Source organism: Jaculus jaculus, chromosome 16 (genome assembly GCF_020740685.1).
Source record: "Jaculus jaculus isolate mJacJac1 chromosome 16, mJacJac1.mat.Y.cur, whole genome shotgun sequence".
NCBI classification, from domain to species: Eukaryota; Metazoa; Chordata; class Mammalia; order Rodentia; family Dipodidae; genus Jaculus; species Jaculus jaculus.
In genome coordinates, this window is record NC_059117.1 from 71,263,533 (window position 1) to 71,407,711 (window position 144,179).

Sequence of the window (144,179 nt, forward strand, 5' to 3'; positions counted from 1 at the left end):
GAACTGGTTAAATACGAGACAAAGTGCTAATAGAAATGCGAGGCCCAAACTTCCTTTCGTTTACAATCACAATAATTTCTACAAAAGGGCCTACCCGACCTCACTTACTCCTCCCAGGGGACTCGGCCGCTACTTGCCATCTCCAGTGGGCTAAGAACGCCCGCCTTACACCCGACGTGGAGTCACTACAGCCGCAGGGGCGGGGCTCGGTAACTGGAGGGACCAGCGCTTCCCGGATGTGACGTCAAGACGCAGGCGCCCCTCCGCTTCCGTTTCCTCGGAGCTCTGGGCTCCCGGATCTGGCGGCGGTGTACGTGGAAGGGCGCGGCGCATGCGCACACTGGGCGCTGGCCCCAGCCGTGCGAGAAGAGCCGAGGGTCGGCGGGCTCGGGAGGCTCGGGGGCCATGGTCACCCGCTGACTGCCCGAGGAGACGGGGCCGGGCGGTCGCGCCGAGCTCTCACGGGCCTGAGGGTTCCGGCCTGCCCTCTGCGGGGCACGATGAGTTGGTTCAACGCCTCGCAGCTCTCCAGCTTCGCGAAGCAGGCCCTGTCCCAGGCCCAGAAGTCCATCGACAGGGTCCTAGACATCCAGGAGGACGAGCCGAGCGCCTGGACGGAGGCCATCCCGTACGGCGAGCCTGGTGAGTAGCGGGGCGGGCGGACATGCGAACGGGAGACGGCCCTGCTGCTGATTCCCCCCGAGAGCCCGGCCAGCCTTGCCGTGGTGGCCGAGCGCGGTCCTGGGCTGGGGGCCGCGCCGCGCCTGCCCGGCCAGGTCTCTCGGCCCGGCCCCCTGCGCTTCTCACGCTCGCGCTGGGCTGTTGCTGGGGCTGAAGTGAGTAAGTAAACAGGACAGGTAGGGCAGGCCCGAACCTTTAATGAGCACTTCATGTTCGGTAGCTCAGGAGCTTTTTTTTTTTTTTTTTTTAAAGCTTTCTTATGTTCAAAACAGCTAGTTAGGTTTGATAGTTTCCGTCTTTTAAGACGAAGAAAATGAATGCAATTGAGAAGGCGTAAGTAACTTGTAACTTGTTTCTAGGTCAGTAAGCAGGTGAGGGGCAGAATACACAGGGTATATTGCTAGTGGAATGTGTGGATTAAGAACTACGAATTGCATCACATTTACAGAGCCATTTGTGTCAGATTTGCTAAAATTTATCTCTTTTTAAAAATATGTTTTATTTTTCTGATTTTATTTATTTATTTATTTATTTATTTATTTATTTATTTATTAGTGACAGAGTGTGAGTGAGAATGGGCGTGCCAGGGCCTCTAGCCACTGCAAACGAGCTCCAGATTTAATGTCTGTCTGCGCCTCTCCCTCCCCTCTCCCTCCCTCCTCCCCCCTCCTCTCTCTTTCTCTTTCTCTCTCTCTCTCTCTCTCTCTCTCTGTGTGTGTGTGTGTGTGTGTGTGTGTGTACACTTACCCAGAGCTTATCCTTGTAAACAAGCCAGAAACTTGCACCACTTTTTACGTCTAGTTTTACGTGGTCACTGGGGTATCAAACCCTGATCCACAGACTTTGTAGGCATCTTTGATTGCTAAACCATCTCCTCTACCCCTCTTTTTCTTTTTTATCTTCTTAAAAAAATTATTTGAGACAGTGAAAGACAGCAAGGATGTTTATGGTGCACCAGGTCTGCAGCCGCTGCAAACGAACTCCAGATGCATGCAACACCTTGTCCATCTGGCTTCCCTGCGTCCTGGGGAATAGAACTTGGGTCCTTTGGCTTTGCGTCAAGTGCTTTAACCTCTAAGCCATCTCTCCAGCCACCCGCCTTTATTTTTTGAGGGGCCTCACTCTAGCCCCAGTGGCCTTGAACAGATAATCCTCCTGTCTGTCTCTCAAGTGTTGGGATTAAAGGCATACATAACCATGCTCCGCCAGCCCTCCTCCTCCTCCTCTTTTAAATAATTTATTTTCAAGGAGGGAGGGAAGAGGAGAGAGAATGGGTGCACCAGGGCCTCCTGCCACTACATACAAACTTCAGGTGTATGCACCACTCTGCACATCTGGCTTTACATAGGTACTTGGGAATTGAATCTTGGTTGTTAGGCTTTGCAGACAAACATCTTAATTGATGAGCCATCTCTCTAGTCCCCTTTTTTCTCCCTGTCTGTTCTACTTTAACAAAGAATTGATAAAGATGGACTCAAGAAAGTTAAATTATGGATTAATAAGGTTATTTAGGGAGGCATCGTAAATTTGGGGGTTTATTTATGGGAGAAATTAAAAGTTGTTAGGCTTATTTAAGAGGGATTGGGATCTAGGCTAGAGCAGAGTCATAAACACTAGGAAATAGGAAACACTGCATACTGGAGTACAGTCACGAACACGTGGAGAATAGAATTTAGGAGCTTGTGTAGGGAAATTTAGAAGGAGCACCCATAGCACCCACCTTGAGTTGCCTCATGAGAGAAAGTTAAAAGAGCAAATGGTGGTGACTTTATGAAAAATAGCAGAGAGAAAATATCAAAGCAGAGACCAAGAAATCCAGATGAGAAATCTTGAGGAAAGAGAGGTATACCCATGGTTACCCCAAGTTTGGGGAAACTACCTGGGTAATAGGCCTACAGTTAGAGAAAGCACCCATGTGTTAGATCTATGCATTTGATAGATTGCAGAGGCCAGAGAAAAGTTATACATGTAATTAAAGTGAGAAGTTACCCCAAGCTATAAAACAGAGGCAAGCAGGAAAATCCCCCAGAAAAAGAAACAGTGTTATGCTCCCCCACCCAAGCCAGGGTCATGTATATCCAAGCTGAGAGGAGAGGGAATCCACTGAGAGCTCCATAAAGAAAAAAATGCAAACAAGATGAAAGCCTTTAATTTTATTTTCACTTATTTATTGAGAGAGAATGGAAGAGACTGGAAATGCCAGTGCCTCCAGCCACTGCAAATGAACTCCAGACACATGTGCCACCATGTACATGTGGCTTACATGATTTTTGGGGAGTTGAACCTTGGTCCTTAGGCGTCACATGCAAGTATCATCTCTATAGCCTGTTCAGAGCCCGCCCACCTGGGCCATTTATCTAGGTAGTGTGCTAGACTTTGGACAGCAGGGACACTGTAGATCCGTCTTGATCAGACATGGGTTCCATTTCTTCCAAGAGTTTTAGTCCTGTGCCAGGGCAAGGTGGCATGTGGGGTGGCATCTCCTGATTCCCTCTGGGCCTCAGTCTCTAAATGAAACTGCCTAAAAGAAGCTAGCTTTCTCCTATTCTCCTTCACTATGTAATTTATTTTTAAGAGCAGGTTATCCAGAATGGACTCAGGTTTTCATAAAGTGCTTTGTTCAGTGATCACAATTATAAAATTGATCTTGGTCAGCCAGGCATGGTGACATACGCCTTTAATCCCAGCACTTGGGAGGCAGAGGTGAGTTTGAGGCCACCCTGGACTACAGAGTGAATTCCAGGTCAGCCTGGACCAGAGTGAGAACCTACCTTGAAAAACCAAAAAAAAAAAAAAAAAAAATGATCATGGTCTTAAGACTGGAGTAGCTTAAATGGATATGGAAGACGGGGATTATAAATAAAGCATTTTCCAAGAGGGGAATTTTATTGTTATCATATGTTAGGATGATGAAAAACTAATCAGCAGACCTAGTCTTCTTTTAATTTTGGTTTCTGTTTTTCATTGTTTTCATGTATTGAACATGAAACAAATAAATGTAAAACTACATCTTCAAACTGAAATATCTTTTCTTTTTTGTGGGGGTGGGTTTTGAGGTAGGGTTTCAGTCTAGCACAGGCTGACCTGGAATTATGTACTCTCAGGGTGCTCTTGTACCCATGGCAATTCTCCTACCTCTGCCTCCCAAGTGCTGGGATTAAAGGCATAGCCACCATGCTCAGCTAAAACTGAAGGATCTTATGTTTCATGCCAGTCAACTTTGACATCTTATTAAAAGATGGGCTTTGCTATAATGTTGTTACTTTTCACAAAGTCCTTCGTTACCTATGCCCTCTCCACCAACTAATTGTGTAGTTTGTGATAATTCTGTTCAGCCACTTTAAATTTATAATAATTAAAAAAATTTTAAAACATTTCATTAATTTTTTTATTTGAGAGAGAGAAAATGGGCACATCAGGGCATCCAGCAACTGCAAACGAATACCAGACACATGCTCCCCTTGTGCATCTGGATCACGTGGGTCCTGGAGAATCGAACAAGGATCCTTTGGCTTTGCAGGCAGACGCCATAACTGTTAAGCCATCTCTCCAGCCCAAGAAAATTTTTAAAGAAATAATTCAGATATTTTAGTTAATATTCTTTTGCTTTGGTCATAGTCATTGTGTCTGTTTCTTTGACTGCTATGATAATTAAGTCCCCTCCCTTTTTTTTGGTAGGGTCTCATTCTAGCCCAGTCTGACCTGCAATTCACTATGAAGCCTGAAGCTGTCTTGGAGCTTAGCTGGAACCTCCTATCTCTGCCTCCCCAGTGCTGGGCCATAATTAACCCTTTTTTACCTAGAGGATATTTTCTTGTTTGGGGGAGGGGGAGGTTGAGGTAGTGTCTCACTCTAGCCCAGGCTAACTGAAACTCTGTAGTCCGAGGCTGGAACTCACAGTTATCTTCCTACTTCTGCCTCTTGAGTTCTGCACCACCAGGCCTGGCAAGAAGATGTTTTGTTTGTAGTTTTTTTTTGTTAAGTGTCAACTATTTATTTATTTTTATTTGCAAGCAGAGAGAGGAGAGAGACAAAGAGAATGGGCCTGCCAGGGGCTCTAACCATTGCAGAAGAACTTCAGATGGATGGGCCACTTTGTGCATCTGGCTTTACTTGGGTATTAGGGAATTGAACCTGGGTTGACAGGCTTTGCATGCAAGCACCTTAACCGCTAGCCATCTTGTCCAGCCTCTTAACTTTTTTTTTTTTTCAAGGTAAGGTCTCATTCTAGCCCAGGCTGACCTAGAATTTGCTATGGAGTCTCAGGGTGGCCTCAAACTTATGATGATCCTCCTGCCTCTACCTCACTAGTTCTGGGAATAAAGGCGTACACTACCACATCCACCTTCAACTCCTTACAGTATTAAGCAGTGATTCCAAAAATGTGCATTTCTGCAAGCAAGCGCCTTTAATGGCTGAACCATCTTTCCATCCTTCAAAATGCACATTTCTGAAATTCATAATGACTTTATTAATGAAATAAATTCTAGGAGAACAAAACTTGCTTGAGTGGGAATTGGACTTGTCATAAAGGTAAACTAGAACTTATTTTTCTAATCTTTGGGAAATAATTTCTTTCTTTATGTTGGGTTCATTTTTTTACTGCTGAGTAGTACTCCATTGTATAAATGTGCCATATCTTCATTATTCACTCATCAGTTGAAGGACATCTAGGTTGGTTCCATTTCCCAGCTATTGTGAATTGAGCGGCAGTAAACATGGTTGAGGAAGTATCTCTAAGGTAGTGAGATGAGTTCGTAGACTATATACCTAGTAGTGCTATAGCTGGGTCCTATGGTAGATCTATTTTTAGCTGTCTTAGAAACCTCCACACTGATTTCCACAATGGCCGTACCAGATTGCATTCCTACCAACAGTGTAGAAGGGTTCCTATTTTTCCACATCCTCACCAGCATTGATGTTCATTTTTTTTTTCATGATGGTAGCCAATCTCAACAGGAGAGAGATGGAATGTCAATGTAGTTTTAATGTGCATTTCCCTGATGACTAGGGATGTAGAACATTTTTTTTTTAGATGCTTATAGGCCATCTGTATTTATTCATTTGAGAACTCTCTATTTAGTTCCACAGCCCATTTTTTAATTGGCTTGTTTGAGTTTTTATTATTTAATTTTTTGAGTTCTTTGTATATCTTAGATATTAATCCTCTATCAGATGTATAGCTGGCAAGGATTTTTTTTCCCATTCTGTAGGTTGCCTCTTTGCTTTATTCACAGTGTCCTTTGCAGTACAAAATCTTCGTAATTTCATGCAGTCCCAGTGGTTAATCTATGGTTTTATTGCCTGAGCAATTGGGGTTATATTCAGAAAGTCTTTGCCAAGACCAATTTTTTTTTTTTTTTTTTTGAGGTAGGGTCTCACTCTAGCCCAGGTTGACCTGGAATTCACTATGAAGTCTCAGCGTGGCCTTGAACTCGTGGCAATCCTCATACATCTACCTCCCAAGTGCTGGGGTTAAAGGTATGCGCCACCACGCCTGGCTCCCAAGACCAATATGTTGAAGGGTCTAGCGGTTTCAGATTTCAGGTCTGATGTTAAGGTCTTTAATCCATTTGAACTTAATTCTTGTGCATGGAGAGAGAGAAGAATCTATTTTCTTCCTTCTATAGATACATATCCAGTTTTTCCAGCACCATTTACTGAACAGGCTGTCTTTTTTCCAGTCATTATTTTTGGCATTTTTATTGAATATCAGGTGGCTATAGCTACTCGGACTTACATCTGGGTCGTCTATTCTGTTCCATTTATCTACATGTCTGCTTTTGTGCCAGTACCATGCTGTTTTTATTAGTATGGCTCTGTAGTATAGGTTAAAATCAGGTATGGTGATAACACCAGCCTTGTTTTTGTTGCTCCGTATTATTTTAGATATTCAAGATTTTTTTGTGATTCCAAGTGAATTTTTGGATTGTTTTTTTCTATTTCTGTGAAGAATGCCATTGGAATTTTAATGGGGGTTGCATTAAATGTGTAGATTGCTTTTGGTAAGATTGCCATTTTCACAATTTAGATTCTTCCGATCCAGGAACAAGAGATGTTTTTTCATTTCCTAGTGTCTTCTGCAATTTCTTGCTTGAGTGGTTTAACGTTTTCATTGTAGGCATCCTTTACTTCCTTGGTAAGGTTTATTCCAGGGCACTTTATTTTACTTGATGCAATTGTGAATGGGAGTGATTCTCTGATTTCATCCTGTGTGTGTGTGTTGTTAGCATATAGGAAGGCTACTTATTTCTGTGTATTTATTTTGTATCCTGCTATATGGCTATAGGTGTTTATCAGCTCTAACAGTTTGCTGGTAGAGTCTTTAGGGTCCTTTATGTATAGAATTATGTCATCTGCAAATAATGATAACTTGATCACTTCCTTTCAAATTTGTATCCCTTTTATGTGTGTCTCTTGCCTTATTGCTGTGGCTAAGACTAACAGTACTATATTAAGTAAAAGTTGGAACATGGACACCCTTGTCTTGTTCCTGATTTTAGTGGAAAAGCTTCCAGTTTTTCCCCACTTACTAATATGTTGGCTGTCAGTTTGTCATACATAGCCTTTATTATATTGAGATATGTTCCTTCTATTCCCAGTCTCTGTGGGACTTTTATCATGAAGGGATGTTGGATTTTGTCGAATGCTTTCTCTGCATCTAATGAGATGATCATGTGATTTTTGTCCTTCAGCCCATTTATGTAATATATTACACTTAACGATTTGCGTATGTTGAACCATTCCTGCATCTCTGGGATAAAGCCTACTTGGTCAGGGTGAATGATCTTACTGATATATTCTTGTATTCTGTTTGCCAATATTTTGTTCAGAATTTTTACATTTATGTTCATGAGGGAGATTGGTCTGTAGTTTTCTTTTTTTGTTCTATCTTTGCTTGGCTTTGGTGTCAGGGTGATGCTGGCTTCATAGAAGGAGTTTGGTAGGATTCCTTCTTTTTCTATTTTATGGAAAAGCTTAAAGCAGTGGGGTTAGTTCTTCCCTCTAGGCCTGGTAAAATTCACCAGTGAATCCATCTGGGCCTGGACTTTTTTTAGTTGGGAGATTTTTGATTAATGCTTGGATCTCCATACTTGTTATAGGTCTACTTAAGTGATTAATCTCATCTTGATTTTATTTAGGTAGGTCATATAAATCAAGGAAATCATCCATTTCAGATTTTCATACTTTGTGGAGTATATGCTTTTATAGTATGTCTCTATGATTTTTTGAATTTCTCTGGTATCTGTTGTGATGTTGCCTTTTTCATCTCTAATTTTATTAATTTGTGTCTCTTCTCTCTTTCTTTTGGTCATACTTGCTAAGGGTTTGTCAATCTTGTTTATCCTTTCAAAGAACCAATTCTTTGTTTCATTATTTGGATTTTTTTTTTTTTTTTTTGGTTTCTATTTCACTAAGTTCTGCTCTAATCTTTATTAATTCTTCATGTCTACTGATTTTTGGTTTGCTTTGTTCTTCTTTTTCCAAGGCTTTAAGGTGAAGCATTAGGTCGTTTACTTGCAACCTTTCTAATTTCTTAATATAGGCACGTAAAACTATAAATTTACCTCTTAGGACTGCTTTCATTGTATCCCACATCCACATTGATTTATACAATGGCTAGAGCAGATTGCATTTCCCCCAGTCGTATAGAAGGGTTCTTTTTTTTCCACATACTTGCCATTGTTTATGGTCATTGTTTTCATGATGGTAGCCAATCTGACAGGAGTGAGATAGTATCTCATTGTAGTTTTAATCTGCATTTTCCTGATGATTGGGGATGTAGAACATTTTTTCAGATGTTTATATGCCATCTGTACTTCTTTTGAGAACTCTTCATTAAGTTCCATAGCCCATTTTAAAATGTATACATATATACATATATGTGTGTGTGTGTGTATATATATATATATATATATATACATATTTTTATTAACAACTTTCATGATTTTAAACAATATCCCATGGTAATGCCCTCCCTCCCCCCCACTTTCCCCTTTGAAACTCCATTCTCCAACATATCCCCTACTCCTCTCAATTAGTTTCTCTTTTATTTTGATGTCATAAACTTGTCCTCCCATTGCCCATTTTGTTTTTCAATTTTTTTTTTTTTGGGGGGGGGGTTTCAAGGTGGGTTCTCACTCAAGCCCAAGCTGACCTGAAATTCACTAGGTAGTCTCATGGTGCCCTCAAACTCACAGCCATCCTCCTACTTCTGCCTCCCCGGTGCTGGGATTAAAGACGTCTCCACCACGCCCCGCTTCAATTTTTTTTAAATTAACTTCCATGATTATAAAAAAATATTCCATGGTAATGCCTTCCCTTTCCCCACTTTCCCCTTTCAAACTCTATTCTCCATCATATCCCCTCTCCCTCTCAATCAGTCTCTCTTTTATTTTCATGTCATGATCTTTTCCTCCTATTATGGTGGTCTTGTGTAGGTAGTGTCAGGCACTGTGAGGTCATGGATATCCAGGCCATTTTGTATCTGGAGGGAACATGTTGTAAGGAGTTCTACCCTTACTTTGGGTCTTACATTCTTTCTGCTACCTCTTCCACAAAAGACCCTGAGCCTTGGAAGGTGTGATAGAAGTATTGTAGTGCCGAGCACTCCTGTCGCTTCTTTCTAGCACCGTGATGCCTTCTGTTTCATGCAAAGGTCACTGCCATCTGAAAAGAGAAGATTCTCTATCAAAAGTGAGAGTAGCATTACTATAAGGGTATGAACATTTAGAGAAGTGCTTACTGCTCCATTTGATAAGCAGAGTATATACATTTAGCCAGACAATAGCTAGTATTTCTGACAGGGTTTTATTATTTCTGTTTCCTTATTCATGTCTTTTATTGACCTCCTTATTTCATTAAATTGGTTTCTTGTGGTGTCTTTTATTTCTTCAAGCACATTTATAGTCATTCTTTTGAAATCTTTCTCAGGCATTTCTTCTAAATCAGTCTCACTGGATCTCATTTCTGATGGATTTATAATTTTTCTGGATTTATATTGACTTGATTTTTTGTTTCTTGCATTATCATATAAAGTGTTTTTACATCTTAGATTAATTTAATCCTTGGGTTTTCTAATTATTTGCAGTATTACTAGATGTATCAATCAATTTGATGTTATATATCTTCAGGATAGGAGCTTACAGTGCTAGGTGTGGCTCTTAAGACTCTTAGAGTAACTTCAAAAGTGACCCTAGGTGTTGGGTTTGCTTGTTACGAGAGTATTCTAGTAGGCTGAGTAGAACAAAATACAGGAAAATTCCACAATTCAACTGAACAATATACACATTTAATTAAAACCAGCAGAGTATTTATGCAAGAGTAGTTATTATGACAAACAGATCCTCTAACAAAGTCAGAGTCCCTAAGAATGTTTGTTGCCCCACACCCTTAATCCTGTCAACTGGGAGGCTGATATTTCTGGTCTGTCAGGGTTCCATGGTCAGCATGTGACCTAGTGAGACCCGGCTTCAACAAAGGACAGTAGAGGAGACAAAGGCACTATAAGTCAGGAAGCAACCAATGACAATCCCAAAATAGAGTTTATTTAAGAATGGCAAATCCGTCCATCTATCATATTTAACATATAATTTACCCTGACATGGAAGGTGCAATTAGCACTTGCAATGCAGTCCCAGGCTTTTTTGGTGGGAATTGACCTAGTGTAATCCTTTTGGATGGACCAATCTCAGCTATGCTGTGTGCCTGCTTGGGTTCTTCTTTCTGTGCTGTGGGCTCCAGTAGGCTGGCTGGATCAGTAGGTAACTGCTCTGGTCTCTTGTCCTGGGCGTTGTGTAGGTGAATTCCCTTCCACAGGTTTCTGGTGCTTGTGCTGGAAGTGGGGGGGAGGGGAGGCTATGGATGGCGGGTGAAGTTCTCCCTTTGGTCCTCGTGATCCTATTCTTCACGAGCTGCTGCACTGGTCCTTGCCAGCCTCCCTTCACGTTTCTTTAGTTTGCAAGGAGGCTAGTGTGAGTGGAAAATCCCCTCACCTGCTTTTTCTTGTGGCTCAGGCCAAGCCTGGCAGCTGTGGTTGCCCAGACCTGGTGCTGCAGCTAGTGGAGCCACTTCTGCCTGCTTCTGTGGTCTCAAGATACTCTGGATCCCTTCTACTTCTCTCTCGTGGGTAATAATTTGTTATACACCTTCACTTTTGAAAATTTTTTATTTATTTTTATTTATTTATTTGAGAGCAACAGACAGAGAGAAAGAGAGAATGGGCACGCCAGGGCCACCAGCCACTGCAGCTGAACTCCAGATGCGTGCGCCCCCTTGTGCATCTGGCTAACGTGGGTCCTGGGGAAACGAGCCTTGAACCGGGGTCCTTAGGCTTCACAGGCAAGCGCTTAACCGCTAAGCCATCTCTCCAGCCCTATTTTTTTATTTTTTATTTTAAATTTTTATTAACAACTTCCATGATTATAAAAAATATCCCATGGTAAAACCTTCCCTCCTCCCACTTTCCCCTTTCAAACTCCATTCTCCATCATATCCCCTCTCCCTGTCAATCAGTCTCTCTTTTATTTTGATGTCATGATGTTTTCCTCCTCTTAGGATGGTCTTGTGTAGGTAGTGTTGGGCACTGTGAAGTCATGGATATCCAGGCCATTTGGTGTCTGTGGGGAGCACATTTACCCTTCCTTTGACTCTTACATTCTTTCCACCACCTTTCCCTCTTCTGCAGTAGACCCTGAGCCTTGGAACACCTTCACTTTTCAGTAGAGTACATTTTGCTGTTTTCTTTCTTTTTCTTCTTTAGGCTCCTTTGGCGTGGTTCCTGTGCCGCAATCATGACCGGAAGTAATTGTTCAGCTTTTGAGTCTTAACCCTCTATTTAACTTACAATTTTGTTTTCTTATTTAATTTAATTTATTTAAAAAAACTATTTATTTATTTTGCAGAGAAAGAGGGAGAGAGAGGGAATGGGCACGCCAGGGCCTCCACCCACTGCAAACAAATTCCAGATGTGTGCACCCCCTTGTGCATATGGCTAACCTGGGTCCTTGGGAATCAAACCTGAGTCCTTTGGCTTTGCAGGCAAATGCCTTAATCACTAAGCCAGTCCTCCAGCCCTGTTTTATTACATTATAAGAGTAAAATTAACATAATACTGTGACCACTCATAACCTGCTTTTTGCAAAACAAGTCATACTTATCTATAGCTTAACATGGGTTGTAATATACACACTATTACCTTATAAATTTATTGTGGGTGGGAATAGCCTATTTGCTTTTGCTAGCTCAAGCTAGGTCTGGTCTTTAAAAAAAAAATTAGGGTCAAGTGTAGTGGTGCATGTCATTAATCTCCGCATTTGGGAGGCAGAGGTAGGAATATGGCCTTTAATTTGAGGCTACCCTGAATCTAATTTAGGGTTGGAGAGGCTTGCTGGCAAAGCCAAAGGATCGATGTTTGATTTTTTCAGTACCCAGTGTAGAGCCAGGTGCACAAGGCGGTGCACGTTTGCGGAGTTCATGTACAGTGGCTAGATGCCCTGTTGTGCTCATTCTCTCTCTTTTTTCTTTTTTCTGTTTTTTTTTTTTTTTGAGATAGTGTTTCACTCTAGCCCAGGTGACCAGGAAGTCACTATGTAGTGTCAGGGTGACCTTGAACTCACAGTGATCTTCCTACCTCATCCTCCAGATTGCTGGGATTAAAAGTATGTGCCACCATGCCCGGCTTCATTCTCTTTTTTTCCCCTGCCTAACACTAACCTAACCCTAGTTCCTTCTTTCTCTCTTTCTCTCTCTAAAATGAATGAATAAATAGGATATTTAAAAATATTTATTTGTGTGTATACGTATGTATGCATACATGCACCATAACGTGTGTGTGGAGGTCAGAGGAGGTTTTGTTCTCTACCTTCTTTTAAGATAGGGTATCCTGGCCTGCGAACAGCTTTATATGCATGCTGAGGAATCATAGTTGGGTCAGCAGCCTTCATGAGCTTAGCAATATCCCACCCTCCAAATCTGGTCTTTTTTAAAAATATATTTTATGAGCCAGGCATGGTGGTGCAAGCCTTTAATCTCAGCTCTTGGGGGCAGAGTTAGGAGGATCATTGTGAGTTCAAGGCCACCCTGAAACTACATAGTGAATTACAGGTTAGCCTGGGCCAGAATGAGACCCTACCTTGCAAAATCAAAAATAAGAAAAAATTATATATACATATACATACATACACATACATATATGTAGAATTTGTAGGGAAGGAGATGCCACCATGTGTATCTGGCTTATGTGGGACCTGAAGAATCAAACCTGGGTCCTTAGGCTTTGCAGGCAGGTGTCTTAACGGCTAAGCTATCTTTCCAGTCCCTAGTTAAATTCTTTTTTTAATAGTTTTTTTTTGAGGTAGACTCACTTTCGAGGTCAGGCTGACCTGGAATTCATTATGTAGTCTCAGGGTGGCCTTGAACTCATGTCAATTCTCCTACCTCTGCCTCCTGAGTGCTGGTATTAAAGTTGTGTGCCACCACACCTGGCTATAATTATATTCTTCTTTTTTTTTTTTTTTTTTTCTTTTTCAAGGTAGGGTTTCACTCTAACTCAGGCTGACCTGGAATTCGCTCCGTATTCTTAGGCTGGCCTTGAACTCATGGCAATCCTCCTACCTCTGCCTCCCAAGTGTTGGGATTAAAGGTGTGCACCACCATGTCCGGCTTATAATTACTTTTTTTTTTTTTTTTTTTGGGGGGGGGTTTTCGAGGTAAGGTCTCACTCTGGTCCAGGCTGACCTGGAATTAACTCTGTAGTCTCAGCGTGGCCTTGAACTCATGGTGATTCTCCTACCTCTGCCTCCTGAGTGCTGGGATTAAAGTCGTGCGCCACCACGCCTGGCTAACATTCTTTAAGACCCAAAATTTGCCTGGAATTAATAATGCTGTAAACAGAAGTTAACTGGTATGAGTTATTGATTATATTCTATAGGTTTTCTTTTCTTTATATTTATAACAATGATTGAAACATTACTGTTATACATGTTATTTTATTTTACTTTTGCCAAAGGAATAAGTCCCCCTGTCAGTGGAGGATGGGAATCTTCAACGTGGGGGTTGAAATCAAACACTGAGCCTCAGAATCCACCAACAGCCTCCCCTAAAGCAATTACAAAGCCTGTTCGTAGGACTGTAGTAGATGAATCTGAAAATTTCTTCAGTGCCTTTCTTTCTCCATCGGATGTCCAGACCATTCAGAAGAGTCCAGTGGTATCCAAACCACCAGCTAAAACACAGCGGCCAGAAGAAGAAGTGAAAGGCAGCTTACATGAATCCTTGTCCGCCGGACAGTCAAGAGCTGCTGAAACAAGTGAATCAGAAGCAAGAGACTCTGTGTGTGTATCCAGCGAGACCCTATCAATGGACACTCCATCAGCTGAGACTGAAGGCAAGCATGAAGAAATTGCTAGTGAAGAATCTGAGATGAAGTTACCAGCTGTATGCTTGAAAGTGTCTGAACATGCTGTTGGTGTAAAAATAGCTGTAGAAAGTATATCTGCCATGCCTACTCAGCCTTTCATAGCAGAGACAAAGGACATGGCTTTGGAGCCTAAAGAGCAAAAACATGAAGACAGACAGAGCAATACACCTTCTCCTCCTGTCAGTACTTTCTCATCAGGTACTTCTACCACAAGTGATATTGAAGTTTTAGATCATGAAAGTGTAATAAGTGAGAGCTCAGCCAGCTCAAGACAAGAGACAACAGATGCCAAGTCAAGTCTTCACCTCATGCAGACATCTTTCCAGCTCCTCACAGCATCTGCCTGCCCTGAATATAATCGTTTAGATGATTTCCAAAAGCTCAATGAGAGTTGCTGCTCATCTGATGCTTTTGAAAGAATAGACTCGTTTAGTGTACAGTCACTGGATAGCCGGAGCGTAAGTGAAATCAATTCAGATGATGAATTGCCAGGCAAAGGCTGCACTTTAGTGCCCATTACAGTTAATCCTTCAACTCCAAAAACCAAGATAGTTGAGTCCATTGAAGGAAAAGCTGAAGAAGTAAATGAAAGCTTAGTTATACCTACCGAGGAAGCGGAATTGGAGGAGAGTGGACGAAGTGCAACTCCTGTTAACTGTGAACAGCCGGATTTGCTAGTTTCTTCTGCACCAATACACGAAGGACACACTATCTCAAGCCAGGTGACTGAGCAGTTCAAAGCTGTTGAAAGTCAGCTGGAAGTTCTTTCTGAGAAAGATAATGTTTGCAAGGTAACTATAAAATAGAGGAGGATTTGGGGGTATGTTTTGGATATAAAAATATTTTAAGTGTTTTCATTGATGAATAATTTATATTTATTTGAAAAATGGGTCTTTATTATTTTATTTTATTTTACTTTTTGTTTTTAGATGTATGGTCCCACTGCAGCCCAGGCTGACCTGGAATTTACTCTGTAGACTCAGGGTGGCCTTGAACTCATAGCAGTCATCCTATCTAAGTGCTAAGATTAAAGGCATGCACCACCAAGCCCAGCTTTTAAAAATGGATATTTTGTTGTTTCATTGTAACCTTAGAAATGAAAAATTATTTATTTATATTATTTGACATTTTTCTAAGACAGTTGTTGCAGGATCAATTGCTATGTCTTTATAACTGAGCATGAAGTCTCCATTTTATATCTTTTTTGGGGAGAGGATTTCGAGGTAGGGTCTCACTCTAGCTCAGGCTGGCCTGGAATTCACTATTTAGTCTCAGGGTGACCTCGAACTTACGGTGATCTGCCTACCTCTGCCTCCCAAGTGTTGGGATTAAAGGCATGAGCCACCACGCCTGGCTTTTTTTTTTTTAAGTTTTTTGAGGTATGGTCTCACTGTAGCCCAGGCTGACCTGGATTTCACTATGTAGTCTCGGTGGCCTCTAACTCACAGCAGTCCTCCTACCTCTGCCTCCCAAATGCTGGTATTAAAGGCGCATGCCACTATGCCTGGCCTCCATGTTAATTTTGTAGTTTGCTTTTGCTTATTTATTTGAGAGAGAGGGAAAGGTATACACAGACACACAGAGAAATATAAAGAGAGGAAGGAAAGAAAGAAAGGAAGGAAGGGCATGCCAGGGCCATCAGCAATTGCAAACAAACTCCAGGCACGATGTACCACCTTGTATATCATCTTTTATCAAATCCTTATCACTTTAAACTTCTCTTATGTTCTATGCATTAGTATGTTCGTTTGCAAAGAACTATTTGCTTACCTTCCATGTATCTTCTGAAAAAAGACATTTTACAGTAGACCTAAATATTATCATTTTTCTTTTTTCAAAATATTTTTGCATGTTCACAGTATTTATAGCAATGTTTAGATTTAGTCTATTATCTAGTTTTTAGATAAATATTGTTGATGCTTTCTGGTTGTTAATAATCTGATTTTAGTGTTTTCATTATTACATAAGGGGTGTACTCCTTAGTGTTTCAGTTTGGTTCCTCTTTGTTACTTTTGATATCTTCTATTGTATTCTTCTGGGACTAAAGGTGTATACCACTATGCCCAGTTCCTGAGTTTTTTTTCTTAACATTATTCTTAAACACAATGCTATGCAATACTTTACTAATTAATAATACCAGTATACCACTGGACACATAGTAATACTTTGAGTTTCTAAAAGCCAGCACCAGTCACTGTCAGTATTTTCAATCTATTTAAGAAGTTTAGTAATTTCTCAGTTTATACCAAACTCAGATTAAGGCTAAAGGACTCAATTTCTCTAAACTGGGTGTGGTGGCGCACACCTTTAATCCCAGCACTAGGGAGGCAGAGGCAGGAGAATTGCTGTGAGTTTGAGTCTACCCTGCCTGAGACTATATAATGAATTCCAGGTCATCCTGGGCTAGAGTGAGACCCTACCTCAAAAAACCACCTTTTAGGAAAGTTTCATAAGAGCTTCATTCAGCAGGACCTAAGGAAAAGAGTTGCTCTTTGTTAGCTTTACATAGATATAGTGTATAAATTTTAAAGTTATATATCTGTGGGTTTTCTAAAATAAATTTTATTTTTACTTATTTTATTTTTCTTTATTTATTTGAGAGAGAAATAGGCAGAGAAAGAAAGAGAGAAAAAGAGAATGGATATGCCAGGGCCTCCAGCAGCTGCAAATGAACTGCGGATGCGTGTGCTCCCTTGTGCATCTACATGTGTCCTGGGGAATCTGGCAAACCTGGGTCCTTTGGCTTTGCAGGCAAGGTCCTTAAACAGTAAGCCATTTTTCCAGCCCTAATTTTATTTTTAGACATAATGCATAATAGTAGAAAAATATATTTTGTGTTAAAGAATAATAATAAACACTTGAATATATTCTACCTGGCTAATATACAGAAAGAACATAACCAGAGCAACTGAAGCCCCTTTTTAAAACTATATATATATTTAGCCAGGCGTGGTGGCGCACGCCTTTAATCCCAGCACTCGGGAGGCAGAGGTAGGAGGATCGCCCGAGAGTTCAAGGCCACCCTGAGACTACATAGTGAATTCCAGGTCAGCCTGAGCTCGAGTGAGACCTTACCTTAGTAAACAACAACAACAAAAAACCCCCAAAAGAACCACATATATTTTAAATATTTTATTTTTACTTTTTGTTTTTTTGAGGTAGGGTCTCACTCTAGCCCAGGCTGACCTGGAATTCACTGTATTCTCAGGGTGGCCTCGAACTCATGGTGATCCTCCTACCTCTGCCTCCTAAGTGCTGGGATTAAAGGCATGCGCCATCACGCCCAGTCTGTCTTTTTTTTTGGGGGGGGGGGGTTTCGAGGTAGGGTCTCACTCTACCCCAGGCTGTATTTTCACTCTGTATTTTCAGGGTGGCCTCAAACTCGTGGCAATCCTCCTACACCTGCCTGCCGAGTGCTGAGATTAAAGGCTTGTGCCACCACACCCAGCTTAGCCTTTTTATAGAAAGTCATTAATTTCTTTTTAATCTATAGTCTCCTTTTAGAGATGAATGAATAACTGCTATAAATACATATTTTTTCTTTTATGAGGTAGGATCTCGCTCTAGCCCAGAGTGAACTGAAATTCACTATTTAATCTCAGGTGGCCTCTAACTCACAGCGATCCTTTTCATGTGCCTCTAAAGTGCTACAATTAAGGGCATGTGCCACACCCAGCTGCTGCTGTAAATTTCTTTTCTTCAAGGTAAGGTCTCACTCTAGCCCAGGCAGACCTGGAACTCACTATGTAGTCTCAGGGTAGCCTCGAACTCAAAGTGATCCTCCTACCTCTGCCTCCCAAATGCTGGGATTAAAGGCGTGCGCCACCACGCCTGGCTGTAAATCTTTTTTAAAAAATTTTTTAACTTCCATGATTGTAAACACTATCCCATGGTAATGCCCTCCCCCTACTCTCCCCTTTGAAACTCCACTCTCCATCATATCACCTCCCTCTATCAATCAGTCTCTCTTGCTGTAAATATTTTATATGTCATGTAGTACATTTCTCCTGAGAAGTAGAATTTTCTATATCATTGGATGTATAGATATTGGACTCCTTGCATGCATGCTCATTGCCTTCATGAACACATGTCTTTTTAAAAGTTCAGTGTTTTGACTTTCACATACTTTCTTTATCCAGACAGTTGAATTTCTGAATGAGAAACTGGAAAAAAGGGAGGCTCAGTTATTATCTCTTAGTAAAGAAAAAGCACGTTTAGAAGAAGCTTATGATAACCTGAAAGAGTAAGTATTCAAAAAATGTGAATAATTTTATACAGTATGTGGAAGTCCCTTTACTTGGTCATTTAAAAAAAAAAATTATTTGAGAGAGAGAAAGAGGCAGATAGAAGGAAAGAATGGGTGTGCCAGAGCCTCTAGCCACTGCAAATAAACTCTAGATGCATGTGTTACCTTGTGCATTTCACTTTATGTGGGTACTGGGGGAATCGAACCTGGGTTCTTAGGCTTTGCAGGCAAGTGCCTTAATCGTTAAGCCATCTCTCCAGCCACTAAACTTGTTTTTTTTTTTTTTTAATTTTATTTATTTATTTGAGAGCGACAGACACAGAGAGAAAGACAGGTAGAGGGAGAGAGAGAGAATGGGCGTGCCAGGGCTTCCAGCGTCTGCAAACGAACTCCAGATGCTTGCGCCCATTGTGCATCTGGCTAACGTGAGACCTGGGGAACCGAGCCTCGAACCGGGGTCCTTAGGCTTCACAGGCAAGCGCTTAACCGCTAAGCCATCTCTCCAGCCCTAAACTTGTTTTTATAGAAAATTTATATTATAGTTTAAAACATACCAAATGCTGGTTTATTTAAGGAAACGACTGAGGATGTGGGCCACAAGAAGACTCAGGTGAAACATTTACTTGTATCTTTTTCCTTTTTGGTCTTTGGAGGAAGGGTTTCACTCCTGCTCATGCTGATGTGGAATTAACTATGTAGTCTCAGCGTGGCTTTGAACTCATGCCATTCCTCCTACCTCTGCCTCCCAAGTGCTGGAATTAAAGGCATGTGCCACCACGCCCATCATTTTTTATCTTTTTTTTTTTTTTGAGGTAGGGTCTCACTCTAGCCCAGGCTGACCTGGAATTCACTATGGAGTCTCAGGGTGGCCTCGAACTCACAGTGATTCTCCTACTTCTGCCTTCCTAGTGCTGGGATTAAAGGTGTGTGCCACCACACCCGGCTCTGTATCTTCATTTTGCACATCAAATATTGGTGACTTATTTTTGTTTGTTTGTTTTTTGTTTTTTGAGGTAGAGTCTTGCTGTAGCCCAGGCTGACCTGGAATCTCAGGCTGGCCTCGAACTCTCAGTGATCCTCCTACCTCTGCCTCTCAAGTGCTGGGATTAAAGGTGTGCCTCACAACTGTCGGCTTGGTAACGTTTTTGCTTCCTAATGATTTTTGTTTGTTTTAAAATTAATTTAGTAGGGCTAGGGATGTAGCTCTGGTAGGACATTTTCCTAGTTTTCATAAGCTCTTGGTTCAATCCCCAGCAGCAATATAAATAAAACAGACAAACAAATTTAGCAAGTTATTTTTTTTCTCTTAAAATTGAATAGGCTGGGCTGGAGAGATGGCTTAGCGGTTAAACGCTTGCCTGTGAAGCCTAAGGACCCCGGTTCGAGGCTCAGTTCCCCAGGTCCCATGTTAGCCAGATGCACAAGGGGGCGCACGCGTCTGGAGTTCGTTTGCAGAGGCTGGAAGCCCTGGCGCGCCCATTCTCTCTCTCTCCCTCTATCTGTCCTTCTCTCTGTGTCTGTCACTCTCAAATAAATAAATAAATAAAAATTAAAAAAAAAAATTGAATAGGCTGATAAAGATTGGTGGGTGGCACATACCTATGATCCCGGTACCTGAGAAGCAGAGGCAGGAGGGTCATGATTAAGGGTGAACTTGGACTACCTAATTAGTGAGTTGCAGGCCAGCCTGGGTATATATCGAGATTCTATCTCAAGTAAGAAAACACAAAATTAATATGCTTCAAACTGATCTATATTTAAATTTTTTTTTTGTTTATTTTAATTTATTTATTTGAGAGTGACAGAGAAAGAGGCAGGTAGAGAGAGAAAATGGGTATGACAGGGCCACCAGCTGCTGCAAACTAACTCTAGATGTGTGCGCCCCCTTGTGCATCTGGCTAACTTGTGTACTGGGGATTGGAGCCTTGAACCCGGGTCCTTTGGCTGCACAGGCAAGTAAGTGCTTAACTGCTAAGCCATCTCTCCAGCCCAAAACTGATCTATTTTTATATGGTAGATGTTGGAGAAAATGTTACTTCTATTTTATGAACTGAACTCATGTTTGTATTGTATAAACGTCTTTATTCTCATTTATTTTAAACTTAGTGAAATGTTCAGAGTGAAAGAAGAAAGCAGTAGCATTTCTTCCTTGAAAGATGAGTTTACTCAGAGAATTGCAGACGCAGAAAAGAAGGTTCAACTAGCCTGCAAGGAGAGAGATGCTGCAAAGAAGGTAATGGAAAATCAAAGTAATAATTAAAGAGTCTGCATGTCTTAGTATTAGAAAAAGGAGAAGATTAAAAAAAAGTAGTCAAATTGTAGAATTTTTTTAAAATTGTAGATGTTTTTATATATTTAAATTGATGGATTTTTACAAAGTTTTTTGTTTATTTATTTATTTTTATTTTTTTGCTTTTTCGAGGTAGGGTCTCATTCTAGCTCAGACTCACCTGGAAATCACTCTGTAGTCTCAGGGTGGCCTCGAACTCATGGCAATTCTCTTACCTCTGCCTCCAAGTGCTGGGATTAAAGGTGTGCGCCACCATGCCTGGCATAATTTTGTTTATTTTTATTTATTTTAGAGTGACAGAGAAAGAGGGAGGGAGGGAGGGAGGGAGGGAGAGAGAGAGAGAGAGAGAGAGAGAGGTAGGGAGGGAGGGAGGGAGGGAGGGAGGGAGGGAGAAAGAGAAAATGAGAATGGGCGCACCAGGGCCTCCAGCCATTGCAGATGAACACCAGATGCATGTGCCACCTTGTGCCTCTGGCTTATGTAGGTCCTGGGGAATTGAGCCTTGAACTGAGGTCCTTGGGCTTCACTGGCAAGCACTTAACTGCTAAGCCGTTTCTCTAGCCCAAATTGATGGATTTTGATGGTTTAAAAAGTCTAGCTGGGTGTGATGGTGCATGCCTTTAATCTCAGTACTAGGGAGGCAGAGGTGGGAGGATGGCTGTGAGTTCAAGGCCACCCTGAGACTACATAGTGAATTTCAGGTCAGTCTGACCTAGAGTGAGACCCTACCTCATAAAACAAAAACAAAACAAACAAAAAGTCTAAACCAGAGTTTGTATAATTAAGTATGAATACTTTCAAGATATATTAACAAAGATTGTTAGAATAACTTATAAATGATAGTTCTATGAGAATGAAAAAAAATGCTTGAATCTAAAAGGTACTATATATCTTAAATAATCATTACTCTCACAGATTAGTATCTGTGGTGGTTTGAATAGAATATGTGGCCCCCAATATATTCAGTTGTTTGTTTGTAGTTTGCATCTGTAACCACCTGCTGGAGGCAATGTCACTGGGTGATCTTAAGGTGTGGTGGTGGGTTTCCGATTTCAATCTAAAGATATGCAAAGTGTACCTAGGTGGAGTTTCTGAAATGTGTTGTGCTGTGTGGCTTTTTGGCTTTTGGCTTGTGCTTCTCTTTCTCTCTGTCTGCTTGGGCCTGTGAAGGCAGGCCAGCTTCTTCTGCCATTATGGAACTTCCCCTGGATCTGTAAGCTTCAATAAATCCCTTCCTCCATAACTGTGGCTGATCTGAAAGTTCATCTCAGTAAACCTGAAGCTGTCTGCTACAGTATCCTGTAAGTTCAAACATATACTTTTTTTTTTTTTTTTTGGTTTTTTGAGTTAGGGTCTTACTGTGTCTCAGGCTGACCTGGATTTAACTACATAGTCTCAGGGTGGCTTCGAACTCACAGTGGTCCTCCTACCTCTGCCTCCCGAGTGCTGGGATTAAAGGTGTGTGCCACCACATCCAGCTCAAACATACACTTTTTAAGGTCAAAGTAACTTTAAAATACAAACTTCTAATGGCTAGTAATTGTCTTGGAGCCATAATAGTGACTTTAACAGAATTTCTTACCTGTAATGCTATTGACATTTTGGGAAGGATAATTCTGTTTTTTTGTGGAGGCCTATGCTTTCATTGGTGGCATAATCCTCTGTTGTGGGGGATATGCTCCATGTTAGGATGAGTAGCAATGTCCTTGCCCTTTGTCCCTGTCATTCTAGTAGTCCCTAACCTCTTGCATGTGGTCAGAGATTGCAAAAATGTTCCCTTTGGAGCAAAGTCATTCTAAATGAGGAGCCATTGTTTCAGTGTTACACATTTGGGATTATTATATATTTCAGAAGTAGTAATAACTAATGTTATTCATTATTGGTTATATCCTAACTGTTATTGATAACTTTGTCTTTGCATTTAGCCCTTTTGAAGCAGGTTGCTTTTCTAAGTTCTTGACCAGAAATTAATGATAAAACATTTTCTGTGTTTACTCTTACAGGAAGAGAGTCACATACTTCTGTCTGCCTACTTTGCTTTAGCTATCTCATTGTAGACAGTACACTAGCAATACCATGAGACTACCTAAACTTATCTCTTCCTGTTCTCTATTAGGTTGTTCCAAATGCAGTGCTTGACCTATAGAATGAATATACACACACACACACACACACACACACACACACACACACACAGCAAAGAAGAATATTGAATGTTATTTTCACTTATATTTCTTTTTTTTTTTTAATTTTTATTAACATTTTCAATGATTATAAAATATATCCCATGGTAATTCCCTCCCTCCCCACCCCCACACTTTCCCATTTGAAATTCCATTCTCCATCATATTACCTTCCCATTACAATCATTGTAATTACATATATACAATATCAACCTATTAAGTATCCTCCTCCCTTCCTTTCTCCACCCTTTATGTCTCCTTTTCAACTTACTGGCCTCTGCTACTAAGTATTTTCATTCTCATGCAGAAGCCCAATCATCTGTAGCTAGGATCCACATATGAGAGAGAACATGTGGCGCTTGGCTTTCTGGGCCTGGGTTACCTGACTTAGTATAATCCTTTCCAGGTCCATCCATTTTTCTGCAAATTTCATAACTTAATTTTTCTTTACCGCTGAGTAGAACTCCATTGTATAAATGTGCTACATCTTCATTATCCACTCATCTGTTGATGGACATCTAGGTGGTTCCATTTCCCAGCTATTATAAATTGAGCAGCAATAAACATGGTTGAGCATGTACTTCTAAGGAAATGAGATGAGTCCTTTGGATATATGCCTAGGAGTGCTATAGCTGGGTCATATGGTAAATCAATCTCTAGCTGCTTTAGGAACCTCCACACTGTTTTCCACAATGGCTGGACCAGATTGCATTCCCACCAGCAGTGCAGAAGGGTTCCTTTTTTTCCACATCCCCGCCAACATTTATGATCATTTGTTTTCATGATGGTGGCCATTCTGACAGGAGTGAGATGGAATCTCAGTGTAGTTTTAATCTGCATTTCCCTGATGACTAGTGACGTAGAACATTTTTTTAGATGCTTATATGCCATTCGTATTTCTTCCTTTGAGAACTCTCTATTTAGCTCCATAGCCCATTTTTTGATTGGCTTGTTTGATTCCTTATTATTTAACTTTTTGAGTTATTTGTATATCCTAGATATTAATCCTCTATCAGATATATAGCTGGCGAAGATTTTTTCCCATTCTGTAGGTTGCCTCTTTGCTTTTTTCACTGTGTCCTTTGCGGTGCAAAATCTTTGTAATTTCATTAGGTCCCAGTGGTTAATCTGTGGTTTTATTGCCTGAGCAATTGGGGTTGTATTCAGAAAGTCTTTGCCAAGACCAATATGTTGAAGGGTTTCCCCTACTTTTTCCTCTAGCAGTTTCAAAGTTTCCCGTCTGATGTTAAGGTCTTTAATCCATTTGGACTTAATTCTTGTGCATGGCAAGAGAGAAGAATCTATTTTCATCCTTCTGCAGGTATATATCCAGTTTTCAAAACACCATTTGCTGAAGAGGCTGTCTCTTCTCTAATGAGTATTTTTGGCATTTTTATCGAATATCAGGTGGCTATAGCTACTTGGGCTTACATCTGGGTCCTCTATTCTGTTCCACTGATCTACATGTCTGTTTTTGTGCCAGTACAATGCTGTTTTTGTTACTATGGCTCTGTAGTATAGGTTAAAATCAGGTATGGTGATACCACCAGCCTCTATTTGAGAGTGACAGAGACAGAGAGAAAGACAGATAGAGGGAGAGAGAGAGGATGGGCGCGCCAGGGCTTCCAGCTTCTGCAAACGAACTCCAGACGCGTGCGCCCCCTTGTGCATCTGGCTAACGTGGGACCTGGGGAACCGAGCCTCGAACCGGGGTCCTTATGCTTCACAGGCGAGCGCTTAACCGCTAAGCCATCTCTCCAGCCCTCTTTTGATTTTTCAAGGTAGGTTTCACTCTAGCTCATGCTAACCTGGGATTCACTATGTAGTCTCTGGATGGCCTTGAACTTGTGGCCATCCTCCTACTTCTGACTCCCAAGTGCTGGGATTAAAGGTGTGCAGTACCACGCCTGGCTGAATGTAGGCTTTTTTTTTTTCTCAATTTTTATTACCATTTTCATGATTATAAAAAATATCCTATGGTAATACCCCCTCCCCCACACTTTCCCCTTTGAAATTCCATTCTTCATCATATCCCCTCCCCATCTCCATCAGTTTCTCTTTTAATTTTGATGTCATAATCTTTTCCTCCTCCTATGGTCTTGTGTAGGTAGTGTCAGGCACTATGGGGTCATGGATATCCAGGCCATTTTGTGTCTGGAGGAGCATGTTGTAAGGAGTCCTTCCCTTCCTTTGGCTCTTACATTCTGTCTGCCACCTCTTCTGCATTAGACCCTGAGCCTTGGAAGGTGTGATCAAGATGTTAGTCAGTACTCCAGTCACTTCTTTCCAGCACTATGATACCTTCTGAGTCATCCCAAGGTCACTGCCATCTGAAAAGAGAAGATTCTCTACCCACAGTGAGAGTAGCGTTAATGTAAGGGTATAAATATTAAGAGAAGTGCTTACTGGGCAGTTTGATAAGCATAGTATATACATTTATCCAGACATCAGCAGATGTTACACCCCTAGAGCTCATGATTACCCCTGTTTTAAGTTTTCAGTATCAGGGATTTATTCCCTCCCATGGAGCAGTCCTCCAGTCCAATTGGAGGGCTGTTGGTTTCCACCATGACAGATGTGCCACTGTTGCACCCATTGGCTCATTTGGGCTGGCTGGCCAATTACAAGGCTTGCAGTGTGCACTGTTGAGTATCTTCACTGGTGGTATCTCTGTCTCCCATTGAACTGCATGTAGAATGGCTTCTTCTAGCTTTCTGTCAGTTGGTCTACATGGAGGAGGTTATCAGCTTAGTTCCAACAGGATTTCTCAGTGGCCTTGCAGCCCAAGTGTGTGGAGTCTTCAGCAATAGGGTCTTACCATCTATTCCTGGTGGGAAACCAAGGGCCTCGGCAATGGCCTATAATGTTTTGGGGGCATCAGGGACCTCCCTGGCCAACAATTCACTGGAGGTATCCCATCACTGGCACTGAACATTTTCTAACAACGATATATGGCTCCTGAGTGTTCCACTGTCCAAAACTGGAGGATTCCATATGATTTATTTGCATCCTCTTAGATTTTAATTAGCCCTACCTCCACCTTTCCTTTACTCAATCTCTTCCCCTGACCTCACTTTGGGCCTTTTCACCCCTGTTAATCTAGTCTTCTACTTACATATATACAATACCAACCTATTAAGTACCTTCTCCCTTACTTTCTCTTCCCTTTATATCTCCTTTTTATTTTATATTTTTTCTCAATTTTTATTACCATTTTCCATGATTATAAAAAATATCCCATGGTAAAACCCTCCCTCCTCCCTTTCCCCTTTAGAATTCCATTCTCCATCATATCCCCTCCCAATCTCAATCAGTCTCTCTTTTAATGTTGATGTTATGGCTTTTTCCTCCTCTTATGATGGTCTTGTGTAGGTAGTGTCAGGCACTATGGGTCATGGATATCCAGGCCATTTTATGTCTGGAGGAAGCACGTTGTAAGGAGTTCTACCCTTCCTTTGGTTCTTACATTCTTTCTGCCACCTCTTCCACATTAGACCCTGAGCCTTGGAAGGTGTGATCGAGATGTTACTCAGTACTCCAGTCACTTCTTTCCAGCACTGTGGTACCTTCTGAGTCATCTCGAAGTCACTGCCTACTGAAAAGAGAAGATTCTCTACCCACAGTGAGAGTAGTGTTACTATAAGGGTATAAATATTAAGAGAAGTGCTTACTGGTCAGTTTGATAAGCATAGTATAAACATTTGTCCTGACATCAGCAGATGTTACACCCCTAGGGCTCATGATTACCCCTGTTTTAAGTTTTCAGTATCAGGGATGTATTCCCTCCCATAGAGTGGGCCTCCAGTCCAGTTGAAGGGCTGTTGGTTTCCACCATGACAGACGTGCCACTGTTGTACCCGTTGGCTCATTTGGCCTGTTTGGCCAATTATAAGGCTTGCAGTGTCCACTGTTGAGTATCTTCCCTGCTGGTATCTCTCCGATTGAACTACATGTAGAATGGCTTCTTCTAGCTTTCTTTCAGCTGGTCTACATGGAGGAGGTTATCAGCTCAGTTCCAGCAGGATTTCTCAGTGGCCTTGCAGCCCAAGTGTGTGGAGTCTTCAGCAATAGGGTCTTACCATTTGTTCCTGGTGGCAAACCAAGGGCCTTGGCAATGGCCTATAATGTTTTGGGGATATCAGGTACCTCCCTGGTCAACAACTCACTGGAGGTATCCCATCACTGGCACTGAAAATTTTCTGACAACGATATATGGCTCCTGAGTGTTACATTGTCTGAAACCGGAGGATTCCATATGATTTATTTGCATTCTTTTAGATTTTGATTAGCCCTCCCTCCACCTTTTCTTTACTCAGTCTCTTCCCCTGACTTCACTGTGGGCCTTTTCACCCCTGTTAATCTATTCTTCTACTTACATATATACAATACCAACTTATTAAGTACCCTCCTCCCTTCCTTTCTGTTCCCTTTATGTCTCCTTTTTAATTTATTGGCCTCTGCTATTGAGTTTTTTCCTTCTCACACAGAAGCCCAATCATCTGTAGCTAGGATCCACATATGAGGGAGAACATGTGGGGTTTGGCTTTCTGGGCATAGGTTACTTCACTTAGTATAATCCTTTCCAGATCCATCCATTTTCCTGCAAATTTCATAACTTTATTTTTCTTTACCGTTGAGTAGAACTGCATTGTATAAATGTGCCACATCTTCATTATCTACTCATCAGTTTAGAGACATCTAGGCTGGTTCCATTTCCCAGCTATTATGAATTGAGGAGCAATAAACATGGTTGAGCATATACTTCTAAGGAAATGGGATGATTTCTTAGTATATATGCCTAGGAGTGCTATAGGTGGGTCATATGGTAGATCAATCTTAAGCTGTCTTAGGAACCTCCACACTGATTTCCACAATGGCTGGACCAGATTGCATTCCCACCAGCAGTGTAGAAGGGTTCCTCTTTTTCCACATCTCCGCCAGCATTTATGATCATTTGTTTTCCTGATGGTAGCCAATCTGACAGGAGTGAGATGGAATCTCAATGTAGCTTTAATGTGCGTTTCCCTGATGACTAGGGATGTAGAACAGTATTTTAGATGCTTATACGCCATCCATATTCTTCTTTTGAGAACTCTCTATTTAGCCCCATAGCCCATTTTTAATTGGCTTTTTTGACTTATTTTTTAACTTTTTGAGTTCTTTGTGTATCCTAGATATTAATCCTCTATCAGATATATAGCTGGCAAAGATTTTTTCCCATTTTGTAGGTTTCCTCTTTACTTTATTCACAGTGTCCTTTGCAGCACAAAATCTTCGTAATTTCATGGTAGAGTCTTCAGGGTCCTTTATATATAGAATCATGTCATCTGCAAATAATGATAACTTGATTTCTTCATTTCCAATTTGTATCCCTTTTATGTGTGTCTTTTGCCTTATTGCTGTGGCTAAGACTTCCAGTAATATATTAAATAAAAGTGGGGACAGTGGACATCCTTGTCTTGTTCCTGATTTTAGTGGGAAAGCTTCCAGTTTTTCCTCATTTAGTAATATGTTGGCTGTAAGCTTGTCATAAATAGCGTTTATTATATTGAGATATGTTCCTTCTATTCCCAGTCTCTGTAGGACTTTTATCATGAAGGGATGTTGGAATTTGTCAAACGCTTTCCTTGCGTCTAATGAGATGATCATGTGATTTTTCTCCTTTAGTCCATTTATATAATGTTTTATTACATTTATTGATTTGTGTATATTGAACCATCCCTGCATCTCTGTGATAAAGCCTACTTGGTAGGGTGAATGATATGTCTGATATGCTCTTGTATTCTGTTTGCCAATATTTTGTTGATAATTTTTGCATCTGTGATCATGAGGGAGAATGGTCTGTAATTTTCTTTTTTGTTCTATCTTTGCCTGGTTTTGGTGTCAGGGTGATGCTGGCTTCATAGGAGGAATTTGGTAGGATTCCTTCTTTTTCTATTTTATGGACAATCTTAAGAAGCAATGGTGTTAGTTGTTCCCTGAAGGTCTGGTAAAATTCAGCAGTGGACCTGGGGTTTTTTAGTTGGGAGATTTTTGATAAGTGTTGGAATCTCTGTACTTGTTATAGGTCTATTTAAGTGATTTATCTCATCTTGATTTAATTTAGGTAGGTCATATAAATCAAGGAAATCATCCAATTCTTTCAGATTTTCATACTCTGTGGAGTATATGTTTATATTGTTTATTTATGTCCTGATGATTTTTTGAATGTCTCTTGCATCTCTTGTGATGTTACCTTTTTTTTTTTAAATTTTAATTTAATTTAATTTAATTTAATTTTCTTTTGAGGTAGGGTCTCACTCTAGCTCAGGCTGACCTGGAATTCACTCTGTAGTCTCAGGGTGGCCTCGAACTCTCGGCGATCCAACTACCTCTGCCTCCCGAGTGCTGGGATTAAAGGCATGCGCCACTGATGTTACCTTTTTCATCTCTAATTTTATTAATTTGTGACTCTTCTCTCTTTATTGTGGTCACATTTGCTAAGGGTTTATCAATCTTGTTTATCCTTTCAAAGAACCAACTCTTCGTTTCATTGATTCTTTAGTTTTTTTTTTTTTTTTCTATTTCATTAATTTCTGCCCTAATCTTTAGTATTTCTTTCCATCTACTGTTTTTTGGTTTGCCTTGTTCTTCTTTTTCCAAGGTTTTAAGGTGAAGCTTAGGTCGTTTACTTGCGACCTTTCTAATTTCTTAATATAAACACTTAAAGCTATAAATTTACCTTGTAGGACTGCCTTCATTGTGTCCCAGAGATTTTGGTATGTTGTATTCTCATTATCGTTTGACTCTATAAATATTTTGATTTTCTTCTTGATTTCTTCATTGACCCATTCATCATTTAGTAGTGCGTTGTTTCCATGATTTTGTGTATGCTCTATAGCCTTTCTTGCTATTGATTTGTAGTTTAGTTCCATTGTGGTCAGATAGAATGCAAAGAATTACTTCAATTTTCTGTATTTGTTAAGATTTGCTTTGTGTCCTAATATATAGTCTATTTTAGAGAATATTCAGTGTACTGCTGAACAGAATGTATATCCTGCAGCATTTGGATGAAATGTCCTGTATATATCTGTTTGGTCCATTCCTTCTATGACCTCATTTAGTTCAGATGCCTCTCTGTTTATTTTTTCCAGGGCTGACCTGTCAATTGATGAGAATGGGGTGTTGAAGTCACCCACTACCACTGTGTTTGGTGTTATCTGTGACCTTAGTTCTAATAGCGTTTGTTTGATGAATTTGGGGCCCCCCATGTTAGGTGCATATATGTTTATGATTATTATGTGTTCCTCTTGGAGGGTGCCTCTAATCAATATAAAGTGACCTTCCTTTGTTTCTTAACTAATGTTGGACTGAAGTCTACTTTGTCAGATATTAGGATAGCAACCCCTGCTTGTTTTATAGGTCCGTTTGCTTGGAACACCGTTTTCCAACCTTTCACCCTAAGATAGGGTCTATCCTTTGTAAAAAGTTGGGTTTCTTGGAGGCAACAAATTGAAGGATCCTGCTTTTTAACCCAGTTTGCGAACCTATGCTTTTTGGTTGGAGCATTAAGGCCATTGATATTAAGAGATAATATTGAATGGTGTGTTTTCATTTCTGCAATTATTTTGTAGTTTTTCTGGTTTTACCTTTGCTTTCTTGTGTCAACTATTATTTGAGTATTGTTTGTTTTTCCCCCAGTTCATTATATGTGTGCTTTCCTTTTTCTTCAGCAGGGAGGATTCTTTTAAGTATGTTTTGTAGATCTGGTTTTGCCTTCAAATAGTCCTTTAGCCTGCTTTTGTGGTGGAATGTCCTTATTTCTCCATCTCTTTGAATGGATGGCTTTGCAGGATAATGTAATCTTGGTTGACAGTTGTTATGTTTCAGAATTTGGAATATATTACTCCAGGTCCTTCTGGCTTTTAAAGTTTGTGTTGAGCAATCTGCTGTAATCCTGATGGGCTTGCCTTTGTAGGTAACTTGATTTTTCTCTCTGACTGTTTTCAGTATTTTTACTTTGGTATATGTGTTTGGTAGTTTGATTATAATATGGCGAGGAGAGGTTCTTTCCAGGTTTTGTCTGTTTGGTGTCTAAAGGATTCCGGTATCTGCATTGGCACATCTTTCCCAATTTGGGGGAAGTTTTCTTCTGTGATTTTGTTGAAGATGCCTACTATACCTTTGGAGTAAAATTCTTCTTCTACTATGCCCTGAATTCTTATGTTTGACCTTTTCATAGTGTCCCGAATATGTTGAAATTCCCACTCATATTTTTCTATAAGTTTGTCTTTCTCTTTGTTGGACTGTATTAGATCTGCCACCTGGTCTTCTAGCTTAGATATTCTGTCCTCTCCTTCATCCATTCTACTGGTGAGATTTTCTACAGAGTTTTTTATTTCATTAACTGTGTTTCATTGCTAGTAATTCTGACTGGTTTTTCTTTATTATTTCTATTTCCTTATTTATGTCTAGTATTGACCTCTTTATTTCATTAAATTGGTATTCTGTGTTTTCTTTGATTCCTTTGATTTCCTTTTTCATTCCTTTGATTTCTTCGAACATATTTATAATCATTCTTTTGAAATCTTTCTCAGGCATTTCTTCTAACTCATTCTCACTGGAGGTCATTTCTGATGCATTAATACTTTTTGGTGGGTGTATGTTGTCTTGATTTTTGGTGTTTCTTGTCTTATAATGTATATTATAACACTGCTTGCTCGAGCTGGGCACTGGCGGTGTGGGAGGGGAGGCTGTCGATGCTGCTCTAGTTCTCTTGTTGTTCCACATGTTCTACCTTGTGATCTGCTCCTGTGTTGTTCACTGCTGCTCTCCCTTCACGTTGCTTGAGTTTGTGCAGAGCTCTGGTGTGAGTGGCAGCTCCCCTCACCTGGCTTTTCCTGCGGCTCAAGCCAAGCCTGGTGGCTTTCTGGTGTGCCATGGCTTCTGCTGTGGTTGGCAGACCTGCCGGAGGTGCTTCTGCTGGCCTTTTTGGGCTCTGGATTCTCTGGATCTCTCCTACTTCTCCACTGGTGTTTCAATTTCCTATATACCTCACTTTTTAGTAAAAGTGTGTATTTTGCTGAGATTTTTTTTGGCTCCCTCCCCCCCCTCCCCGCCCCCCCAGGCTGCTTTGGCGTGGTACCTACGCTGCCATCTTAACTGGAAGTCCTGAATGTAGGCTTTTTATATGATATTCAATACTAGTTTTTAAAATATTTATTTATTGGCAAGAAGAAAGAATGAGAATAGTATGGGTGTGTCAGGGCCTCCAACTTCTGCAAAGAAACTAGATGCGGGCTGGAGAGATGGCTTAGCGGTTAAGCGCTTGCCTGTGAATCCTAAGGACCCCGGTTCGAGGCTCAGTTCCCTAGGTCCCACGTTAGCCAGATGCACAAGGGGGCGCATGCGTCTGGAGTTCGTTTGCAGAGGCTGGAGGCACTGGCACACCCATTCTCTCTCTCTCCCTCTATCTGTCTTTCTCTCTGTGTCTGTCACTCTCAAATAAATAAATAAAAAAAGAAACTCTAGATGCATTTGCCACTTTGTGCATCTGGCTTTATTTATTTTATGACTTTATTTTATTTATTTATTTGAGAGAGAGAAAGAGGCAGGGGCAGGGAGGAGAATGGGCATGCCAGAGCCTCCAGCCACTGCAAATGATCTCCAGATGTATGCGCTCCCTTGTGCATCTGGCTTATGTGGGTCCTGGAGAGTCAAACCTGGGTCCTTTGGCTTTGTAGGTGAACGCCTTCACCACTAAGCCATCTCTCCAGCCCGTGCATCTGGCTTTATATGTACTGAGAAATCAAACCCATGTCGTTAGGCTTTACACACAAGGCCCTTAATTTCTGAGTTCTCTCTCCAGCCCTGTTTTCTTTTTTGAGAGAGGGTCTTATTCTATCCCAGGCTGATGTGGACTTAACAGTGTAGTTCCACGGTGGCCTCAAACACATAGCTGTCCTCCTGTCTCAGCCTTCTGAGTGCTAGAATTTAAGGCAGGCACTAGAATATCCAGCTTATTTTATTTTATTTATTTTTTGGTTTTTCGAAAGTAGGGTCTCACCCTAGCCCAGGCTGAGCTGGAATTCACTATGTAGTCTCACGGTGGCCTTGCGCTCATGACAATCCTCCTACCTCTGCCTCCCAAGTGCTGGGAGTAATGGTGTGTGTGACCATGCCCATCTTTTTTTGTTTGTATTTTACTTTATTTTATTATTTATGAGTGAGTGAGAGAGAAAGAGGCAGATAGAGAGAATGGGTACTCCAGGGCCTCTAGCCACTGCAAACAAACTCCAGATGCCTGGCTTATATGGGTACTGGGGAATGGAACTTGGGTCCTTAGGCTTCGTAGGCAAGTGCCTTAACTGCTAAGCCATTTCTTCAGATTCTCCCCCTTTTTAAGAATAATCTTTGCATGGACACTTTGTGTGTTGGTACCATTTCCCTCCTTCCTACCCCCATTCCATTGAGGGCCCTCCTCAGTAGGATTTCTGATATTCACCATGGGGTTGTAGGTTATGAGTTATGAGAGCAGCAGTCAGTCATTGGTTGCGGGAGAGAGTTACAATGCCCTGGATAGTCCCTCCCACCCTGTGGCTCCCTAAGCCTTGGTGGGTGTGTTTTCAGTCGACTTGCGTGCTGAACTCTCAGCACCTTCTGGCCCTCTGCTGTGGCTCTCTGCGTGTCCTCAGTGTCCGTGGTGCAAGTTGTCCTGCTTGTGGTGGAAGCAGCGCTGTTGTCATCTCTTCACGTCCTCTTTGGCTCAATTTGGGATGAGATTATGCATGGCTTCTTCAGATAAGGGACAATATATTGCCAAGAATGAGAGTAATTCCTTATTTGTTGTTTTTGGAGTGTTTCATTGTAGCTCAGGCTGACCAGGAACTCACTCTATACTCTGTAGTTACAGATTGGCCCCGAATGCACAGCTATTCTAATACCTCTGCCTCCTAGTGCTGGGATTAAAGGCATGTGCCACTGTGCCTGGCTAGAGTAATTTTTTTTTTTTTCTGAGGTGGATCTCACTCTAGCCCAGGCTGACCTGGGATTTACTCTGTATTCTCAGGGTGGCCTCGAACTCACGGTGATCGTCTAACCTCTGCCTCCTGAGTGCTGGGATTAAACGCGGGCTCTGCCACTCCCAGGTCTGGAGTAATTCTTTATGGTAACCACAGAGTTGTTGTTTTTTTTTTAGGAAATAAAATATATAAAAGAAGAACTTGCCACTAGATTAAATAGTAGTGAAACTGCAGACCTTCTAAAAGAGAAAGATGAGCAGATTCGAGGGTTAATGGAAGAGGGTAAGTATTCTTTTCTTTTGATTATAAGAAATATCTTGTTATGGGGGCTGGAGAAGCTCTTGATTCCAGGAATTCAAGACAAACCATGACAATACAGCAATATACCTCCTCAAGAAAAAGAAAAGAAAAAAATAAAGCAAGGGAGGTTTGAACCTAAACCATAGAAGTGGGACATGAACATTTATGGTATTGAGAGAAACATATAATACATAGCTTTGTATTTCTAGGGAGGTCAAAACATCTAAAACATCACCAGAAATTTTCTGTCTTATGGAAGTTAATAGCAAGTCTTTTTTTTCCTTCCTTTCTTCCTCCTCTTCTTCATTTGTTTTTCTTTCAAGGTAGGGTCTTGCTCTAGTCCAGGTTGACCTGGAATTCACTGTGTAGTCTCAGGGTGGTCTCAAACTCATGGTGATCCTCTCATGTCTGCCTCCTGAGTGCTAGGATTAAAGGTGTGTGCCATCACACCTGGCTTTTTCTTTTATTTATTTGAGAGAGGGGGAGGAGAAAAATAGGGGACGAGAATGGGCATGCCAAAGAGAGAAAATAGGTGCCTTCTGCCACCTCTGCTACAAACTCCAGTTGCCACATTGTGCAATGGACTTTTTTGTGGGTACTGGGTAATTAAATTGGGTCATCAGCTTTGCAAGTAAGAACTTTTAATCTCTGAGCCACCTCTCCAGCCCTTATTGCAAGTCTTAAAAGAGCCTATCATTTAAATAAGGATATTGGAAAGTTATTCTGTGGTTTACATGGTTTCTGATTCACTTGTAGTTTGAGTACACTGTGGTAAGGTTTTAGCATTTGATAGTGACTTTTTCATTGTATTTATATTTTAATTAAATGAAAAAAATCTATTTTGTGTATGTGTGTTTGTGCACGCGCATGCACGTGCCAGTGTCTCTTGCCACTGCAAAGGAACTCCCATCTGGCTTTATGTGTGTGGCTGGAGAATTGAACCTCAGCCAATAGGCTTTTCAAACAAGAACTTTCAACCATTGAGCCATCTCTCCAGTTCCCATATTTTAGTTAATTTGTTTTAAAAATGCTTCTAGTCTTTTTCCAATGTAACCTTCAATGGATTTTTACTATTTTTATTTTTAATATATTTTACATTTGTATTTATTTATGAGAAAGAGAGTGAGCATGGAATGTTAGGGTTTTTTGCTACTGCAGACTAACTCCAGATGCATGTGCCACTTTGTGCATCTGCCGTTATGTGGGTACTGGGGAATTGAACTCACGCTATCAGGCTTGGCAAGCAAATACCTTTAACTGCTGAGCCATCCCAAACACCGGATGCATTTTTCTTTGTTTCTTTTCAAAATTTTTTTTTATTAACAACTTCCATGATTATAAAAAATATCCCATGATAATACCCTCCCTCCCCCCACTTTACCCTTTGAAACCTCATTCTCCATCATATCCCCTCCCCATCTTAATCAGTCTCTCTTTTATTTTGATGTCATGCTCTTTATTCCTCCTATTATGATGGTCTTGTGTAGGTAATGTCAAGAACTGTGAGGTCATGGATATCCAGGCCATTTTGTGTCTGGGGGGAGAATGTTGTAAGGAGTCCTAACCTTCCTTTGGCTCTTACATTCTTTACACCACCTCTTCTGTAATAGACCCTGAGCCTTGGGAGGTATGAGAGATATTGCAGTACTGAGCACTCCTGTCAGTTCTTTCCAGCACCATGATGCCTTCTGAGTCATCCCAAGGTCACTGCCATCTGAAAAGAGAAGATTCTCTACCAAAAGTGAGAATAGTATTAATATAAGGGTATGAACATTAACAGAAGTGCTTACTGGGCAGTTTGATAAGCATAGTATACACATTTATCCAGACATCAGCAGATGTTACACCCGTAGGGCTCATGACTATCCCTGTTTTAAGTTTGCAGTATCAGGGATGTATTCCCTCCCATGGAGCAGGCCTCCAGTCCAATTAGAGGGCAGTCAGTTTCCACCATGATAGACGTGCTGCTATTGCACCAGTTGGCTCATTTGGCCTGGCTGGCCAAATACAAGGCTTGCAGTGTCCACTGTTGAGTATCTTCATTGATTTCTCTTTCTCCCATTGAACTGTATGCAGAATGGCTTCTTCCAGCTTTCTGTAAGCTGGTCTACATGGAAGAGGTTACCAGCTCACTTCCAGCAGGATTTCTCAGTGGCCTTGCAGCCCAAGTATGTGGAATGTTCAGCAATACGGTCTTACCATCTATTCCTGTTGGAAAACCAAGGGCCTCGGCAATGGCCTGTAATGTTTGGGGACATCAGGGACCTCCCTGGCCAACAAGTATCCCCTCCCTGGCATTGAAAATTTTCTTGCAACAATCTACGTCTCCTGAGTGTTCTATTGTCCAAAAAAGCAGGTTTTCATATAATTTATTTATATCCTCTTAGATTTTGATTAGCTCTCCCTCCACCTTTCCTTTACTCAGTCTCTTCTCCTGACCTCACTTTGGGCCTTTTCACCCCCATTAATCTATTCTTCTACTTACATATATATAATACCATCCTATTAAGTACTCCCCTCCCTTCTTTTCTCTTCCCTTTATATCTCTTTTCTAGCTTACTGGCCTTTGCTACTGAGTTTTCTTCCTACTCACACAGAAGTCCAGTCATCTATAGCTAGGATCCACATATGAGAGAGATCATGCAACATTTGGCTTTCTGTCATAGCCCATTTTTTAATTGGGTTGTTTGATTTCTTATTTAAGTTTTTGAGTTCTTGGTATTAATCCACAGTGTTCTAAGCTCAGAAATAAATAAATCAAAGAAGAGTTGATAAAGCACATCATGCTTTTTTGTTATATTATTAGAAACTTTAGTCAACGCTAAATGTGTGGTTTTATTTATTTATTTGTTAGATTTTTTTTTTTTCATGCAGGGTCTCTCACTGTAGCTCAATTTGATATAGAACTCACTCTATAGCTCTAGGCTGGCCTTGAACTCAAAGTGGTCTTCCTGCTTCATCCTCCCAAGTGCTAGATTTGTAGGTGTACACCACCATGCCCAGCTAATTTAAAAAATATTAAAAATATGAATATTGAATTGTTCTTTTAGAATTTAGCATTTTAGTCTGGAGGTAGGGTGATTTTTTTTTTTTTTCCATAGAGGAAACAGGATGATTTTACATGCCAGCATTTGGAACTGCTTTTGTATATATATTTTTCAAACTCTTACCTAACAAGCTGAAAAACTGAAAGGTCGCATACATACTTGATTGCTTCATAAGCTAACTTTATCAAGTTTTAGTATCTGTGTTATCATACCACTTTCCATGTCTCTCTGCACATATCGACCATTACTTTTTTGTCAAACCAGTTTAAGTAGGTTGTAAATACCTTAATATTGTGTTTGTCAATTCTTTAGTGTCATTTCCCAAGAGCAGTACATTTTCCTTCTCAAGTGTAACATACCACAATTATACCCTAAGAAATCAGTATTAATTCAGAAATGTAATCCATTGTATATTTTAGTATTTCCCTCAGCTTTCTCTAATGTCTTTAATAGTTGGCATTTGTCCTATCTTAGGATATAAGAAAAAGTTGCCCAGTGTGGGCTGGAAAGATGGCTCAGTGTTAAGGTGCTTGTCTGCAAAACCTAACTACTGGAGTTCGATTTCCCAGTACCCACGTGAAGCCAGATTCACAAAGTGGTACTTGCATCTGGAGTTCGTTTGCAGTGGCTAGAGGCCTTGATACACTCATTCACATTCTCTCTTTCTCTGCTTGCAAATAAATAGATAATACTTTTTTTTAAAGTTGCCCATTATGTTTGGTTGTTATATCTCTCTTTTCTTCATGATATTGAAGACTTTTTATAATTTGTGTCAGTTATCACACAGAATATCCCATGTTTAGAAATGTGTCACCACATATATATATATATATATATATATATATATATATATATATATATATATATATATATATGAATGAATGCCAGGTGTGGTGGCATATGCCTTTAACCCCACTACCTGAGAGGCAGAGGTAGGAGGATTGTCATGAGCTCAAGGCCACCCTGAGACTACATAGTGAATTCTAGTGAGCTAGAGCAAACCCTACCTTGGAAAACCAAAATATAAAAAATATTTATCTTATTAATTTATTTGAGAGAAAGAGGCCGATATAGAGGATGGGTACACCAAGGTCTTTAGCCACTGCAAATGAACTCCAGATGCATGCACCTCCTTGTGCATCTGGCTTACATGGGTACTGGGGAATTGAACCCAGGTTGTTAGGGTTTGCAGACAAATGACTTAACTGCTGTGCCATCTCTCTAGCCCTCCTTTATTTTTGTTTACAATTAGATTTCAGATGAAAATTCTATCAAGTAATATTATTATAGTTAATATTGTATATATTCGTTACTATATCACATCAGTTGGCATGTAATATGAGATGGTACCTTATTTGGAGGCCCCAGAACCAAATGCTGACTTAAGATAGTAAATTCTAGATTTAATTTTAAAGCATATATTCCCCTTTATAATTCATAGGGTTGTATGAGAGTGATTCTCATGATTTCTTACAACTGTTTTGGTTGAGTTTGGTGGCACATACACATATATCCATACTTGGGAGGCTGAGGTAAGAGTCTCATGAGTTCAGGACCAATTTCAGCTACTGATCCTTGATGAGATTGCTTCTCAACCTCATGGCTAAGAATATGTGAAGACTGTGCTGCTGTTCTGTTTTTCCGGAAACTTTTCTCCTAATAATTTTAGTGTTCATTGGTAATCCTTATCGAAATGAATCTTTCTTTTAAATCTATTTTATTTATTTCAGAGGGAGAGAATGGGCGTTCCAGGGCCTCTAGCCACTGCAAACAAACTCCAGATGCATGTGCCACCTTGTGCATCTGGCTTACGTAGGTCATGGAGAATCAAACCGGGAACCTTTGGCTTTGTAGGCAAATGCCTTAACCACTAAGCCATCTCTCCAGCCCCTGAATGAGTTTTAAAATTGGGACTTAAGGGCTAGAGGCTTAGTGGTTAAAATGCTTTTCTGAGAAGCCTAAGGACCCAGATTTGACTCCCCAGAACCCATGTAAGTCTGATGCACATGGTGGCGCATAAATCTGAAGATCGTCTGGCTAGAGGGTCTAGTGTACCTGTTCTCTATATATATTAAATAAATAAGCAAATAAAAATAAAAAAAATGGGACTTAAAACTTGTGATAAAAAATTCTTACTATAGGGCTTGAGAGATGGTGTAGGGGTTAAGCACTTGCTTGTGAAGCCTAAGGACCCCGGTTAGAAGCTCAATTCCCTAGGACCCACATTAGCCAGATGCAGAAGGGTTACATGCATCTGGAGTACATTTGCAGTGGCTCAATCCCCTGGCATGCCCATTCTCTCTCTCTCTCTCTCTCTCTCTCTCTCTCTCTCTCTCTCTCTCTGTAACTGCCTCTTTCTCTCTCTCTGTCACTCCCAAATAAATAAATAAAAATAAACAAAAAAATTAAAAAAATTTCTTACTGTATATTACTGGCTAGAAAAAACCATTCATGCCTCTTCTTAAGATATCATATTTACATTTGTACTTTTTAAAAAAATCATTACCAGGAGAAAAACTTTCAAAACAGCAGCTGCAGAATTCTACCATCATTAAGAAATTAAGAAGTAAAGACAAAGACAATGAAAATACTATTGGAAAGCTGAACAAAAAAGCTAAAGAATTGGAAGAAGAACTGCAGCATTTAAAGCAGGTAAGTAGCAGTTGTTATTCTTCACAGCTTACTGCCTTTCCTTCCTGTAGGAACAGTTGGCCATGGTTCACATGACATTTTGAATGACTTAATGGGATGTACCATGTAAGAAAAAAACATCAGTTTAATAGGGCTGGAGAGATGGCTCAGCAGTTAAAATACTTGTTTGCAAAGCCTAAAGACTCAAGTTTGATTTCCCAGTACCCACATACAGCCAGATGCACAAGATGGCAAATGTGTCAGGAGTTTGCAGTCTAGAGGTCCTGGTGTGCCCGTTCTCTCCCCTCCTCAAATAAGTAAATAAATAAGTAATACAAAAAATGATTTAAAAATCAGTTTAACTAATGAATGGATATTTAATATGTTTTAATATACCTTTATTTTGCTGTGTCCAGTTAACTGGCAGAAGTAACGTAAGGGAGGAGAGGTTTATTTTCCCTCACAATTTCCAAAGATAAAAAGGTTATCATGGTGAGGAAGAAATGGCAGAGGGCAGGAGCTAGTATCACCTACTTGTTACATGGTACCAACCAGGAAGTAGAGAATGGAGTTGAGCTGTAATCTTTAAGACCTGTTCCCCTTAGTGACCCATTTCCTCAGCTAGGTGCCACCTCCTATAGGTTCCTCAGCCTTCCAAAGCAGCCACCAACTGAGCACCAAATTTTCAAATACATGAGCCTGTGGTGGGGGGCATTCACATTCAAACTATAGCAAATGTTTATATTCATGCTAACAGTCGAGATTCTTGGCATACAATTATTTGCCATGTTGTTATTTATTAAAAATGTTCTTGTCTGGTTTTATAACATAGGTCCTTGATAGCAAAGAAGAGGTTGAGAAACAACATAGAGAAAATATTAAAAAACTGAATTCTCTGGTAGCACGTCAGGAGAAAGATCTTGGCCGACTTCAAGTAGATATGGATGAACTTGTAGAGAAGAACCGAAGTACTCAGGCTGCCCTAGATAGTGCATACAGGTAAAAAAGGAAGAACCCTGCAGCCCATTTGGAATCATTTATCATGGTGGGATGGTGAAGAAATCCCTTTGCCAATACCTGGTCAGCATATCCATATGTCTGTAGGTAACTTGATATTAATTAAAGCAAGTTTGACAAAGTTCCCCCCCTTCTTTGGCTTTTTTGAGGTAGGGTCTCACTCTTGCCCATGCTGATCTGGAATTCACTATGTAGTCTCAGGGTGGTCTCAAACTCATGACAATCGTCCTACCTCTGCCTCCCAAATGCTGGGATGAAAGGTGTATACCATCATACTTGGCTAACAAAGTCTTTATTATAGCCAGTGTTTATTATAGGATGAACATGCTCTTTTTCTGTAGAATTCTGTAGTACATAGAAATTATATTCATTAAATTGAGGAGTTATAGCTAATAGTATATTGTCTTAACCAAAAGTTACCAATATGCTTTTTTAAGAGAACTTACTGATCTTCACAAAGCAAATGCTGCAAAGGACAGTGAGGCACAGGAAGCTGCTCTTAGTCATGAAATAAAAGCCAAAGAAGAACTTTCTGCAGCCCTAGAGAGGGCTCAAGAAGAAGCCCGTCAGCAGCAAGAAACGTTAGCAATTCAAGTAAGCAATGGGTGATTAAAGTAGTCTTTATGTATTTGCATTTATGCAAATTAAAACAATTTGCTAAGTAATTTTAATCTACTGTCATGTACTGGTACAAGTGTTAGGTTTCTATTATAATCTTGTTGGCATTTTTCAGAGTACTGGATTGTGTGAAACAGGTGTAGAGATTTTTTTAAAAAAATTTATGTATTTATTTATTTGAGAGAGAGAAAGAAGGTGAGAGAGAGAGGGAGGGAGGGAGGGAGGTAGGGAGGGAATGAGCTTACGAGTTTACAGACAATATAAACGAACTCCAGGTGCATGCGCCACCTTGTGCATCTGGCTTACATGGGTCCTGAGGAATTGAACAGAGGTCCTTTGGCTTTGCAGGCAAATGCGTTAACCACTAAGCCATCCCTCCAACCCAGGTGTGGAGATTTTAACATTGTTTGAAGTTAATGCATACACTGTCAGTTTTGTGTGGTTTGTTCGTGTATGCATGTGAACTTCAGACTTCAGATGTAGCTCAGTAGTATATCCCTTACCTACCATGTTCAAAGGACTCTGAGGTTAAACCCTAGTCCTGCCAAAGACAAGATATATCTGTATTATATATATCACATAAAATGAAAACTAGCTACTATAGGGCTGGAGGGATTGCTTAATGTGCTTGCTTTCAAAGCCAAAGGATCATGGTTTGATTTCCCAGGCCCCACATTAGCCAGATGCACAAGGCAGCACCTGCATCTGGCGTTTGTTTGCAGTGGCTGGAGACCCTAGCGTGCCTATTCTCCCTCTTTCCCTGTGTCTGCCTCTCTCCCCTCCTGCCTTTTTCTCTCTCAAATAAATAAAAATAAAATATATTTTTTAATCTAGCTACTGTATTTCCAGAGAAATGCATGTGGAATTGTTACATATAGTTCAAAGATATATAAAGATTTATTATTTATTTATTTATTAGGGAGAGAGAGAGAGAGAGAGAGAGAGAGAGAGAGAGGGAGGGAGGGAGAATGGGTGTGCTAGGGCCTCTAGCCACTGCAAACAAACTCCACGTGCATGCGCTACCATGTGCATCTGGCTTATGTGGTACCTGGAGAATCAAACCTGAGTCCTCAGGTCTCACAAGCATGCATCTTAACCACTAAGCCATCTCTCCAGCCCTGAAGAATATATTTAACTCCTGAGTTCATTCATAACAACTTTGGCAGTTAGTGAACTTCATGAAGGGCAGATTAAATTACTAGTTGCTGGACATTTTGTCATATTTATGCCTTTGAGCTATTATGATTGATATACAGCCTCTCTCCTCCCCACCTCAGTACTGGGGATGTGATCCAGGACCTGTTTATGCTGGATTTGGACTATACTGCTGAACTGTTATCTCCAGTCCACATTAGGTTTTCTATATATGGATATCTAGCTTTTCCAGCTCTGTTTGTTAAAATAAACTTCCCAGTAACTCAAATATACCTTTGGTTTAATTTTACATTTTTCTTTTTTCTCCCTGCTTCTCTCCCTCTCTTCTTCTCCCTTCTCTTCCTCTTCCCCTTCCTTCCTTCCTTTCCTTTTTTGAGGTAAGGTCTCGCTCTACCCCAGGTTGACCTGGAATTCATTATGTACTCTCAGGCTGGCCTCAAGCTCATAGTGATCCTCCTACCCCTACTTCCCGAGTGCTGAGATTAAAGGCATGTGCCACCATGCCTGGCTTAATTGTACATTTTCCTTTTTTAATGTATTTTATTTTTTTATTTGAGAAGTAGAAAGGGGGGGGGGAGAGAGAGAGAGAGAGAGAAAGAGAAAGAGCGAGAGAATGGGTGTGCCAGGACCTCCAGTCACTGCAAACAAACTCTAGATGCATGTGCCACCTTGTGCATCTGGCTTACGTGGGACCTGGAGAGTCGAACTGGGATCATTTGTCTTTGTAGGCAAGTGCCTTAACTGCTAAGCCATCTCTCCAGCCCAATTTTACATTTTTCATATATGTATGTGTGTGTATAATTTGTATATTTTTGAATGTGTGCTGGCCCATGCCTTTAATCCTAGTACCCACCACTTGGGAGGCAGAGATAGGATCATCATGAGTTGGAGGCCAGCCTGAGACTACATAGTGAATTCCAAGTCAGCCTGGCACAGAGTGAGACCCTAACTTGAAAAACCAAAAGAAGAAAATAAAGAAATAATACACACAGACTTTTGTGTGTGTTTGTGTGTGTGTGTGTGTGCGCGCGCGTGTGTGTGTGTGTGTGTGTGTGTGTATATATTTATATATATATTTTCAGACATTTGAGACATTTGTTTTCAATTTGTCTCTTGCTTTTGTCTTTCTATGCATAACTACTAGTGTTTGATTTATTTTTTCAGTGTTTCTATTATAAATTTAGGAAAGTATGTATATTTGCATGGTAATATATTATATGTAAACATATATATTTACTTCTGCACGTTTGTGTCTTTCTCGGTCTTACATAAAAGCTTAATTACTATTAGTATTGTTTTATAACTTGCTTATTAACTTAGATATTCTAATGATCTAATGATATTCTTTTGATCACATAATTATAGAATTTAGGGCTTTTCAGAAAGTTTCTTCTTGTTATATTGGTTATATTTGTTTCTGGATGCTTGGATTGTTGCTAGTATTTTTTTGTTGTTGTTGTTTTGTTTTGTTTTGTTTTTTTGAGGTAGGCTGTCTCTCTCTGGTCCAGGCTGACCTGGAATTCACTATGGAGTCTCAGGGTGCCCTCGAACTCTGGGGGATCCTCCTACCTCTGCTCCCGAGTGCTGGGATTAAAGGTGTGCGCCACCATGCCTGGCTATTGCTAGTATTTTTCTATTAAAAATCATACCACAGGGCTGGAAAGATGGCTTAGTGCTTAAGGTGCTTGCCTGCAAAGTCAAAGGACTCAGATTCCATTCCCCAGGACCCACATAAACCAGATGAATAAGGTGGTACATGCATCTGGAGTTCGTTTGCAACGGCTGGAGGTCATGGAGAGTTCATTCTTTGTCTCCCTCTTTCTCATAAATGAAAATAAAATATTAAAAATGAAATCAGGTCCTGACCCCACTCCACGTTGGGGTGGGGGGCCGCCTGCCCGTGCCTGCGCCATGCAGAATGTCATCAACATGGTGAAGGGAAAGGCTCTGGAAGTGGCCGAGTACCTGACCCTGGTGCTCAAGGAATCAAAATTTAAGGAAACAGGTGTAATCACCCCAGGAGAGTTTGTGGCAGCTGGAGATCACTCAGTCCACCACTGTCCAACATGGCAATGGGCCACAGGGGAGAAATTGAATGTGAAGGCATACCTACCAACAGGGAAACAATTTTTGGTGACAAAAAATGTGCCATGCTATAAAAGGTGCAAACAGATGGAGTATTCAGATGAATTGGAAGCTATCATTGAATATGATGGTGATGGGGGATGGGTAGATATATATCATAACACAGGCATTACAGGAATAACTGGAGCAGTTAAGATTACAGTGGAAAGCAAGGACGTTATGAAAGTTCAAGATTGCTCAGCATTGTGTGAAGTGGATGAAGAGGAAGATGAAGGAGAAGCTGCAGACATGGAAGAATATGAAGAGAATGGATTGTTGGAAACAGATAAGGCTGCCCTTGACACCAGGAAAACAGTAGAGGCTTGTAATGCTAGAGCTGATGCTGGAGGTGAAGATTTTATTTTGCAAACCAGAACTTATGACCTGTACATCACTTACGATAAATATTATCAGACACCACGACTATGGTTATTTGGCTACGATGAGCAATGACAGCCCTTAACAGTTGAGCTCCTATATGAAGACATCAGTCAAGATCATGTGAAGAAAACAGTAACCATTGAAAATCATCCTCATCTCTCATCATCTCCTATGTGCTCAGTTCACCCATGCAGGCATGCTGAAGTGCTGAAGAAAATTATTGAGACTGTTGCAGAAGGAGGGGGAGAGCTTGGTATTCATATATATCTTCTAATTTTTTTTGAAATTTGTACAAGCTGTCGTTCCAACAAAAGAATATGACTACACAAGACACTTCACAATATAATGAAGAAGGCATAGAATCCTAATTAGTGTCTGTGATTTTTTTAAAGAATTAACTCATAGACATGACCATTGACCATATTCACCAATGTGTACAATTTCTCTAATAAAAGGACTTATGTTTATGCATTAAATAATTAAAAAAAAAGAAATCATACCACAGCTGGTATGGTGACGTACACCTTTAATCCAAGCACTCGGAAGGCAGAGGTAGGAGGATCACTGTGAGTTCGAGGCCAGCCTGAGATTGCATAGTGAATTCCAGGTCATCCTGGGCTAGAAAAACAAAGAAACAAAAAGTATGCCACAGTTCATAAATCCCTGTATTTCTGCAACCACTTCATGAAAATATACAAAATGCTAATATCTTAAATAAAGAATACTTAAAAATAATAAATTGAGGGGATAAGGAATAGTATATGGAATTACTATTCATAAAACCACCATGTTTACATGCACTATTTTTTATATTATTTTATAATCTTTATCTGCATGTACGTATTTTTCAAGATTGATAACCATAGAGACTATAGTTTTCTAATTAATATTAAATATTTTTGTATGTATAATAATTTTAAAAATATTTTATTTATTTATTTGAAAGAGAGAGGCAGATAGAGAATGGGAGTGCCAGGGCCTCTAGCCACTGCAAACAAACTCCAGATGTATGAGTCACCTTGTGCATCTCGCCTTATGTGGGTACTAGGGAATTGAACCTGGATCCTTCGGCTTTGTTAGCAAGCACTTAACTGCTAAGCTATCTCTCCAACCCTCATTATAATTTTTAATGGTTGTATTCACATTTATTCAAAATTTGAAAATACAGATTATAACACTGATAGATATTTAATATATTTCCAGTTTTTTTTTTTTTTTTTCCTAGGTAGGGTCTTACTCTGGCCCAGGCTGACTTGGAATTCCCTATGTGGTCTCAGGGTGGCCTCAAACTCAAGGCGGCCCTCTTACCTATGCCTCCCGAGTGCTGGTTCAGTTTTTGTTTTTGTTAGCCTAGCTAACACTATAGGATATCTCTGTTTGCTTTCATATTTGCTTCTATAGACTAAATTTTCAGGCCTGGAATGAGCAGAAAAAAGGATGCTGGACATTTTATTTTTTTAAATTATGATACCATAACACTTCCAGTAAACTTGTGACAGTTTACAATATATAGAGCTATATATGAGTGTAGCACCTTATTTATTTTTATTTTTGTTTTGATAGAGCATCCTACTATGTTTATCCTAGCCGCCCTGTTAGCCTCTTAAGTAGCTATCATACCATCCCACCCTACTAGCACTTGTTTTTTTGGCTTTTTGAGGCAGGGTCTCACTAGATCAGGCTGACCTGGAATTCACTACATAGTCTTAGGGTGGCCTCGAATTTACAAGTGTTTTTCTTGCCTCTGCCTCCTGAGTGCTGGGATTAAAGGCATATGCCACCATGCCTGGCTGGTCTTTTAGTTTTTGGGATAGGGTCTCATTATGTAGTCCAGGTTGGCCTGGAACTCAGGATCCTACTGTGTCAGCCATCTGAGTGCAGAGATTATGGGTGCGTGCCATTGAACCTACTTTAGTGCAACTTCTCTTCTCTTCTCTTCTCTTCTCTTCTCTTCTCTTCTCTTCTCTTCTCTTCTCTTCTCTTCTCTTCTCTTCTCTTCTCTTCTCTTCTCTTCTCTTCTCTTCTCTTCCCTCCCCTTCCCCTTCCCCTTCCCCTTCCCCTTCCCCTTCCCCTTCCCCTTCCCCTTCCCCTTCCCCTTCCCCATCCCCTTCCCCATCCCCTTCCCCATCCCCTTCCCCCTCACCATCCCCTTCCCCTTCCCCTTCCCCTTCCTTCCCCTTTCCCTTTCCCTTTCCTTTTTTTTTCTCTTTTCTTTTTTGATAGCTCATCTAGTTCTTATCAACTTCTCCTTTGTGGTAAATGTTTATGGATGCATGGTCTCTCTAATATTGTATGGCAGAGTTGTGCCTTGTGCATATTTATATGCTTTTCTTTGAGTAACATTGGTTACGTAGGGACCTATAGAATATACTTATAGCTTTGGAATGTATATTAGTTATCTTAATGGTCATTGAGTACTATAAATTATCTCAGATAATAGTCAACACAGATTATGTAGTTGGCAGGAAGTTACGGATGCTGCTTCGACATTTGTGATGATAATTGTTTCTATGGCAGGTGGGGGATCTTAGGCTGGCACTGCAACGTGCTGAGCAAGCAGCTGCCAGGAAGGAGGATTACTTACGCCATGAGATCAGTGAACTTCAACAGGTATTGTCACAGCTTTCTTAAATACAAGTTGAAACAAAAGTATATATCCTTAGAAGTAAAAGTGTGATTTACTACAATAGCATTCATGGAAATACACTTACCATTTTCTATTTTTTTGTAGCTTTATGTGAACCAGAGTGGTCACTTGAAAAAAAAATAAGCAGAAAATATATTTAACTTAGTTTTTCTTTGTTTATTTTTATTTATTTATTTGAGAGTGAGAGACAGAGAAAGAGATAGAGAAAGAAAGGGTACACCAGGGCCTCCAGCCACTGAAAACGAACTCCAGATGCATGCACCACCTTGTGCATCTGGCTAACGTGGGTACTGGGGAATTGAGCCTCAAACTGGGGTTCTTAGGCTTCACAGGCAAGGGCTTAACCTCTAAGCCATCTCTCCAGTCCCAGTTTTTAAAAGATATTTTATTTTTATTTATTAGAGAGAGAGGAAGATTGAGAATGGGCATGCCGGCATGCCAGGGCTTCTCTAGCCACTGAAAATAAACTCCAGACACATGGGGAGTTCAACCTAGGTCCTTAGGCTTCAGAGGCAAGTGCCTTAAGTGCCAAGCCATCCTCCAACTCCAGTTTAGTTTTTAAAAAAATATTTTTATTTATTTACAAGGAGAGAGAAAGGGTGGGGGGAGGGAGAATGAGCACACTAGGGCTTTCCTGCTGCTGCAAATGAAGTGCGTTTGCACGTGCTACTTTGTGCATCTGGCTTTACAGGGGTACTGGGGAATGGAGCCCAGGCTGTGAGGTTTGATGAGTAAGTGACTTAACTACTGGGCCATCTTTCTAGCCCTTTACTTTAGTTTGTAATGAAGTAATTTGACATAATAGATTGACTATTCATTCAGTACTGTTTCTGTTTTATTCTTCTGTTTTGTGGTGCATAGTTTCTGTGCTACTAGTTATTGTGACAATGTTTAGTCAGATAGCATGCGTACATAGGTAATGGTAAAGGAAACACAACTTTTTTCTTTTTTTTGTTTTTTTTGAGGTTGGGTCTCACTCCAGCCATGCTGACCTGGAATTCACTTTGTAGTATCAAGGTGGCCTTCAACTCACAGTAATCCTCCTACTTCTGCCTCCCGACTGCCAGGATTAAAAGTGTGTGCCACCACACCTGGCAACTTTTTTTTTTTTAAGGTAGGGTCCAAGTGCTGGGGTTGAAGGCATGTGCTGCCATGCCCAGCTGAGTTTCTGTTTTTATAAAGGAAAGTACTTGGATAAAGAGACCACCACTAAGAAGTTTGGTTGAATTTATTTATTTTTATTTTTTATTTTTTTTTTAATGTAGGATCTTGCTCTAGCCCAGACTGACCTGGAATTTACTGTGTAGTCTCAGATAGGCCTGAAACTCATGGCAGTTCTCCTACCTCTGCCTCCCAAGTGCTGGGATTAAAAATGTGTGCCCACCATGCCTGGAAAATATAATTTACTGCAGAACTCTCTAATAAAATTTGTTCATGTTTTTAGTATTCTTATTGCCGTTCAGTAGTAATAACTTGAGGATTTTTTGAACCAGAGACTTCAGGAAGCAGAGAATCGAAACCAAGAATTGAGTCAAAGTGTTTCATCAACAACAAGACCATTGCTTCGACAAATAGAAAATTTGCAAGCAACCCTAGGATCCCAGACATCATCGTGGGAGAAACTAGAGAAGAATCTTTCTGATAGGCTTGGTAACTTCTTTAGTATTTTCTGTTTGATTTCTTAAGCCCTTCCATCTTATTTGTAGAATTGGTTTAATGGTATAAAATGGAAATCCACTTGACATCTTGTGTCTTGGTTACAGTTCTGTCTCTAGTATATTGAGTTCTGTCTCTAGTATATTGATTTTTTTTTTTTTTTAAGGTATGATCTCACTCTAGCTCAGGCTGACCTGGAATTCATTATGTGGTCCCAGGGTGGCCTCGAACTCTTGGTGATCCTTCTACCTCAGCCTTCTGAGTGCATTAAAGATGTGTGCCACCACACCTGGCTTAGTATATTGATTTTTTACCTCTTTCTTTTTTTCATGTTTATTTATTTTGTTTTTTCTTTTTTTTTTTTTGTTTTATATTTATTTATTTATTTATTTGAAAGAGATAGACAGAGAAAGAGGCAGAGAGAGACTGAGAGAGAATGGGCGCGCCAGGGTCCAGCCACTGTAAACGAACTCCAGACGCGTGCGCCCCCTTGTGCATCTGGCTAACGTGGGTCCTGGGGAAACGAGCCTCGAACCGGGATCCTGAGGCTTCACAGGCAAGCGCTTAACCGCTAAGCCATCTTCCCAGCCCATTATTTTGTTTTTTCAAGGTAGGGTCTCTAGCCCAGGTTTAGCTGGAATTGACTGTGTAGTCTCAGGCTGGCCTTGAACTCAGCGATCCTCCTGCCTCTGGCTCCTGAGTGATGCGATTAAAGGTATATGCCACCATACCCAGCTTCATGTTTATTTTTAATACTTTATGTGACTCTTTCTAATCATGTTTTCCCTTTTACACAGTGTATTGGATATTAAAATACTTCCTGACACCTTTTTATTTTCCAATTCCAGTGCTTTATTTTCAACCAATACATTCTGTTCAGTATCTTCCTGACATTCTTGCATTTAAAGATTTTTTTATTTATTTGAAACAGAGAGAGAGTCAGACAGAGAAAATGGGTGTGTCAGGGGCCTCCTGCTGCTGCCAATGAACTCCAGATGCATGTGCCACCCTGTGCATCTGGCTTACATGGGTCCTGGAGAATTAAACCTGGGTCCTTTGGCTTTACAGACAAGTGCCTTAGCCATAAGCCCTTTCCAATCCCTCTTGCATTTGTTTTTATTTATTAAAAAATTTTTTTGTTTATTTTTATTTATTTATTTGAGAATGACACAGAGAGAGAGAGAGAATGAATGAGAGAATGGGTCCTCCATGGCCTCCAGCCACTGCAAATGAACTCCAGATGTGGGCGCCCCCTTGTGCATCTGGCTAACGTGGGTCCTGGAGATTCGAGCTTTGAACCAGAGTTCTTAGGCTTCACAGGCAAGCACTTAACCGCTAAGCCATCTGTCTAGCCCTCTTGCATTTATTTTTATAGACAGTTACATTCTTAAGTTTTCACTGTCCCTTCCTATATCTGACCCTTTTTTAGTTTGTCTGCAATCGTTTATGAAATAGGGATCAGATACATCTGTAGGCAGTGAAATTTGGAAGATGGTGTTTTCATGGCTTTTTTTTTTTTTTTTGGATTGGAGCCTGCATACCCTCAGATATATGTGGTACTATCCTGGAATATAGGCAAAGCCATGTGACAAACTCAATAAAATACTGTTAACAGGACCGTCAGTACAATAAGGAGCAAAATGTAAAATACAGAGTAAAAGTTTATTAGGTCTACTTTTGTAAGGAAAACTAGAATTACTAGTTTGGTTAAGTGTCAGAACCTTAACAACTGCTCTTTTCTTTTTATTGAAATTTTGTACTGATGTAATTGGATCCCTTGTACACTTTTTCTAATTTCTCAATATATTCACATTTTCAAAGTTAATATATAAAATACCATAGCTGTGTATTTACATTGATCAGTCTGCCAGTTTTTTTTTTTTTTTTTAATTTTATTTATTTGAGAGACAGAGGAAGAGGCAGAGGGAAAGAGAGAGTGGGCGCGCCAGGGCCTCCAGCTGCTGCAAACGAACTCCAGACGCGTGCGCCCTCCCCTTGTGCATCTGCCTTACGTGGGTCCTGGGGAATCGAATCAGGGTCCGAAGGCTTCACAGGCAAATGCCTTAACCGCTAAGCCATTTCTCCATCCCAGTCTGCCAGTTTTATTCACATTTCTGTGTGTGTGTGTGTGTGTGTGTGTGTGTGTGTGTGTGTGTATGCATAGATGCGTTTAGTATTACAATTTTACCAATTGTGTAGGTTCTTATGGTCATCATGGCCAACATGTTAAATCTCAACACTATAAGGATGTTGCTCCTATAAACATACCTAACATCCTTTTCAAACTCCCTTTCCTGTCTAATATCCCTGGAGACCACGGATCAGTCCTTTATTTCTAACATTAAAAATAAATATATTTATTTGAGAGAGAGAATGTGTTTGCCAGGGCCTCTAGTCACCACAGATGAACTCCAGATGTATGTGCCACCCTGTGTACCTGGCTTACGTAGTTACTGGGAAATTGAACCTAGGTCCTTAGGCTTCTCAGGCAAATGACTTAACCACTAAGCTATCTCTCCAGCCCCTATTTCTAACATTTTGATATTTCAAAAATACTACAGTAATAAAATTACACACTCTATGACATTTTGAAATTGGCTTTGTTCAGCATTTCTGGAGCTTCTTGTAAATTACTGATGTTTTCATGCTTTTGTCTTTATTATTGTTAATCCACAGAATGTATGGCCCACAATTTGTTTAGCCATTCACTTGATGAAGGATATCTGGGCTGGTTTCAACCTTTACCTATCATATATAAAGCTGTTGTGTATATTCGTTTGTAGGATTTCATGTGGATATAAATTTTCATACTCTGGATAAAGTCCCAAGTGTTCAGTCTCTGGGCTGTATGGAAGTTTATATTTAGTTTTTGTAGAATGCCAAATATTTTCCATAGTGGCTTTATCTGAGAATAATCCAGTTCATTCACATCCCTGCTTACATTTGTGATATCCCTGTTTTTTTTTCCTCTTATACATTTAGGCAGGTATGAACTCATTTCTCATTTGTACATGCTTTCTGATAAAATGTCCATTCATGTATTTGTACATTTTTGACTAAGTGTGTTGAGATTTTTACATTTGAGTTTTGCAGATTCTTTCTTGATTCTGGGTTCTGGTACTACAAGTGCTGTTTGCAGTTAAGTGCCTTAACTGCTTATCCATCTCTCCAGCCCAATTCATTACTTTTTAAAATATATATATATTTAAGAATGAGAGAAAGAGGCAAAGAAAGTGAGTGGGTGCACCAAGGCCCTCTGCCACTGTAAATTAACTCTAGATACATGCACCACTTTGTGCATCTGGCTTTATGTGGATACTGGGGACTCAAACCTGGGTCATTAGACTTTGCAACGAGAAGCGCCTTTAACTGCTGAGCCATTTCTTAGCCCTCATTATTCTTTTATTGTGTAACTCTGTTTTCATAGTAAAATACTAGGAGGGAAGAATGATGAAGCAGGTGTACATTGATCTCTTTAGAGTGTTCCCCCTAGGCTGTTAATACTGATCCAGTTGAATGAAGCTACTTTGAGTCACTACAAGTTTTGAAATCTCTCCCTGGCATATGCGTGAGTTATGTTCTCATTCTTTAGGTGAATCCCAGACCTTGCTGGCGGCAGCAGTGGAAAGAGAGCGTTCAGCTACAGAAGAACTCCTTGCTAACAAAATCCAAATGTCTTCAGTGGAATCTCAGAATGCTCTCTTAAGGCAGGAAAACAACAGACTTCAGGCTCAGCTAGAATCAGAGAAAAATAAGCTAAGAAAGCTAGAGGATGAAAATAATCGGTGAGTATATTTTTTGTGTGGTATTATTAGTATTTTCGTGGCATTTTAAAGCACTTTTTACAAAGGGTGTTTGTCAGCTTTTATCTTCATTGCTCTTAAAACTAAAAGTCAATCCTTTCAGTGTTTAAAGTCAGAGTCATAGTGATAGATACCAAACTAGTGCCTGGGTCCATTGCACTTCTTACAGGATTTTGAAGGAATATGGTAAGTTTTCTATGGATTTGCATTGTCCAGGGAAAGAATTCATTCCTTTAAAGGTCTCTAATATCATAAAATAGTATAAACACTACTCATGGGAGTTATTTTTTAATTAATTAATTTTTTTCTCAATTTTTATTAACATCTTCCATGATTATAAAAAATATCCCATGGTAATACCCTCCCTCCTGGGAGTTATTTTTATAGTACAAGGTTTATAGTAGCATCATTTTTTCTAAACAAATATTTTAGTTCTTTGGAAAACACAAATTGTACAATCTATCTATTTGAAATTACATTTCTGAGGAAATTTTACTTTTAAGAAAAGAAGATAAGTAAAAATGGTTTATGAGATACCTAAACTTTTATAACTGCTTTCATAGAAACCCCGATTTTGTGAAATTTGAGCATGTACTAGAACGGTGGTATTCAAAATTACTTTTAAAATGTCCCTTTAAGCCAGGCATGTTGGTGCATGCCTTTAATCCCAGCACTCCGGAGGCAGGGGTAGGAGGATCACCCTGAGTTCAAGGCCACCCAGAGACTACATAGTGAATTCCAGGTCAGCCTGAGCTGGAGTGAGACTCTACCTCAAAAACAAACAAACAAACAAAAAAGTCCCTTTAAATGAATTCTCTGTACTGGTAATGCAAAAAAGTTTATACCAAAGTTATTTGTAGGTCACCTGCTGAAAGGAACCCAAGTGATCTGGGAAAGTCAGTTGGAAAACCACTGATGTTGAGCTGGTGATATTGAATGACTAGTAAATGTGTAGCTGGAGTTTAATAAGTAGTGAATTTTTAATAGTCTGTACTATCATCTTTTTTGTTTTGTTTAATTGCCTCTGGTTTACTAGGTACCAGGTTGAATTAGAAAACCTAAAAGATGAATATGTAAGAACACTTGAAGAGACAAGGAAAGAAAAGGTACTTCTCTTAGTGTTCGCTCCCCTTTTAGGGCTGGCTTACTTTAGAGAATGGATGGATGTGGTAGCGAACCTTTGAGATGGTGAGATGAAGTGGGTGATGGTATTGTTTTTGGAAATACAACGGAAGTTTGTACTTTATGTTCTGAACTTTGGAATTGACTAGTTATGACGCCGTAAGTTAGTATAACAGAAATTATTTAACTTTATCTCTCTCTACTAGACATTGTTGAACAGTCAGTTAGAAATGGAAAAAATGAAAGTTGAACAAGAAAGGAAGAAAGCCATTTTTACTCAAGAAGCAATAAAAGAAAAGGTATTAAACTTTATTGATTTTGTTTTGGTATAACTATTTAGGAGCTGTTGTGATTTGTTTCTATAGTTTATTTATTTATTTTAATGTAATACAGAAAGAGAGAAAGAGAGAGAACATGTGAGCCAGGGCTTCTAGCCAATGCACATGAATTCCAGATGCATGTACCACCATGTGCATCTGGCTTACATGGGTACTGGGAAATTGAACTTAGGACCTTAGGCTTTCTAGGCAAGTGCCTTAACCACTAAGCCATTTCTCCAGCCCTGTTTGTGTATATTTTCAAGGTAGGGTTTCACTCTAGCCCAGGCTGGCCTGGAATTCAGTATGGAGTCTCAGGGTGGCCTCAAACTCTACCTCTACCTCCTACCTCTACCTCTGAGTGCTGAGATTAAAGGTGTGCACCACCACGCCTGGCTCCTGTTTCTATAATTTAAAACATTTTGTTTGTTTATTTATTTGAGAGACGCAGACAGAGAAGGAGGCAGAGAGAGAGAGAGAATGGGTGCGCCAGGCCCTCTAGCTGCTGCAAACTAACTCTAGACGCATGCGCCCCCTTGTGCATCTGGCTAACGTAGGTCCTGGGGAGTCAAACCTCAAACTGGGGAGGAAGCGCTTAACCGCTAAGCCATCTCTCCAGCCCCTGTTTCTGTAATTTTAAAATATTTTTATTTATTTATTTATTTGACACAGAGAGAGAATGGGCATGCCAGTGCTTCCAGCCACTGTAAACAAACTCTAGATGCATGTGCCCCATTGTGCATCTAGTTAATGTGGGTCCTGGAGAATTGAACCTGGGTCCTTTGGCTTTGTAGGCAAATGCCTTAACTGCTAAGTCATACTTCCAGCCCAATAATTTTAGTTGCACTAATTTACAAGTATTATATATATATGTGTGTGTGTGTATATATATATATATATATATATATATATATATGTATGTATGTATGTATGTATGAATGAATGAATGAATGAATGAATGAATGTATGTATGCATGCATGCATGCATGCATATGTAATTTTTTTTTATTTGGTTTTTCAAGGTAGAGTCTCACTCTAGCGCAGGCTGAACCTGGAATTCACTATGTAGTCTCAGGGTGGCCTCTAACTCAAAGCGATCCTTCTACCTTTGCCTACCAAGTGCTGGCATTAAAGGCATGTGCCACCATGCTCGGCTTTAAGTAGCATATTTTTTATATCTAAAAATCAATAATACATTGATGAATTTTAGTGTTCTATTCCAAATGGATGTGAAGTAATTTGAGTACATCCAAAGAGATCTGTGATTAGTAAACCTAAAACCTGTGATTGATTTTGAATTATAGAGCTTCTTGATCTTTTTAAAATAAATTTAGTGATTTTTTTTTTTTTTTAAACTGAAACTGTGGTAGTAATTGCCTGTAAGCACAGTAGGAATAGGCCCAGCCTGTTCACTTTCTGGTTATTGAGGGTAGTTTGTATAAAGTGTGTTTTCTATACTTAAGGATGACAGAATACTCAGAGTTAGCATAATATATTAAAGTAACTATATGAAAATGGAACTTGCCTTTTAAATTTATTTGAAATTTTAAAAAGTACATTTAGATACGGGATTGGAGAGATGGCTCAGCAGGTAAGAGCTCTTGCTGCACAAGCATGAGGCCCCAAGAGGGACTGAGACTGTCCAAGTTCAATTCCCCAACATCCACATAAAAAGCTGGGCATGGCCATGCACATCTGTATCCCAGTTTACAGGGAAGAGAGAATGGAGATTGTTGACTGACGAAAAAGAAAGAAAGAAAAATGAGCATTTCTTGGTTGAGTGAGAGACTCCATCTCAAGGAAAACATGTGGGTGAGTGTTAGAGGACACTGATATTCTAATTTCTGGCCTTCGTACATGTGGCATGCATCTGCACACACACATCCATATGTTACATGCATATCACATCACACATCACACCACATATTCTACACACACACACACATACATACTAAATACCTATAATCAAATTGATAAGCGAGAAATGTTATGGTTTATAAGAGTAATTGGTTTGTTACCTAATATGAAACAGTTAGTTTCTGCAGTCATTTCAACAAAGGCATTTTTTCTTTTCGGTTTTTGGAGATAGGGTCTCACTCTAGCTCAGGCTGACCTGGAACTCACTCTGTAGTCTCAAGGTGGCCTTGAACTCGTGATGAGCCTCCTACTTCTGCCTCCCAAGTGCTGGGACTAAAGGCATGCACCACCACACCCAGCTATTAAAGGCATTCTTTTTCCATTAAAAAGCTGCACCAAGGGCTGGTGGGATGGCTTTTAGTGGCTAAGGCATTTGCCAGCAAAGCCAGTGGACCCAGGTTCGATTCCCTGGGACCCACATTAGCCAGATGCACAAAGGGTTGCATGTATCTGGAGTTCGTTTGCAGTGGCTAGAGGCCCTGATGCACCCATTCTGTTTCTCTCTCCATCTTTCTCTGTCAAATAAATAAACTAATTAATTAAAAAAAAACCTGCACCAAGTGGTTAGAGAGATGAATTTGCAGTTAAGGTGCTTAAAAGCCTAATAATCCTAATTCAATTTCCCAGTACTCACATATGCATGCACAAAGTGGTATATGCACCTAGAGATCGTTTGCATCAGCTGGGGTCTTTGGTTGCACGCATTCTCTCTCTCTCTCCCCACTCTTTCTCTGCTTGTAAATATTTTTAACATATGTTTATTTATTTATTTAATTTTTAATAATTTATTTTTCATTGATATCTTCCATGGTTGTAAACAATATCCCATGGAAATTCCCTCTCCTCCCCCTCCACTTTGTCCTTTGAAACTCCACTCTTCATCACATGCCCTCCCCCTCTCTTTTATTTTGATATCATGATCTTTTCTTCCTGTTATGATGGACTTGTGTAGGTAGTGTCAGGCACTGTGAGGTCATGGATATCCAGGCCATCTTGTGTCTGGAGGAGCATGTTTTAAGGAGTCCTACCCATCCTTTGGCTCTTAGATTCTTTACACCACCTCTTCCACAGTGGACCCTGAGCCTTGGAAGGTGTGATAGAAATATTTCAGTGCTGAGCACTCCTCTGTCATATTTATTGTATTTGAGAGAGAAAGAGGCAACCAGAGAGAGAGAGAGAAAGAGAGAGAATGGGTGCACCAGGGCCACTGTAAACAAACTCTAAACACATGTACCACCTTGGGCTTATGTGGGTACTGGGGACCTTAGGTTTTGTAGGCAAGCACCTTAATTGTTCTCTCCAGCCCTAAATAAAAAATATATTAAAAAAAAAAAAAAAAAAACAACCCTGCAGCAGGGCTGGAGAGACGGCTTAGCAATTAAGGCATTTGCCTATAAAGCCAAAGGATCTGGGTTCAACTTTTCAGGTCCCACGTAAGCCAGATGCATTAGGGGGCACATGCATCTGGAGTTCGTTTGCAGTGGCTGGAGGTCCTGACCCACCCATTTTCTCCCTCTCTTTTTCTCTCTATCAAATAAATAAGTAAAAATAAAGTTTAAAAAAAAACCTGCAGGGGGCTGGAGAGAAGGCTTAGCAGTTAAGTGCTTGCCTGTAAAGCCGAAGGACCCCCAGTTCAAGGCTTCATTCCCCAGGATCCACATAAGCCAGATGTACAAGGTGGCACATGCATCTGGAGTTCATTTGCAGTGGCTGGGGAGGCTCTGGTGTGCCCATTCTCTCTCTCTCTGCCTCTTTATCTCTCTGTCGCTCTCAAATAAATAAATAAAAATAAACAAAAATAATTTAAAAAAAACCCTGCAGGGCTGGAGAAATGTCTTAACAGTTAAGGCACTTGCCTGCAAAGCCCAAGGACCCAGGTTTGATTCTCATGGTCCCAGATAAGCCAGATGCACATGGTGGCAAATGCATCTGGAGTTCGTTTGCAGTGGCTAGAGGCCCTGGCACGCCCATTCCCATTCTCTCTCTCTCCCCCCTCCCACCCCTCTATTTGTCTCAAATAAATAAAATTAAATCTTTAGGGTTGGAGAGATGGCTTAATGGTTAAGTGCTTGCCTGTGAAGCCTAAGGACCTCGGTTCAAGGCTCGATTCCTCAGGACCCATATTAGCCAGATGCACAAGGGGGCTCACATGTCTGGAGTTCATTTGCAGCGGCTGGAGGCCCTAGTGCGCCCATTCTCTCTCTATCTGTCTTTCTCTCTCTGTGTTGCTCTCAAATAAATAAATAATTTAAAAAATAAAATAAATCTTTTTAAAAAAAACAACCCTGTAACAATAAAAAATTGTTTTGCCATAAATGAGTCTCTTAGGCTGTTAAGTTTTATTTTTTAAAAAATATTTTATTTATTTGACAGAGAAAGAGCGGGGGGGGGGAGAGAGAATGGGCACGTCAGGGCCTCCAACCACTGTAAATGAACTCCAGACACGTGCGTCCCCTTGTGCATCTGGCTAATGTGGATTCTGGGGAATCGAACCTGGGTCCTTTGGCTTTGTAGGCTAAGGCCTTAATCGCTAAGCCATCCCTCCAGACTAAGTTTAAAATTTTTAAACCTCTTTGATGACGAGTCATATCTGCAATAGTTTTTTCTTTAAATATCTGCAACATTTTTAAAAAATTATTTATTTATTTATTTGAGAGCGACAGACACAGAAAAACAGATAGAGGGAGAGAGAATGGGCGCGCCAGGGCTTCCAGCCTCTGCAAACGAACTCCAGACGTGTGCACCCCCTTGTGCATCTGGCTAATGTGGGACCTGGGGAACCGAGCCTCGAACAGGGGTCCTTAGGCTTCACAGGCAAGCGCTTAACCGCTAAGCCATCTCTCCAGCCCTATCTGCAACTTTTTTTTTTGGTTTTTCAAGGTAGGGTCTCACTCTAGCACAGGCTGACCTGGAATTCACTATGTAGTCTCAGGGTGGCCTTGAACTCATAGTAATCCTCCTACCTCTGCCTCCCGAGTGCTGGGATTAAAGGCGTGCACCACCACGCCCGGCTATCTGCAACATTTTTATAGGCAAATTAGAATACCTTTGTTGCCATTAATCCTAGAAAATTTACTGTTGTCTCTATTTATCTTTCTGATCTTCCATCTGGAAAAATTTCTTGTTTATTCCCTAAGGAGCGCAAGCCATTTTCTGTGTCTAGTACTCCGACCATGTCGCGTTCCAGTTCTCTCAGTGGAGTTGATATGGCAGGACTACAGGCATCGTTTCAGGTAACGGTTGTTTCCTGAGTGTTCTTAGTTCTCAAGTTGAGTTATAAAGGAAATGTGTACTTAGCAGATTGGCTGTCGTCATGACCTTGCCATTCCACAGGCATTCATCTAAATGTAGGGTTAGTTGCATTGAAGAAATGTGGATGATTTTCTGCTGCAGGGACAATCACAGACATTTTACAGCAAGAACTGACAGGTTTATTTTGAACTTGGTAATGGAACACAGTGTGTGATCACTAGGTAACTGTGTGTACATTCTTTAATATAGGAGGAGTCTCATGATCATTCATTTGGACTGATGTCTACATCAACAAATGGGAGCAATCTTTATGATGCAGTAAGGATGGGAGCAGGATCAAGCATTATTGAAAATCTACAGTCTCAGTTAAAGCTAAGAGATGGAGAAATAACTCATTTACAGGTATTGGAAAAAATTAAGTATGCTTTAGAAGGCAATGAAATAGTGGAGGCCAGTAAAGAAGACCCTCATTTCCATCTCAATTCTGAGCAAATTGAAATATAAGATGAATTACTGACATGTAACACCCATTTAAATTAAATTTAAAGTATATTAATGGTAAAAAGCAAGAGCCAAATGAACCTCCTAAGTGATTTCCACAGTTAGGCAGATTTATCTGCTCTGTCCCAGGAATACTGTACCAGAGCAGATCTCCCCGTGTGTTGTATCTCAGGTAGGATTTATGAGCACTCGGAGCAGATGATGCCTTCTTGCAGCAGCTCTTTCCCAGCAGGCAAAAGAGAAGTGCTGACCAAGCATACTGCTCATGCTATTCTTCCTATATGTACCACTAAGTTAGTTCTCTAGCTTCCCCATCACAGGTATGAGTAAACATGAAAGAGGTTTGAACTATAACATCTGCACATACAGGAAAAAAAACATGTATATTAGGGAATGGGGAAGAAACATCCTCACTATATAGTTGTTTTTTGGTTTTGTTTTAATATTTTATTTTTATTTATTTATTCATTTATTTGACAGAGAAAGAGGGGGGAGGAGGAGAATGGGCACACCAGGCCCTCCAGCCACTGCAAATGAACTCCAGATGCATGTGCCCCCTTGTACATCTTGCTAATGTCGGTCCTGGGGAATCAAACCTGTGTCCTTTGGCTTTGCAGGCTTTAACTGCTAAGCCATCCCTCCAGCCCTGTTTTTTTCCTTTCTTTTTTCCTTTCCTTTCCTTTCCTTTCCTTTCCTTTCCTTTCCTTTCCTTTCCTTTCCTTTCCTTTCCTTTCCTTTCCTTTCCTTTCCTTTCCTTTCCTTTTTCCTTTTTCCTTTTTCCTTTTTCCTTTTTTTTTCCTTTTTCCTTTTTCCTTTTTCCTTTCCTTTTTCCTTTCCTTTTTCCTTTCCTTTTTCCTTCCCTTCCCTCCCCCTTCCCTCCCCCTTCCCCTCTCCTTTCCTTTTTTTTTTTTAAGGTAAGGTCTCATTCTAGCCCTGGAACTCACTCAGTAGGCCTAGGCTAGCCTTGAACTCATGGCATCCTCCAACCTCAGCTAGGACTAAAGATGTGTACCACCTGTCCCTGCTTACCAGTTTTTTTCAAACTGTATTCAGTGAAAACTGTTGCAGTGTTTTATGATTTCAGGTTTGTTTTTTGGTTTTTGGTTTTTTGAGGTAGGGTCTCACCAGCTCAGGCTAACCTGGAATTCACTATGTAGTCTCAGAGTGGTCTTGAACTCAAAACCATCCTCCTCCCTCGTCCTCCCAAGTTGCTGGGATTAAAGGTGTGTGCCACCATGCCTGGCTGTGATTTCAGTTTTAACCTTTATACACTCAGAATATTTCTTTCTATTCCCATTATTAGTTTTTAGTTGTGTGCCATATTAGTCACTTAAAGAAGAACCTGAACTGAAAAAAAGGGATGATCTCTAGCTCGGTGTGTTGTGCTTAAATGGCTTACTTAATTTCTTTGGTAGTGATGGTAGCTTCCAGCAATGTGACCTGCACAGCTGGGAGAGGCTGTGTAATGTAGTTAATTAAGCGTGTTTTCAAGGCGAGTGACATGGCTCAGTGGTTAATGCTAGGTTGCAAAGGCTGTCAGCTTGGGTTCAATTCCTCAGCATCCACATCAAGCCAGATACAAAGTGGCACATATATCTGTGATCGTGATATTCTTAGCTCTCAGGCCAGCTAGTCTGATATTTGTTAGCAGTCTGTTTGTAGTGGCAAGAGACCTGCAGAAAAGATGGAGTACAGACACCTTGAAATTGTCCTCTGACCTTCACATGCACACCATGGTATGTGTCTCCAACCCACATATTTAAATTTAAAGTGTGTTTTCATTCTTCTAGGTTCTTGGAACTCAGAATAACAGAAATGTCTATCATTTTCAGAGATTAAAGAGAAATATATAGTTTCATTTTTCAAACAAATCATTGGATTTTTTTCCTTTTTCTTTTCTTTCTTTCTTTCTCTTTCTCTCTTTCTCTCTCTCTCTTTCTTTCTCTCTCTCTTTCTCTTTCTTTCTTTCTTTCTTTCTTTCTTTCTTTCTTTCTTTCTTTCTTTCTTTCTTTCTCTCTTTCTTTCTCTCTCTCTCTCTTTCTTTCTTTCTGTCTTTCTCTCTCTCTCTCTTTCTTTCTTTCTTTTTTTTGAAGATAGGGCTTCACTCTAGGTCAGGCTGACCTGGAATTCACTATGTAGTCTCAGGGTGGCCTCTAACTCACGGTGATCCTCCTATCTCTGCCTCCCAAATGGTGGGATTAAAGTTGTGTGCCACCATGCTTGGCTTGAACTTTTTCTTTAGTTCTATATTCTCTCTCTTGCAGAGTAAAACCTATAAAAATGGTATACCCCTGATGAAAGTTGGGACTTTCCTCTGATATATCTTTTTTTTTAGAAATAGCACACTAAATATTCTTATGTTAGAAATCAATAAGATATTCTTATTTAAATTATCTTATTATACTGTTTCTCAGCTAGAAATTAGCAATCTAGAAAAAACTCGATCAATAATGGCTGAAGAGCTAGTTAAATTAACAAATCAAAATGATGAACTTGAGGAGAAAGTGAAGGAAATACCCAGGCTTCGAGTACAGCTTCGAGTAAGTATTTCTTTTTTCCCCAATAAAAACATGCATTGTTTTTATTAATATATATTATTTTTATTTGTTTATATAGTGGTATTTTTATCACCTTTCTGTCCCGTGCTACCCTTTCTTATTTTTCCCATTCCTGCTGATCCCTTTCCTCTTCCCAACTATTTCTCCTATTGCTTTGATGACTTGTTTTGTTTTGTTTTGTTTTTCTAGGAAGGGTTTCACTCTAGCTCAGGCTGACATCTGACATGAAATTCACTATGTAGTCTGAGGCTGGCTTCGAACTCCCGGTGATCCTCCTACCTCTGCCTCCTGAGTGCTGGGATTAAAGGCATGTGCCACCACGCCCAGCTTTTCTTTATGTTTTAGATGACCCAGTAAACTACATTAAGGTTCCTTTCAAGAGCATGGGTACCTTACTGGTGGCTACACCACTGAGAAAAATGTGTTTCTCTTCTCCAGGAACCATTAGCTGCATCTGATTCCTCAGGTATGGGTAGAGACTCAGGAGCTCCTCCCTCTCCACGAGAGGATGTTGGCAGGTTCAGTCTTGTGCAAATAATCCCAGCTCCCATGAGTTTAAAAGTGCAGTGGCCATGTCATTCCTAGACGTCAGCATTCCACACCACACCACACCCTCTTCTTCTAGCTCTTACGCTCTTTCCGCCCGTAAATATCACCTGAGATATTTTAATCCAGTTACTAAATGTCACATTTTTAGCTTATATAATTTATAATGTGTTAGTACTGCCTTTGAAAATTAAAGAGTATTGCTTGTGTCATTATGCATCCAAAGTCTTTTCACAAAAGTATTTCATCCTAACATAAGAACTATCTTATTTAGCCAAGATTTATTTGTAGCAAACATCGTATGTTGCATTTCCTTTGTATTTTCTTGTGCCTCAAAATTTATGTTTCATAATATTACCGTATTTGAATATTAGGAGATACTGCTAAGCCATAAATTAGATTTTTTCCCCCAAGGTAGGGTTTCGCTGTAGCCTAGGATGAACTGGGATTCACTTTGTAGTTTCAGGGTGACCTCAAACTCATGGTGACCCTCCTATCTCTGCCCCCACAGTGCCAAGATTAAGGGTGTGTGCCACCATGCCTGGAATATGTTTTCTTTGGGCTTATCTTTGTAGACTAAATGTCAGATAATTTTTAAACAACAGTTAATCACAAAGACTAAAATATCGTTGAGTGTGCTTAAATTGATGGGAAGGAGACTCATTAAGTCATACATGGGGAAATTTAAAATTTAGTAAAGATGGTAAACATTTAACTTCAAAGAAACTTCTCCTTTTTCGCTCTTTATTCCAACATAGACTGGAGTGCATGGGTATATATGTATTTTTTCCTGATATATATATATATATATATATATATATATATACGCGCGCGCGCGCGCACACACACACACACACACACACACACACACACACACATATTTTTATGGACAACTTCTATACTTACAGAGAAGAAACTATGGTATTTCCCTCTCCTCCCCTGCTTTCCCCTTCATAACTCTGCTCTCTGCCATATCCCCTCCCTCTCTCCATTTGTATCTCTTTTAATTTGTTGTCATCATCTTTTTCTCCTATAATGAGGGTCTTGTGTAGGTATTGCTAGACACTGCGAGGTCTTGGATATCAAGGCCAATTTCTGTCCGGACCGTTGTGATTAAGGAGTGGTACCATTCCTTTGGCTTTTACATTCTTTCTGCCACCTCTTCTGCAATGGACCCTGAGCCTTAGAGGGTGTGATAGAGATGTCTCAGTGCTGGACACGCCTTTGTCCCTTCTTCTCAGCACTATGTTGCCTTTTGGGTCGTCCCAGTGGTCATCGTCATCTGAAAAGAGAAGCTTCTCTAACCAGAAGTGATATTGGCATTAATATATGAATATGAACATTAGTGCTTTCAGGACAATTTGGTGAGAGTAATATATATGTATTTATCCAGACAAGAGTAGGCTTTATACCCGAAAGACTCATGACCTTCCCTGCCATAGGCTTTTTAAAAATTTTTTTTAATTCATTTTTAAAAATGTATTTATTTGAGATCAATAGAGAGAGAGAGAGAGAATGGACGCACCAGGGCCTACAGCTACTGCAAACAAACTTCAGACGCATGTGCCCCCTTGTGCATCTGGCTAATGTGGGTCCTGGGGAACTGAACCTTGAACTGGTGTCCTTAGGCTTCACAGGCAAGCCCTTAACCACCAAGCTCTCTCTCCAGCCCTGCTATAGTCTTTTGATTAGTTTCTCAGTATCAGGCATGTATTTCTTCTCATAGAGCAGGCCTTCAGTCCAATTAGAGAGCAGTTGGTTTCCCTCAGAGCAGACATACCACTATTGCATTTGTTCAGTGATTTGGCCTGTCTGCCCAAACTTTAGGCTTCTAGTGTCCACTGTTTTCACCGCTGATGACTTCTGTCTCCTATAAGGCTCCATACAGTGCAGCTTTTACCAGCTTTCAGTCGGCTGGTCTACAGGCAGAAGGTGTTCTGCTCAGTACCAGCTTGATTTCTCAGTGACTTTGGCATGTCTTCAACAGTAGGGTCTTACCATCTTTCTCATGGGAAACCAAGGGCCTTGGCGATAGCCTATAGTGTTTTGGAGGCAACAGGGACCTCCCTGGCCAACAACTCACTAGAAGGTATCCCATCCCTGGCACTGAAAATTTTCTACTAACAATCTATGGCTTCTAGATGTGCCATTATTCAAGAAAGTAGATTTTCATATGTCTTATTATTCAGAATATCTTGAATTTTGATTGACCCTCCCACCACCCTTCTTTCATACAACATTTAGCTTTTTAAAGAAACTTCTCCTTTTTAGTTCTTAATTCCAACATAGACTGGTGTGTATGAGTATAGTTTTTAAATAGATGAGTTTCTCCTTTTATTCACATTGTGATATGTTTACACTAACTTATTTGTAACAACTAACAATGATCTGCATGGTCATTTAAAATTATAAACAACTATTTTCTAGGACTTGGATCAAAGATACAATACTATCCTGCAAATGTATGGGGAGAAAGCAGAAGAAGCAGAAGAACTTCGATTAGATCTTGAAGATGTCAAAAATATGTACAAAACTCAAATAGATGAACTTTTAAGACAAAGGCTCAGTTAACTTGTAAAACTGGAATTTCCATACAACTGAATGTAAATACTACTCAATGTAGACTTCCAATAAATTTTTTTATAGATTTAGAAATTGGACATATTGTAGAGTATAAAAACTTTTACAAAATTCTTTTACAGTACATAGTAATATTTGCAATTAAGTTATTTTGTGGAATATTTGAACTTTATTTTTGAAACTTTAAAATTTATTTTTTCAAGCATCTGGATTTTTTTGTTTTGATTTAAACAGCACAGAGATTAATTACTTTATCAACATATCAACATGGCTAGCGAAGAAGAGTGGTATTCATGTATTATTGTAGATATATAACTATCTGTATCAATAATTTATGTCTTTGTATATAAGATTTATAGAGTAACATTAACATATTGAGGCTATGAAATTTTTCTCATTTAAATCTTCAACATATCTCATGGAAATATTTTGTGTTCAAATAAATTTATTGAACCCATGACTATTAAATTTTGAACTAAAAATTTCCTTTAAAAGTAGAAAACATGGCTGGAGAGATGGCTTTGCGGTTAAGCAATTGCCTGTGAAGCCTAAAGACCCCGGTTTGAGGCTGGATTTCCCAGGACCAATGTTAGCCAGATGCCCAAGAGGGCACATGCATGTGGAGTTCCTTGGCAGTAGCTGGAGGCCCTGCCGTGCCCATTCTCTCTCTCTCTCTCTCTCTCTCTCTCTCTCTCTCTCTCTCTCACTTTCAAATAAATAAATAAAATAATTTTTTTAAAAAGTAGAAATTTTTTTAAAAAGTTGAAAACACACGAAAATTTAAAGAATAAATAACTTAAGCTTTATTTTTTTTTCTTTTCTTTTTGAGATAGGGTCTTTACTTTAGTCTAGGCTGACCTGGAATTCACTGTGTAGTCTCAGGGTGGCTTTAAACTCACAGCAATCCTCCTACCTCTGCCTCCTGAGTGTTGGGATTAAAGGTATGCACCACCACACCCAGCTTAAATTTTTTTTTAATTTGAAATTTGAACTTTTATTCATCTAGCTTCCACATGAGGTGTGAATAAATTTTAGTACATTTTGGTACTTATCCAAAGAAAGTTATACATATCCAAAACTATTTGTACATGATTGGATAATAGAATATTTTACTTACAATAATTTGTTATTGCTTCATAACAATTTTGAAGAGGAATTGTTTTTTTTCAGAGTTAGTTTGTTTGTTTTCCAGGTAGGTCTCACTCTAGCCCAGGCTGACCTGGAATTTACTATGTATTCTCAGGATGGTCTCAAACTTAAGGCAATCCTCCTACCTCTACCTCCAAGTGCTGGGATTAAAGGTTTGTGCCACCCCACCCAGCTTGAAGAGGTATTATTTAAATTTACAAAATGAAGCAAATGTGATATAACTTTTTAAAATTATTTGTTCAGTTTACTCTTTCAAAGCTACTTATTTACTGGGCATGGTAGTGCACGCCTTTAATCCTAGCACTTGGGAGTCAGAGATAGGAGAATCTTCCAGAGTTCGAGGACACCCTGAGAGTACATAGTGGATTCCAGGACAGCCTGAGCTAGAGTGAGACCCTCCCTCAAAAAAAGAAAGAAAAAAAAAAAAAAAAGAAAGAAAAAAAGAGATACTTAATTTAATAAAGCCATATGTTGGCATAAAAAAAATGAATGTTTTAATATGTAGTATCCATAGCAAAGTTCAAAAATTATAGGAGCACATTTAAATTTGGGATTTTACAAATTTGTATAGTTTTCTTGAACAAGAAATAGTGTGGAATAACTAAAAATCATCTTTGCCTTCTTCTGAATGTCATTTTGTTCAAAAGTAACCAGGTTATGTTTTAAACCTAAAAGTATTTTGATACATTTTACTATTGCAAGTTACAGTACAGTAGTCCCTTCTTACCATTTTTTGTTGTTGTTCTAGTTAGAGTCAACAGCAATCCAAAAATATTTATAACTATTAACTATGTACTTTTCTGAGTAGCTTGATGGAATCTTGTTTGGCTCTATTCTGTCTAAGCCGTTCACACCACTTACCAGTCACTGAGCCATCTTGTTTATCAAAGATAGACTGTCATCTCATGATATTTCAGTCCCTGTGAAGATGCCCAGCTCACCAGGAACTGCTTCCTCTAGGGGGAGAGGTGAAGTTACTCTAGAATCCATGGAGTTTTGTACTCTCCATGGTTTCAGGCACCTACAGAGACTCTTGTGACATGTTTTCATTGGTAAGGTGAGAATACTGTATTTTCAAGTGAAATTTTTAAGTTGTTTTTACATTTTAAACATTAGTACTTCAGAATATAGCTATAAATAAGCCATTTACAGAGTTTTGTTCTTTATTTTTGAGACAGTAGGATTATTGAAATTGGATCTCTTGATTGTAGCATTAATAAATAACCTCTTCAGTGAGAGTCAGGCATAAAGTTAATTTTATATATTTTAGTGGTAAGAAACAGTCTATAGTTTTTTTTTCTTCTGAGGTAGGGCCTTACTCTAGCTCAGGCTGACCTGAAATTCACTATGAGTCTCAGGGTATCTTTGAACTCACAGCAATCCTCTTGCCATTGCCTCCCAAGTGCTGGGATTAAAGGCATGTGCCACCATGGCTGGCCAGCTTTTGTTTTTTAAATGCATGTGTCATCTTGTGTATCTGGTTTACATGGGTCCTGGGGAATCAAACCTGGGTCCTTTGGCTTTGCAGGCCAGGGCCCTAACTGCTAAGCTATCTTTCCAGCTCAGTCAATAGCTTTTTCCAGCCTCCTCCTCCTTTTTATTATTCAGGAACAGGGTGATGAGACTGATAGCAATAAAAATGTATAGTTACAAAAGACAGGTCAAGCATTTGAAAGTAGTAATTTATCACTTGCATAAAAGTTCTTTTAAAACAATCATTATTTGAAACGTAAACTTGTTTCAAAGACTTTAAACTTCCCTGTATTAAACTCTCAATGTTATATAAAGTAATATTTTTTCTCAATCCTTATTAACATTATTAATAAAATCAGTTCACTTAAAATTTTGAAGTATTTTTAACTTATAATTAAGTTTTAATAAAAACGACAAGCAGCCACTTAAGTCTACAGCTACATATTATCTATTTATTACCAATATGTTAAGCTTCATGTACAGATTACTAATATATATATTCATACCATTCTTTGTTTGAGATCTCTAATATATTTGTATTTTGATGATGGGTATTGGAAAACTCCAGTGAATGGCAGAACAGCTATTCAGTGTTGGTTGTTGTGTTATTTCTCATTAAAACTCTGTCCATATCTAGTAAGATACTCATATTTTAACACAGAAAATCATTTGCAGTGAGTTATTTTCATTCTTGAGAGAGAACAGAAAGATGCTCTAAGTAATTTCAAGAATATTTCAAGAAGAATACAGTAGGCACAGCGTTTTGTGATATATAGACAAGCATAGATTAGGTGCCCTTCCACATCTAGGAGGCTAATTTTAGTCACTTGTCCTTTTCTCTGTTTTGAGACATTCTAGTTGTACAGCGTTTAGCATGTAGAGTGTACTGAATACATCTCTATTGTAATTTAAGGTAGTATAAATAGGGATACTTTGTGACTTACATGAACATCAGTTTTTGCAGTTAAGTAAGTGAAAATTGTTCAGGAATTTTTTTCTCATCTCTCAATTAGAATTTCATTAATTGAAAGTTTTATTTAAATGCTTGTTTTAAAACATGGCTAACAGTATTTAGAAAATAACCCTGGATTGAAGAGGGAAGACTGTGAATGTTTATTTTGCTGTATGTTGTGTAGTATTGTGTACATGTGTGTCTTAGTAATATGTCTTGTCTCCTTGTCATAAAATAAAAGCTAATTTTCCTAATCCTAGGCCAGTTATCAACTATAATAAATTTAATCACCTATTTTGGAAAGGGCTAAAAGTATGACTCAAACTACAGATTGATATTATTTTAATTTTAAATGAAAATGTAAATAATCATGTATTTAATTTGAATAAAGATTTTAAAATAGTAAAGATGTACTTTGTTTTTAACACAATTCAGATTAGTAAATATCAGTGAATCAAGATATTATTTTATGAAAAACAAATTGTATAACTTTGGAATTCATAGTTTAAGAAAATGTGGGTAGGGGCTGGGAGAGATGGCTTAGCGATTAAAGCACTTTACTGCAAAACCTAAGGACCCATGTTTTATTCCCAGTACCCATGTAAGCCAAATGCACAGGTGGAGCATGAATCTGCAATTCATTTGCAGTGGCTAGAGGCCTTAAAGTGTTTTCTCTTTTTCTCTCTCCCTCCCTCCCTTAAATAAGTAAATTTTTTTTTGAAAAGAAAGAAAATGTGGGTAATGCCAGATTTTCTGTGTTATATTATTGAATAGTATTTTTTAATGAATATAGCTTTTTTTTGAATTTACTAGTAATTACTACATGAATGATTTGTGCATTAATATTGTGATACTGTGAAGTCTGTCATTTCTGTATTCAAATAGTAGTATCATTTCTGAGATCACATTTTAAAAAAGCTTAAATTTTGAAAAAATACTTTATTATTCATTTGAGAAAGAGAGAGAGAGAGAGAAAGAGGCAGAGAGAGAGAAGGAGGGAGGGAGGAAAAGAATGGGCACTCCAGGGCCTCTAGTCACTGCAAACAAACTCCAGTGAATTCCAGGTCAGCCTGAACTAGGGTGAGACCCTACCTCGAAAAACCAAAAAAAAAAAAAAAAAATTTTATTTATTTGCAAACACAGAGGAAGAGAGTGTGTGAATGTTGTCAGGGCCTTATGCAACTACATATGAACTCCAAATGCATGAGACATTTTGTCTATCTGGCGTTACATGTGTACTGGGGAATTGAACCCTGGCTGTCAGGCTTTGCAAGCAAGCGCCTTTATGAGCTGAACCACCTCTTTGGATCTAGACTAATCTATTTTAAGAGACTTTTTTTTTTGGTTTTTCGAGGTAGGGTCTCATTCTAGCCCAGGCTGACCTGATTTCACTATGTAGAGATGGCATCGTGGTTAAGGCACTTGCCTGCAAAGCCAAAAGGGCCCAGGTTCAATTCCCCATGACCCATGTAAGCCAGATGCACAAGGTGGCACATGCATCTGGAGTTCCTTTGCAGTGGCTAGAGGCCCAGGTGCGCCTATTCTCTCTCTTTCCATCTCTCCCAAATCAATAAAAATTTAAAAATATTTTTTTAAATTTAACCTAAACAAATGCATTCATTTGTTATGAATTAACTCTCAGGAAAGCTGAATTTCTTAAATATGACAGCAATATGATAGTGGCCTGTGAGTTGAGAAAGCATTTTCTAAAGTCGTTGCTGTTTTAGCTCAGTGGCAGTGTGCACAAGGCCTTGGGTTGGTTCTCCATTACCAAAGTAAAATAAAACTAATAAAATGATTATGCTCATTAGCCTGGGATAGTACTATGTAATAAGCATAACAATAGAACAGTAGTTCCCAGTAGAGGCAAAGTCTACATAAAGAGCAAATAGGATATCACTACTGTGCTTTAGAGTAATGCCTGACACATGTAAATGACATGTATGCTTTTGCTGGTATTTGCAAAATACATCCCAGAAGATTTTTTTAAATTTATTTCCAGCCACTGCAAACAAACTTCAGATGCATGTGCAGTCTTGTGCATCTGGCTTATGTGGGTCCTGGGGAATCGAACCAAGGTCCTTTGGCTTTGCAGGCAAACACCTTAACTGGTAAGCCATCTCCTCCAGCCCGCAGAAGATTTTTTTAAAAAGATTTATATTTATTTATTTATTTATTTATTTATTTGAGACGGGGGTTGGGGGGAGGGGAGAGAATGGGCATGCTAGGGCCTCTAGCCATTGCAGATGAACTCCATATGCATGCAGAACCATGTGCATCTGGCTTATGTGGGACCTGGAGAATTGAACCTGGGTCCTTTGGCTTTGCAGCCATTGCTTTAACTTTCAAGCCATTGCTCCAACCTCCAGAAGATTTTTAAAAAAATATTTTTATCTTTATTTTACTTATTTGAGAGAGAGTGAAAGAAGCAGAGAGCGAGAAGCAGATAAAATGGGCACCTCAGGGCTTCTAGCCACTGCAAAAATAAAAAACAAAAAAAACCCAAAACACCTCCAGATGCATGTGCCACCTGAAGAATTGAACCTAGGACCTTTGGATTTGCAGGCAAACACCTTAACTGCTGTCTTTCTAGTCCTCAGAAGATTTTAAAATACATATTTAAATTTTTTTTGTGTTTGTGTATATGTAAACTCTTGGGAAATTCTCTGTCTTCCAAAACAGTCAGTGCCAGCATACTGGGATTACAGAAGCCTGCCTCATCTTCCTGTTTTTTTAAAGTGGACTCTGGGATGAACTCAGGTACTTCAGCTGGAGTCAAGTACTTTATTCACTGAGCCCTCACCCCAGTCCACAGAATTTTTTTTTTAAGGGAATTTTGTTTGTTTTATCTCTTTGAGAGGTAGAGAAAGAGAAAACAAGAGTGGGTGTGCTAGGGCCTCTAGCCACTGCAAACAAACTCCAGATACGTGCACCACCTGGAGACTCGAACCTGGGTCTTCAGGCTTCCCGGGCAAGTTCTTTAACTACTAAGCTGTCTCTCCAGCTCCCCAGATGATACTCTTTCGTGTTTTTGTTTTTGTTTTTGGAGGTAGGGCCCCACTCTGGTCCAGGCAGACCTGTAATTAACTATATAGTCTCAGGGTGGCCTTGAACTCATGGTGATCCTCCTACCTCTGCCTCCTGTGTGCTGGGATTAAAGATGTGTGCCACCATGCCCGGCTCAGATGATACTCTTTTTCTTTTTTTAAATTTTTTAAAAATTTATTTGACAGAGAAAGAGGGAGAGAGAGAGAATGGGCCTGTTAGGTCCTCCTGCTGCAAAGGAACTCCAGACCCATGTGCCCCCAGGCAGTCCTGTAAAACAGCCTCCCTCACACAGCTTTTATGGAAATCTCCCCCCACCCCCTTTCCAGGTAAGGTCTCAGTCTGGCCCAGGCTGACCTGGAATTAATTATGGAGTCTCAGGATGGCCTTGAACTCACGGCGATCCTCCTACCTCTGCCTCTGGAGTGCTGGGATTAAAGGTGTGTGTCATCACGCCCAGCTTTTATGGTATATCTTTTATTAAGGTTTTTTTTTTTCTTTTGAGATGGGATCTTTTCTTGTGAGATAGGATCTCACAAAGTTGCCTAGCTTGGACTTGAACTTTCTGTAGCCCGGGCTAACCTTGAACTTTCAATTGCCCTGCCTCAGTCTCCAGAGAAGCTGGGTTTACAGGCATGAGCCATTGGGCTCAGCTGTAACAGTTACAGTAGTATCTTAAAATTTATGTACAAAGCATGTAAGCCTTTTAGAACAAACCTGTTTTCTTATGATCGCGACCTTTTATGTCTGAGCATGTTCTTTTGTACTGCATCAACTTTTTGTTTGTTTGTTTTCGAGGTAGGGTCTTGTTCTAGCCCAGATGTCCTGGAATTGGCTATGCATTCTCATATAGGTAGTAGTGTCAGGCTGGCCTCAAACTCTCAGCAATAGAGTTGGCATTAAAGGTGTGCACTACCATGCCCGGTTCTACCTTCATTTTTGTGAGAGAGACTGTTGTGGGGATAGAATGGACGCCCCAGGTCATCCAGCCACTGCAAATGAAGTCCAGACACATGCGCCACCTTGTGCATATGGTTTTACGTGGGTCCTGAAGAATCGAACCGAAGTCTTTTGGTTTTGTGGCTTTGCAGGCAAATGCCTTAACTGCTAAGCCATCTCTCCAACCCCCAATCTTCATTTCTAATCAGTACAAGTTCAGTGTTTAATAGTTTAACTCTATGTTCTGAAGTCACGTTGTAACTGGGAAGTGCCAAGAGTAGAGAGCAATGGAGAATAGGCGTTCAAATAATGATGATCCTACAGGTAAGCAATTGTAATCGAAATAAATACGTAATTTGAACTTGGTGAGTCAGGGATAGGTGAAAATGGGTAACTTTTTATAATGTATGTGACATCGAAATACACAGATTCTTCATTACCAAAGTGTCCTGTGTCAACTACGCTCATTTTCAGTATTTGAAGTTAGAGCGGCAACTTTTATATTTGAAACGGAAAAGCAGTCAAATTTCGCCCTACGCGACGCAGAGCAGAGAACGGGGCCCGCCGCGCCCAGGGCGGTTGCGGCGCGGAGTGGGCGGGGCTGAGGAGCGGGCGGGCCTGCGGAGTGGGCGGGGCTGCGGGGCGGAGTGGGCGGGGCCGAGGAGCGGGCGGGTCCTGCGGAGTGGGCGGGGCTGAGGAGCGGGCGGGGCCTGCGGAGTGGGCGGGGCTGAGGAGCGGGCGGGCCTGCGGAGTGGGCGGGGCTGCGGGGCGGAGTGGGCGGGGCCGAGGAGTGGGCGGGCCTGCGGAGTGGGCGGGGCTGAGGAGCGGGCGGGGCCTGCGGAGTGGGCGGGGCTGAGGAGCGGGCGGGGCCTGCGGAGTGGGCGGGGCTGAGGAGCGGGCGGGGCCTGCGCCCACCCGGCCTGGCGCTGGGAGCGGTTCGCGGGGGGGCCAGCGGCCCGGCTCCGCCCGCGCTCCCTCCTGGGTGGCTCTGCCGCCCCGGCCGAGGTTTCCGGTGAGCCGCCGTCGTCGACCGCTGCTCCTCAGCAGCCGCCCTCCTCTCCGAGAGCCCGGAGCCTTCGCCGCGCCCCGGTCCTCCGCGGACCCCGAAGCGAGCGTCGACACCCGTCCGCTCTTCCCGCGGCCGGCTGAGGTGCGCGGGGGCTGCCGGGCGCTGCGGGCGGGGCTGGAAAGCGTGCGGCCTGGACGGCGCCGCGGGCCTGCCTGCCTTCCCGAGCCGGGCCGAGCCGCCGGCGCCGCGGGCCTGCCTGCCTTCCCGAGCCGGGCCGAGCCGCCGGCGCCGCCCGCCTGCCTGCCTTCCCGAGCCGGGCCGAGCCGCCGGCGCCGCCCGCCTGCCTGCCTTCCCGAGCCGGGCCGAGCCGCCGGCGCCCTGCAGGGGCGGTGCGCTCCGAGTCTGGCCGGCCGGGACCCTCTCGCGGTCTCGTGCCAGCTGCAGGGCGCCCCAGCGGCCCGGCCCCAGGGCCGGAGAGAGGAGTGTTACAGCGGACAGCTGGGGCTTTCCGCCCTGGGGTCTCAGGCATGCGAGCTCCTTTCTTAGAGCTGCAGCCTGCCTACCTTGGGACTTTAATGAATCCCACATGCACTTAACATTTGTTCACAATAACTTGTAAAAGCCTTTCCAAGTTCGGGAGCAGAGCAATGCCCAAAACCACTCATGCAGTCCTGGTCAATCCGGGGTCTTTCACCTGGCTTGTCTTTTAGATGTTTACCTTTTCCCTTCCCTCCTTTTAGGCCTGTGGAAATCCAAGTAAGCGTTGTAATGAGTGGCGGGCGCCCAGCTGTTTTGTGTAGAAGTACATGGTAGCCTAGCCTTTAAAACTTCTTTTCGCTGGAACAGGGCATCCACCTCTCCTTGCGAAGCTTTGCAAGAGTACTCATCTCCAAGAAGGCTTTCTGCCAGGCCCTCAGGCTGTACTTTCATGCACCAGCAGCCACCACCACCCAGCGTGTGCAAGTGGGTACGTGCCCTGGCTTGCAAAACCAAGTGTCTGATCTGCCTCTTTTGATTTTCTCCATTCCCAAGGGTTACTTCTCCGTAAGTGGGTGAATTTAGTTTCCACTGGAAATACAGGACTATGGATTTGGATAACCAAATTTCAGGGATTTTTTTTTTTTCAAGGTAGGGCTTTGCTGTAGTCAGGCTGACCTGGAATTCACTATGTAGTCACAGGGTGGCCTCCAACTCTCAGTGATCCTCCTACTTCAGCGATCCTCCTACTTCAGCCTCCCACGTGCTGGGATTAAAGGAGTGCGTCACCACACCTGGCTGTTAGGACTTGTTTTTAACAGTGAATTTATGAGCAGTATTCTGAGTCAAAGGACCCAGTGGCCTGCCCTTGACCCTAAGGTTGGCACTGGCAGCCCTGTGATTCAGTGAACAGGCTTACTGCGGTGAGAACTAGGAACAGGCTTTGCTCGCAGGAATGTTTTCTCTGCTGAGTATGGTGTGTGTACACTGATGGCTGTATAAAGTAAGCTACTTCCTGCTCACCGTTAGCCTACAAGAAGAGCATCCCAGGGTTTTCTCGTTATTTTCTCCTGTAGCAGTTCCTGCAAATGAAAATGCCACCTCAGGAAGAAGTTCTGTTTGCATACTTTTAAGGTGATTCATTTCATTCCTGACAGGTTTTAGGTACCTGAAACATCAGCAGTTTCCTCGTGATTCTGAGGATTAAGGAGGTAAATATTTTCATTAAAAGTAAAATAAGTTTGTTTTTCGTTTTTTGTTTTTTTGAGGTAGGGTCTCACTGTAGCCCAGGCTGATCTGGACTTCACTAAGTAGTCTCAGGGTGGTCTTGAACCCATGACGATCCTCCTATCTCTGCCTTCCAAGTGCTGGGTTTAAAGATGTGAGCCACCATGCCTGGCTTCTATTATATATTTTTAACTTTTCTAAACTTACTATTAACCCACTTTTTATCAGTCTCAACTAAAAAATATTAATTCAGATTAGAATTACAAGAGATAACACCTGAATGAGAAACCTTGTTACCTACTGCTCTTTTATCACCTCATGGCCTGGGAGCTTGGATTGGTTGAACAGAGCGGTCTATTTGTAAAAACTGGTAGTCAGTGAAGACTGAATTTGAATGCTATGCTGTGGTTATATGCCTCTAAACACACCACTTTACTGAGGACCACCTGGCATGTGTTTTGGCTCTATCATCTGGTGGAACGCACACTTGGTCCGATCTTAGTAAAGTCAACTGAGAATGGAATAATTTTTTTTGGGGGGTGGGGAACGTACATAGGAGAAATTTGACCAAAGAGATTTAACTTCCGGGTGTGAGAGCTAGAGATTCATAAGATTTCTTACCACTTTTCATAGTGTTAATATTTTGTTCACCCCTCTGTAGGGAAGTGTTTATTTTTTTAATTTTTTGTTTTGTTTTGTTTTTTCCAGGTAAGGTCTCACTCTAGCTCACACTGACCTGGAATTCACTATGTAGTCTCAGGGTGGCTTTGAACTCACAGCAATCCTTCTACCTCTGCCTCCCGAGTATTGGGATTAAAGGCATGTGCCACCATGCCTAGCATGTAGGGAAGTTTTTTTTTTTTTTTTAATTTTTTATTTATTTATTTGAGAGTGACAGACACAGAGAGAAAGACAGATAGAGGGAGAGAGAGAGAATGGGCGCGCCAGGGCTTCCAGCCTCTGCAAAGGAACTCCAGACGCGTGCGCCCCCTTGTGCATCTGGCTAACGTGGGACCTGGGGAACCGAGCCTCGAACCGGGGTCCTTAGGCTTCACAGGCAAGCGCTTAACCGCTAACCCATCTCTCCAGCCCATAGGGAAGTTTTAAATTTACTCTTTTTTATGTGTGTGTGTGTATGTGTGTGTGTGTATGTGTGTGTGTGTGTATTATTTGGAGACCAGAGGTCAGTGTTGGGCATTGTCTTCAGTCAAACTGAACCTTGTCTCACCAATTTGACTAGACTACTTAGCTAGCAAGTCCCAGGGATTCTCTTGGGTTTGCCTCTTGGCTTTTATATATAGGTACCAGGGATCCAAACGCAGGTCCTCAAACTTGTGTAGCTATCATCTTACTGACTGAACCATCTCTTTCTGAAAGTCTGATAATATTAGTTTGTGAAGTAAACTGACAATAGACAAATGACAACAAAAATGACATACAAATGTTATTGTATACCTAATAAGCACGGGACTGACAGTGGAAGGAGGCAGGTCACAGTCTGGCTGAGTCTCATAGAAGCTTGGGCTTCTGTAGGTCTGGGAGGTTGTACGGGCTGGAGAGGGCTGGGGCCAGAGAATGTGCACTACAAGCTAGGACTGTTTTGGTATACAGAGGAAGTCTCTCCCACCACCTGAGGTCATCTCTTTTCCTGGGTACCAGTGGGAATATTAGGTACAGAGATATCTGTGTCTTCATGTTTACTGATATAGGTAGACACAAATTTCTTTTTCAAAAGGACAGCCTTTTGGAGCCATTCCTGGGTCTGTAGTGGTCTGTAGTCTCTCTGAATAGCCAACTCAAAATATTCCAAGCGTACCTTGTATATCTTGTTCCTAACAGTGCCTGGCACACAGAAGGTGCTAAATAAATATTCAGTAAATAAAGGAACATGACTCAGTGACGTAACAGAGCACATACATAGTAATTATGCCTAGCTCTTGGCCATTTGGCCTTTATAGGGAATTTTTTATGAATATATTTTCCACTGGATCTCTAGGTTTGGAGGTTGCTATGTTAATGCTGCTTGTCTTTGGAGTGCTGCTTCATGAAGTCCCATTGAGTGGCCAAGATGAGGCTCTTCTTGAGGCTGACAGTGTTCCAAGCAAACTCCTGTACAACTACACCAGCCTCCGCCTGCCAGAGGAGCACATTCCCTTCTTCTTGCATAGCAATAGGCATATTGCTACCATCTGTGAGAAGGACCCACATTGTCCATATAAGGTAGTCCTGCTTCTCATTTTTTTATTTCACATGCTTTTATTTTTTAATAGAGAGAGAATGGGCATACCAGGGCCTTTAGCTATTGCAAATGAATTCCAGACACATGCAGCATCATGTGCATTTGGCTTATGTGGGTACTGGGGAATTGAACCTGGGTCCTTAGACTTTGCAGGCAAGTGCCTTAGCTGCTAACCCATTTCATTAGCCCTCACATACTTAAAAAAAAAATTATCTTTGGTTTTCTTATTTATATCTTTTCATGTTTAAAATTAATTTTTAAGGCTAGCATCCAAAGTAATGGGTTTCATCATGACAGTTTCAATACTGTGCTTTTTTTTTTTTTTTTTCCAGGTAGGGTTACACTCTAACCTGGGCTGACCTGGAATTCACTCTGTATTCTCATCGTGGCCCCGAACTGATGGCAATCCTCCTGCCTCTGCCTCCCGAGTGCTGGGATTAAAGGCGTGTGCCATCATGCCCGGCTTGTGCACTTTTTTTAAAATGTCCATCTATGTTTTTTAATTTATTTTATTAATTATTATTATTAATAACATTTTGTATGGATACATCATGTGTTGATACCCTCTTTTCCCTCATCCCTGCCCCCATTCCTCTGGGGGCCCTCCTCAGTGGGGTTGCAGGTATTCCCCATGGGCTTGTGGGTTATGCATTTTGGGAACAACAGTCAGGTTTTTGTTTTTGTTGTTGGGAAGGGAATGCCTCTGGGCATGTTGCCTCAACCTGTGACTCTTAGAATCTTCTTAGCACAAAAAAAAGATAGAATTCTAATGTTCAGTTTTCACTGTGAGTTTGCTTTAATTTGACCTGATAATTATAAGTGACTAATCTTAGCTTAAAATCATGCCCCATTCCCAAGAGGGAATCTTAAATCTCTATTTGTATGCTCTGTAAATGGAGCAAAGTAGGAAGAAAAGAAAAATAAAGGATGTCACACCTTTTCTTTCTTCAGCATCACTTATGAGGTCTAGTACTTTATTTCAGTAATAACACCTCAGCCCTGGCTCCCAGTAATTAATACTCTTATTAACTCTCTCAAATAAAAAATAAAGTAAACATAAATTAAGAGCCCATTAAGACATCTCAGGCGGCCTTGTACATCAAAGTCTGGCATTGTGACCCTTCCTTCCTTTTCCCTACTGCTGGCACAGGAAACACATGGAAAAGCAGATCCTGGAATCTGACCAGTTGCTTTGGGGCCTTACAGCAGATCCATGGCTGGCAGCCCCTGCTGTGCCCTCATGGGCTATAGAGCTTTGACCTTAGGCTGCTTCTAAGGATCTTGATTGATGAACAGATTTGCAATGCCATTCCTTTTCACTGATGCTTTTGGTAACAAGAACTGATTGGTATAATCAGCTTACTCTGAGAAAGTCTGTTTTTTTTTTTTAAATTTTGTTTATTTATTTGAGAGTGACAGACACAGAGAGAGAAGGAGACAGAGAGAGAGAGAATGGGCGCGCCAGGGCCTCCAGCCACTGCAAACAAACTCCAGATGCGTGCACCCCCATGTGCATCTGGCTAACGTGGGTCCTGGGGAATCGAGCCTCGAACCTGGGTCCTTAGCTTTCACAGGCAAGTGCTTAACCGCAAAGCCATCTCTCCAGCCCAGAAAGGCTGTTTTTTGTTTTGTTTTTGTTTTTTGAGACAGGGTCTCTGTACCTCAGACTAACCTGGAATTCATTATGTAGTTCCAAGCTGCCCTCAAACTCATGGTGATTTTCCTATCTCTATATCCCGAATGCTAGGATTAAAGGAATGGAGTATGGAAGAGGGGCCAACCCAGAGAATATGACCAAATTGCAGTATGTTTATATATTAAAGTTCTCAATAAAATAAAAAATTAAAAAAGGTGCTTCAAGAAATTCAAATTCAAGTGATCGTTGTTAGCCTAGGTGAAGTCTAGACTTTTGGTTAGGGGCCATCCTCAGGGAGTACGTTAAGACAATTGTTCAGAATTTTGGAACTACTACTATTAGAATATGCTGCAGTTACTTTTCATACATGAATGGGAAGTGTGAAGGTGAGAGGTTTATTAAGGTTTGCTTTTGCTTTTTCTTCTTCTTCTTTTTTTTTTTTTTTTTTGAGGTAGGGTCTCACTCTAGCCCAGGCTAACCTGGAATTCACTATATAGTCTCAGGGTGGCCTCAAACTCATAGCGATCTTCCTGCCTCTGCCTCCTGAGTGCTAGGATTCTGGGCTGAGGAGATGGCTCAGAGATTAAAGGCATTTGCTTGAAAAGCTTGCAGCCCTGGTTTGATTCCCTACTACGCATGTAAAGTCAGACCCACAAAGTGGTGCATGTGTCTGAAGTTTGTTTGTTGTGGCACAAGGCTCTGGCTCACCAATACTCTTATTAACTCTCTCAAATAAAAAATAAAGTAAACATAAATTAAGAGGGCTGGAGAGATGGCTCATTGGTTAGTTAAGGTGCTTGTTTGCTGAGTCTACCTGTCCAGGTTTAATTCCCCAGTACCCACATAAAGTCAAATGCACAAAGTAGCACGTGTGTATGGAGTTTGCAGTGGCAGGAAGTCCTAGCGTGCCCATTCTTATTCTTTCTATCTCATAAATAAATGAATAAAAATTTTTAAACGAAGTCCATTTTATTTTTTATTTATTTTATTTTATTTTTATTAGCATTTTCCATGATTATAAAACATATCCCATGGTAATTCCCTCCCTCTCCCCCCCACACTTTCCCCTTTGAGGAAGTCCATTTTAAATGTACATGTTTTATGTTCTAGAAGCACATAGAAAATCTTAAGTACTGCTGGGGTTATGAGAAATCCTGCAAACCAGAGTTCAGGTTTGGCTACCCTGTTTGCAGCTTCGTTGATAGGGGGTGGTAAGTTTCCATCTGGAATCCCCTCCTCACTTTTAAACATATTTTCTTTGAAGTCTGTGTTAATGCTCTGTTTCTAGAAAGTTTCTATTGTTAGACTATACTTCCTTTAGATATTAAATTATTCATTCAATCATGAATTAAACCTATCTCACACTGAGTGAAGATTATCTGTATCTCCTCTGTCAGACAGAAAAACAGCATAGACTATAGAAAATATTTCCTGCAGTGTATGCTAAGATGATAAATGAACAGGTTCCTCTAGATTCTGAATAGATAAATTCTAGGTAAAGTAAAATATAATTAGCAATTCAGATGCACACATAGTTTAAAAAATGGGGTAAATAAAATATACTAAATACTTTATTGCCTCCTTCAGTTCCAGATGTCCTCAAATTCATAGACTTCTACTGTGTCTTTTATTTATTATGTCTTTTATTTGTTATATTTTATTTTAGTGAGTAGATTGTTTATTAGTACCCTTTTATAATTTTATGTTCATAGTGATAATTTTAGGAAAAACTATGATAACATACTTAAAATTAAAATAGTAACAGAATTCTAGAAACTTAGCCTGTAGAAAGAAAATGTAAGTTTTAGAAAATAAAAGGAAAAGAAAAATCACTGTTTTTTTTTTTTTTTTTTTTGCAAATAGGGTAGACACTTTGGAGTCAGCAGAGGACATGTTCTGGAAACAAGCTGACTTTGGATATGCCAGAGAGCGGCTGCAGGAAATGCATGTGCTCTGCCAACAAGAGAGAATGGTGAGTGTTTAGTTCCTTAATCCGTAAGCTTGCTAGTGAGGCATGTTGGGCATCAGGAGTTCAAGTTCCTTAGTTACATAGGAAGTTTGAGGCTAGACTAGACCCTACCTTGAAAATCAAAAATAAATAAATATAAAAAATCCCAAAACAATAAGCCCTTATTTTTATTATTTATTGTATAACTTCTAATGCAAAAACAAGATGGCTCAATGAGATAGGGTTTCCATGTAGCCCATGTAACTTGAAATCAGTGATCTTTCTACTGATACATCATCGGTCCTTAGAATTGGAGTTAGAATTAGGTATGCACTACCATACCCAGCTCAGAATTTTATTTAGTGTTTTAAAATAGGCTAATATATTTTTTGGAAGGTATGTCCTTGTCATCAGATAGTCATATTTTGAGGCAGGTAAAATATTTGTAAATTTAGAAGCCCCAACCTATGTTAAAGAAGAGAAGTTAATACATTGTATCTTTAAACATTCATTCTCTGTTCATTTGGGACAGATGATGTCTCCTCACTGTACTGATCTATATTTGCTTGGTCAGTACTTCACAGCATGAAGGGAAGCTTTCTTGTGAATTGCCCTGCTTGAGTCTCGCAATAAGCAGTGGAGCAGATAGACTGATGCCTTTAGTTTTGGAGTGGAAAATAAGATCCTCAGAGAAGATAAGCAGCTTCTCCAAGACCATTCAGCTATCTTGTAAAACCATGCAGGTAGAGTTAAAAGGCATTTTTTTTTTCAATTCCTCTTGTCATTTTTTTTTTTTTTTTTTTTTTTAAGATAAGGTCTCATGTATCTGTGTAGCCAAGGAAAATGGTGAACTGCATCCTTCACTTCCCTGGTACTGGGATGTGTGAGTTCCCTTCTTTTTGCTAGGATAAAATACCTGGTAAAAATCAGTTCAAGGGAGGAAGGGTTTATTTCAGTTTCCATCATGGCAGGGAAGGCATGATGGCGAAGCTTGAGGCAGCTGGTCACATTGCATCCGGTCAGTCCGTAGCAGAGAGTGATGATTCCTGCTTCTCAGCTAGCTGTCTCCTTTTAAATCATCCAGGGGGCTGGGAAATGGTTAAGCCATTAAGGCGTTTGCCTGTGAAGCCTAAGGACCTCGGTTCAATTCCCCAGGACCCATGTAAGCCAGATGCACAAGGGGGCACATGCATCTGGAGTTCGTTTGTAGTGGCTGGAGGTCCTGGCATGCCCATTCTTTCTCTCTATCTGCCTCTTCCTCTCTCTCTTTCTCCCTCTCTTGAATAAATAACTAAAATATTAAAAAAAAAAAATCCAGGACCCTGGCCTATGGAATGGTGCTGTCCATAGTTAAGGTGGGTTAGCCTAACAAAGATCATCCCACATAGACATGCACAGAGGTAGTCTAGTCTTCTTAGGTCCTGTTAAATTGACAATCAGCATAGACCATTACATATGGTAACAGGCATGAGTCATTACACCTGGTTTATGCGGTGCTGGAGATGGCATCCAGAGTCCCCAAGTTTATATCCACCACCAATGTGTACTTTTTGTTTTTTGGCTTTTCAAGGTAGGGTCTCACTCTCGTCCAGGCTGACCTGGAATTTACTATGTACTCTCAGGGTTGCCTTGAACTCACAGCAATCCTCCTCGCTCTGTCTCCCCAATGCTGGGAATAAAGGTGTGCACCACCACGCCTGGCTCAAAGTGTACTTAAAAAAAAAATTTATTTTTATTTTTATTTATTTAAGAGAGTGAAAGAGGGCTGGAGAGATGGCTTAGCAGTTAAGTGCTTGCCTGTGAATCCTAAGGACCCCGGTTCGAGGCTTGATTCCCCAGGTCCCACGTTAGCCAGATGCACAAGGGGGCACACGCATCTGGAGTTCATTTGCAGTGGCCTGGAAGCCCTGGCGCGCCCATTCTCTCTCTATCTGTCTTTTTCCCTCTCTCTCTGTCACTCTCAAATAAATAAATAAATAAAAATGAACAACAACAAAAAAAAAGAGAGTGAAAGAGGGAGGGGGGGAGAGAGAGAGAACATGGGCATGACAAGGCCTCAAGCCACTGCAAATGAAATCCAGACACATTGGCCACTTGGTGCATCTGGCTTATGTGGGTGCTGAGGAATCTAACTGGGGTCCTTTGGCTTTGCAGGCAAGTACCTTAACTGCTAAGCCCTATTTCCAGCACAAAGTGTACTTTTTTTAGTGTGCTTTCCATTGCACTCTAGTGTATAGGACAAATGCATGTCAAGAGTTAGTTTTACGTAGTAAATATGAAAGTAGGTTTTTAACAACACAATTTAAATACTGACTCTTGGGTAAAATACTCAACTTGAAAACAAGTCTTTTTTTGTTGTTTTAAACTTTTTTAGAACTTTATTTATTTAATTATTTGAGAGAGAGAGAGACAGAGAAAACGAGGCAAAGAGAGGGGGAGAATGGGCACACCATGGCCTCCAGTCACTGCAAACAAACTCCAGATGCATGCACCCCTTGTGCAGGACTTAAATAGGTCCTGGTGATTCAAACCAAGGTCCTTTGGCTTTGCAGGCAAATGCCTTAACCGCTAAGCCATCTCTCCAGTCCTGAAAATAAGTCTCTAAATTTCTTTGGCCTTAAAGCCATGCCAATGCTTTAGCTTGTAGAAAGGAAAAAATAAGGTTTTTCATAGAAAAATGACCAGTACAGGGCCTGGCCCTAGCAAAGGGCTCAATACTGTCCTTTTTTTTCTTTTTTTGTTGTTTTGAGGTAGGGTCTCACTCTAGTCCAGGCTGACCTGGAATTCACTATGTCGTCTCAGGGTGGCCTTCAACTCACAGCAGTCCTCCTACCTCTGCCTCCTGAGTGCTGGGATTAAAGGTGTGTGCCACCACGCCCAGCTTTCCATACTGTTTTTTTTTTTTTTCTCAAACTTTTTAAACTGTCAAGTTTCATATAGGTATATGACATATTTTGATCATAATCTCCTCCCATTACCTTCCCTTGTTCCCCTTTCTCATCTCCTTCCACTGAACCCCTTCTTCTGTCTAACTAATCCCTCTTCTACTTTGATGTGTTTATTCATTTACTTTTATTATTTTATTATTATTATTATTGTTTTTTTTTTAAATTTTTTTTTGTTCATTTATTTATTTATTTATTTGAGAGCGACAGACACAGAGAGAAAGACAGATAGAGGGAGAGAGAGAGAATGGGCGCGCCAGGGCTTCCAGCCTCTGCAAACGAACTCCAGACGCGTGCGCCCCCTTGTGCATCTGGCTAACGTGGGACCTGGGGAACTGAGCCTCGAACCGGGGTCCTTAGGCTTCACAGGCAAGCGCTTAACCGCTGAGCCATCTCTCCAGCCCTATTATTGTTTTTTTGTTTTTTGAGGTAGGGCTTCACTCTAGTCCAGGTTGACCTGGAATTCACTATGTAGTCTCAGGGTGGCCTTGAACTCACGATGATCCGTCTACCTCTGCCTGTTGGGTGCTGGGATTAAAGGTGTGCACCAGCACGGTCAGCTTGTTTTTTATTTGAGGTAGGGTCTCACTCTGGCCCCGGCTGACTTGGAATTCACTATGTAATCTCAGGGTGGCCTCAAACTCATGGTGATCCTCCTATCTCTGCATTCTGAGTGCTGGGATTAAAGGCATGTGCCACCATGCCTGGCCTGTTTTTTATTTTTTTAATGCCTTTGGAGTTGTAAGCACTTATGACTCAAGTTTACTATTGTCTAACCCAATGATCCTGAACATCTCAGGAGTCTTTTTTAAAATTTTTATTTATTTGAGAGTGACAGACAGAGAGAGAAAGATACAGAGAGAGAGAAAGAGAATGAATGGGCACGCCAGGACTTCCAGCCACTGAAAATGAACTCCAGATGCATGCGCCCCTTTGTGCATCTGGCTAACATAGGTTCTGGGGAATCTACCTTCAAACTGGGGTCCTTAGGCTTCACAGACAAGCGCTTAACTGTTAAGTCATCTCTCCAGGCCCTCAGGAATATCTTATCTCCATGCAATCTAGGAAACTAAAAGAAAAAAATTAATAAATCACTTGCCTATAAACAAATATGTACACTGTGGTGCTTTGCAGGGAGGATTGTCTCCTAATTGAGCTCTTATCAATTGTAACAAAAGGATTGAAGTTGGCACGACATTAATCTGCCCTGCCACAAGTGCTAATAATAGACATTTGTTTTACTTTGTGTATTTAGGCTGTAGTCTTATCTGCTCCTGAGGAAAGGAGATACAATCTCACCTGTACACCTCTCTCATGGTAGTTTGTAGAATGCTTTCCTGGACACCATTTAATGCCTTGGTGTGTGTTATACCATCAGTACGGTCCCGGTCTTAGTTGTCTCAGCATTCTGAATGCTGGAATTGAAGGCATGACTACCATGTTTGGCTCCATTTCAATCTTTTCTTTTTTTGTTTGTTTGTTTGTTTTTTTGGTTTATTTTTATTTATTTGAAAGCGACAGAGAAAGAGGCAGAGAGAAAGAGAGAGAATGGGTGCGCCAGGGCTTCCAGCCACTGCAGACGAATTCCAGATGTATGCGCTCCCTTGTGCATCTGGCTAACGTGGGTCCTGGGGAATCAAGCCTTGAACTGGGGTCCTTAGGCTTCACAGGGAAGCACTTAACCGCTAAGCCCTCTCTCCAGCCCCTTAATCTTTTCTTGACTAGATTCCAACACCTAGGCTCCTTGTACCTTGGGAATCTTAGTGAAATGGTATTTAAAAATGGTGTTTAAATCCCTAAACGGAACCCAGAGCAGAAAGTTTTGAAACAGTCCCTCGTTTTTTTTTTTTTTAATTAATTAATTTATTTGAGAGCGACAGACACAGAGAGAAAAACAGATAGAGGGAGAGAGAGAATGGGCGCGCCAGGGCTTCCAGCCTCTGCAAACGAACTCCAGACGCGTGCGCCCCTTATGCATCTGGCTAACGTGGGACCTGGGGAACCGAGCCTCGAACAGGGGTCCTTAGGCTTCACAGGCAAGCGCTTAACTGCTAAGCCATCTCTCCAGCCCGAAACAGTCCCTCTTTTAACACAAATAAGTTTGGTTAAAATAGAACAGGCTGTGATAGAAATAGGCAGTGGTAGTTGACTCTGTTTTATGCAGTTATTTAGCTCTATTGTTGCTGTTGATGCAGAGACTCACATAAGGTTATGGGATACTTTGCAGAATGTGCCTCTTATTAAAGTTGGCCAACTGTTCTTGTCATAGTGGCACATGCCTGTAATTCCAGCACTTAGGAGGCAGAGGTAGGAGGATTGCTGTGAGTTTGAGGCCAGCCTGAAGCTACAGCGTGGTTTTCAGGTCAGTCTGGGCTAGAGTGAGACCCTACCTTGAAAAAACCAAAATCATCATCATCATCTGGCAAACTTCCTGTCCAGTTTTGCATTTGAATGTCTTTTATGGGCTCATTCTTTCATACTTCTCTTGGTTACTCTTTGGGAAATACTTTTGCACATAGTTGGTGTTAGTAATGGTTCCAAGCCTTATTTTAAGGAGACTGGACTACATGAGCCACATATATGGCCATTTGCTTTAAAATTTGAGGTGACACTTATCTGTCATCCCAGCACTTGAGAGGCTGAGGCAGGAGGAGGATCATGAGTTTGAGTACAGCCTGAGCTACATGATGAGACTGTATCTGAATAAAAAGATAAAATTCAGATACAGCATTTGAGAATTGTGTGTGTGTGTGCTTTGTGTGGACAGGTGCACCTGCTTCATGTAAACACTGCATAAATCAGAGGAGAGCATCATTCTTCTACCTTATTTCCTTGAAACAGAGTTTCTTACTGAACCTGAAGTTCTGTTTTCTGGTTAAATTGGCCAGACCAGTGAGCCCCAGCAATCTTGTTATCTCCGATTCCCCTCAGCAGTGGGGCTACAGTGGCCATGTCCAGCTTTTTATGTGTGTGCTGGAGATAAAACTCATGCTTGAACAGCAAGTGTTTTTACCTTGTGAACAATTTCCCTGCCCCAGGAATTCTTCATAGTAACTTAAAAGTGAGAACTGGGGCTGGAGAGATGGCTTAGCGGTTAAGCGCTTGCCTGTGAAGCCTAAGGACCCCGGTTCGAGGCTCGGTTCCCCAGGTCCCACGTTAGCCAGATGCACAAGGGGGCGCACGCGTCTGGAGTTCGTTTGCAGAGGCTGGAAGCCTTGGCGCGCCCATTCTCTCTCTCTCCCTCTATCTGTCTTTCTCTCTGTGTCTGTTGTTCTCAAATAAATAATAAAAATAAAAAAATAAATAAAAAATTTTTTAAAAAAAGTGAGAACTGGCAAAAGTACATTTGGCCAAGGTGTAGTGGAAAGAAGAAAATGTCCTGAAGTCATGTCTAGAGAGCTCACCTTGTCATTCATGTGGGTGCACATGCAGTTGGAATGGTGTTGCAGTTACCTTCTCCTTGCTGAGACAAAGCACCAACCAGAAGAAGCATATGGGAAGAAAGGTGTTTTTTTTTTTTTTTTCTTTAAGGCTTACAGTTTCAAGGGGGAACTTCATCAGGCAGGGAAAAGCATGGCAGAGCAGGAAACTGGTGCATATCTGGGGCAAGTAGTTTAAGTACTGGGTTTGGAACTGGGCTAATAAATCTCAAGTTCCACCCCCAGCAACACACCTCCTCCAACAAGGCTCTCCTTACCAAATTGCCACCAGCTAGGGATTGAGTATGAGGCTTAATCACGAACACATGAAGCTGTGGGGGACGTTTCTTATTCAAGCCACTACACATAGCTAGTAGGTCAGGAAGTCCTTGCAGTATGCTTATAGCTACTTTTTGCTTTTTTAAAACTTATTTCAGAGTGACTCAAGTCTGGTATGTTCCCGTTATCTTCAGTACTGCAGAGCCACCAATCTCTACCTGGACTTAAGAAATATCAAGAGAAACCATGACAGGTACATAAGTGGTTATTGTTGGAATCTTATCGAAGTTCTGAATTTGTTTTTTTTTTTTTTAGGATTTTTGAGGTAGGGGCTTACTCTAGCTCAGGCTAGCCTTGAGGGTGGCCTTGAACTCATGGCAATCCTCCTACCTCTGCATCCTGAGTGCTGGGATCAAAGGTGTGCATCACCATACCTGGCTCAGAAGTTCTGAAATCATTTTTTTTCTTTTAATATTTTATTTTATTTATTTATTTGACAGAGAAAGAGGGAGAGAGAGAGAATGGGTGTGCCAGGGCCTCCAGCCACTGCAACAAACACCAGATGCATGCAGCCATTTATGCATCTGGCTAACATGGGTCCTGGGTCCTTTGGCTTTGCAGGCAAATACCTTAACCTCTAAATCATCCCTCTAGCCCCAAGTTCTTAAATCTTTTCACATCCAGAGATAGGTCTTTTAAGTTTGCTTTGTAGTAAAATGGTTGCAAGGTTCAGGGTGGGTAAAGAGTGGATGATTCAGGCTGGTCACCAGGTGATCATAGTGCTACCAGCTTGGATTCTGTATAATGATTCTGCTATTTTTACATATTTTATAATTTTTCTATTATGAATATAGTCATTTCTCATTTAATAATGAGGATACATTTTGAAATACCTTGATTTTATAATTGTTCAAACATTAGAGTGGACTCACACCAACTAAGAGTGTTATAATGTCCCTAGACATGTAATCCTGTGGGACCACCATCACACATGCAGTTTACCATTGGCAGAAATGGCATTGTGTTAGGGCTGGAGAGATAGTTTAGTGGTTAAGGCACTTACCTGCAAAGCCAAAGGACCCAGGTTCAAGTCCCCAAGACCCATGTAAGCCAGACACACAAGGTGGTGAATGTGTCTGGAGTTCATTTGCAGCAGCTAGAGACCCTGGTGTGCCCATTCTTTCTCTCTCTCTCTCAAATAAGTACATGGAAATAAAATAATTTAAAAAAAAAAAAAGAATGACCTTGTGCATCACACACATGTAGTTAAATTCCAGTAAAATATTGATTCGGAAGTTGAGAATCCCTTTTAGGTATAACCCAGTAGCTTAATTCATGAGAAATTTGTTCAGTTTTTTTTTGTTTTTTTTTGTTATATATTAGATTCAAGGAAGATTTTCTTCAGGGTGGCGAAATTGGAGGACACTGTAAACTTGACAGTAGTACATTGATGTCAGAAGGTCAGCGCAAAAGCCCTCTGCAGTCTTGGTAACATGATTTTTTTTTCCCTAAGAAATATTTTTCTAAAATAATTACTTTTTCTTTTGGTACCTAAAGATTTTGGAAGGGAATTGAAAATGGACAATGTTACTTAATCTGTGTCAGTATGAACTGTGAAGTGTGGAAAGATGAGTCCCTCATTTGTATGTCATTTGAATACATTAGGAAGTAGGAGCTGGGAAGATGACTCAGTCAGTCAGGGGCTTGCCGTGACAACACGGGACCTGCGTTTGGGTGTCCAGTAAATAAAGCACATGAACGAGCAACAGCAACAAAGCTGGCGCAGCACTCGTGCCCGTCATCCCAGCACTGGGGAGGCGGATGTAAGAGACCCCGGGGCTTGCTGGCCAGCCAGCCTAGCAGAATCAGGGAAGTCTGGGTCTCAGAAAATAAGGTGGCGAACAGTTGAGAAAAACACGCAACATTCACCTCTGTCCTCACACATGTGCGCACATGTGCATGAGCACCTGCACACGCAGATGCACGTGCATGAACCCATAAACAGACATGATATTACAAAGTAGGTATAGCATTTGCTGATTGTAAATGAAAGGATAATCACTTTTAGTGAGCTGTTGTTAACTCAAAATTGCTATACGTGTTTAGGGAGCACTGTTCTTTTGTTTTGTTTTGTTTTGTTTTTGCGAGGTAAAGTCTCACCATAGTCCAGACTGACCTGGAATTCACTCTGTAGTCTCAGAGTGGCTTTGAACTCATGGTGATCCTCCTACCTCTGCCTCCCTAGTGCTGGGATTAAAAGCGTATGCTACCACGCCCTGCTAAGGGAGCACATTTTAAAAATTATGCATTTATTGAAATAACACACATACAAAATATTGTATAGTTTGGATTTTGAAAACTGGAACCCGCCTATGTAACTGTTCAGGTTTAGAAAACAGCATCAGCAACATCCTGTGCTGTCTCAGGATGTACCCTGTAAACCTGCCTAAGGGTAAATACTAGTCTTTACTACCATTGGTCAGCTTTCTGAACTTTGAAATACTTTTAGACTCAAGGAGGTTTGAAAAAGAGGTTCCATTGTGTAATTCTCCAGCTTCCTGTAATGACAGTATCTCATGTAACCATAGCACAGTGACCAAAGCCAGGACACTGATGTTGATACAGTCTTATTAACTACATGAGTGTGGGTTTTTACCAGTGTTTACAAAGCACTTATTTTTTCAAAATGTGTACTCCAAAATATTTATATTACTTGCCTAGATCATGTAACCATCACCACAGTTAGGATGCAGAATTCTTTCATTATTCACAGAAACTCATCACCTCCTTTATAGTCAAATAGGATACTTTTATGTAATGTTAATTTCTGAGGTCACACAGTGTGCTGAGCAGACCAATAGCAATATTCATCTAACCTACATTCAAACAGTAGTTACCAATTTTGTGATGAAGCCTCTCACTTGACTTAAAAAGATTGTTACAATAAAAACTTCTGCATTTTTAGTGTGCATTTTCATTCCTGCTACTTTTTTTTTTTGAGGTAGTGTCTCACTGAGCTACAGCCCTCTCTGTAGCCCAGGCTGGCCTTGAATACATGGTATTCCTACTATCTCAGCTTCCTTAGAGCTGGAATTATAGTTTTGTTTTGTGAGGTAGGATCTCACTCTAGCTCAGGTTGATCTGGAATTCACTCTGTAGTCTTAGGCTGGCCTCAAGCTCACAGTGATCCTCCCCCTTGGCCTCCCAAGTGCTGGAATTAAAAGCATGAGCCACCAGGCCAGGTGGATAATAGATACGAGCCAACATACCCAGCTTATGTACATTTTGATATCTGATTTCCTATCATAGTTCCTTAGAGTATAATTTTATTATCTATTGTGGGGTAACACAATATACCCTAGGGCATATTTATATTTATTTTCTATTGTTGTTATAGATTACTCTAAAATATAGCAGATAATATTTAATATGTCACACTGTTCTGATGTCAGGATTTGGGAGCATCTTAGGTGGGCCTTATAAGGCTGCCATTAAGCTAGTTTCTGGGGCTGCAACTATCTTTAGGCTAATATAGGTCTGAAAACTTGTAAGCTCACTTAGGTTGCTATAAGCCTCAGTTCCTCTCTGGTCAGTGGCAAGGGGATTCGGTTTTCATCATATGAGCTTTTCTGTGGGGCTATTCACATAGCCTAGCAGTTGGCTTCCTTAGGAGCATGAGGTCTTAAGAAAGCATACATGCCCAAAGATAGAAGCTGTGCTGTTATGTAACCTCATTTCTACAGTGACATACTTTTGCTGTGTTGTGGTTACAAATGAGCTATTAAGCTATGCTTATGATTCAGGGCAGGGAATTAACCTTCACACCTTTTTTTTGTGTGGTTTTTCAAGGTAGGGTCTTGGCCTAGCCCAGGTTTATCTGGAATTCACTCTGTAGTCTCAGGCTGGCCTCAAACTCAAGTCGATCCTCCTACCTTTGCCTCCTGAGTGCTGGGATTAAAGGTGTGAATCACCATGCCTGTCTACACTTTTTTTTGAGACATGTATGTCTAGCCTAAACTGTCCTAGACCTTAGGATCCCTCCTGTCTCACTTTCTGAAGTGCTGGGATTACGGGCATGTACCATAACATCCTGCCAACCTCCATCTATTTGAAGGGAGGAATACTAAAGAACTTGTGGATATATTTTCAGAATCACCATGGTGTTTTTGTGTTATGTTTTAAAAGTATCTGTTTGAGCTGGGCCTGGTGGTACATGCCTTTAATCCCAGCACTCAGGAGGCAGAGGTAGGAGGATTGTCGTGAGTTCGAGGCCATCCTGAGACTCCATAGTGAATTCCAGGTCAGCCTGGGCTAGAGTGAGACCCTACCTCGAAAAACAAAAAACAAACAAACAACAACAACAAAAGTATCTGTTTGATATGTTTTACGTGAGTTGTGATCCAAGGCTAGAGTTACAAATGGTCTTCAGGTTAACTGTAAGCATCCCGCCTCAGATGCTTGCAGTTGTCTTCTTTGTTTGATGATTTTATACCATATAGTTTCCAAAGATGTTTTCTGAGAAGTAGACTTTCCATTATTTAGAGAAGTTTACCTGTTTGCTGAGGTTTACCTGTCTGTTTCCTGAGGTACTAGGTAATTTTTGGAATGTGGTCTCAGAATTCAGGAAGTCTACCATGAACGTTTTTCCAGCTCAGGCATCTTTCCTTTTGTGCTTCCCAAACTCTATAGGACAGCTTGCTGAATCTCCCTCCTTCTCTGGTATATTCTTTAGCCATATATTTTTTTCAAGTCCTGAACAGAGTAATTTATTTTATTTATTTATTTGAGAAAAATAGGAAGATAGAGAGAATGGACGTGCCAGGGCTTCTAGCCACTGCAAATGAACTCCAGATGGCCATGTACCACCTTGTGCATCTGGCTTACCTGGGTACTGGAGAATGGAACCTGGGTCCTTAGGCTTCACAGGCAAATACCCTAACTGTCTTTAGCCATATTGATAGGTAATTTTTTTGTGGTAGGTCCCCAGTTTTAACTGTTGTACATTAGACTGAAACTTAAAATCATTTTTGTTTGTCTCAACATTAAATGTCACTGTGTTTGAGGAGGTACTTGTCTCCATAGAAATGCTTCTTCATTATAAGAAATAAAATCTACCTCAAGAACACATCTCAGGTTACAATATTGCAACAGCAAGTTTGGACCGATCATTTTCAAATTATATCACAATTCATAATTTCAGGTTTGCTGAGCTACAAAGCTATACTCAGCTCAACTTCAGGCCAATAGAAGATGCAAAATGTGACATTGTTATTAAAAAACCAACATATTTTATGAAATTAGATGCAGGTGAGAAGTTAATTTGTCTATTACTTTTATATTGTTTAATCAGGTTTTACTTGTGACATGCTTGTAGTAACTTTCAATGAATTTATTGAAAATATATGACAAACAATGGCTGTCTTTATGGCTTTAATTTCTGAAGTAGATTAACTGGTTTTTGGTGTGTGTGTGTAAAAGAGAGAGATTGAGAGAGAGAGAGAGGAAAAGAGACTTTCCGCGCTAGCCCAGGCTGACTGGAATTTACTGTGTAGTCTTAGGGTAGCTAGAACTCAGTGATCCTCCTACCTCTGCCTCTGTAATGCTGGGATTAAAGGCCTGTGCCATGCTATACCCAGCTTTATGGAGAGTTTTTAAAAAAATATTTATTTATTTAAAATAAGAGGGAGGGAGGAAGGGTGTTACCATGGGATATTTTTTTATAATCATGGAAAATGTTAATAAAAATTGAGAAATAAAAAAGAGAAGAGGCAGAGAAAGAATTGGTGCCCAGGGCCTTTTGTTGCTGCAAACAAGTGCCAGATGCATGCACCTCTTTCCCACACATTTTTTTTTTTAATATTTATTTAGCTGGGTGTGGTAGTGTACTTCTTTAATCCCTACCTCAAAACAACAAGTATTTATTTGCAAGCCTGGGCTAGATGAACTGGTTTGAACTTCCTGTTACTTTATGCCTTTGGCATTCTAGAAGGAACCTTCACATTTGTATCAAGTGACTCAATCAGAAACCAAAGATGAAAGGAGATGGCACATGTACACCTTTGTAACCAGATCTGTCAGACCTCATTTCTTGAATCACTTAATTTATGTTTATATTTCATTAGACTATTTTTAAATTAGCAGCCATGGGTATTCTGTGAGTGACAAAGAAATGCCATAACTTCCTATGACAAACTTTCTAGTATTGTTTCTGTGACTAAATTGAACTTAAAATTCTTTTGGAATTTACCATTGCAGCATATTCTTGAAAAAACATAATTATTTTTTCCAGTTATACCTCTAGGCTCTAAGGCTCAGCTTGCAAGCTTAACTTTTTTTAACTGTGGGAACTAGTTGTCCTGGAGAAGAGAAACACAGGTCATACTATATTACCTCTCTCATGCTGAGAGTTGGAGATTAGTATGCTATATTATATCAAAATTCATAAGAAGCTAAGCTCCTGGTGAAATATAGAGATAACTCTGTCATGAATATTTGAGAATTATCATAATTTATTAATTATAGTTTTAATGTACTCTGCCTTATGAAGTCATAATTTTTAATTTATAAAATATTAGATTCAGAAACCAGACAAGTTTAAGTTTTTGAAATAAGAGCAAGTGAAAATGTTATGTTCAAGTTTCTGACTCATTTTTTAAAATATACAAAGTAAAAATGGGCAAAGAAAACACTGTGATCTGCCTGTAAAAAAGGTGAATCTGTGTGAACTGTGAAATTTATGCAGTCTTCTGCAATAAAATATATAAAGTGGGAATTAATAGGCTAAGACAGACATGCATCGTTTCTTTTCTATATTCATTACTTTACTTTTTTTCTTCTAACATACAGTATCATCCAACTTTCTTTTTCTTAACTCTTCCCTGGAAAGAAGGAGAATTTTTTCAGAACAAAACTCACCCTGCCTTACTTTTCTCCAGGATGAAGCCTGTGTTTGCTCTTTTTGTTTGTTTGTTTATTTGTTTTTTGAGGTAGGGTTTCACTCTAGTCCAGGCTGACAGGGAGTTCACTGTGTACTCTCAGGGTGGCCTTGAACTCACAGTGATCCTCCTACCTCTGCCTCCCGATTGCTGGGATTAAAGACCTGCGCCACCACGCCCGGCTAGCTCTTTCTTTCTTTCTTTTCTTTTTTTTTGGTTCTCGCTTTAGTTCAGGCTGACCTGGAATTCTCTATGTAGTCTCAGGGTGGCCTTGAAATCACGGCAATCCTCCTACCTCTGCCTCCCCAGTGCTAGGATTAAAGGCGTGTGCCACCATGCCCGGCTTTCTTTCGTTTTTAAGTCTGCAGCATGAAGCACTGTTCTGTGCATTCTGTGTTCCTGGACAACTGTTGGGAACTTACTGTTACCTGAGAGCTAATGTGATTGTTTAATGAGGTTTTGGGAGTTCAGGAAAGGTTCTTAAACTCCAAACTCACGTCTGTTTTACCAAAGAACTGGGATAAAACAAGACGGAGAAAGATGAATTATTACATTTATTCAGAGAAGTAGGGAACCAAGGGAAAGGAAACTCACATGGCCTGAGAGTCCATGTGGGAAGTAAGCATGGGTCTGTAAGAAACATGAAAAGGGACATAGAGAGGAAAGAGAAGAAAGCACAAGAGCTCCTGCCATGTAGAAGGCTGGAAGGCGCAGAGAGCCCATGTGGGAATAGGGGTTGGGTCTTAGCCTGGCTGGACTTACCAGGACAGGAACCTGGAAGTTCAGGAGAGATGAAGAACCAAGAGATCTTGCCCACCTGGTAAGCAACTATATTATAACATTGTGGTGGGCTTTACTTTCTGGCTCAGGTGAGCCAGAGTGAGGGCTGACTGTTTTAGGGGTGGGCTTATGAAGAGGCCAGCCATGATGCCAAGTTTAAGGCTGAGCTTAACCAACCAGAATTCCAGGATCAGATTTAAACTGTAATTTTAGGAAAAGGGAACTCCTTGCCAGAGAGGGACTTAGGTTTGTTTTTGGAAAAAAACAGATTAGGCAGGAGATAAGGAGAAAACAGATTTTTCTCTGATCTCTAGCAAAGTAGAAACTATAAGGGAAGGCTCAAGACATTCTAGCTATTTACTTTTGGGGCCCAGTCACCCTAACTGCCTCAATTGTAGGACTCACCTTGGGGAAGGGGATATATTCTATTAGAAGTTTTTCTTATTAATTTGAAAATACACTCTTTGCCAAGATTTTTCTGGATGAAAAAAATTAGCCCATCTATTTGTTCATCAAACATACCTAGTTTAAAAGACTTAAGTATTTATTATTTGAGAGTGAGAGAAAATGGGCACACCAGGGCCTCTAGCAATTGGAAATGAACTCCAGATGCATGTGCCACCATGTACCTCTGGCTGGCATGGGTACTGGGGAATTGAACATGGGTCCTTAGGCTTTGCAGGCAAGCACCTTAACCACTAAGCCATCTCTTCAGCCCCAAGACTTGAGGATTTTTACCATTTATTTATTTATTTTTGTTTTGAATACATGTGTGTATTTGGGGTGGGGAGAGGCACCATGGCCTCTGGCTGCTGTGAATGAATGCCAGATACTTGAACTATGTTTTGTATCTGATTTATGTGGGTAGCTTGGGGATTGAACCCTGGTTGGCAGGCTTTGTGAGCAAGCACCTTTAAGCATTGAGTCCAGCCCCTTATGCTTATTTTCTGGCATACCGTATTATTATTTTATTCCCCATGAGGATGAAGTCAAAAGTTTCTGCTTTAGAGTATCATTTTTTTTATCTGATATTTTTCTCTTCCTTCTTCCATCTTCCTGTTTCACTTCTTTTATCTCCTTCTTCCTTATTTTTTGAGACAAGAGTTTCATATAGGCCAGGCTGGCCTTAAACTCCCTGTATAGTCAAGATGGCCTTGAACTTTTGATCCTCTTGCTTCTATCCAAGTGCTGTGATTACAGGTATGTGTCACCATACCAGTAGTGTATGTGGTGCTGAAGATTGAACCCAGTATTTCATGCATGCTAGGCAAATGCTATACCAACTCAACATTTTCTTTTAAAATGCATATTTTGGGCTAGAGATAGATCTCAGTGGTTAAGGTGTTTGCCTGCAAAGCCACAGGTGCAATTCGTAAAGCCAAAAGCACAGGGAGGTTGGCGTATGCGTCTAGAGTTTGCAGTGGCTAGAGGCCCTGGCATGCCCATTCTCTCCCACCTCTTTCTCTGTCCTTGGAAATAAATGAATAAATAATTTTCTTCTTTTCTTTTTGTTTTGTTTTGTTTTTAGAAAGGAGGACACAGATTTATTATTTGAGACAGAGAGAGAGAGAGTATGGGCAGATGCATGTGCCACCATGTGCATCTGGCTTACGTGGGATCTGAAGACTCAAACCTGTTTCCTTAGGCTTCACAGGCACGTACCTTAACCGCTAAGCAATCTCTCTAGCGTCCCCCCCTTTTTTTTTCTTTTGAGGTAGAGTCTCACTCTAGCCCAGGCTGACCTGGAATTCACTACAAAGTCTCAGAGTGGCCTTAAACTCATGGTGATCCTCCTATTTCTGCCTCCCAAGTGCTGGGATTAAAGGTGTGCACCACCACACCTGTCAATAATTTTTTGTGTTTTTGGTTTTTAGGGTTTCACTCTAACCCAGGCTGACCTGGAATTCACTATGTATTCTTAGGGTGGCCTCAAACTCATGGCAATCCTCCTGCCTCTGCCTTTGGAGTGCTGGGCTCAAAGGCATGTACCACCACACCCAGCTAATTTGTTCTTAAAATGCATGCTTTGATTGTCATTTTTTAAAGTGTCATCCCATTTAGATTTGTACATTTCTGGGTTGACTCCTGGTTCCTACATACCTAAACCAAGAGTATACATGTTCTGTTTCTTTTTAATGACTAGCATTGGAATTTAAAATAATAGCAAGCCAGGTGTGGTGGTACAGGCCTTTAATCCCAGCACTTGGGAGGCAGAGGTAGGAGGATCTCCATGAGTTCGAGGCTACCCTGAGACTACATAATGAATTCCAGGTCAGCATAGACCAGAGTGAAGCCCTACCTTGAAAAACTAAAACCTAAAAATAAAATAATAGCAACCCATCTGCTATGCCAGGTTCCTGCTAATTCTCCTCTTTGATTTTTTAAAATATTTCATATTTATTTATTTATTTATTTGACAGAGAAAGAGGGAGAGAGAGTGAGAGAATGGGCACATCAGGGCCTGCAGCCACTGCAAACGAACTCCAGATGCTTGTACCCTCTTGTGCATGCCTAACACGGGTCCTGGGGAATCAAACCTGGGTCTTTTGGTTTGCAGGCAAACGCCTTAACTGCTAAGCCATCCCTTGAGTCCCTCCTCTTTGATTTTTATAACAAAGCTCATGCTTAGCTGTAACCCCCCCCCCCATGTGGAATACACAAGCTAAAGCTTTGGGACATTGTGCAAACTTATCTAAGGATGTTGCTTATAAGGGACTAAGCTGGAATTCAATCTGGTTCTTCAGACTCCAGAATTCATGCCAACCAATTAAAACCTGTGATATTCACCCCTTGTAAATAACAGTGGTCAGTATTTTTCTAAAAATAGTAGGAGCAATGATTAATCAGGGCAAAAAGAGACAAGAGCTGGGCGTGATGGCGCACACCTTTAATCCCAGCACTTGGGAGGCACACTGATACTACATAGTGAATTCCAGGTCAGCCTTGGCTAGACCAAAACCCTATCTTGAAAAATAAAACACACACACACACACATACACACATACACACGCACACACGCACGCACGCACGCGCGAGACAAGAATAGAGGCAGGTATGGTGGTGCATGCCTTTAATCCCAGCACTTGAAATGCAGAGGACAGAGGATCGCCATGAGTTCAAGACCACCCTGAGACTATGTATTGAATTCCAGATCAGCATGGGCTAGAGCGAAACCCTATCTCATGAAATAAAACAAACAACAACAACAAAAACCCACAAATGTTTCTTTAAAAAAATGCTTAATCATGTGTTCTTTGGGGTCAATTAATATAGATTTCTTTTCTCCAACACTAGGTGTTAATATGTATCATCACTTCTGTGATTTTCTTAATCTTTACATCACTCAGCATGTTAACAATTCCTTCAGTACAGATGTGTACATCGTGATGTGGGACACCGTAAGTAAGCATATGTTCTCTCCTTTTGTATCAGCTCTGCCTTGCTCTGTCACTTGTGACTCTGAGCTCATGAAACAGAATTTTCCAAAACATACACTGAAATATATGTCCCATATGCACATTCCATCTACATACATGCTGATGAGTTCAAATATGTTCTATACATATGACATATACATAGAGACATAGGCATAATGTGTGTATGTATGTTCCTTTGTACTTTAAAATGAAGCAGTAGAAGACTTCTTTTCCTGTGATATTTTGTCTGAGTTCCTCTAAGATTGAACTGATTGTCACTGAACCTCTATAACTCATATTGGTAAACTTTTTCTTATGTTTTATCCCCCACTCCCAGTTATGGGGATCAGACCCAGGGAGTTGTGCATGCTAGACAAGAACTCTACCACTGAGCAACATCCTGCCTTGCCTTTGTTTTATAGAAACTTCTCTATAACAAGCTCTTAATTGTGCTGTTTCAGCTTATTCCACAGGGTGAATCTTAGGCATGTACATGATTCAGAAGCACTGCTGTCTAGAAACAGCTGGCATGTGCCATTTGCATTTCCAGAGGTAGCCCACTAACTCAAGATCCAGTATTTAGACAAGGGGGAAAGCATTGATGACCCTTCTTCATAGTCAAGATGCTCTCAGCAGAGCTGTGTAGAAGGTTTTACCATTGCTGCCTGCCCTCTAGAACTTGGGTGTGATGCTAAGTCCAATGAGACTTGGTTCTACCATTCTCAGTACACTGATGCTTTCATTATTTCCTATTCTGTACATGTCCATCTCCATCTGGTGTTCCAGTTTTGCTGATGCTACCATTGTCATTTATTGGAAATATTCTTTGAGTAATGGGAACAGCATTCCTTTCTTTCCTTCTTTTAGTTCAATTGCTTTTAGGCCACAGTTAAAACAGATATCAATAAGGTTGGAGAGATGACTCAGCTGTTAAAGGCACTTGCTTTGCAAAGCGTGATGACCTGGGTCTAGTTCCCCAATATTCACATGAAGCCAGATGCACAAAGTGACACATGTGTCTGGAGTTCCTTGCAGTGGCAAGAAGCCCTAGCATACCTATTCTCTTTCTCTGCTTGCAACTAAATTTTAAAAAATATATTAAAAAATATCCACCAGTAGTCCTGAAAGATTAACACTGCTGTTGTTTAGTTCTTTTCAAAAAATGATGCCCATGCTATCTCATTTTTTGTATACATCCTCTACTGAAATAGGGATTTTATTTGTGTTCTTGGGTCAAAAATTTTATAAGCTTATTTTATAGATAGGAAACTGATACCTGAACAGCAGGTGAGTATTCTAAGGTACCACAATTATTAAGGGTGGAGCCAAGGATTCTAGACTTGGAAACTTTTTTCTGTATAGTCCCCCGAAGAACCTATGAAGTATAGAGCAAGTTTCCCTGGCACTTTCCAGAAACTTCCTTGTACCTTATTGTATATGGACCTTCATTTTCCTTAAGTGGACGGAGTTAAACTGAACCAGCTTCTACATCCCTCCCCTGTAATGTGCCTATTGGGGTATAACAGGACACATGGCCATCCCGAAGATCTTTGGTCATCCAGTCAAGTGGGCATGTGATGTTTAGGCAGTCTGACCTTGACTGTGGTAAGGACAACCATGGGATGCATGTAGCCAAGCAGTTTGATGTCACTGCCCCTGCAGCTACTCCTTTGTAAAGCTAACTTCTTGGTCAAAGAAGCCTTTGCTAAATGCTCAGTCAGGTTCTCCCCACCGGCAGCTCTGCCTGATTGCTCCAGAATTTAGGTATAGTGGCCTATAAGATAGTGCTACATGGTTGTGTGGTTGTCTTCTGTTGGCAAGGTCTAGGCTTTTTTTAAATACTGGGACCTGCAGATTGTGATGTGAATTCCCCATGGTAGACAATATGCCATAGTCCTGAAGGCCTAGGAGGGGCAGTTTGCTTAAGGACAGGCAGATAGCTATGGATACATTTCAGATCAAGGACATAAAATAGTAACATTTTATAGACTGTATTCCTAGGAAGCCTAAGGAGTCATCCCTTTCCTCTCCATAAAGCTCAGCAGTGTGGCTATGCTGTTATCATTAAGCCTTGTAGTAGACAGCTTCCAGGTCACTGAAATGAACTTCCAGACCAGGCACAATTATGGAGGAAGGGATTTATTGAAGCTTACAGATCCAGGGGAAGTTCTATAATGGCAGAAGAAGCTGGCCTATTTTCACAGGTTCAAGGAGAGAGAGCGAGAAGGAAAAGTCACAAGTCAAAACCCCCAAAGTCATACCCTTCAGCACACTTCAGGAACTCCAGGAGGAACTCAGGCACTTTGCCTATCATTACGTTGGCATTTCAAATCCACCACAACCACTTAGGGCTGAATCTTAAGATCTGCCCAGTGACACATTCTCCAGCCAGGCGGCTAGAAATCCAAGAATTTTATCAAACTGAATCTTTTGGAGGGCATCTATTCAATTACCACATTTCACCCCTGGCCCTCAAAGATTCAAAATAATCTCACATTGTAAATTGTACTCAGTCCGATTTCAAAGGTCCCCATAGTCTTTATCAACTTAAGATAGTTCCAAAGTCCCAAGTCTTACCTGAGATTTAAGATTGTCTCTTAGCTTTGAGTCCTGTAAAATCAAACAAGTTATATACTTTCAACATATAGTGGCATAGAGTAAGCATTTTCTTTTCTTTTTTTTTTTTAAGCATTTTCAATTGCTATAAGGCATATAGCAAGGAGAGACTAGAACAGTGCAAACTCAACAAACAACCATCAAGCTAACATCAAAATTCTGCAGTTCAAGTTCAATCATAACCAGTGACTAATGGTCTCTGGATTTTCTAATTCTGTCCCTTCCAGGAAAACTGCCATCCCTAGCCAAGAGTCTCCCTGGTAGCCCTTGCATACTCCTGGTATATCCAAAACATCTTCAGGTCTCCATGTAAACCACGGTCCATCTTCTGGAGACTTTGCCAGCCTATCGAGGTCATCGCGCCCTGCCTCATAGCGGCTACTGGTGCTGTGTGTGCACTTCACTCACTCCATGCACTTGTCACTCTTCCAGAACCAGAACCAGTTGTACAGGACATAGCCATATTCTTAATTCAGGGACAAAGTAAATCTTAATCTTGAAGAACAAGTTCTTTTTCCAGTGAGCTGTTTCTGAAAGAGTTTGCATTTCTATTATAGTCTTTCCTTAGGCTTCTGCTCCATTTTTTTTTTTGTTGTTGTTGTTTTTGTTTGTTTGTTTTTTTTTGAAGTAGGTTCTCACTTCTGGCCCAGGCTGACCTGGAATTCACTATGGAGTCTCAGGGTGGCCTTGAACTCAGGGTGATCCACCTAGTTTGCTGGGATTAAAGGCGTGCACCACCATGTCCAGCTTTCCATTGTTTTAATGTAAAATATTTGGGCCATCTTCCCAAAGATTGCAAATGTGTTTGACGGCAGTCGCTTCAGTAACCTAAAACCAGTCTCAGTGCCTGTAATTTTAACTTGCTTGAGTTTTTCAACTTAAAATCTTAAATATCTAAGTCCTATATCTTTAACCAAGCACATCAGTCCATTACAGATGTAACCTTTTTTTTTTTTGTTTTGTTTTCTTTTTTTTTATTTCACAGATGTAACCTTGATCAAACTCTCTGGGCATGGGCAACAGAATGCAGCCAGCCCTTATGCCAGTAGCCCAGTTCCAACAAAGTCTTCTGCTGTCTTTCCTTCATTTTAGAAAGTTCATAAGCCAAGCCTTACAAGTTCAATTCTGTCTGTGCTTAGCATTTTCAAACACTCATCAGTATAGTCAATAATACTTGCCTTACACTTCAAAAGTTCCAAGTGCCAAATCCATGCCTCCAAAACAAAAGTTCCAAAAGACCAAAATCCACATGGTCAGATTCATCTCACTCCCCTCCTGCCTGGTACCAGTTTCTGTAGTAGACAGTTTCCAGGTCACTGAGATGAACTTCCAGACCAGGCACAGTTATGGAGGAAAGGAGTTATTAAAGCTTACAGATCCAGGGGAAGTTCCATTGTGGCAGAAGAAGCTGACCTGCTTTCATAGGTCCAAGCAGAGAGAGAGAAAGAGAAGCCCAAGCCAAACACCCAAAGCCATACCCTACAGCACACTTCAGGAATTTCAGGAGGAACTCAGGCACTTTGCATATCTTTAAGAATGGAATTTCAAATTTACCACCATACCTTAGGACTGGACCCTAACATCCATCCAGTGACACCTCCCCTAGCCAGATGGCTGAAAATCTAAGTAATTTTATTAAACTGAATCCATTGGGGGAAGCATCTATTCAAACTACCACAGGCATGCAGCATCTGGATACTAGTGGCTGGGTAAAACCTCTGGCCTAAGATCATAGAGGGACATTCTTTTCTTGTGCTGTGGAATCGATGACTTCCTTATTTTTTTTGAGCTATCAGAGTAATATCTGATTATAATGGGTTCAAACAACCCAGAAGTATGTGATGCTTAAAAAATAAGTCTCCTCCTGTAAAGAGACCTCTACTTGTGTTGTCCCCTGAGGGTAATTGTGTAACTGCAGCTAGCATATGTGTCAGTCTTTTTTGAGAATCTCTGTCATAGTCACTGTAAATAGATCCCATACAATATTTATATCAATATTTGTATGTGGGTTTGTGAGTATATCTATATGTATCTTTTGTGTAAGGATATCTTTGTATCTTTATAGAAAATATGCTTTCATATTGCATGGACATCTTTCCAAGGCAGTACACTTAAGAGTTATCTATCCTTCTTTAAGAAGTTTTCCATTTCCTGGATATCTTCAATGTACCCATTTTCTCACCTCAGTCATATTTTGTTTATTTCCAATTCTATGCTATTTACCAAAATGCAGTAGTCTCTCAGTATCTATAGAGGATTTGTTCTAAGACCCCCTGTAGACATCCAATTCCTTGGATTTGAAAGTCCAGTATAGGAAATGGTATAGGATTTACATATAACCTATGCATATTTTGCCATATATTTTAAAATAACCTCCAGATTGCTTATCTATCCCAGTACAATGTAAATCACCATTATCTTAAATGAATAAGAAAATCTGTATATGTTTGGTACAGACACAGTTTTTCTGAGTACTTTTTCTTTTTGGTGTGTGTATTTGTATTATTTGTGTTGTGTGTATAGCATATTCACTTATGTGTGCAGATGCATGCAGAGGCCAGAGGAGAATGTCATGTGTCCTCTAACATTTTTGTATTGTTTTCTTGAGATTGAATCTCTCAGTGAACCTGGAGCTGCCCTTTTCTGGTCATACTGGCTGACCTGTGAGCTCTAGTGATTCTCCAGCTTCCATTCCCCATAGGGCTGGGGATACAGGTATTCATTGCCACACTCAGCTTTTTATATGGGTGTCAGGGACTGGACTCAGGCCCTCTAAGAGCCTCATGTTTGGGCAGTGACATGATGGGCATCTCCACAGATGCAGAACTCACAGACATTGGAGGGCTGACTGTGCCCATGTCCTCACACCCCACATTTCTACAGGACAGTCTCTTAAAAGTGAAATTATAAATGCTTACAAAGTCTTACTTGCAAAGTCTTCCAGCCCAGGTTCAATTCCCCAGTACCCACATAAAGCCAGATGCACAAAATGGTAGATACATGTGTCTGAAGTTTGTTTGTAGTGTTAAGAGCCTCAGGGCTGTTCATGTTCTTTCTACCCCCCCCCCCATAAATATAAGAAAGAAGAAGAGAATACAACGGGGGAGTATACTTAGGTAGTGGGAGGGAGGTTGGGGATAAGAGGGGATAGAATCCAACAAAAACAAACTGAATTTAAAAATGCCTGAATGCTAGCTGGTTGTGATGGTACATGCCTTTTTAATGTCAACACTCAAGAGGATGAGGTAGGAGGACAGCTGTGAGTTCAAGGCCAGCCTGAGACTACATAGTGGTTTCCAAGTCAGCCTGGGATAAAGTGAGACTCTACTTCAAAAGAAACAAAACAAGAAAAGAAAATGCCAGAATGAATGATAACTAAATCTCTGTATGCCAACTAAAAGACATTAAACTTAAAAAAAAAAAGGAAGAAAATGGGCTGAAGGGATGGCTTAGTGGTTAAGGCATTTGCCTGCAAAGCCAAAGGACCCAGGTTCGATTTCGTAGGACCCACATTAGCCAGATGCACAAGGGGGTCACACATTTGGAGTTCGTTTGCAGTGGCTTGAAGCCCTGGTGTGCTCATTCTCTTTCTCCCCCCTCTTTCTCTGCCAAATAAATAAAAATAAAATATTAAAGAAGAACCCCAAGGGCCTGGAGAGCTGTCTTAGTGGTTAAGGTACTTGCCTATGAAGCCTAAGGACTCAGGTTCAATTCCCCAGTACCCATGTGAGTCAGATGCCCGAGGTGGCACATGCATCTGGAGTCATTTGCAGTGGCTGGAGACCATGGCTCACCCATTTTCTCTCTTTAACTGCCTCTTCTTCTCTTTCTCCCTCTCTCTCAAACAAACAAGTAAATAAAATATTTTTTAAAAAATCAATATTGGAGAAACACCGAAGGAAAGATGTTTTTAGCGCCATCTAACAGTTTATAATAGCTTTGAAATAACTCTAATATATACAGCAAAAAAATTAAACTTGAATATAACGAATAGATTATATAGCCAATTATTGACTTTGAAATTAACTATGTAGTAGGTATTTCTTAGTTCTCTTGGCTGAATATTACATTATCATTTTACCATTTTATTTTCAACATTATTTATTTGGGAGAGAGGGAGAGAAAAGAGAGAAGAGAATAATGGACACACCAGGGTATCTTGCTACTGCAAATGAACTCCAGACACATGCACCATTTAGTGCATCTGGCTTTACATGGGTACTGGTGCATTGTACTTGGGCCATCAGACTTTGCAAGCAAGCATTTTAAATCATTGAACCATCTCTCCAGCCCCTTAGTTATACCATTTTAAAATTAACTGAATTCCTTTCTCTACTGTGTGAAGCTCATAATTACCTTCTACTTTTCAGAAACGAAATATATTTGGTAAGAACTATAGAACTAGTTCCTGGGAACAGACAGCTGCTATGGAGTTTGAGTACAATGTCTGGAACAAGTGTAACTTACCAGCTCTACAATTTAGGAAATTACTTAAATTTGTATTCCAGTTTCTTCATGTGGAAAATAGGAATGAGCAGCTAATTATGTTTGTGGGATTGTTTAATGAAGCAATTATATCAAGTGCTTAGAACAGTGCCTGGGATGTGGAAAATATGCAAGATGCTATCATTATATAGCATTATTACTTGTTATAGTTTTTTTTTATTAACATTTGAGTGGGGAATTATCAGATGTTTTTCATTATTCAATGGGGAGAACATTTCATATATTCATACATATACATATATATTATACTTTTAATGTTAAAACTTTCAAACCATTTCCTTGCTTTGAAATTTCTTTTCAAAGACAATACATTTACCCTGATGGTTTTGCTCAGTGAGAATATCATAGTGTATGCAAACAGTGGTGTATGTATGTGTTCTGTGTACCTTTGATACAGATATGAACAGAAACTTCACAGAAAAAAAAAATACACAACTATAATGCCAGAAATGTGAGAATTAAAGACGCTAGGGTGAAAAACAAAACATTGTATATAATTGTGATGATAATTGCTCATGGTATTTCATCAAATTAGGTATTTTCTTAGGCTCAAGGTAAAGTGGCATTTGCCTAGTGTGAGTTTTGTAAGCCTAAGATCATAATACTAACAGGCAAATGTGTGTACTTTGCTGCATCTTTGACAAGCTGTATTGTTTCTACCTTTAGAGCACTTATGGATATGGTGACCTGTTCTCTGACACCTGGAAAGCCTTTTCTGATTATGAAGTTATTCATTTGAAGACCTACGATTCAAAAAGGGTACTGGAAACTTGATAAGAAATACTTGTAAAAACTGACAATGGCTGGGCGTGGTGGTGCATGCCTTTAATCCCAACACTCGGGAGGTAGAGGTAGGAGAATTGCTATGAGTTTGAGGCCACCCTGAGACTACATAGTGAATTTCAGGTCAGCCTGAACTAGAGTGACACCCTACCTCGAAAAACCAAAAAATAAAAAAATAAACTGACAAATGGTAGATAACTCCTCATAAAATAAATATTAACAAATTTTTGCTTATTTTTTATTTATTTATTTGTGAGCAACAGACAGAGGGAGAAGGAGAGGGAAAGAGAGAGAGAACATGGGCGTGCCAGGGCCTTCAGCTACTGCAAACAAACTCCAGATGCATGTGCCCCCTTGTGTATCTGGCTAACGTGGGTCCTGGGGAATCAAGCCTTGAACCAGGGTCCTTAGGCTTCACAGGCAAGTGCTTAACCACTAAGCCATCTCTTTAACCCATAAAATAAATATTTAATTTGAGTTTCTTTTAGCTATTACCATTGATTTCTGACTTCTTGGTTTCCTTTGTTATAACTAGAATTCTTGGTATAATTAGCCATGTAGGGTCTTTTTTCTTACCATGTTTTTAGCATGTGTGTATGTATATGTATGTGTGTGAGTGGACATGTGTAGGAGTACTCATGCACATTTGTTTGCATCCATGTGGAGGCCTGAGGTCGACACCGTTTGCATTCCTCAGTCACTATCCCCATTTTATTTATTTATTTTGGTTTTTTGAGGTAGGGTCTTACTCTAGCCCAGGCTGATCTGGAATTTACTATGGAGTCTCAGGGTGGCCTCGAACTCATGGCAATTCTCCTTCCTATGCCTCCCGAGTTCTGGGATTAAAGGCGTGCAGAACCATGTCCAGCATCCACTTTATTTTTTGAGACAGGGTTTCTTGCTGAACCTAGAGCTCACTGATTTGGCTATACTAGCTAGTAATCAAGTTCTAGGGATCCTCTTCTCAGTGTTGGGATTATAGACACACTGCCACACCCAGCTTTTACATGAATGATAAGGATCCAAACTCAGGTCCTAATGTTTGAGCAGCAAATACTTTTCCTGCTGAGCCATATCCCCAACTCCAATCATGTAGCTTTTCTTTTTCTTTTTCTTTTTTTTTTTTTGAGGTGGATTTCACTCTAGCCCAGGCTGATCTGGAATTCACTATGAAATCTCAGGATGGCCTTGAACTCATGGTGATTCTCCTACCTCTGCCTTCCCAAGTGCTTGGCCTAAAAGCATGCACCACTACATCTATCACATGTAGCTTTTAAAACCTTTTTCTTTCAAAATAACATTTCCAAAAAATACAAATTTTATTCTTTAAAGTAAAGCAGTTTGCTGTTCAGACTGTTTATTACAAAGATATTTATTTATTATTTATTTAAGAGAGAGAGATAGACACAGAGAAAGAGAGCTAGAGAGACAGAAAGAATGGGCACGCCAAGGTCTCTAGACACTTCAAACGAACTTAAGATGCATATGCCATTGTGTGTATCTGGCTTACGTGGGTCCTGGGGAATCGAACCTAGGTCCTTTGGCATTGCAGGCAAGCACCTTAACTGCTAAGTCATCCCTCCAGCCCTATTCAGACTATTTTAATGCAAAGGAAATTAATGAAAAATCTATTTTTTTTTAATTTTAAGTGCTACTTTGGTATAAAGGATACATATTATATTCCCTTATCTTTAAAATATCTTCATTCTATAGGTGTGTTTTAAAGAAGCTGTTTTTTCACTCCTGCCCCGTATGCGGTATGGGCTGTTTTATAATACTCCTCTGGTAAGCATTTTAGAGTAACATCCTTACATTTCTCAAGAGCATCTGAAATTGCAGTGCAGACGTATCCATTGTAACATAAACTGGTGCTTTTATTTAGATATCTGGCTGTCAAAACACCGGCTTATTTAGGGCCTTTTCCCAGCATGTGCTACACAGACTAAACATCACTCAAGAGGGACCCAAGGTAATGGATACATTGTCGGTTCTGAGGTAGGCTTGATTTTTTTCATCCCTAATAAAGACAATGTTACTTTTGTAGAAAAGACCTAATTAGGAAACACAGTGTTTGCTATGTTAATATTTTCTGACCTGGAGTCCTCTGAATTCAGGAGCCAATTCCCATTAAGTATAAAGTAAAGGATGCTGTAAGAGTATGCATTTTTTTTTTTTTTTTTTGGTCTTCCCATTTCTTTGGTCATAACTCCTGACCTCACATCTCCATCTAACCCTTATAGCCCCTTTCCAAAAAAAAAAAAAAAGTACCTCCTATCAATCAACAGCTCAACAGTGGTGCAATGAACAGATTTTGTCTTTCATGGCTAAAGTAAATACATTTATTTTATTTGTAAAAGGCACATAATAATTGTACATATGTCTGAGATAAAGTGTTATATTTTGACACATGATACAAATGAAATGAACAAAACAGGTTATTTAGAACCTGTATCACCTCAAACATTGTTTTGGGAGCATTCTAAATGCTTTCTTATAGCTACTTGGAAATGATGAAATAATGTTATATATAATGCCTCTACTGTGCTATAGAAAAATGGTATTTAATCCTCCTATAGAACTGTGATTTGCACCAACCCTTTGGTTTCTTTTTTTTTTTTTTTTTTTTCTTTTTCAAGGTAGGGTCTCACTCTAGCCCAGGCTGACCTGGAATTCACTATGGAGTTTCAGGGTGGCCTCGAACTCATGGCGATCCTCCTACCTCTGCCTCCCAAGTGCTGGGATTAAAGGCGTGCACCACCACGCCCAGCTGGTTTCTTTACCTACTAACCACACCTTCCAACCTCTGGTATCCAATTATTCTTTAGCTTTTTTAACTTCCTCCCTCCCTCCTTCCATTCTACCATCCATCCCTCCCTCCCTCCCTCCCTCCCTCCCTCCCTCCCTCCCTCCCCTCTTTCTTTCTTTTTTTGAAAGAGAGAGAGTGAGTATGGGCATGCCAGAGCCTCCGGCCACTGCAAACAAATTCTAGACTCATGTGCCTCTTTGTGCATCTGGCTTTATGTGGGTATTGGAGAATCCAACCCAGGCTGTAGGCTTTGCAAGAAAGCAACTTTAACTGTGGAGCCATCTCCTCAGCCCATCTCTGCTTTTTTTTGAAGTAGCAAGAAACTTTATTAAGAACAAAGTATCTGGACTGGAGAGATGGCTTAATGGTTAAGCACTTGCCTGTGAAGCCTAGGAACCCCATTGGAGGCTCGATTCTCCAGGACCCACGTTAGCCAGATGCACAAGGGACCGCACATGTCTGGAGTTCATTTACAGTGGCTGGAGGCCCTGGTGTGCCCATTCTCTCTATCTGCCTCTTTCTCTCTCTGTTGCTCTCAAATAAATAAATAAAAATAAACAAAAAATTTAAAAAAAGAACAAAGCACCAGTAAAGATTTGAATACACTGCCAGAAGAGCAGTGGGCCAGTCAAGTGGGGAGCACTCAAGAGCCTTTACTTTCTACATCTGAGATCAACCACCTGACTTCAACACTGAGTGAGACATATTTGTCTAATTTATCTCATTTAACATAGTGCTGTCCATTTCCCTCTTTATAACAAATAGCTGCTTTGTTCCTTTGTAAAACTGAGGTAATATTCTATTGTATATATGTATCAGGTTTTCATGTAAAACAGATACTTTTTTATTTTTGGTTTTTCAAGGCCGGGTTTCACTCTGGCCCAGGCTGACCTGGAATTCACTATGTAGTCTCAGAGTGGCCTTGAACTCATGGAGATCCTTCTACCTCACCCTCCCAAGTGCTGGTATGAAAGGTGTGTGCTACCACACCCAGTGAGCAGATACATTACTATTTCCTGAGATAATGGTGAAGAAGTCAGGCTAAAAATTAATCATTCTATTAGTGTATCCTGATTGGGTTTAATCTCTTTTGCAGAAATCCTATTTTATTTTATTATTCATTTATTTATTTATTTGTTTGTTTTTTCAAGGTAGGGCCTCACTCTAACCCAAGCTGGCCTGGAATTTACTATTTAGTCCCATGCTGGCTTGAACTCATAGTAATACTTCTTCTACCTCCTGAGTGCTGGGCTTAAATGCACGCGCCACCACACCCATTCAGAAATCCCATTTTAGTTGCACATGTTCATTCTTTGGTTCAGGAACAACATTGTTCTCACTTTTAATTTTTTTATTACAGGATGGAAAAATTCGAGTCACTATTCTTGCTCGGAGCACAGAATATCGGAAAATAATAAATCAAAATGAGGTTAGTTTCTTGGTATGCATATTTTAAAATATTTTTTATTTTTATTTATTTATTTGAGAGCAACAGACAGAACGAGGCAGAGAGAGAGAGAGAGAGAGAGAATGAGAGAGAGAGAGAGAATGGGGCACGCCAGGGCCTCCAGCCACTGCAAACCAACTCCAGATGCGTGCGCTCCTTGTGCATATGGCTAACATGGGACCTGGGGAATCAAGCCTCGAATTGGGTTCCTTAGGCTTCACAGGCAAGCGCTTAACCGCTAAGCCATCTCTTCAGCCCTTGGTATGCATGTTTAATATAAAGATTCTACCTTCCCATGAATAATACCTCTGTTTATTCATGTAATATTAAAAACTTTAAGTGCTGGAGAGATGGCTTAGTGGTTAAGCACTTGCCTGTGAAGCCTAAGGACCCTTTGTTCAAGGCTTAGTTCCCCAGGACCCACATTATCCAGATACACAAGGGAGCACACGTGTCTAGCGTTTGTTTGCAGTGGCTGGAAGCCCTGGCATACCCATTCTCTCTCTCTTTCCCTCTCTCCTTCACTCTCTGCCTCTGTCTCTCTCTGTCTGTCACTCTCAAATAAATAAATAAAAATAAAAAAATTTTAAAAACTTTGAAATAGTTTTCAGAACATTTAAAAATATTTTTATTTATTTGCAAGGAGAGAGAAAAGAGAGACAGAGAGAATGGGCACACCATGGTTTCTAGCTGCTGTAAACAAACTTCAGATGTTTGCACCTCTGGCTTTATGTGGGAACTGAGCCTGGATCATTAGGCATTGCAGGCAAGTGCCTGAACTGCTAAGCCATCTCTCCAGCCCCAGTTTTCAGAAAAAGTAATGGTCCATGCCTACAACTTAAGCTACTGGATTTAGCATCACCAACTCTTTATAATCTTTCTAGTTTTGTCCTGTGGTAGATATTCATCTGCACCAGGGTGGAAGCTGGCTAAAACCTGGTTCATGCCTCAACTGCAACAGCTGGCTAAATCTTCCTCCCTGCAAACTAGTAACAGTGTGGAAGCATGTCTTTTGGGAGAAATCTGATGTCAAATTACATTACTGTGGCATTCAGCAGCAGATGAGTTGGCATGGTCTCCATCCACTCTTACGTTTTAGAAACTGCTCTTGGGCATCCCAGGTCATTTCAGCAGCACTAGACTGCACATTGTAATTGGTCTTGACATCACCATTGAGACCTGTAGAGGTACAACATCATGGCCTAAAGAAGTCAGCCTTGGGGCTGGAGAGATGGCTCAGCACTTAAGCCCCTTGCCAGCAAAGCTAATAACCCAGGTTTGATTCCCAGTATCCACATAGAGTCAGAAGCACAAAGAGATACATGTTGTTTGCAGCAGCTGGAGGCTCTGGTATACCCATTCTCTCTTCTCTCTTCTTACAAATAAATAAATAAAATATTTTTTAAAAAGAAGCTAGCCTCACCGTAGTAAGCATATACCACAAAAGTGTATTGTGGAGCTGTAGTTTGCATCATGAGTCAACCCTGGGTTTAATCCCCAGCACTAAAGTCAAAAGCATTGTGTTGAGCAGTTGTGTGTGCCAGACCATGTTCTTTGCGTGCATCTAGAGCAGAGAAATGACAGGGAAGGACTTTGTCTTCATGGAGCTTATATTCTAGAGGTAAGAAGTTGAGGCAAGTGATAACAAACAAGAAAGCAAGGTGATTTCAGGTACTGATAAGTGTATGAAGATAAACAGGTGATGTGGTAGAGATTGGGTGCTGATGTAAGGGGTCAGGCAAGCATCCGAGGAGGTGCTAAGGCCTGAACAGAGACCACTCCAGCTACATGAAGAACCTTGGAGCAGAGGCAGAAAGCTGGGATGAACTGAGCATTAGTGCCATAAACGAAGAGAATGCTGAAGGCTGCAAGTGACTCCAGGGAGGTGAAAGTGATGTTAGAACTGCTCACAGAAGTGGGCATGGGGAGGTCACGTCCTGCCTGTTTCATAGAAGGTGCTGAGTGTAGGGATTTTACATCAGTGTGAGGAGAAGTTACTGAGGAGCTTGAAGCAGGGTGTAGTGCACTACCCTCAGAAGATACCCTCATCCTGATGATGCTGGTGAACAGACGAGGGCACATGCAAAGGGAAATAGTGGCCGCAGGTGGAATTCCCCATCTGGCCTTCAAATAGGGAGAGCAAGTTGGATAATCCACCTGGACTGAGTGCAGTCACCAGTGGACAGTAAGCAATGTATGTCTGTTCCCTCTGTCTGGAAAGTTCTTTCCTTAGCTGGATTCTCATTGTTAGATTGCAGTTCATTGTTAGATTGCCTTAAAAGTGAATAAGAGAGGTTGACATGAGAAGGGAGCCAGGGCCGGAGAGATGTATTAATGGTGGTTTCAAAGATAGAACTACCTTCAAATATGGAGGAAGTTGCATCTGGTCAATTATTTGTTCACTAATAACTAATATGGGGAATAATGACCATTATTCTAGTACGTGTTTATTATGGACATGGTTTTAAAACTATTTTTAGTCTGAAATTGGTTTAATCCATGGTTAAGGGAGACTGAGTGCATAACAGATAAAGACTACTGGGGTACAGAGATAGAAAGCCTCAATCCTATACATTGACATAGGTGGTGCATATTGGATGATAATTACAGTCCATTATGTTACTGTGTGTTCCCCAGGCATTATGTGCCTCAACACTCCCTACAAAACCATAAGGTTGGTATTTGATTATTACCCCCTGTGGCAGACAAGAAGACAGAAACCGAGAGGTTAGTAAACATGCCCCAGGTCATCCTACTAGTGGGGAGAGGACTAGGGTATGATTGAGGTTGTCTTGACCTGAGACTCATTTCTTCACCATTGTCCCACTGTCTGATAGTAGATAGATGTCAGAGGAGGCTGAATGTAGCTGTGAGCTAGGCTGTCAGGAAGAGGCAGGCCAGGAAACAGCCCTGAGTCAATGAGAAGTCCAGTGAAGATATGCAGTACTGGTACCTGTTACGGATATATGCCTGACACTTTTATATCCCATAGGCAGACTGTCCAAATGTTGTCTGCTCAAAGATGAGCTTAGAAATTCAACTCCTAAGAGTTATTCAGCCTCTCCAGGGAAGGGATATCACTTAAAAAGGTCATACTGGGGAAGGGTAAGAGTACTTTCATTGCACTTTGATTAATGAATAGATATTAAGACCTGGGTAGCCCAGGCTGGTCTTGAACTCACAGTCCTACTATCTGAGCCTTCCAAGTACTGGGATTACAGCCTCGTTCCCAGGTGCTTTGGTTAAATGATGGTTGGTACAGTCCTGGCCTCTACAAGGTCTAAAAAGATACTTATATAAAAAAAGCATATGGTTACGTCTCTGGTGGGGCTAGAAATTATAAGAAAGGGTCACTTGGTTTGGGACTCTCAGACATATATGATTCTTTTGGTGTGAGCCTACCTCATTAAAAGACCAAGGCTTGGGGCTGGAAAGATGACTTAGTGGTTAAAGCATTTGCCTGCAAAGCCAAGGAATCCCAGTTTGATTGCTCCAGGACCCACATAAACCAGATGCATAAGGGGGCACATGCATCTGGAATTGATTTACAGTGGCTGAAGGCCCTGGCATGCTCATTCTCTCCTCCCCCTCTTTCTCTGTATTTAATAAATAAATAATGTATATATTTTAAGAGACCAAGGCTTGAGGCAGGTAAGGAGATTTATACCTATAATCCCAGCACTGAGGTTCAGGTAGGGGGATCTCCATGAATTTGAGGTCAGCCTGGACTATATAGTGAGTTCCAGGTCAGTCTAGACTAGAGTGAGATACTGCCTCAAAAAAAAAAAAAAAAAAATTCAGGGGCTGGAGAGATGGCTTAGCAGTTAAGTGCTTGCCTGTGAAGCCTAAAGAACCTGGTTCGAGGCTTAATTCCCCAGGACCCACATAAACCAGATGCACAAGGTGCCATATGCATCTGGAGTTCATTTACAGTGGCTAGAGGCCCTGATGTGCTCATTCTCTCTTTCTCCTGTTACTGTCCAATAAATAAATAAAAATAAACAAAAATACAAACACAAAAATAAAAACAAAAAAACCCAAAGACCGAGGCTTGTTCCATCAGATTACTTATCTGCTGGAAAAATGAGAAGCTTAATCATCTCTCCTCACTCTTTCAACTCTTTGACACAAGCAGTATATTCATAAGAGCCCAGGAGCTGACTAAAGAGAGAAACTTCCATTTTTATGACTCTGTGTGTATGTGTGTGCATGTGCGTGTGTGCACACATCCCCACCTATGCACTTGTCACATGCATATTTATAGTACTGAGAGAGTAGTTAGCTTATGATCACTATGTCTTTCTGTAACAGAAAAGTAGCATATACTAAGAACATAGGTTCTGGGTTGTGGAGAAAACTTGGTAAAGCTCTTGCCTTGAAAACACAAGGACCTGAATTTGATCCCATTACCCATGTAAAAATGCTGGGCATGGTGGCATGTATATGTAATCCCAGCACTGGGGTGGGGGCTGGGGTGGGTAGAGACAGGCAAATCCCTGAGGCCCACTGGCCAGCCAGTCAAGGGTGAGCTCCAAGCTTCCAAGCCACATGTCTCAAGATAGGTGGATGGTGTTCTGAGGAACAACACCCGTTATCTTCTGGCCTTCACACACATGTGTACACATGCGCATACACATGCATGCATTAAAAAAATAGAGGGGTGGGGGTGGCCATGGCTGGAGAGATTGCTTAGTGGTTAAGCACTTGCCTGTGAAGCCTAAGGACCCTGGTTCAAGGCTTAATTCCCCAGGACCCACTTAGCCAGATGCACAAGGGAATGCATGCATCTGCAGTTCATTTGCAGAGGCTGGAGGCCCTGGTGCGCCCATTCTCTCTCTCTCTCTGACTCTTTCTGTCTGTCACTCTCAAATAAATAAACAAAAAAATTTTAAAAAAAATAGAGGGGGGCTGGGGAGATAGCTAGGAGTTAAAGGTGTTTGGTTGCAATGCCTGCTGGTCTGAATTCAATTTCCCCACTACCCATGAAAAGCCAGATGCGTGAAGTGGTGCATACCTCTGGAATTTGTAGCAGCAAGAGGCCCTGGCATGTTTATACTTGCTTTCTCTCTTTCCCTTTATCTATCTCACAAATAAATACAAATGTTAAAAAAAAAAATACATATGACTTAGGGTCAGAAGACCTAGATTTATTCTGGGCTTGGCCTTTTCTAGCTGGCCTGTGTTGCGAAAGATATTTAACTTCTGTAAGCTTTCATTGTCTTAGTTGTAAAATAGCCATAATATATAGCCTGCAGGAAAGTGCCTTACCTGCTAAGCCATCTTTCTAGCTCCATAGTCTGTTTTTTATGAAGATTAGTGAAGCAAGCCTATACATGGTATTTAGAAATGCCTGCACAACCATTTCTTTTTTTTTAAGGTATTGGGGATTGAACCCAGGGCTTTCTGCATTCTAGGCAAGCTGTCACTGAACCCCCATCCCAGATCAGTGCTTCTTGAACCACTGATGTGTGTGTAGGCCATGAGGCCACATGACACAGGTGCAAAAAAAATTGCTGAGTGGTATTGGCTTAGTGCTGAGTTACAGTGGCCTGTTTGTGAAGAACATGCAGAGCCATGATGATGCTTGTCCTAATACCTTGACCATACTTTGTTACTTTATTTGCCTGACTAATAATTTAAAATGATTTCAGAAATTATGTAAAAGGAGTGAAAATGTTTTTCTGCCAAAACTTCAGTATTTTCAAGGATTGAGCTCACATTGCTATGGTTTGTCTGAAATGATAATGAATGAGAAGAAATGTCTCCATGTAATGTCTGGAATGTTAGCGGGAGTCACTAGCAAATGACACTGTAACAGGCCTTTGTGCTGTGCCCATGAATTGTGTCCTCTTGTCTCACCCTCATTGTACTCCATGCCCACGAACTTTAGTAAAGTAGAGTGACATGATATTTTCAGAAGGTGAGATCTAGATTTGAACTTGAATTTGAAAGCATACACCTAAAGGATATGTAATGCATGTAAAAATATTATATGCAGAAAACAAGAATCTTTAAGACTTGTTAAGGAAAGTAAATCAGAAAAGAAAGAAAAAGGAATGGAGAGACAGCCCAGCAATTAAGGCACTCCTGAAAAGCTTAACAACTGGGGTTTGACTCCCCAGTACCCACATAAAGCCAGATGTGCAAAGTAGCATATGTATCTGGAGTTCATTTGCAGTGGCCGGGGGCCCTGATATGCCCATTTTCTCCCTCCTCCCCTCTATCTCTGTTCACAAATAAAATAAAAATAAAGAAGGAAGGAAAAATATTCTAAATGTTCCCCCCTTTTAATTTGCAGCTTGTAAATGCACTGAAAACAGTATCTACATTTGATGTCAAGATTGTTGATTATAAGTATAGGTAAGTACAGGCCATATGCAGCAAGAGATACTGTTGTCTTTTGCTTGAATGGTTCACTAGTGGGGAGAAAGGGTTCACTCGTTGGGAACTCTTGCCACTTGGAGGCAGGTACCATCATTGAATGAAGGAGGCAGGCAGAGCCACTAGCTCAGATTTTGTGTCTCATGTTGGGACATCATCTTAGTATTCAGGAAAAGTAGTGAATCTTTATTTTCACTTGAAATTTCTGAATTTTTAAAAGTTGGAAGCTATTGCTGGAATATACACATACACACACAAATTTACACTGATGGCTATTAGAGTTTAGCTTCTGACTTAAAATTTTGACTCTGAGAGTAACTTGGGGATCATGAAAAAAAAATAAAAACCAAACTTATAAAATATTGACATTGCTTTTTAAATTCTGATATAACCAAAAGACAGAATATGGATTTATTTCACTGTCTAGGCAATTTCCTATTGGCATAATTACAGTAATACTAACAATGGCAGTACATGTTTCTGGTCAAAAAAAAAAATTCAAGCAGTGTAGGAAAGGTTAAAAAAAGATGCAAAGAAAAAGCAAAACTCTTTATCTCTACCCCTCACTTGCCCATAATCACAATCCTATTTTCCAAATTTTTGACCTTGATAGTCTTTTTTCTATGTTAAAAAATTGGGGGTGGGGTTGGAGAGATGGCTCAGTCAGTAAAGTGTATGCCTTATAAGCATGAGGACCTGAGTTTGATCCCTAGAACCCATGTGAAAATACTGGGCATGATGACACATGCCTGTGATCCAAGGGTTGGGGAGGCAGAGACTGATGGGTCCCTGGGCCTCCTTGGCCAGCCTGTCTAGCTTAATGAACTCCAGGCTGAAAGATACTGTCTTAAAAAAAAAAAGGTGGGCAGTACCTGTGAGGAATGACACCTGATATTGTCCTGTGGCCTCCATATACACACATGTATGTGTATCCACTCACACATGTACACACACATATACACAGGCATGCAAATTTGCAACATATATGTGCTTCCTATGGCCACATTAACCTTTGGAGCTGTCCACCTCACTTAATAGTCCTTAGTTCATTTATAAGACATAACTGTGAACCTAGCCAGCAAGCTTTGCAGTAGGGATCAAATTATAGAGGATGGTGTCTGGTTCTGGTCTTGAGGACTTCACATACAGAATGCAGAAATATCATAGTTGTCAGAATAATTATCATGTTTTGAGAGTCACTATTCTACCCTGGGTTTATCTCATACTTTCTTTTACTTTTTTTCTTTTGGTTTTTCAAGGTAGGGTCTCATTCCAGCCCAAGCTGACCTGGAATTCACTATGTAGTCTCAGGCTGGCCTTGAACTCACAGCAATCCTCCTACCTCTGCCTCCCGAGTGCTGGGATGAAAGGTACCATCATGCCCAGTTATCTCATACTTTCAACAGTCCTTTGAGGGTGACAAAGCTGTTCCTGTTTTACCCATTATACTCTGCTGAGTTGACTTCTCTTGTTGGCTCTAGTGGACAAGAGTGGGCCAATAATGAGCCCTGTCACCAATCTACAGGACCTGGAGATGTACCCCAGGTTTTATCTTCCCTAGCTTTTAAGCTTATGTGGGCGTTTCCCTAATGAAGCAAGGACAATCTGTACCTTGCCCATATGAGGCAGAAGTAGGAATTGATTAGCATGGGGATTTGTAGCTGCTGGTTCACTGGTGGTTACTCAGTTGGCAATTCCAAGGGTATGTAAACCTGTGTCAATGAATATCTTTGCCTCAACAGCAGTTCATATACCTGGACAAAATGAGCCTGAGGCACTTGCTCTTGGTATGAGACATGTGAAGCCATTGTCTTCCTTTTCCTATAGTTCTTTGCTCTACCAGCTGAGCTATGGAAGGAAAATTTTTATTTTTATTTTTGTTTTTTAGAGGTAGGGTCTCGCTCTAGCTTAGGCTGACCTGGAATTGACCTGGAATTTACTATGTAGTCTCAGGTTGCCCTCGAACCCTCAGTAATCCTTCTACTTCTGCCTTGGGACAACTCAGAAGGTACCATAGTGCTGGAAAGAAGTGACTGGAATACTGACCTCTTTATTTCATTAAATTGGTGTCCTGTGTCATTTTTGATTCCTTTAATTTCCTCTTTCATTCCTTTGATTTCCTTTTTGACTTCTTTGAGCATATTTATAATGATTCTTTGGAAATCAGGCATTTCCTCTAACTCATTCTTATTGGAGGTCATTTCTGATCCATTAATAGTTTTTGGTGGATTTATATTGTCTTGATTTTTGGGTGTTTCTTGTGTTATATATATTTTTGCATCTTGGATAAATTAAATGTTCTAGTTAGCTGCAGTATTATTAGATGTATCAATCAATCTGATGTTATATATCTTCAGTGTAGGATAGGAACCTAAGGTGCTTGGTGTGGCTCTTAAGACTCTCAGATTATCTTCAAAAGTGACCCTGGATGTTGGGTTTGCCTGCTGTGAGAGTATTCAAGTCTGAATGGAACAAAATATAAGCAGATTCTAAAATTTAACTAAACTATGTACACATTCAATGAAAAATAGCACAGAGCATTTATGCAAGAGCAGGTATTATGACAACCAGATCCCCTAACAAAGTCACTGTCCCTTAGGGTGTGTGTTGCCCCACACCCTTAATCCTGTCAACAAGGAGGCTAAGATTTCTGGTCTGTCGAGGGTTCCAAATCAGCTTGTGACCAAGTGAGACCCTTCCCTAATGTACAACAGAAGAGGAAACAAAGCCACTATAAATCAAGAAGCAACAAATAACAAGCCCAAAATATAGCTTATTTAAGAATGGCAAATCCGACCATCCATTACATTTAACATGATTTATCCTGATATGGAAAGTGCAGTTAGCACTTCTGGTTCAGGCCTATATACCAGGCTTATTTGGCAGGTAATTACACCTGGTGTAATCCCAGTTACCTTTTGGAATGATTTTGGTCTTAGTTATGCTGTGCTCCTACTTGGGTCCCTTTTTGGTGCACTGTGGGTTCAAGTAGGCTGGCTGGGTCGTTGGATTGCTGCTCTGATCGCTGGTGCTGGGTGCTGTGTAGGTGATCTCCCTTCCCCTGGTTTCTGGTGCCTGCTGGGGATTGCACTGGTGGTGGGCGAGGGGAGGCTGTGGATGGTGGTTCTAGTTCTGTTGTTCCACGTGATCCTCTACCTTGTAATCTGCTCCTCTGTTGTTCACTGCCATTCTCCTTTCACGTTTCTTAAGTTTGCAAAGAGCTCCGGTGTCTGTTTTTTTTTTTTTTTTTTTTTTTTTAAGGTAGGGTTTTACTATGTAGTCTCAGGGTGACCTTGAACTCATGGCCATCTTCCTGCCTCTGCCTCCCAAGTGCTGGGATTAAAGGTATGTGGCCACCACAACCAGTTTTAATATCTTATTTAAAAAATTTTTTTCATTTTTATTTATTTGAGAGTGACAGAGAGAAACAGGCAGATGGGTGGAGAGAGAGAGAATGGGTGTGCCAGGGCTTCCAGCCACTGCAAATGTACTCCAGATGCATGCCCCCCCTCCCCCGTGCATCTGGCTAATGTGGGTCCTGGAGAATTGAGCCTTGAACCGGGGTCCTTAGGTTTCACAGGCAAGCGCTTAACTGCTAAGCCATCTCTCCAGCCCCAGTTTTAATATCTTTTTTTTTTTTTGGTGGTAAAACAAGTTTATTTCTGCAGAGGAGGTGTTTTATGTTTATGTCCAGGAAAGAAGAGGAAACTCAGGTATCCAATTTCTTTCTCCCTTTTCTCAGAACTGGGTCCCTAAGTCCTTTAGCGGCGGCAGCATGCGTCTTTAGTGAGGACCAAAGATGTTTGGATCATGGAGGGTCAAACTGGTCACCAATTGTTCAAAGTTACTCAAGCTCCAGGGCGGAGATGACAGATTTTCAGGGCCAAGACACCCGTTGTCAGAGCTGCTGGTTTTCTTTAGCTATCTGTTGCTTGCCAGAGAGGACCCAGGCATCTTGACAACAGCCCCTCAGGGCTAAAGTCTCCAAACTGAGAGGCTGCACAGACTCCACGTGCACAGACCTAGCCCCCTGCACTCCGCCAACATCTTCAAAATGGTACCTCCCATTGGCCAGTCGAAGGGCCCCTTCCTCACATCACAGCCGCTTCGCCCAGCATGTGGGCCTGCAGCTCCAGAAGTTCCACGATCAGACTCTGGTCGGTCACGGGATGGCAGAAAACTTCTTGGTTGTCCGGGACCGGGCGGAGGTCACTCACATCAATGGCCCCAGGAGGGAGGATGGCAGAGAAGGCGCCCCCGAACAGTGGAAAGTCTCTGGTGGGCTCCATGAACCGGGGACTAAGGTGTGGACATTAGAGAAGCTTAATGGAAACCTACATGGGGCTTCGCGGAATCACCTCTCCCGGTGGACGCAGCTGCCACTGCCTCCTCCGGGATCGCTTAGATTCAGTTTTAATATCTTTAAAAAGATACATTTATTTATTTGTTTGAGAGTGAGAAAGAGGCAGAGAGAGAGAATGGGCGTGCCAAGCCTGTAGCCACTGCAAACAAGCTCCAGACACATGCACCACCTTGTGCCTTCAGCTTTACCTGGGTACTAGGGAATTGAACCTGGGCCCTTTGGATTGCAGGCAAGTGCCTTAATCACTAAGCCATCCCTCTCCAGCCCTTGCTTATTGTATTTATTTTATATTTTGAGGTAGGGTCACTCTAGCTCAGACTGACCTTGAATTCATTCTGTAGTCTCAGAGTGGCCTTGAACTCATCGTGATCCTCCCACCTCTGCCTCCCTAGTGCTGGGTTTAAAGCTGTGTGCCACCACGCCTGGCTTCCAGCCCTCTTTTAATACCTTTTTTTAAAAAAATTGTTGAGGTTGGGTTTTGCTCTAGTGCAGGCTGACCTGGAATTCACTATGTAGGCTCAGGCTGGCCTCAAACTCACAGTGATCCTCCTACCTCTGCCTCCCAAGTGCTGGGATTAAAGGCGTGCACCACTGTGTCTGGCTGCCTTTTAATATCTATTTTTGTTTGTTTGTTTTGTTTTTCAAGGTAGGGTCTCACTCTGACTCAGGCTGACCTGAAATTCACTCTGTAGTCTCAGGGTGACCTCGAACTCTCGGCGATCCTCCTACCTCTGCCTCCCGAGTGCTGGGATTAAAGGCGTGCCCCACCATGCCCAGCTAATACCTTTTTAAAAATTTATTTATTTATTTGAGAGAGGCAGACAGAAGAAAATGTAGTTGCTGCAACACTCTCGGGTGGTATTTGAATAAATGCTAAATAAACACACACCAGTCACAGTGTGCTTTACTGGAGAGTTAGAGAGATGCATGTTCAAGCTCTCTGAGCTGGTTGTACTTGCAGCTTTTATTTAGATTCAGGCAGTCAAAGCTATGGGGAGTCAGAGCATAAAACAGATCACGATCAGAGTTGATGGGCTTGACTGTTCATACAGCTCACCATTTGTTTGACTCTTGATTCTATGTTAATCAGTTTGGCTCAGGAGTTCTTTGTTTAGGTTTATTTCATTAGGAAATCTTTGGAAAAGCTGTGAGTTCCCATTTTTTCAAGAAACTCCACCCAAGGTGTACAGTTTTCCATGTCCCCAGGCTTAGTTTGTGCAAAGATGATTCTTGTTCTCCACATAGAGTGAAAGAGAGAATGGGCACATCAGGGCCTCTAACCACTGCAAACAAACTCCAGATGCATGTACTACCTTGTGCATCTGACTTTACGTAGTTCCCAGGGAATTGAACTTAAATCTGTAGGCTTTGCAGGCAAGTGCCATCACCGTTGAGTCATTTCTCCAGCCTTCCTTTTAATATCTTTTTATTTATATTTATATTTATATTTATTTGAGGGAGGGAAAGTGGGGGAGAGATAATGGGTGTAGTGCACCAGGGCTTCCAGCCACTGCAAACAAACTTCAAACTCTAGATGCATGTGCCACCTTGTGCATCAGGCTAATGTGGGTCCTGGGGAATCAAACCGGGGTCCATTGGCTTTGCAGGCAAACACCTTAACCACTAAGCCATCTTTTAATATCTTAAGGAAATAGTTTTCAGTTTGGTGCTAGTATGTCATAATATCTTTTTTTTCAGAATATCTTTTTAATACTTGCTGATTTTTCTTTTTCATCAGAAAAGGAGAACAGACATTCAACTCAGAGATTTGTCCTGCAAGTATATCAATGATATCTTTTATGTTGACTATATCTATTTTTATTTTATTTCATTAATTTATTTGCAAGGAGAGAGAGACAGAAGAGAGAGGCAGAGAGAGAAAGAATGAGAATGGGCATACCATTGCAAACAAACTTCAAATGCATGTACCACTTTGTGCATCTGGCTTTACGTGGGTCCTGGGGAATCAAACCTCAGGCAGTCAGACTTTGTAAGCAGGCACCTTTAACAGCTGAGCCATCACTCCAGCCCTGACTGTACCCATTCTTATAATTTTGTTGACATGGTATGTGGCTAGTTTTCCTTCTTCATATATATATAGTGAGACAGAGTTTCATATAGCCCAGGCTGGTTCAAATTCACTTTGTAGTCAAGGGTTCTAATCCTTCAGCTTCCATCTCTTAATCTCAACAGGGATTATGGCTGTGCCATCAAACCCAGTTTTACATGGTACTAGGGATAGAACTCTGGATTTATGCAGTTCCTAGTTTTCCATTTAAAACAGCTATTAAAGTTCCCTTTTAAAACAAATGTAAAGGTGTTCTTATTTAGATAAAACGTTAAATTATTCAGAAATTAAGTTACTAATTATTAGAATGAACACAAACTTGGCAAAAAAACAGTATGGCTGTGGAATGTGATTCACTTGTGCAAATACTGTCACCACAAATTGTGAATTACTTAAAAAACAGTATGGCTGTGGAATGTGATACACTTGTACAAATATTGTCACCATGAATAGTGAATTACCTAAAAAACAGTATGGCTGTGGAATGTGATACACTTGTACAAATATTGTCACCATGAATTATGAATTATTTAAGGTTTCTTTCTTCTTACCTCTCTTGTGTTGTTGCTCATGTTACAGGGAACTAGGGTTTTTAGATCAGCTAAGGATTACACACAACACGGACATATTTATTGGAATGCATGGAGCTGGTCTCACCCATTTACTTTTCCTTCCAGATTGGGCTACTGTATTTGAACTGTAAGTATTAGTGGAAGCTTTCCGTGGAGATCTGGTGATGGAAGTCTTAGGCCAAGACTTTCATTCTGAGCATTAGAGAGCCTAATAGTTATTCATTACAAATTATATCCTATAGGTATCTGTTCTACAGCCTCTAATGCACTTAGTATGCAGATACCCTATCCATCCTCACTGCCCCAACATGATTTGGAAGGCAAGGAATTGTGGTTTCTTACTCAGAGTTCATTCCTGCTTGCCTCTCTGTGAGTGCCTCTCTTGCCACAGTCAATATATAATTACTGAGAAGTTGGGGCTGAGGAGGAAATTTTGAGGTATATTGCTTGCCCATTATAATAAAGCCCTGGGATCAATCTACATCACCACTAAAAGGAAGGAGGGAGAGAGGAAAGGAAGGAGAGAGACAGTAGAGAGAAAGAGATTGAGAGAGGAACTTAGTATCCATGAGGAGACTAAAGAAATTATTGTAAACTTTCAATGCTTTGCATAACATTAAATTTTTTATTTTCTGGATGGAGAGATGACTCAGCAGTTAAGGCACTTGCCTACAAAGCCTAGTAACCTGCTTTGATTCCCTAATACTCACATAAAGCCAGATGCACAAAGAGGCACATGTGTCTGGAGTTTGTTTGCAGCAGCTGGAGGCCCTGGTGTACCCATTTACTCTCTCTCTTCTCTTCTTCCCATTCATACTCTCTCTCTCTGCTTGCAAATAAATAAATAATAATATTTTAAAGAAATTTTAAAAATATTTATTTATTTATTTGAGAGAGAGGAAGAAAGAATGGATATGCCAGGATCTCCTTCCCATGCAGACAAATTCCAGACACATGTACCACTCTTTATCTGGCTTTACGTGGGTCCTGGGTAGTTGAATCCAGGTTCTCAGGCTTTTCAAGCAAGCACCATTAACTTGTGAGCTACCTCCCCAGCCCCACACATTTTAAAGTTGTATATGTTAGTCATATAGCCAGGTAATTATGAATTGTCTTCATTTCTCTAAGAGGAATGGATGGAAGATTCAAGAAATGAGGAAGGGAATGAAACACAACTGAGATATTGGAGTCCCATAGATTTAAGATCAGGTTTTGCTTTCTTTATTAGGTACCCATTTAACCTTGCATACTACTCCACTTCCATATATGTAAAGATAATAATATAAGAGTATCAAGTTCATAGACAGTAGAGCCTATTAGATAAAGTGAGTTTTCTCTATCTTATGATTTTATCCTGTCCTTTAAAATTTAAGGCAGTGCTAGGCATCAAACCCAGGGCTTTATACATGCTAGGCCTAGAACTTTACTACTGAGCTACATCCTTATAACTCAAAATATTTTTTTTAATTTTAATTTAATGTGTGTATGTATGTATGTGTGTGAGAGGAGGAGGAGGAGTGGCATGCTAGAATCTCTTGCCACTGCAAATGGATACCTGTCTAGCATGGAGGGCTTGGAAATTGACCCTGAGCCATCAGTCTCTGCAAGCAAGCACCTTTAACTACTGAGTCAACTTCCCAGCCTCTCAGAATGTTTTCCATATGTTCTCACTCTTTCTTGTTATTTAAAAACCTTTAGTAAGAACATTTTTGAGGGACTGGGGAAATGGCTCAGCTTTTAACGGTGAGAATTAGTGATTGGACAAAACCTCTGAATAAAAACGTCATGTTGTGATATCCTGTGTCCTTAGATACAACTGTGAAGATGAACGCTGCTACCTAGACTTGGCCAGGCTGAGAGGCGTTCACTATATCACATGGCGGAGGCAAAGCAAAGTTTTTCCTCAAGATAAGGTAAAGTTCAGCCACAGGCTGCCCCTTATTAAAGTGTGAAATGGATGGCTTACAGGGTGCAGTTATTAAAATAAAAACCCATCATTGAACTTAAAAGATAGAGTTTTGTTTTTTTTTTTTTTTTTTGAGGTAGGGTCTCACTCTAGCTCAGGCTGACCTGGAATTCACTGTGTAGTCTCAGGGTGGCCTTGAACTCATGGTGATCCTCCTACCTCTGCCGCCCAAGTGCTGGGATTAAAGGCGTGCGCCACCACGCCCAGCCCACTATTCTTTTTTTGAAAACATAGTTGTATTTTATATTCTTAAATTGAGGAAATCTTCAGTGTTGTTAAGATAGCTTTGTAAAATTTGGACATAGAAAAATCTAATACATTATGTAAAACAGGAATCATCAAACCATAGCTCTTTAGTATAAATATGGCCCACCAGTTGTTTTGTGAGTAAAGTTTTATTGGGAGCAGTCAGTTTTCTATTTATATGTTTTGTCTGTGGTTATGAACTTCCGTGGCAGAACTGAATAAGTGTGATTGAGAATATATGGTTGGCAGAGCTGAAAATACTTACTATTTGACCCTTTATAGAAAAAGCTTGCCTACCTCTTTTAACAGAGCATGGTAAAGTAGTTGCCTTAGCCACAATAAAATAATTTTATTTCTGTAGAGAAAGCCATACCCTCAGTGACGTACAGGTTTGTGTTCTGGTTTGTTTATGCAGGGCCACCACCCAACTCTGGGGGAGCACCCGAAGTTTACCAACTACTCTTTTGATGTGGAAGAGTTCATGTACCTTGTCCTCCAGGCTGAAGACCATGTGCTACAACACCCACAGTGGCCATTTAAGAAGAAACATGATGAGCTGTAGATGTGTTGAGCCTGTTACAAGAAGAGGGAGTCTAAACATTACCTCACTCAGACTCAGAAATAACCTTTTTATATCCTAATTCAAGATGAAAAGTTTTTTAAAATACACCTCAGGCTGCCCATGAACTCATGATCCTCCTGCCTCACAGATGTGTACAGCCACACCTTGCTGCAGAATGACTTGTCTTTTTTTTTTTTTTTTCCTTTTTTTTGGTTTTGAGGTAGGGTCTCACTCTAGCTCAGGCCAACCTGGATTTCACTATGTAGTCTCAGGGTGGCCTTGAACTCGTGGCAATCCTACCACCTCTGCCTCCCGAGTGCTGGGATTAAAGGCGTGCCAAAATGACTTCTATACCAAAACATACATTCAGGATATTTTGTATCTTATAGTCTGTAAATGTTTCATGTGGTTATTGTATCATTGTTATTTATCTATAGCAATAATAATTTTGCACTGAAAATTTTTACTTTTTACACTTCAAAAATGGACAGGTGCCCAACAGTGTGACTGAGCTTTCTTGTTAGGGAGACCAGTTTCCATTTTTCTCAGATTTAGAATTTATAAATATTTTTGTAAAATATCATGTGATTGCAATTTCAAAGTGTTCCAACCTGCTTTTTATATACTTGGGTAAATTAAGAGCTGTGGTGTTTTTTTTTTGTTTTTTTTTTTTTTGCTATAGTCTGTCCATAATAATGATGATAGGTGCTGAGGATATAGCTCAATTGGAAGAGTATTTGCATGTATCACATGTAATTACATACAAATTATAATTCTCAGTACCAAGCTATTATTGACCATTTTTAGTGAGCTCCAAGTTATGTGCTTAAAAACCTGAATAAACAGTACTACTGTATTAATTCATATTCACACATCTCATTTAAACCATGTGTCCCACAATGAAATGACTATATTGATACAAACCGACCAGAACATCTGTGGTTCTATTTTCTATACATGTAGCAGGTTTTTACTGACTCCTCCTCAGCCATGGAGAACATTTATGTTGAATTTGTACATGAAGTGACGGTTTCTATCATGCAAGTATTTCTAAGTATATACAGTATGTGTGTACATCAGCCTGTTACCATAAAAGTTTTACAGACCTCAAAGTAGCCACAGAAGGAGAACCTTTCTCTATTTAAAAAAAAAATAAGACCAGTAAATAAAAAAAAGGAGGTAGGGCTGGAGAGATGGCTTGGTGGTTAAGGTGTTTGACTGCAAAGCCAAAGGACCCCAGTTTCATTCTTCAGGACCCATGTAAGCCAGATGCAGAAGGGCCACATGCATCTGGAGTTCATTTGCAGTGGCTGGATGCCCTGGCATACCCATTTTTTTTCTCTCTCTCTTTCCCTCTCCCTCTCTGCCTCTTTCTCTCTTAAATAAATAAATAAATAAAATATATAAAAAATAGGAGGTATGGGAACTACCCAATCAAAATGAAAGCCACAAGAAAGTGTGCAATACTGCAATGTGACATACAAACTTTATATTTTATTAATATTTGGGTTGTCTGAGTTAAAAGGTAATTGTAATTTTTATAGTGGGGTTAACAAGTCATAGCAAAGCTAAATAATTTTAAATTTTAGACTACAAAAATATATATGCAAAACAAAATATATCTGGACTGTTACTGAAGTTTGCTGACCCCTGCTTTCTAGGATTATGAACTGACTTAAAACACTCAGTTAATCAAGCAAAAATTTCATTTTGGATCTTAAAAATGTTTTTAAAAGTTGGAACATTGTGATTTTTAAAATAATACTTACCAAGTTGCAGTGAGGCAGACATAAACATCTGAAAAATAGCTCTGGAAAAACAGGTTTTAACTTACCTCATTTTAGGAAGCACAGAGAGGGCTGGAGAGATGGCTCGGAAGTTCAAGCACTTGCTTGAAAAGCCTGATGGCCTGGATTCAATCCCCAGTGCCCACATAAAGCCAGATGCACAAACTGGCACATGCATCTGGAGCTTGTTTGCAGTGGCAAGAGGTCCTGGTATGCCCATTCTCTCATTGCAAATAAATAAATAAATAATAAATAAAAAATATTTTTTACAAAAGAAGGACAGGGAAATGTGCTTTTATAAGCTATCAAGAATTTCAGGCATTAAAAACAATTAATAAAATGTAAATATTTTGCATTTAGAGAGACTATACATAAAATCATTTGATACTTTAATTATGGAATTAACATATCAGAATTTTTAAATTTTTATTTATTTATTTGCAAGCAGAAAGAAAGAGAGAGACAGAGAATAGGGTCCTTTGGCTTCTCAGGCAAACGCCTTAACCGCTAAGCCATCTCTCAAGCCCTCTATCAGGTTTTTTTTTTTTTTTTTTGTGGGAGCAGTGGATTTTTAAATTGTTATAAAATTTAAAATGTAAGGCATGCTTTTTTTGTCAAATCTGTAAAATGGATGCATTTCATTGTACATTTTGGGTATGGCTTTGTAATAAATCTTTGTATTTCATTTTAATATCTGAACATTTTCAGGATTCTGTGAATATTGTATGCATATTAACCTTTTTTGTGATCTGGTAGCTTATAGATTATAAAAATTAAGTAGCTCACTGATGAATTCAGTTTAATCAAAACTTTTATGGGCTGGAGAGAGGGCCCAGCAGTTACGGCACTTGCCTGCAAAGCCTTACAACCTGGGTTCAATTCCCAATACCCGCGTAATGCCAGCACAAGGTGGCACATGCATCTGGAGTTGTTTTTTTTTTTTTTTTTTTGCAGTGGCCGGAGGCTCTGACATGCCTATTCTTTCTGTCTGTTGCCTATCTCTCTCTTTCGCTTTCTCTGCTTGAAAATAAATAAAATATATACATATTGCAAAATGTATTTTAGATGCTTTCAATAATGTTCCATTGCATAAACCAAAATGATGGAAGTGATGGTTCCAAGTTTTAGGAGAAAGATGGATGCTGTTAAAGGTGGTCTGTAAAGATCCAGTCATTCCACATATGGTGTCTTCCTTCCTTCACTTGCTCATGCATTCTACCTTGACTGAGCCACTGCTGCACAGCTGTCACTGTTTAGCTTCTGGGGAGACAGCAATGAACAGAACAGAGCGAAGTCCTAGACCTCAAGGACTACATTCTGGCATAGGAGACAGACTAAGGAACATCAAAAAATACTAATACAGTGTTCCTGATATTGGCACATGCACTTTGGAAAAACCTGAAGTGGGAAAGAGGACTGTGGGTCGGGAGTTGAGTCTTACATACTTGGGACTGGGACCCTTGCTGGGGAGGTCACATGACTGGGGTGACTGGGTGAAGAGCATTTCAAGAAGACAAGATGAAAAGGCCTTGTGGAGCAGCCTATGTGGTGCAGTGGAAGAGAGAAGGAAGGGATGTCAGAGATAATGTGGGGGCTGGAGAGGTGGCTCAGCAGTTAAGGCACTTGCCTGCAAAGCCTAACTACCCTGGTTTGATTCCCTAGTACCCTTGTAAAGCCAGATACGCAAGGTAGTGTGTGCATCTGGAGTTCTTTTGCAGTGGCTGAAGATTCATCTCTGCTTGCTTGCAAATAAATATATTTTTTAAAAAAATGTGACAGATAACAAACTCTTGCCCTTTCATTCTGATGAGGTGGGAATCATGCCATAGACCTGGACAATGGAGTAAATAGACCTGGTTTTCCTTAGAACAGGGTCACATTTTTCTTTGAGAGCAGACTGTGGAGAGAGGTCTCAAGTCACAGTCTCTGGATACCAGACTGGGATGAAAAGCAGATAGTTTACTAGGAAAAGTTCTTGTGGTCACCTCCCTGGCCAAGGGGAAAATGAGCTGAGATGCAGTAGCAAGGGAGTCCTCAGAGGGTTGCTGTGGCAAAGGGTGATCTTTCAGAGATGCCACGTGTAGGCAGGTGCCTGGATCAGGTAGTGATGGGATAGGAGCCATCCATTGAAAGAGGTAATTCCCTCCAGCTAGGGGGAGAGACCGTAGAGAGTGAGCCTGGGGTCCATCCACATACCCTGCCCGCAGGGACTGAGGGACAGTGCTCAGGGTGTCCCCGCTGCGCACAGTGCAGTGCGCACGGCAAGGTGCTGCCCTGAAGAGGGGATGGCAGTAGGAATTTTTATTGCATTCAGTCAGGAAAGGAGAGATGAACGTTGGTGCTCATGTGTTCTCCCATATATTTCTCTTTTATTCACTCCAGGACCCTAGCCTGTGGGATGATGACATCCACATTCATGTGAATCTTCCCTCGGCAGTCAATTTTCTCTGGAAATTTTCACATAGGCACACCAGAACTGTGGTTTCATGGTGATTCTAAATCCAATCAAATTGGTAGTGAAGATTCACCATCACAATTGCCCTGGAGGTGAAGCACTTGTTTTAAACAACCCCATTCCAAGTACAGGCTGTTGCTAGAACACCTGGAGACATTTCTGCTCTCTTACCTTCTCTCTGATTTATTGGAGTATATCAAAATATGTGAGAATCATTCCTGGGGGAAAGGAAAAAACAAAAACGACCGCAGAGTGCAATTTGTTTCTGCCTCGGTTAGCAGGAGTGCACTGGTGGCCACACGGTGGCAGTCAGATCCTTACAGACGGTCTCTGAGGCCTGACGCTGCTTTGAGAATCCCAACTGCTGGATGGCACTATGCATGCTCACCAGGAGCTTCCCTACTCTGTTAGACTCTGGAATCAGTCATGGACGTACTCAGAGATGTGTTTGTATGGTGATTCTAAATTCCATCAAATTGACAAGATTAACCATTACAGTATTTGAGTCATTTATTTTTCCAAATTTGTACTCCAGAATTTTGGGACCATTTTTGCTGAAAAGCTTGTAGGTGGTCTTTTGTGGTGTGTTGACTGCCTGCAGAGCATATTTCAGACTGAAACAGGACCGTGGATACGGAAGTCAGAAGCTGTAAACTCTCAGCTTTGATACATGCAAGCTGTGTGACCACAGGCTTGTTGTCCAGCCTCCTGGAGCTTTGGTGTTCTTACTTATAAACTACTGTTACTCAGCTGGAAAGATGGCTCAGCAGTTAAGGTACTGCCTGCAAAGCCTAAAGTCCCAGGTTTGATTCCCCAGTATCTACATAAATTCAGATGCACAGAGTGGCACGTGCATCTGGAGTTTGTAGTGGCTAGAGGCCCTGGTGCGCCCATTATCATAATCTTGTCTTTCTTCTATCTCCCTCTGCTTATAAATAAGAAATATTGTTTTTAAAATTCAAGTTATTGGTACTATAAGTTAAATAGAATGGATTTAAGGATGTAATAAGGAAATGCTTGTTTCGTGCCTGATACATAATGTGTTTTTTGCAAATTCTATTCTATGATATGCAGAATTGCTGTTATTTGAAGCTCTAGCACCTGGAGAACATTTCAGTTCTAATCTCCAGACCTTCCCTAGACCAAGACAATCAGAATCTCTAGAGGCACAACTGGCTGTATTTTGCTGTGTCCCCAATTAGTTTTAATTTAGTAGAAATTGCTGGTTTAGGAGATACTGATAGGCTTGTAGCAACAGTTTGCTAGGTCAAGTTGGTCTCTACCCAGGTATCTTCTATTAGGTGTCAGTAGGATGTTACATTAACAAATGGAGGTGGTGCTACAAGTCAAGTTGATTTTTACTGCAGACTTTTCAGCACCTTTGGCATCTTAGTTGCATTGTGAGTCTCAAAATTGGACGATGTAATATGCACTCTATTCAGATTTCTTTAGCCATGAGATCATTTTACACTCAGTGTAAATGAAGTTTGTTGTTGCAGAGATTCCCCCAGGCAGGTTCCTATTACTCTGGTTAGTTGCATGTTGTTTGGTGAATTAACTCCAGTGTACTGCCTGGTCTCAGGTGACTGGGCCAAGGGCTCTACCTTGCCCAATGTGGAGACTGCATGATGAAAGGTTAGTAGAGGGCCAGATCTCTTCTTCTATGTGTATTCTCATTTGGCAAAGAGAGATGGCCATAGTTCTTCCAGAAAGTCACTGGACCTGAGCTACTGGAATCCATCTTATGTAGAGTCATTAAAGAACTACTTTTCAGGGCTGGAGAGGGCTTAGTGGTTAAGCACTTGCCTGTGAAGCCTAAGGACCCTGGTCCGAGGCTCGATTCCCCAGGACCCACGTTAGCCAGATGCACAAGGGGGCACACGCGTCTGGAGTTCATTTGCAGTGGCTGGAAGCCCTGGCATGCCCATTCTCTCTTTCTCTCTCTCTCTGCCTCTTTCTCTCTCTGTTGCTCTCAAATAAATAAATAAAAATGAACAAAGTAAATTAAAAAAAATAAGAACAACTTTTCAGTTACCCATGAGGCCATTTGGTATGTTCAGGTAATGGACTGAACAGTCTGGAAGAACTCCACCAACACAGCATCAGCTGCACTGAAGATGCTCCAATTGCAAAAGCATGCCAGGAAGATAGATGCTATGTGAAGCCAAGGGACTTGGACTTCTATCATAGTATCCCAAGTTTAATGTCATCCAGCTGCAACCATACCTTCTTGTTGCCCCTCAAGTTCAGGTAACTCAATCAGCAGGACAAAGTAGGTGAAAGGTAACAAGTGTAAAGAAATCTGCAAACTAAATTGCAAAAGACCCTGAAATTAAGTTGAAGCAATACTGTTTTGGGCAGAATGCTAAGTTGAGTACAGTGTTAAATAAAAGTGCCAGTGAAATCAGGCCACGGTGATATACAGTGATTGGGAGAAGAATCAGCTAGCAGGAGATGAAGTTAAAGGTGACCCTTGCAAGTCCCAGAAGCACACCCACACTTAAAGTGGTGCAGACATGTAAGTAAGGCAGCTGACATAATGGAATGAGAGAAGACAAGGGACATATTGAGGAGACTCACAGCAAGGCAGGCAAAGGCCAGAATTAGCACTTGAAAGCCAGCTGAAAAGGAGGCAGGGTGTTGAGAAAAATTAAACACTGCGAAAGCAAGTCCACACCAGGATGCAGCGGGTGTGCAAACTAGTGAGGCAGGTGGGAAATGGCGCAAAAGAAAGCAAACCCTACTTCACAGTAAGTCTGCAGTGGTAGAAAAAATGTAAATGTTCTGGAAAATATCTTTGTCTATGTCATTTTTCAAGACTTCAGGTAATATTCATCAGGGACAGAATTGACACAAGTCGCTTTGAGAAGTGTTTATGGCTTGCCTTGTGGAAGTAGGATGGGAGGGTTTCATCTTCCAGCTTATGAGCACGTCAGGATGTCGGCTTCCCTGTACAACTAGAAGTAAGAGATGATGATGGAGCACCTCACCGCGCCACCGTCCGCCTCTGAGAAGGGACTTTGGTTTTGCCCTACTAGGCACCTCTATGCAAATAAATTGCTGCAGAATTTAGATCATATTTACTTTTTACTTGATGATGTGTTCTAGGGTTGTCTGGTTTTTGCAATTCAAAACAGTCTATTGGAAAGTAAAGTTTTACAGTGGAGGCTATTGGTGCACACAATGAATCTGGAGCAAAAGAGAATAAAAAGAGATAACCAGAAAGAGGTGGCTATTCTTTTATAGCCTTGAAAGGTACTACCTTCTTCCTTTCTTCCTCCTTCCTCCCACCACCAACCACCAAGGTGTGAGTCAGCTTTATTGGTGGAACTAAATAAAACCCTCCAGCCAGGAACACTGCAGAAAGGTAGAGGCTGACTCAGGGAACAGCATCCTGTTCAGTGAGATGCATATGGTCAGCCATAGGAGCAGAATTTAGACTTAGTATGTTGTAGTATGTGTCTGTCCCTTGGTAGAGAACCCAAATTAGCCTGTGGATTATGTATGCTCCACCCACTGGGGTTTTCTGATGCCTGTCCAGAGTCTTGTGTAGGTGATGACACTTGGGGAGTGCACATCTAAGGAATCTTAGTAGAAATTCAGAATCACTACAGGGTCATAAGCTGCTGCAGTGAAAATGCATGCATGGCGATTGTTAAAGGAGCCACCTCACATGGTTGCTGTGAGAATTTCTTAGTTATTCCATTTATTAGTCATTTTGCTGGGAACAGAATGGGGAAGGAATAGGGAAGATTAACATTAATCAGACAATCACAGGAGAAAGGGTATAGAAGGATAAATAATTGATTGTCCTGGAGGAATGAATTTTACCATGACCAAAGGACTTGCTCTAGAGTGGGGAATAGAGCACCCAGGAAGGTGCTTCCAGGGAAATGTAATATAGCATAGCATTTAATGTTTGGCACCTTGTAAGACCTCAACAAGCAGGGGATAGAGCTGAGAGAGGGGAAGAGGAGACAGACAAGGAGGAAGAAGGCACAGGCACACAGAAGACAAAACCACACGCCTGTGTACACCAGAGAACCCTGTGTATTTCAAGTTTTCACCTGCATTGTTATGATGAGGGTGGCTACTGAGCTCTGCTTGGTGCAGTGGTGGGTTGACAGCCAGGGATGCAGACAAGCTGGAAAACCAAGTGGCAAAGACCCCCCCCCCCCCCACAAACTATGTAGCCCATGCTCCAGGACTAGGGGGGATTTGTGCTTCTGCCTTTCAGTGGTTGTTATCACCATCAGTGTAGGACCTCATCAACTTTCAGAAAGACCTTGCCTACTGAATTTTTAGTGGCAGGGAGAGATATGGGGAGGGGACAGGGTCTTGAGGTGTTTGTGAAGCTGAACTCAGACGCAGCATTCTCCTGCCTCAGCCTCTACACTTCCTGGACAGTCTCATCTTCTATGAGGAGATTTTGAGCTAGGTGTGGTGGCGCATACCTATAGTCCTAGCACTTGGGAAGTGGAAGAAGAATCAGGAGTTCAAGGCCAGCCTTGCTACAGAGTGAATTGGAGGCCAGACTGGCTACATAAAATCCAGGGCTGGAGAGATGGCTTAGTGGTTAAGCGCTTGTCTGTAAAGCCTAAGGACCCCAGTTCGAGGCTTGATTCCCCAAGACCCACGTTAGCCAGATGCATAAGGGGACACACGCGTCTGGAGTTCGTTTGCAGTGGCTGGAAGTCCTGGTGCACCCATTCTTTCTCTCTCTCTCTGCCTCCTTTTTTCTGTTTGTCACTCTCAAATAAATAAATAAAAATAAACAAACAAAAAAAAAAAAACATTAAAAAAAGCCAGGTGTGGTGGCACACACCTTTAATCCCAGCACTCAGGAGTCAGAGGTAGGATTGCTGTGAGTTTGAGGCCACCCTGAGATGCCATAGTGAATTCCAGGGCAGCCGGCTAGAGTGAGACCCTACCTTGAAAAACAAAAACAACAACAACAACAACAAAACACAAACAAACCACAACCCCTCCCCCCAGAAAACATGAAAAGGAGTTTGGATGTGATATCTGAGCCACAGCTACCTTATAGTTTTCTTATTAAGTTTATGGTTACATGACTTAATTGTATGGTAATATGAAAATATATTCATACATCTAAATCTATAATCTTATTATGTAAAATAGCCAGTTGGTGGCTCTAATAGGAGGATCTTTTTCTGGGCCTTATTCTAAAGTCGTTAAACATATCTCTATACCTATATCTATGTATCTACATGTATGTTTCTTAAGTCTGGGTAATGGGAGAATTACTGATCTGCTAAACTATTTAGAGATGAGCTGAGACATAAAGAAATGCTTGCAGAATCCAAAGTTTTTAATTATGGATAGACAAATGACCATGAAGAGAAGAGCACCCAGGGCTTATGTACAGGAATTTGTCCAAACGAAAATACAGTGCTGTTGGGAGGAGAGGAGGAGGCCTTCTGCAGCAGGTGCTCTTCCTGCGGCACTCGTGACTCTGGTGAGTGGGTAGAGAAGCCCTTAAATGGAGCTGAGATTTGTCTTCATGAAAGTCCAAGACTGCTTTTGAAATCAGGGATGCAGGGTGAACATTCTTTACACAAATGGTGAATTCTATGTGCATTAATACCTGTCTTTGTGAACTATGAACTTTGTCATTATTAAGCATTGTATAGATATGGATGGCCCTGAATGTTATGAGGACCACTGATGCATTTCCTTTGCAGTGCATCAAGCTTTCAGAAAAGCATTCTCTTGGGTGGAAAGGTGGAAATGTGACCTGCTGGAGATGCTTAGATAATGTTGTTTCTTTTGTTTTGTTGTTTGTTTTTTTAAGGTAGGGTCTTGCTCTAGCAGAGGCTGACCTGAAATTCACTATGTAGTTTCAGGCTGGCCTTGAACTCACAACGATCTTCCTACCTTGGCTTCCTGAATGTTGGAATTAAAAATGTGTCCCACCACAGGAAAGAGAGGGAGAGAGAAGAAAGAGAGAGAGAAAGAGAGAGAGAGAGAGAGAGAGAGAGAGAGAGAGAGAGAGAGAGAGAGGAAGAAAATGACTGCACCAAGGCCTGTGGTCACTGCAAATGGAATTTCAGACGCATGCATGACTGTGCATCTGGCTTTAAGTGGGTACTGGGGAACTGAACTCTAGTCGTTAGGCTTTGTGGGCAAGTGCCTTAACTACTGACCCATGTCTCCAGCCCAATGTTGGTATCTTAAGAGCAGAGTAACTTGATCTTATGTCTATGACCAGTTGTAAGGACAGTGTCCCTGAATCTTTGGATCTAGGTGACTTCTTTTTGTCTTTTTGTTTTTTACTGAGCCAGAGGAGTTGGGTTCTGTGTTGAATGCAGGTGCATTAACTATGTCCCACGTTCAAGAAACAAGTTTAAAAAAAAAAAAAACAACTTCCTCATTGTAGAAAGCTTTTCCTAAGATGCTTTGGGTAATAATTTCAAAATATTTGTGTATGTTTATGGTGGCCTCCAGCCACTGCAAATGAACTCTAGATGCGTGGGCCCTCTTGTGCATCTGGCTAACATGGGTCCTGGGGAATTGAGCCTCAAACCAGGATCCTTAGGCTTCACAGGCAAGCGCAAAACTGCTAAGACATCTCTCCAGCCCTGTACATATATTTTTAATCATGACTTGTTATACAATACATTACAGTCAGGTCTGACCTTGGTTATTCTATGAATCTTATCCCATTCTTCTTTCTACCCTTGATCCATATTCTCTTCTTCAGCAAGTCTCTGGACTTAACTTTATCTTTGACTCACCATGGAGAGAGTAGCAACATTATCTATCAGCCCTGAAGAATGCTGCATGGAGCCCCAGGACTGTGTGCGACAGTGATGTCAATGGGAACAATTCATTATTCCATCAAGCACTTGGCATGTCCGTCAATGAGAAAATATGTGCTTTATAACTGACAGCTCAAAATAGTCTTTTCAGCAATTGGCATGCCAAGATCTCGATAGTATAATGAATTATTGTTTGAACCTATCATTTCATCCCATCAATTTAGCCACATAGACTCTTCTTTGGGGGAGGGGGACTAAATTATAGAAGTTTTCTCAAATAGTAAGTGCAACAGCTTTGTACCCTGGGAAGGAAAGATGAGAGCTCTGAGAAGTAGAGTTAAAAAGAATGTTCCTCAGAGAAGGTATTGAGATAAACATACAATTACAGTTCACAATGCATAAGAAAAATTTCCTGGGTTTCTATGATGCTTTGGCATGAAATAAAGTTTATTCTCATTGATGATTTGTAGAATTTGTATTATTATTTTCCATAACCATACACTGGAAAAATATGAAACAATTTATGATTGTTTGTGCCGTCATGCAAGCTTGGTGAACAATACAGGTCTGGGTTTTTTAGGACACACAGGTATTTAGGTTAGCCTTGGATTGGATTTGAGTTTAGTTGGATGATCAGTTTTCCCTAGTTAATTGCCACATGGAGATTACTTTCCAAACATTTGATGCATGGTTTTTCTTACCCTCATGAGGTTAATTAATTCCCTTCATCCACAATTCTGAGTTCTTCAAAGATCTACACCCATTTCTTCTGCCTTAAGTGTTTCCAAACCAGTGTGATTGCACAGCTTGCTGAGTTTATGGGGACTGTTTAGCATGCGGGCATGCATTTTGGGTGACTGCTTAACATGGCACAAGGCTCGTTTAAGTTTCAGCTGGTCAAATTGCTTTCATCCTAAAATGTCATATTTATTTCTAGGAAGAGCTGCTACCACATTCTCCCTCAATATGTACACTGAATCGCTTGATATAAATGAATATTTTCATTCCTATTAAATAATGCCTCATTGCTACAGCAATGGTCATTTAAAATACCATCAAAATAACACTGACACCAATTTGTTCTCAGGATTGACTCTTAATTGTTCACCCATTGTTTGAAAATAGAGAAATGCCTCATTAATCCACTGCAGAATATTAAGCATTTCATTAAAATGTTGCCCAGAAAAGAGTGTTACTTCACATCCCTTCATGTGTCCTTCACAGCCCGTGACATTATCTGTGCTGCATTTTAAACTATCAACCTGAAGAAAAATCTAGGCATGCATGACCTTTTAATTTGAACTTCAAAGAAAACATTTCTTAATGTTATGTAATAAATCAATCATTACTTGCTTAATAATCTTAATGCATGTCTTTGAAGTCAGCAAGCCACAAGAGAGACAGGGATTTAAAAAAATTGACAACTCTCTGGTCATTTGATGTACACTGTGTTTTATTGATTAGCTGTGAAGCTATATTTGATATTAGCTGCATGTAAAGGAATGAAATCATGGAGAACAATGAAAATGATGAATATATATGTACACACATATATACATGTGCACACATTCATATGTAGTCTCTATAGTGCATCAGAAATATATAAATTCCCTTTTAATGATTTTTAATTATTTATTATAGTCAGAGAAAGAGGGAGAGAGAGAGACAGAGAGGGAGAATGGGTGCGCCAAGGCTTCCAACCACTGCAAATGAACTCTAGATACATGTGTGCCCCCTTGTGCATCTAGCTAATGTGGGTCCTGGAGAATTGAACCTGGGTCCTCTGGCCTTGCAGGCAAGCACCTTAACAGCTAAGCTATCCCTCCAGCCTGAACTCCCCTTTAATTCTAATTTACCTCAGTACAAAATTTGCATCTGTGTTTACTATGATTATGTAGGTGCATTATTTAAAATGCAAATATATTCAAGTTCTTGTAGCCATTTTGTCTGCTTGTCTTCATTTCTTTTCTCTGAAGAATTTCTCTAATTAGATATATTTTCCCTTAGAAACAATATCCTACTTACTTATTATTAATACTCTGATTATTATACAAAAAGGAGGTCTGGATTTTTATTTCATTTGGAAGATGAACTTCAGATAACACAGTGGCATATCCCATGCTTATTTTAATGACTAACTGCTGAATTATAGGTTTCTTGATTTGAAGTGTATTTAGAAAAAGCAACAAAATGCAATTAATCTTGATAGTAATAGGAACAGAAGTTAATATTGTTGGCCTAGAGCTAAATTGTTCATAGTAAACATCTAGCCTGAATCATTTACAAACACGGGCTCCTTTACTGTTCCTGAAAAGTCCTCTCAGTTTATGTTTGCTCAACTCAGCTTGACATCTTTTTTTTTTTTTTTTTTTTGGTTTTTCAAGGTTGGGTCTCACACTGGCCCAGGCTGACCTGGAATTCACTCTGTATTCTCAGGGTGGCCTTGAACTCATGGCAATCTTCCTAACTCTGCTTCCTGAATGCTGGAATTAAAGGCATCCACCACCATGCCTGGCTTCAGTTTAACATCATTCTTCCTAGAATTTTACCCAGATATTGCTATTGTCTGGCTGTGGTCAATAATATCACAGTGACAATGCCTTTCTTGGAGCTTTCCTTGGTCCTTCTCTTCTCAGTGCATAGGCTGTAAGCTGTAGACTTTAGACAAAACACTGAATTCTCCAGGGCTACTGCTTAGAAAGTTCTATTTTGAAGGGTTGCTGTAAAAATTAGTAGATGATCCCTAGCACAATTTAACTTATAAATGGCTTCAATTAACTTAGACACAATAAAAAAGAGAAGGAAATGTATTATCTTTCCCTGGCTAGAGAGCTCATCTCACTCATAACTCCCAGACTCTGGGTGGAATAGTACCTGAAAAAATGACACAGCTTTCCCCTCCGTTTTCTTCCTATTGCATTCTCCTTGCTTTCTACTCAATAATTAATACTAAAAGGCTCTTCTTATTAAAATGGTGATACCCAAAGTTTTTGTCATCTTCTGTAAGTTATTTCACTTTCCTCTTATCTGAACACTTGAAACACATTTAGACAGAATAAGTTTTATGTTATTTTTATTTATTTATTTATTTATTTTTAAATTTTTATTAACATTTTCCATGATTATAAAATATATCCCATGGTAATTCCCTCCCTCCCCACCCCCACACTTTCCCATTTGAAATTCCATTCTCCATCATATTACCTCCCGTTATTTTTATTTTTAAATGTATGTAACTACTACATAGAATTGTCTTTCATTGTAGAAATATGTAAAAATACATAGATAGGAAAATCACTTAAATGAAATCATACTATTTGGCAATCCAGATTTAGGCTGTGCACACCTCCCTAGTACCTGTTGAAACACATGTACACACATTTCATATACACAAGTATACATGTATGGATATAACCTTATTCATGCTAGGCTATCCATATGTGTACATGTATATCCTATATAATATGTTCACTCTATAGATATGCTTCTGGGTAGCCTGCTGTTTATGAATGGGAACACATGAATCCTAGCTTTTATACTGCCATAATAATATTTACATTAAGACTTTTAATGTCTGCAGATAATTTCATCAAGCCACTCTCATGTTGTAGACTGTAACTTAATGTTACTTTAAAATTCCACTAGCTTCAATATCCTTGCATACAAAACACCTTTGTGTATCTGTCCAGTTGTGCCCTTAGGGTGAATTCCAGGTATGGCACTGCTGAGTCCCAAAACACCACTTTTTATCTCAACCTTCAGCAGACATGTCAGCATTGAATTATCCATTCAATGCTGGAGGGCTTTTACAGTGCAGTTGCAGACTAGCTTTACCCCCAGAACACTATGCAGAAGATGTGTCGGTGGGATCGGTGTCTACAATGTGGAGCGATCCTGATGTGTTGGTGGGATCGGTGTCTACAATGTGGAGCGATCCTGAGTGCTATGTTCAGTGCAAGCAGCTGCAGCACCTGTGCTCCTGATAAGCATTGTGACCAAAGAGAAGTATGACAGGCTCTACAGGGCTGCACCTCATACAAGGAACTATTGTTTTTGAATGAATAAACCCAATAAAAGCACAGTGGCATACATTATTTAGACAGTCTAAGTGGCTGTCACTTCTCAAACTAGGTTAAGTAAAAAAGGCTACACAGGTTAATTAAAAGATAACACCATGTAGTTGGACACAGTGCTTGGGTAATTGTTTCTTCCACTAAGATAAGTATGCAATGCATATTACAGAGGTCTAGGAAAAAAATCAGGTTGTGTGACAAAGAGTTTTATTCTTTCAATACTAGGTATGCATAAACCTGGATTCATAATAAAACATTTTCAAAATTACAAACACTAATTAGCAGTGCTAATCAGTGGACTTAGATTGCTTATAATTGTATGAGAAAGATGACACTGAAAATAAACATAAAACCTTTTTTTTTTTTTTTTTTTTTTAATTTTGAAGTAGGGTGTTGCTTTAGCTCAGGCTGACCTGGAATTCACTTTGTAGTCTCAGGGTGGCCTCAAACTCATGGTGATATTCCTGTGCCTGCCTCCCAAGTGCTGGGATTAAAGGTGTGTGCCACCATGCCCAACTGAAACCTTTTTTTATATGGTTTCAAATGTATATAAAAATGGAGTGCGTAGTACCATGGGTTCTCAGGTGTCATCTGTCACCACTTCACCATAGTCATCAAGCCAGCCTAACACCTGTTTCATCTCCACTCCACCCATTTCTGCGTGGATTTGGAAACAACTCCTTAACATCATATTATTTTTTTCATTAATATTTTAGTGTATAAGAAAATGATTTTGGGTGATTGGCCCCAATTAATTAAATATTCTAATGAACATTATGAGAATATATTCCAAATTATTTGTATAGCATTTTCAAAATTCCATCAGTTTCCTGTAATATAATAGAAATACTTAGACTCATAGTGACATTTTGAGTATCATAGGAGGTAGTTTCAGATAGTATAACA

The 144,179-nt window shown here is 40.6% G+C and overlaps 3 protein-coding genes and 1 pseudogene across 6 annotated transcripts; 3 read left to right on the top strand and 1 right to left on the bottom strand.

The window, feature by feature from the left end:
• The first annotated feature begins 363 nt into the window (after positions 1 to 363).
• Positions 364 to 66,070, top strand: Tmf1 (TATA element modulatory factor 1). Its single transcript, XM_045135944.1, has 17 exons — positions 364 to 642; positions 13,691 to 14,892; positions 18,241 to 18,344; positions 20,454 to 20,580; positions 33,997 to 34,102; positions 39,677 to 39,819; positions 40,631 to 40,797; positions 41,253 to 41,409; positions 47,611 to 47,703; positions 49,234 to 49,390; positions 52,989 to 53,181; positions 54,236 to 54,305; positions 54,528 to 54,620; positions 59,693 to 59,788; positions 60,057 to 60,209; positions 62,723 to 62,848; positions 65,840 to 66,070. Exons 1-17 carry the CDS (start codon positions 501 to 503, stop codon positions 65,981 to 65,983), a joined length of 3,273 nt encoding a protein of 1,090 aa, XP_044991879.1. The 5' UTR covers positions 364 to 500; the 3' UTR covers positions 65,984 to 66,070.
• LOC101612618 lies at positions 44,500 to 45,439 on the top strand (annotated as a pseudogene).
• An 8,502-nt stretch (positions 66,071 to 74,572) lies between the features above and the next one.
• Positions 74,573 to 128,356, top strand: Eogt (EGF domain specific O-linked N-acetylglucosamine transferase). Of its 4 annotated transcripts, XR_006633847.1 has the most exons (19): positions 74,599 to 74,700; positions 75,300 to 75,526; positions 76,194 to 76,247; positions 78,260 to 78,483; positions 81,249 to 81,349; positions 82,002 to 82,110; positions 88,888 to 88,982; positions 90,113 to 90,217; positions 93,930 to 94,036; positions 99,739 to 99,842; positions 107,649 to 107,741; positions 109,479 to 109,550; positions 109,648 to 109,734; positions 111,932 to 112,000; positions 118,317 to 118,378; positions 124,501 to 124,537; positions 125,410 to 125,529; positions 127,213 to 127,315; positions 128,030 to 128,068. XR_006633847.1 is itself a non-coding variant. In XM_045136100.1 (18 exons), exons 4-18 carry the CDS (start codon positions 78,274 to 78,276, stop codon positions 128,174 to 128,176), a joined length of 1,584 nt encoding a protein of 527 aa, XP_044992035.1. In that variant the 5' UTR covers positions 74,573 to 74,700; positions 75,406 to 75,526; positions 76,194 to 76,247; positions 78,260 to 78,273; the 3' UTR covers positions 128,177 to 128,356. The 4 variants fall into 4 exon arrangements, 3 of the variants coding, with proteins under 3 accessions (XP_044992035.1, XP_044992034.1, XP_044992036.1); XM_045136100.1 differs by lacking the exon at positions 124,501 to 124,537 and having other exon boundaries at positions 74,573 to 74,700; positions 75,406 to 75,526; positions 128,030 to 128,356; XM_045136099.1 differs by lacking the exon at positions 124,501 to 124,537 and having other exon boundaries at positions 74,605 to 74,700; positions 128,030 to 128,356.
• Positions 122,040 to 122,756, bottom strand: LOC123455336 (ran guanine nucleotide release factor-like). The gene is made up of 2 exons (XM_045136102.1): positions 122,495 to 122,756; positions 122,040 to 122,460 (listed from the first exon to the last, which is right to left on the bottom strand). The coding sequence occupies exons 1-2, from the start codon at positions 122,686 to 122,688 to the stop codon at positions 122,298 to 122,300; spliced, it is 357 nt and encodes a 118-aa protein (XP_044992037.1). The 5' UTR covers positions 122,689 to 122,756; the 3' UTR covers positions 122,040 to 122,297.
• Positions 128,357 to 144,179: the final 15,823 nt, after the last annotated feature.

Bases quoted from the DNA above. Each gene is read 5' to 3' on its own strand.
- Tmf1 (XM_045135944.1), top strand. From the start codon at position 501: ATGAGTTGGTTCAACGCCTCGCAGCTCTCCAGCTTCGCGAAGCAGGCC. The intron at 39,820-40,630 runs GTAAGTAGCAGT...TTTATAACATAG, and splicing joins AACTGCAGCATTTAAAGCAG to GTCCTTGATAGCAAAGAAGA. The intron at 40,798-41,252 runs GTAAAAAAGGAA...TGCTTTTTTAAG, and splicing joins GCCCTAGATAGTGCATACAG to AGAACTTACTGATCTTCACA.
- LOC123455336 (XM_045136102.1), bottom strand. From the start codon at position 122,688: ATGGAGCCCACCAGAGACTTTCCACTGTTCGGGGGCGCCTTCTCTGCC. The intron at 122,461-122,494 runs GTGAGGAAGGGG...GGCCAATGGGAG, and splicing joins CTGGGCGAAGCGGCTGTGAT to GTACCATTTTGAAGATGTTG.
- Eogt (XM_045136100.1), top strand. From the start codon at position 78,274: ATGTTAATGCTGCTTGTCTTTGGAGTGCTGCTTCATGAAGTCCCATTG. The intron at 78,484-81,248 runs GTAGTCCTGCTT...TTTATGTTCTAG, and splicing joins ACCCACATTGTCCATATAAG to AAGCACATAGAAAATCTTAA. The intron at 82,111-88,887 runs GTGAGTGTTTAG...AACTTATTTCAG, and splicing joins TCTGCCAACAAGAGAGAATG to AGTGACTCAAGTCTGGTATG.